Genomic DNA, 144,179 nt, shown 5'->3' on the forward strand with positions numbered 1-144,179 from the left:
TCCTCAGAGGTACACTGCCAATTTCACTCCTCTTCAGATGATCACTGCCACCTTCACTCCTCAGATGAACACTGCCACCTTCACTCCTCAGATGAACACTGCCCCCTTCACTCCTCAGATGAACACTGCCACCTTCACTCCTCAGATGAACACTGCCACCTTCAGTCTGCAGATGAACACTGCCACCTTCAGTCCTCAGATGAACACTGCCACCTTCAGTCCTCAGATGAACACTGCCACCTTCAGTCTTCAGATGAACACTGCCACCTTCAGTCTTCAGATGAACACTGCCACCTTCAGTCCTCAGATGAACACTGCCACCTTCACTCCTCAGATGAACACTGCCACTTTCACTCCTCAGATGAACACTGCCACCCTTCACTCCTCAGATGAACACTGCCACCTTCAGTCCTCAGATGAAAACTGCCACCTTCAGTCTTCAGTTGAACACTGCCCCCTTCAGTCTGCAGATGAACACTGCCACCTTCACTCCTCAGATGAACACTGCCACCTTCAGTCCTCAGATGAACACTGCCACCTTCACTCCTCAGATGAACACTGCCACCATCACTCCTCAGATGAACACTGCCACCTTCAGTCTTCAGATGAACACTGCCACCTTCAGTCCTCAGTTGAACACTGCCACCTTCAGTCCTCAGATGAACACTGCCACCTTCAGTCTGCAGATGAACACTGCCACCTTCACTCCTCAGATGAACACTGCCACCTTCAGTCCTCACTTGAACACTGCCACCTTCAGTTTGCAGATGAACACTGACACCTTTACTCCTCAGATGAACACTGCCACCTGCAGTCCTCAGATGAACACTGCCACCTTCAGTCCTCACTTGAACACTGCCACCTTCACTCCTCAGATGAACACTGCCACCTTCAGTCTTCAGATGAACACTGCCACCTTCAGTCTTCAGATGAACACCGCCTCCTTCACTCCTCAGATGAACACTACCACCTTCAGTCTTCAGATGAACACTGCCACCTTCACTCCTCAGATGAACACTGCCACTTTCACTCCTCAGATGAACACTGCCACCTTCAGTCCTCAGATGAACACTGCCACCTTCAGTCCTCAGATGAACACTGCCACCTTCAGTCCTCAGATGAACACTGCCACCTTCAGTCCTCAGATGAACACTGCCACCTTCAGTCCTCAGATGAACACTGCCACCTTCAGTCCTCAGATGAACACTGCCACCTTCAGTCCTCAGATGAACACTGCCACCTTCATTAAAAAATAGAAGGGCACTTCCTGTTGTAGGGTGACAATCCCTGCCTCCCCAATGTTACTCCTGTAACGTCACCCATAGTCTTCTGATGGAGATTACAAATGGCCATTTACCATTCCTTGGGTCTATTGTTGTCACCATCAGGAATGTCACCACGGGAAATGACATGCAGCCATCACTGGAGTGCATGCAGACAGGAAATGGCTGTAATGAGCCTACAGGTGACCAGCAGCGCTGAGATGTAACAGAAGATGAAAAAACCAGCAGCTGTTTATGACACGCAGTGCTTTATCCAACTAAAGGGGTTAATATCTACCATAAAACACAACCCTGTTCATCTTTTATTGCATCCTCTTCCGTTGGGCTCACGGCTGGTTTGCAATGCAAATCCTGGATTTACTAGAAGTTCTCCTGCCGAAAAGACAAACAATGATCTATGCTGAGAAAGTGACTGGCAGGCCTCCAGTACAAACGCAATGGAGACAGCATGAGACTTCAGGCAAACATCTGAAAACCTTCATTTTTTCGAAAGAGCTCATGAAATCCTTCCTTGCGCTGAGCTGCCACCTTGCAGATGAAAGCGGAAATTAGGCTTGCAGTGGGAGGGCCTGGTCTGTAAGCCGATGGAGGGGAGGAGGGATATAGATGGGCTTTGGTAGGCTTGTGATGTGATGCTCGGGTCTAAGGGCTGGCCAATCATGGGGCAGTGATGAGGGACATGTACAGTACATAGAGCAGACTCTAAAATGGACCGGTACCATCAACCATGGCCCAGATTCAGGTAGATCCACGCAATATTTGCGTGGGCAAAGAGCAAAGATTTTTCTCTGCGCCCACGCAAATATTTCGATTTGCCCGCGATTCACGGAGCAGTAGCTCCGTAAATTGCGCGGGCGCTATGCTAATTAGCCCTGCGTAAGGGCGCCTAATGTAAATGATCCCGCCGGGGGCGGGAATCATTTAAATTAGGCGCGCTCCCGCGCCGAGCGAACAGCGCATGCTCCGTCGGGAAACTTTCCCGACGTGCATTGCGGCAAATGACGTCGCAAGGACGTCATTTGCTTCTAAGTGAACGTGAATGGCGTCCAGCGCCATTCACGAATCACTTACGTAAACGACGTGAAATTTAAATTTCACGAGCGGGAAGCGCAGCTATACTTTAGCATTGGCTGCCCCTGCTATTAGCAGGAGCAACCTTGCGCTAAAGTTGCCGTACGGAAACTCCGTACCTTGCGTGCCCAGGGCCCGCGCAACTTTTGTGAATCGGTGGTAGTATGCAATTTGCATACTATACGCCGATCACAATGGCCGCGCCCCCTAGCGGCCAACGCAAGAATGCAGCCTGAGATATGAAGGCATAAGGAGGCTTATGTCTGTCATATCCTAGGCTGCAGTCCGCGTAGCGATGTTCCTGAATCAGGAGCACTCGTTACACCGGAGCAAGTAAGCACTTGCGCCGCACAACCTATGGTTGCGCGGGCGCAAGTGCTTCTTGAATCTACCCCCCGGTCTTCAAGTTTTGCTGTTGCTGAGGGAGATCAGAACAGACCTGGATCCCCTATCTGTACAGAACACCCTAATATAACCTTTCTCAACCAATTTACTCCAGAGGAACCCTAAAATAATTTTCAAGTATCAGGGAACCCCTAAAACCAACTTATTAGGGGTCAGTGAGAAGAATGTTCGCCAGACAATAAAACACGTTTTCTAAGTTGGGAAGATCGTTTCGCTTCTCAGTTCCCGATCGCCCGCAATTACCCAGATTGGCGCGTGGCGTAATCATAGCTTTGTTCTGCGCGTTTGTCTCTTCGGCGGCCGTTGCGTCACTCAGCGCTGACACTTCTCTCCTCTGATTGGAGACGATAATACCTGGCTACGCCACCCCCCCCCCCCCCGAATGATATTTTAGGCAGGGTGTTATTTTTTTTTCCGAGGTGAAAAAGGAGTCAGCGAAGCGGCGCGGAAACAATGGCGATGTTTTGTGCCAGACTTCCAGATTTTAAATTAGTCACAAAGGAATTTGTTATATACGGCGTCCGCGCCGCGAGGAAGGGAAGGCGAGGAGCGAGAAAAGGAAGAATTATGTGTCAGATCCCCCATGTTACGGATCCTCACCTGAGGGGAATGGAACTAAATGTATCAATTTAATGATAAGAGATAAAAAGAATTAACCCTTCAATGTGCGCTCATGTTTCTTTTTTAGGCTTCCTTGATACTGGCCGCCCTCTGAAAAGTCATCCACAACGGATTGCCTTTCAGGGGGTAGTATAGAAGCAGCAACCACTGACAGGCATTCAGGCAGTTGCGGCAAGTGGGAATTGTTTTTTAGGGGGGGGGGGGCAGCAAACAGTACCACCCCCCCCTCCCCTGGCAGTCGGTCGCCGGGCAGGTCTGGTGCAGTTACCCCATCTATGCAGCGCTTCCCTTGCCCCTCGGCGGCGGCGGCGGCGGCTCTCCCTTGTCCCGCTCTCCACTACACATGTGCGGTTCGTTTCAATCCGAATTAGAATTCGGACTAATTTTCATTATTTGGAAATTCGGATACATCCCAATTAGAAAAGTGACAATTTTTTTTTTTTTAACCACTTAACCCCCGGACCATATTGCTGGTCAAAGACCAGAGCACTTTTTGCGATTCGGCACTGCGTCGCTTTAACTGAATATTTTTTACTTTTTACCATAATAAATATCCCCCAAAAATATATAAAAAAACGTTTTTTTCCCTCAGTTTAGGCCGATACGTATTCTTCTACATATTTTTCATTAAAAAAATAGCAATAAGCGCTTATTGATTGGTTTGCGCAAAAGTTATAGCGTTTACAAAATAGGGGATAGTTTTATGCCATTTTTATTAATATTTTTCTTTTACTACTAATGTCGGCGATCAGCGATTTTTTTTCGGTACTGCGACATTATGGCTGACACTTCGGACACTTTTGACACATTTTTGGGACCATTGTCATTTTTATAGCGATCAGTGCTATAAAAATGCATTGATTACTATAAAAATGTCACTGGCAGTGAAGGGGTTAACACTAGGGGGCGGGGAAGGGATTAAGTATGTTCCTTGGGTGTGTTCTAACTGTAGGGGGGGTGGACTCACTAGGGTAAATGACTGATCTTCTGTTCATACATTGTAAGAACAGACGGTCAGGCATTTCTCCCCCTGACAGGACCGGGAGCTGTCAGGGGAGTCAGGAGTGAACGGGAGCGAGTGTTAACCCCTTCCCTGCCAGTCACATTTACACAGTAATCAGTGCAGTTTTATAGCACTAATCGCTGTATAAATGTGAATGGCCCCAAAAATGTGTCAAAAGTGTCCGTCGCAATGTCACGGTCACAATAAAAATCGCAATAAATATATCCCCTATTTTGTAGACACCATGGCCCGGATTCACAAAGCACTTACGCCGTAGTATCGTGGGCGCATATTTACGCTGGGCGCATTTTCCGCTCCCATAGATTTTCTATGCAAATGAGGGAGATACGCCGATTCACGAACGTAGTTGCGCCCGCCGCATAATATACGCGGTTTGCGTAAGTCGTACGTCCGGCGTAAAGTTATTCCCCATATAGGAGGCGCAACTCATGCAAAGGTATGGACCAGGGAACACAGCCGTCGTATCTTTTCTCGTTTACGTTGTACGTGAATATGACTAGGCGTAGGTTACGTTCACGTCGTAGGCAGTGATTCGACATATCTTAGGGAGTAGTTCCGACGTGATTCTGAGCATGCGCACTTGGATGCGCCCACAGGACGGCGCATGCGCCGTTCATTTTAAGTACTTCTATGGCGCTTGGCCCATCGTTTGCATGGGGTCAAGCCTCAATAGCATGGCTCACGCCCACTTCCACCTACGCCGGAATACGCCGAGGAAACCCAGCGTATCTTTAAGAGCGTGTGGGAGCGAGTGCTTTGTGAATCCAGTGCTTGCCTCTGTGCGCTGCGCCGGCGTAGCGTGAGGCTCCATTCACACCTAGGCGTTTTGTTGCCTGCAATACACTGGAGGGGTGATTTAACATTGTCGGCCATGGAGATGGTTCACATCTCCACGCCGAACGCAGAAACGCCGTACGCCTGAAGCTCAAAACAAGTCCCGGACCCTTTTTTTCAGGCGGCTTTCGGTGTTCGGCATTGCTAATCACCCCTCCGGCGTATGTTAAGGATAAAAAACGCAGTGTTCTGTCGCGGCAAATCGCGGGACAAAACGCTGCAATTTGTCGCGGCAAATCGCGGTAAAATACGCCGCGTTTCTGGTGTGAATACAGCCTAAAAGAGATACGCTACAGCGGTATAAATATGCGCCGATGTATGTGAACCCGGGCCTATAACTTTTGCGCAAACCAATCAATAAACGCTTATTGCGATTTTTTTTTTTTGCCAAAAATGTGTAGAAGAATACGTATCGGCCTAAACTGAGGGAATTTTTTTTTTTATATATATTTTTGGGGGATATTTATTATAGCAAAAAGTAAAAAATATTGAATTTTTTTCAAAATTGACGCTCTATTGGCGCGAAAAAATAAAAACCGCAGAGGTGATCAAATACCGCCAAAAGAAATCTCTATTTGTGGGGGGGGAAAAAAGGACGCCAATTTTGTTTGGGAGCCACGTCGCACGACCGCGCAATTGTCAGTTAAAGCCACGCAGTGCCGAATCGCAAAAAGTGCTCTGGTCAGGAGGGGGCGGGGGGTCATTTCTTCCGGGCCTGAAGTGGTTAAATAGGACTTTTCTTAGCAGGGACATTAGACTGCGAGTTCAGCCGGCGGCGGGGACTGATGTGACCCCGGCAGTGTTCCCGGTGACGCGCCGCTATAAATATTCAAGCTTCATAGATGAATAATATAATGGTGGCACGTCGGGTTTGATGGAAGTCTTCAGGGGGATACAATGTCACGGCAATAAACAGAGCGTGGATTTGTGTAAAAGGTTACATTATCATGACAATAGTGTGTTACATTACCTCTCTCTCACTCAGGTGCTCAGTCTCAGAGCCGGCTGCGATGAAGTCGGAACGCATCAGCGAGCACAAATCCCCCCCCCCCCCCTAATCTTCTAGGAGTTCCTTTAGGCCCCATTCACACCTGAACGCGGCGTATTGTACCGGGATTTGCCGCGACAAATTGCAGCGTTTTGTCCCGCGATTTGCCGCGACAAAACGCGGCGTTTTTTACCGCGGTTTTTGCTGAAGGGGTGATTCAGGCTCCATTCACACCTAGGCGTGTTGTCGCCTGTAGCGCGACGCTATTGCAGCCTGAAATACGCTGGAGGGGTGATTTAACATTGTCGGCTATGGAGATGGTTCACATCTCCACGCCGAATGCCGAAACGCCGTACGCCTGAAGCTCGAAACAAGTCCCTGACCCTTTTTTTCAGGCGGCTTCGGCGTTGGGCCATAGCCGACAATGTGTAAATCACCCCTCCAGCTAAAAAATCGCGGTAAAAAACGCTGCGTTTTGTCGCGGCAAATCAAGGGACAAAACGCCGCAATTTGTCGCGGGAAAATACGCCGCGTTCAGGTGTGAATGCAGCCTTACACATTCTCGGCTATGGCCGAACGCCGAAGCCGCCTGAAGAAAAAAGGTCCGGGACTTGTTTTGAGCTTCAGGCGTACGGCGTTTCGGCGTTTGGCGTGGAGATGTGAACCATCTCCATAGCCGACAATGTTAAATCACCCCTCCAGCGTATTTCAGGCTGTAATAGCGTCGGGCGCCAAAGCACCTAGGTGTGAATGGAGCCTTAAAGGAGGACTCCGCCTAAAGAAAATGAATGTAAATGTTACTTTGTAACGAGACCGCAGTATCATTTCCAAGATGCCAAAGGAACTTTAACCGCTTCCCTAAGGAGTCATTGTAAAATGACGTCGGCGGGAACCTTTCCTCTTTTGGATGTCATACGACGTCCTTGCATTCCGGGCCGCCCGCGCCCCCGCCGCATTGCTCGTAGGGTGACCACATTTCCAAACTACAATTCAGGGACACCCTCCCTTCCCAAAAATCAGCTTGTGCTGTAACGAATCACAGCACAGTGATTGGACACAAGAGGCGGGATTTATGATTTCTCCAATCACAAACAGGGGGCGGGGATTGTGCTCCACCAGGCATTCCCGGGCAGGACAAGTACTGTCAGTGAGTAAAGCGGTAATGTGGTGGCCATTTTTGAGGGCATCAGATTGGCCCGGGGGGGGGGGGGGGCTGTGTCAGTTTCATTCCGGGACACTGTATTGTCCTGGAATGAAGGTGCCCGGGACAGACCTGCAAAATTCGGGACACGTGGTCACCCTACAGCCACTGTGCCATCAAATGCAGCCACTGTACCATAAATTGTCGCCACTGTGCCATTAAACGCAGCCACTGTGCCATCAATTGTCGCCACTGTGCCATCAATTGTCGCCACTGTGCCCATCAATTGTCGCCACTGTGCCCATGAATTGTCGCCACTGTGCCCATCAAACGCAGCCACTGTGCCATCAATTGTCGCCACTGTGCCCATCAATTGTCGCCACTGTGCCCATGAATTGTCGCCACTGTGCCCATCAAACGCAGCCACTGTGCCCATCAATTGTGGCCACTGTGTCATCAAACACAGCCACTGTGCCATCAAACACAGCCACTGTGCCATTAAACGCAGCCACTGTGCCATCAATTGTCGCCACTGTGCCATCAATTGTCGCCGCTGTGGCATCAATTGTCGCCGCTGTGCCATCAAACGCAGCCACTGTGCCATCAATTGTCGCCACTGTGCCATCAATTGTCGCCGCTGTGCCATCAATTGTTGCCACTGTGCCATCAAACGCAGCCACTGTGCCCATCAATTGTCGCCACTGTGCCATCGAACGCAGCTATTGTGCCATCAATTCCAGCCACTGTGCCCATCAATTATCGCCACTGTGCCATCAAACGCAGCCACTGTGCCCATCAATTGCTGCCAGTTTGCCCCCTTAAGTACCACCAGATTGCCCTGTAAAATGCCCCCAGATTCCTGTCCCCCCCCCCCCCCAAGGCTCTTACCTGTCTCGGGTCAGACATCCTCCTCCACGCTCCCTCGATGTCTTCTCCCGCCTTCGATTTCGCTTCAGCCAATCAGGTGACCGGGAACCAGACACGGTGAACCTGATTGGCTGACACGCGGGTCAGTGTTAACCACACCCTGTGCACCCTCCGATTAACCATTTGGAAGCCGATTAGAGCCCACAGGCTGTAATCGGGAAGCCTATCAGAGCAGCTGGCTCCGATAAACACTTCCAAAACACACCCACCTCTGTTATTTAGACGGCCGGCGCTCACCAGGGGGCTGGACACCTGAATAGGGGGCGGCAGCCGCGACAATACATAGATTCATGCAATGCAAGAATCTATGTATTGTTGAGTGGCGGTGCAGGAGAGAGGGGGCGGAGCACCGTCGCTCTCTATGGACGCACCGCCGCTGGTATAAGGGACTTACCGGCAGAAAAATGTTTTACTATCCAAAGCTAAAACAACAACAAGGGCAGAAGATTAAGGCCTAGATTCACGTACGGCCGTTCTACGTTGCGCGGGCGTAGCGTACCGTATTTACGCTACGCCGCCGCAACTTAGAGAGGCAAGTGCAGTATTCACAAAGCACTTGCCTCCTAAGTTACGGCAGCGTAGCGTAAATGGGCCGGCATAAGCGCGCCTAATTCAAAGTAGGCTGTAGGGGGCGTGTTGTATTTAAATGAGGCTTGACCCCATGTAGATGCATGGCCGAACGAACGGCGCGCGCATGCTCAGTATCACGTCGTATTTACGCCCAAAGATATGTCAGCTCAATGCCTGTGACGTGAACGTAATTTACGCACAGCCCTATTCGCGTACGACTTACGCAAACGACGTAAAAAGATAGGCTTGTTCCGACGTCCATACCTTGCATGGGATGCGCCACCTAGAGACCAGCTTTATCTTTACGCCGGCGTATTTCTTACGTAAACGGCATAACTAATTGCGACGGGCGCACGTACGTTCGTGAATCGGCGTATCTAGTCATTTGCATATTCTACGCCGAACTCAACGGAAGCGCCACCTAGCGGGCAGCGTAAATATGCACCCTAAGATACGACGGCGTAGGAGACTTACGCCGCTCGTATCTTAGCCTAATTTAAGCGTATCTGGTTTCCAGAATACGCTTAAATTTACGACGGCGTAGATTCGGACTTACGACGGCGTATCTACTTATACGCCGACGTAAGTCTCTGAGAATCTGGCTATTAATAGATGGAAAGATGAAAAGCGCTCTAATACAGGGGGAGGCAACCTGGGGCCCTCCAGCTGTTGTGGAACTACATTTCCCATGAGGCATTGCAAGGCTGGCAGTTCCAATTACTCCCAGAGGGATGATGGGACTTGTAGTTCTGCAACAGCTGGAGGTTTCCAGGTTGCCCACCCCCTGCTCTCATAGATCCTGGCATTGTGGCTCAGTATGAGATCAGGATCCCTTTTCTGATGCCTAACAAAAGTCGCCTACAAGATGCAGAGCCCCTCCCACAAACACTGCGACAAGCCTGCTTAATTTGGCGGATTCGGTAAAAAGGCGGCTGATTTTTGTTCTTTAATTGTTTTCTGATAGAAAAGAGCAAAGCTGGGAGCCCCGCCACGGAACGCCGCGGAATCTGGCCGCAGCGCAATGCTGTGCGGCTTGGCTTCTGTTACTTAGGAAGTGGAAAATCTGCACGTGACTGTTTCGGTCTCCGGGCCAAACGCAGCAATAAAATGTTTTTTTATCAGAACGCGATTACTATTTTATATACAGCAGATATCGCTGCATCACAGGGCCGTATTTTTAACCACTTCAGCCCCGGAAGAATTTACCCCCCCCTCCCTTCCTGACCGGGCCACTTTTTGAGAATCGGCACGGCGTCGCTTTAACTGACAATTGCGCGGTCGTGCGACGTGGCACCCAAACAAAATTGGCGTCCTTTTTTTTCCCCCCTCAAATAGAGCTTTCTTTTGGTGGTATTTTAACACCTCTGCGGTTTTTATTTTTTGCGCTATAAACAAAAATAGAGCGACAATTTTTTTAAAAAAAGCAATATTTTTTGCTATAATAAATATCCCCCAAAATATATTTAACCCCTTCCATACCGGGGGGCACTTATACACCTTCCCGTCCAGACGAATTTTCAGCTTTCAGCGCTGTTGCACTTTAAATGACAATTGCGCGGTCATGCAACACTGCACCCAAACTACATTTTTATCATTTTGTTCCCACAAATAGAGCTTTCTTTTGGTGGTATTTGATCACCTCTGCGGTTTTTATTTTCTGCAAAAAATAAATAAAAAATGACCGAAAATTTAGAAAAAAATAATTATTTTTTTGTTTCCGTTATAAAACATTTTAAATAAGTACGTTTTCTCCTTCACTAATGGGCACTGATGGTACTGCACTGACTGGCACTGATAAGGTGGCACTGATGGGCACCGATGTGGTGGCATTGATGATGGGCACCAATATGCGGCACTGATGGGCGGCACGGATGGGCACTGATGGGCAGCACGGATAGGTGGCACATATAGGCGGCACGGATGGGCAGGGATAGGCGGCACGGATGGGCAGGGATAGGCGGCACGGATGGGCAGGGATAGGCGACACGTATGGGCACTGATAGGTGGGATGGATGGGCACTGATAGGCGGCATGGATGGGCACTGATAGGCGGCATGGATGGTCACTGATAGGCGGCATGGATGGGCATAGATGGGCACTAACTAATGTGTTGTACTAATGGATGCCAATCAGTGCCAAACAATGCCTGCCAATCAGTGATGCCCATTGTGGTCACTGATTGGCATCCATTGTGGCACTGATTGGCATCCATTATGTGTCATCCCTGGTGGTCTAGGGTGGCAAATCCCTGGTGATCTAGTGGCATCCCTGGTGGTCCAGTGGGCATTCTCAGGGGGGGCTGTGCTGATAATCGATCAGCACAAACCCCCCTGTCAGAGGAGCAGCCGATCGGCTCTCCTCTACTCGTGTCTGACAGACGCGAGTGAGGAAAAGCCGATTACCGTCTTTTGCTGTTTACATCGTGATCAGCCGTGATTGGACACGGCTGATCACGTGGTAAAGAGTCTCCGTGAGAGACTCTTTACCTTGATCGGTGTTGCGGGGTGTCAGACTGACACCCTGCAACAACGATCGCCGCGATGCGCGCCCCCGGGGGCGCGCAGCGGCTCAGAATCCTGAGGATGTCATACGACGTCCACTCAGGATTCTACAACCACTTTGCCGCCGTCAATCTGTCATTGGCGGGCGGCAAGTGGTTTAAAAAAAACGTTTTTTTTTCCCTCAGTTTAGGCCGATACGTATTCTTCTACCTATTTTTGGTAAAAAAAATATCGCAATAAACGTTTATCGATTGGTTTGCGCAAAATGTATAGCGTTTACAAACTAGGGGATAGTTTTATTGCATTTTTATGAAAATTTCTTTTTTTTTACTACTAATGGCGGCGATCAGCGTTTTTTTTCGTGACCGCGACATTATGGCGGACACATCGGACAATTTTGACACATTTTTGGGACCATCGTCATTTTCACAGCAAAAAAATGCTATAAAAATGCACTGATTACTGTGAAAATGACAATTGCAGTTTAGGAGTTAACCACTAGGGGGCGCTGTAGGGGTTAAGTGTGACCTCATCTATGTTTCTAACTGTAGGGGGGCGGGGCTGGACGTGTGACATCATTGATCGTGTTTCCCTATATCAGGGAATACGCGATTGATGTCAGCGCCACAGTGAAGAACAGGGAAGCGGTCCTTAAGTGGTTAATCGGTACAGCTGACGTTCGAAAATGCGATACAACACGTGACATCACTTCCGATCTTTTATTCTGCCGTACGAGAATTTTCGCGACTTTAGTAAACTCATCAGATTCGAGGTGAGATTGGCATACAAAAAAAAACGGGCGATCGTTCGTCCGATAATCGGATCGCGAGTACCGGGCATTACTTGTGCATGACTTCCAAAAAAAACAGGCAAAAGTTTGGGATCCCCCCCCCCCCCCCCAGATCCTATTGGCCCTCTCTGCCTTATGACTGGAGGAGTCAAACCGCGACCAACTGCAGATCTTTATATGTCGTCCTTCCTGCACACCGGACGGTTCAGGTCCGGGCTTCCACCAACGCCCCTCCTCCTCCCTCCGGCACAAACAGGGAACCAACGCTAGATCCGGCTTGTGGGGTCACCGTGACCGGATGACGCTCCGCCTCCAGAGAAACCCAATATCTAATGCCACAAGCAGTGTCTCACCTGTGACACCATGCTGCTGACACTTGTGGCCAGTAGGGTGACCACGTGTCCCGGGTTGCGCGGGACAGTCCCGCATATTGCAGGGCGGTAGGGTGACCACGTATCCCGGATTGCACGGGACAGTCCCGCATATTGCAGGGCGGTAGGGTGACCACGTGTCCCGGATTGCCCGGGACAGTCCCGCATTTTGCAGGGCGGTAGGGTGACCACGTATCCCGGATTGCCCGGGACAGTCCCCCATTTTGCAGGTCTGTCCCGGGCATCTTCATTCCAGGACCATACAGTGTCCCGGAATGAAACTGACACAACCACCCCCCGGGCCAATCTGATGCCCCCAAAAAAGGCCGCCACATCACCGCTATACTCACTGACAGTACTTGTCCTCGCCGGGAATGCCTGGAGGAGCACAATCCCCGCCCCCTGCTTGTGATTGGAGAAATCATAAATCCCCTTGTATTATCCTCAGCCCCCCCCCCCACCTGTGTGCTTGTATTATCCTCAGCCCCCCCCACCTGCGTGCTTGTATTATCCTCAGCCCCCCCCCCACCTGCGTGCTTGTATTATCCTCAGCCCCCCCCCCCCCACATGCGTGCTTGTATTATCCTCAGCCCCCCCACCTGCGTGCTTGTATTATCCTCAGCCCCCCCCCTACCTGCGTGCTTGTATTATCCTCAGCCCCCCCACCTGCGTGCTTGTATTATCCTCAGCCCCCCCCCCACCTGTGTGCTTGTATTATCCTCAGCCCCCCCCCACCTGTGTGCTTGTATTATCCTCAGCCCCCCCCCACCTGCGTGCTTGTATTATCCTCAGCCCCCCCCCCACATGCGTGCTTGTATTATCCTCAGCCCCCCCCCCCCCACCTGCGTGCTTGTATTATCCTCAGCCCCCCCCACCTGCGTGCTTGTATTATTCTCAGCCCCCCCCCCCCCACATGCGTGCTTGTATTATCCTCAGCCCCCCCCACCTATGTGCTTGTATTATCCTCAGCCCCCCCCCCCCACCTGCGTGCTTGTATTATCCTCAGCCCCCCCCCCACCTGCGTGCTTGTATTATCCTCAGCCCCCCCCCCACCTGCGTGCTTGAATTATCCTCAGCCCCCCCCACCTGCGTGCTTGTATTATCCTCAGCCCCCCCCACCTGCGTGCTTGTATTATCCTCAGCCCCCCCCCCCCCCCACCTGCGTGCTTGTATTATCCTCAGCCCCCCCCACCTGCGTGCTTGTATTATCCTCCGCCCCCCCCACCTATGTGCTTGTATTATCCTCAGCCCCCCCCCCCACCTGCGTGCTTGTATTATCCTCAGCCCCCCCCACCTGCGTGCTTGTATTATCCTCAGCCCCCCCACCTGCGTGCTTGTATTATCCTCAGCCCCCCCCCCACCTGCGTGCTTGTATTATCCTCAGCCCCCCCCCCACCTGCGTGCTTGTATTATCCTCAGCCCCCCCCTACCTGCGTGCTTGTATTATCCTCAGCCCCCCCCCCACCTGCGTGCTTGTATTATCCTCAGCCACCCCCCCTACCTGCGTGCTTGTATTATCCTCAGCCCCCCCCCCCACCTGCGTGCTTGTATTATCCTCAGCCCCCCCCCCCACCTGCGTGCTTGTATTATCCTCAGCCCCCCCCCACCTGCGTGCTTGTATTATCCTCAGCCCCCCCCCCACCTGCGTGCTTGTATTATCCTCAGCCCCCCCACCTGCGTGCTTGTATTATCCTCAGCCCCCCCCCCCCCACCTGCGTGCTTGTATTATCCTCAGCCCCCCCCCCACCTGCGTGCTTGTATTATCCTCAGCCCCCCCCACCTGCGTGCTTGTATTATCCTCAGCCCCCCCCCCACCTGCGTGCTTGTATTATCCTCAGCCCCCCCCCCACCTGCGTGCTTGTATTATCCTCAGCCCCCCCCCACCTGCGTGCTTGTATTATCCTCACCCCCCCCCCACCTGCGCGCTTGTATTATCCTCAGCCCCCCCACCTGCGTGCTTGTATTATCCTCAGCCCCCCCCCACCTGCGCGCTTGTATTATCCTCAGCCCCCCCCACCTGCGTGCTTGTATTATCCTCAGCCCCCCCCCACCTGCGTGCTTGTATTATCCTCAGCCCCCCCACCTGCGTGCTTGTATTATCCTCAGCCCCCCCCCACACCTGCGCGCTTGTATTATCCTCAGCCCCCCCCCACACCTGCGCGCTTGTATTATCCTCAGCCCCCCCACCTGCGTGCTTGTATTATCCTCAGCCCCCCCCCCACCTGCGCGCTTGTATTATCCTCAGCCCCCCCCACCTGCGTGCTTGTATTATCCTCAGCCCCCCCACCTGCGTGCTTGTATTATCCTCAGCCCCCCCCCACCTGCGTGCTTGTATTATCCTCAGCCCCCCCCACCTGCGTGCTTGTATTATCCTCAGTCCCCCCCCCCCCCACTACCTGCGTGCTTGTATTATCCTCAGCCCCCCCACCTGCGTGCTTGTATTATCCTCAGCCCCCCTCCCACCTGCGTGCTTGTATTATCCTCAGCCCCCCCCCACCTGTGTGCTTGTATTATCCTCAGCCCCCCCCCCCACCTGCGTGCTTGTATTATCCTCAGCCCCCCCCACCTGCGTGCTTGTATTATCCTCAGCCCCCCCACCTGCGTGCTTGTATTATCCTCAGCCCCCCCCCACCTGCGTGCTTGTATTATCCTCAGCCCCCCCCACCTGCGTGCTTGTATTATCCTCAGCCCCCCCCACCTGCGTGCTTGTATTATCCTCAGCCCCCCCCACCTGCGTGCTTGTATTATCCTCAGCCCCCCCCCACCTGCGTGCTTGTATTATCCTCAGCCCCCCCCCCCCCACTACCTGCGTGCTTCTATTATCCTCAGCCCCCCCACCTGCGTGCTTGTATTATCCTCAGGCCCCCCCCCCCCCCACCTATGTGCTTGTATTATCCTCAGCCCCCCTCCCACCTGCGTGCTTGTATTATCCTCAGCCCCCCCCCACCTGTGTGCTTGTATTATCCTCAGCCCCCCCCCACCTGCGTGCTTGTATTATCCTCAGCCCCCCCCACCTGCGTGCTTGTATTATCCTCAGCCCCCCCAACTGCGTGCTTGTATATCCTCAGCCCCCCCCACCTGCGTGCTTGTATTATCCTCAGCCCCCCCACCTGCGTGCTTGTATTATCCTCAGCCCCCCCCACCTGCGTGCTTGTATTATCCTCAGCCCCCCCCCCCACCTGCGTGCTTGTATTATCCTCAGCCCCCCCCACCTGCGTGCTTGTATTATCCCCAGCCCCCCCCACCTGCGTGCCTGTATTATCCTCACCCCCCCCCCACCTGCGTGCTTGTATTATCCCCAGCCCCCCCCCACTACCTGCGTGCTTGTATTATCCTCAGCCCCCCCCCCACCTGCGTGCTTGTATTATCCTCAGCCCCCCCCCCCCACCTGCGTGCTTGTATTATCCTCAGCCCCCCCACCTGCGTGCTTGTATTATCCTCAGCCCCCCCCTGCATGCTTGTATTATTCTCAGCCCCCCCCCTGCGTGCTTGTATTATCCTCAGCCCCCCCACCTGCGTGCTTGTATTATCCTCAGCCCCCACCGCCTGCGTGCTTGTATTATCCTCAGCCCCCCCCACCTGCGTGCTTGTATTGTCCTCAGCCCCCCCCACCTGCGTGCTTGTATTATCCTCAGCCCCCCCCCCCACCTATGTGCTTGTATTATCCTCAGCCCCCCCACCTGCGTGCTTGTATTATCCTCAGCCCCCCCCCCACCTATGTGCTTGTATTATCCTCAGCCCCCCCACTACCTGCGTGCTTGTATTATCCTCAGCCCCCCCACCTGCGTGCTTGTATTATCCTCAGCCCCCCCACCTGCGTGCTTGTATTATCCTCAGCCCCCCCCCACCTGCGTGCTTGTATTATCCTCAGCCCCCCCCACCTGCGTGCTTGTATTATCCTCAGCCCCCCCCACCTGCGTGCTTGTATTATCCTCAGCCCCCCCCACCTGCGTGCTTGTATTATCCTCAGCCCCCCCCCACCTGTGTGCTTGTATTATCCTCAGCCCCCCCCACCTGCGTGCTTATATTATCCTCAGCCCCCCCCACCTGCGTGCTTGTATTATCCTCAGCCCCCCCCCCACCTGCGTGCTTGTATTATCCTCAGCCCCCCCCCCCACCTGTGTGCTTGTATTATCCTCAGCCCCCCCCACCTGCGTGCTTGTATTATCCTCAGCCCCCCCACCTGTGTGCTTGTATTATCCTCAGCCCCCCCCACCTGCGTGCTTGTATTATCTTCACCCCCCCCCCCACCTGCGTGCTTGTATTATCCTCACCCCCCCCCCACCTATGTGTTTGTATTATCCTCACCCCCCCCTACCTATGTGCTTGTATTATCCTCAGCCCCCCCCACCTGCGTGCTTGTATTATCCTCAGCCCCCCCCCCACCTGTGTGCTTGTATTATCCTCAGCCCCCCCCCACCTGCGTGCTTGTATTATCCTCAGCCCCCCCCCACCTGCGTGCTTGTATTATCCTCAGCCCCCCCCACCTGCGTGCTTGTATTATCCTCAGCCCCCCCCACCTGCGTGCTTATATTATCCTCAGCCCCCCCCACCTGCGTGCTTGTATTATCCTCAGCCCCCCCCCCACCTGCGTGCTTGTATTATCCTCAGCCCCCCCCCCACCTGTGTGCTTGTATTATCCTCAGCCCCCCCCACCTGCGTGCTTGTATTATCCTCAGCCCCCCCCCACCTGTGTGCTTGTATTATCCTCAGCCCCCCCCACCTGCGTGCTTGTATTATCCTCAGCCCCCCCCCCCACCTGCGTGCTTGTATTATCCTCACCCCCCCCCACCTATGTGTTTGTATTATCCTCACCCCCCCCTACCTATGTGCTTGTATTATCCTCAGCCCCCCCCCACCTGTGTGCTTGTATTATCCTCACCCCCCCCCACCCGCGTGCTTGTATTATCCTCAGCCCCCCCACCTATGTGCTTGTATTATCCTCAGCCCCCGGCTACCACTGAAATAATCATCAAATATGTTGTCGTCATAAGGAGGTGATGAAATGGGGAATAACCGCGGGATCAGTCCTGGGGGGGGCAGTTCAGACATGTCTGGGGCGTAATTAGAAGTACAATACCATCAATACACAGGATCGGAGCACAGCGTGGGGGTTGTTGTCCTTTATATACATTTTATATCCTAAATAGGAGTTCCAGTCTATTACCAGTCTGCAGGAATACATTCCCGCCATGTCACAATACACCGCGGCAGGATAAAAACTCCGCCTTTTACTGCATAACCACAAAGCAACGCTTGAGTGACTCCGTCTTTCCCCGGTCTCCTCTCTCCCCAGGGATCAGGCTGAACATCAGTGGCGGCTGGTGATCCAAATTTTTGGGGGAGTGCAAACAAACTGAAAAAAATATCTATTGCATCCTCATTGTGCCCATCAATTGCAGCCTCACTGTGCCCATCAAATGCAACATCACTGTGTCCATCAATTGCAACCTCACTGTGCCCATCAAATGCAACCTCACTGTGCCCATGAATTGCAGCCTCACTGTGCCCATGAATTGCAGCCTCACTGTGCCCATGAATTGCAGCCACTGTGCCCATGAATTGCAGCCACTGTGCCCATGAATTGCATCCAGTGTGCCCATCAAATGCAGCCTCATTGGGCCAATCAATTGCAGCCACTGTGCACATCAATTGCAACCTGACTGTGCCCATCAATTGCAGCCACTGTGCCCATCAATTGCAACCACTGTGTCCATCAATTGCAGCCACTGTGCCCATCAATTGCAACATCACTGTGCCCATCAATTGCATCCACTGTGCCCATCAATTGCATCCACTGTGCCCATCAATTGGATCCACTGTGTCCATCAATTGCAGTCACTGTGTCTATCAATTGCAACCTCGCTATGTCCATCAATTGCAACCTCACGGTGTCCATCAATTGCAACCTCGCTGTGCCCATCAATTGCAACCTCACAGTGCCCATCAATTGCAACCTCGCTGTGTCCATGAATTGCAACCTCGCTGTGTCCATGAATTGCAACCTCGCTATGTCCATCAATTGCAACCTCACTGTGTCCATCAATTGCAACCTCACTGTGCCCATCAATTACAACCTCACGGTGTCCATCAATTGCAACCTCGCTGTGTCCATCAATTGCAACCTCACGGTGTCCATCAATTGCAACCTCACGGTGCCCATCAATTGCAACCTCACTGTGTCCATCAATTGCAACCTCGCTGTGCCCATCAAATGCAGCCTCACTGTGTCCATCAATTGCAACCTCACGGTGTCCATCAAATGCAACCTCACTGTGTCCATCAATTGCAACCTCACTGTGCCCATCAAATGCAACCTCACTGTGCCCATCAATTGCAGCCTCACTGTGCCCATCAATTGCAGCCTCACTGTGCCCATGAATTGCAGCCACTGTGCCCATGAATTGCAGCCACTGTGCCCATGAATTGCATCCAGTGTGCCCATCAAATGCAGCCTCATTGGGCCAATCAATTGCAGCCACTGTGCACATCAATTGCAACCTCACTGTGTCCATCAATTGAAGCCACTGTGCCCATCAATTGCAACCTGACTGTGCCCATCAATTGCAGCCACTGTGCCCATCAATTGCAACCACTGTGTCCATCAATTGCAGCCACTGTGCCCATCAATTGCAACCTCACTGTGCCCATCAATTGCATCCACTGTGCCCATCAATTGGATCCACTGTGTCCATCAATTGCAATCTCACTGTGTCCATCAAATGCAACCTCGCTGTGTCCATCAATTGCAACCTCGCTGTGTCCATGAATTGCAACCTCGCTGTGTCCATCAATTGCAACCTCACTGTGTCCATCAATTGCAACATCACTGTGCCCATCAATTACAACCTCACTGTGTCCATCAATTGCAACCTCACTGTGTCCATCAATTGCAACCTCACGGTGTCCATCAATAGCAACCTCACGGTGCCCATCAATTGCAACCTCACTGTGTCCATCAATTGCAACCTCGCTGTGCCCATCAATTGCAACCTCGCTGTGTCCATGAATTGCAACCTCGCTGTGTCCATCAATTGCAGCCACTGTTTCCATCAATTGCAACCTCACTGTGTCCATCAAATGCAACCTCGCTGTGTCCATCAATTGCAACCTCGCTATGTCCATCAATTGCAACCTCACGGTGTCCATCAATTGCAACCTCGCTGTGCCCATCAATTGCAACCTCACAGTGCCCATCAATTGCAACCTCGCTGTGTCCATGAATTGCAACCTCGCTGTGTCCATGAATTGCAACCTCGCTGTGTCCATCAATTGCAACCTCACTGTGTCCATCAATTGCAACCTCACTGTGCCCATCAATTACAACCTCACGGTGTCCATCAATTGCAACCTCGCTGTGTCCATCAATTGCAACCTCACGGTGTCCATCAATTGCAACCTCACGGTGCCCATCAATTGCAACCTCACTGTGTCCATCAATTGCAACCTCACTGTGTCCATCAATTGCAACCTCACTGTGCCCATCAAATGCAGCCTCACTGTGTCCATCAATTGCAACCTCACGGTGTCCATTAATTACAACCTCACTGTGTCCATCAATTGCAACTTCACTGTGCCCATCAAATGAAGCCTCACTGTGTCCATGAATTGCAGCCACTGTGTCCATCAATTGCAACTTCACTGTGCCCATCAAATGAAGCCTCACTGTGTCCATGAATTGCAGCCACTGTGTCCATGAATTGCATCCTTTGTGCCCATCAATTGCAACCTCACGGTGTCCATCAATTGCTCAGCCATGGACATATAAGACCACTCAAAGAAATGCCTATTCCTATCCTCCAACACTGGGTGGCGCTCAGCCATGGGCATATAAGACCACTCCAAGAAATGCCTATTCCTATCCCCCAACACTGGGTGGCGCTCAGCCATGGGCATATAAGACCACTCCAAGAAATGCCTATTCCTATCCCCCAACACTGGGTGGCACACAGCCATGGACATATAAGACCACTCCAAGAAATGCCTATTCCTATCCCCCAACACTGGGTGGCGCTCCGCCATGGGCATATAAGACCACTCCAAGAAATGCCTATTCCTATCCCCCAACACTGGGTGGCACTCAGCCATGGACATATAAGACCACTCCAAGAAATGCCTATTCCTATCACCCAACACTGGGTGGCGCTCCGCCATGGACATATAAGACCACTCCAAGAAATGCCTATTCCTATCCCCCAACACTGGGTGGCACTCAGCCATGGACATATAAGACCACTCCAAGAAATGCCTATTCCTATCCCCCAACACTGGGTGGCACTCAGCCATGGACATATAAGACCACTCCAAGAAATGCCTATTCCTATCCTCCAACACTGGGTGGCGCTCAGCCATGGACATATAAGACCACTCCAAGAAATGCCTATTCCTATCCTCCAACACTGGGTGGCGCTCCGCCATGGACATATAAGACCACTCCAAGAAATGCCTATTCCTATCCTCCAACACTGGGTGGCACTCAGCCATGGACATATAAGACCACTCCAAGAAATGCCTATTCCTATCCCCCAACACTGGGTGGCGCTCCGCCATGGACATGTAAGGTCTTGCCCCCCCCCATTAAAAAAAAAATTTGAGCAGGGTTCCCCGACCCGCACAAGTGTGACCCCCCCCCCCCCCCTTCATTTCTTCTCATTTCCTTTACTGTGCTTTCATTTCATTTCCCATCCTCTTCTTTACTTCCAACTCTCTGTTCCTTTTTTTTATTACTTCCCCTTCTCTTTCCTCTCATTTCTTCCCTTTGATCCCATTTCCTTTTTGGGAAAGAAGAGAGGAGGAGAGGTGAAAATAAGAGGAAAGAAGAGAGGAGGAGAGGAAAGAAGAGAGGAGGAGAGATGGAAATAAGAGGAAAGAAGAGAGGAGGAGAGTCTGAAAGAAGAGAGAAGAGGAGAGGAGAGGAAAGAAGAGAGAAGAGGAAAAAAGAGAGAAGATGAAAGAAGAGAGGTGGAAAGAAAAGATAAGAGGAAAGAAGAGAGGAGAGGTGGAAAGAAGAGTAAAGAATAGAGGAGGAGAAGTGGAAAGAAGAGGAAAGAAGAGAGGAGGAGAGGTGAAAAGAAGAGGAAATAAGAGAGGAGGAGAGCAATGAAGAGAGCAGAAGAGGAAAAAAGAGAGGAGGAGAGGTGGAAAAGGGAGGAAAGAGGAGAGGTAGAAAGAAGAGGAAAGAAGAGAGGAGGAAAGGTGGAAAAGGGAGGAAAGAAGAGAGGAGGAGAGGTAGAAAGAAGAGGAAAGAAGAGAGAAGGAGAGGTAGAAAGAAGAGGAAAGAAGAGAGGAGGAGAGGTGGAAAGAAGAGGAAAGAAGAGGGGAGCAGAGCAATGAAGAGAGCAGAAGAGTAAAGAAGAGAGGAGGAGAGGTAGAAAGAAGAGGAAAGAAGAGAGGAGGAGAGGTAGAAAGAAGAGGAAAGAAGAGAGGAGGAGAGGTAGAAAGAAGAGGAAAGAAGAGAGGAGGAGAGGTGGAAAGAAGAGGAAAGAAGAGAGGAGGAGAGGTGGAAAGAAGAGAGGAGGAGAGGTGGAAAGAAGAGAGGAGAGGTGGAAAGAAGAGGAAAGAAGAGAGGAGGAGATGTGGAAAGAAGAGGGGAGGAGAGGTAGAAAGAAGAGGAAAGAAGAGAGGAGGAGATGAAGGGAATAGGAAAGGAAGAGGAAAGGATAGGAAAATACGAGGGGGGAAGGGAATGGGAAAGAAAGAGGAGAGAAGAGGAAGAGGAGAGGAGGGGAATAGGAGAGGAGGAGAATAGCAAGAGAAAGGGAATAGGAAGAAGAGAGGAGGAAAGGAAATCAATGGTAGGGAGAAAAAAGGTAGAATAGAAAATGATACTGAAAGAAAGGAGAAAGGAGGAAAGGAAAATGTGAGGGGAGGAAAGGAGAAGGGTGATGAAAAAAGGGAAAAGGTGGGAGGGGGGGGGAGAGCAGAGGAGAGGCAAGAAGAGGAAAGGAAAAAGGAAGGGAAATGAGAGCAGAGGAGAGGAACAGAAAATGGAAGGAAAGGAGAAGGCATGGGAGATGAGAAATGGAAAGGAAGGTGAGCAGAGGAAAAAGTAGAAGAGAAAAGAAAAAAATGAAATCAAAGGAAAAAGGAAGGACGGGAAAGGAGAGCAGAGGAGAATGGAAATGGAAAGAAAGGAGAAAGAGGGGAGATGAGAAAGGGAAACGAAGGTGAGCAGAGGGAGAAGAAGAGAAAAGAAAAAAAATGAAAAGAAAAGGATGGAAGATAAAAGGAAATAAAAAAAAAGGAAATGGGATCAAAGGGAAGAAATGAGAGGAAAGAGAAGGGGAAGTAATTTAAAAAAAAGGAACAGAGAGTTGGAAGTAAAGAAGAGGACGGGAAATGAAATGAAAGCACAGTAAAGGAAATGAGAAGAAATGAAGGGGGGGGGGGGAACCCTGCTCAAATTTTTTTTTAATGGGGGGGGGGGGGGGGGGGGCAAGACCTTAGACCTTTGTGTGGGGGTGGGGCAGCCCATTGAAATGAATAGGATGCCTTACCTGCACTGATGTGGAGGAGAGAAGGGAAAGGAGAGAAGAGGAGGATGGGAAAGGGGAAAAAAATTAGAGAAATAAAATGTATAAAAAATGAAGAGCAGAAAAAAAGAAAAAAAAAGAAGCAAAGCCAAGACGAGGCAGGGAAATGTGCAGCTAGATAAAATAGGGGGGGGGGTCAGGATATGAGGAGGAGGTTGAGGTCGGAGGAGCCTCACACCCCAGGCAGGGTCAGGATATGAGGAGGAGGTTGAGGTCGGAGGAGCCTCACACCCCAGGCAGGGTCAGGATATGAGGAGGAGGTCGGAGGAGCCTCACACCCCAGGCAGGGTCAGGATATGAGGAGGAGGTCGGAGGAGCCTCACACCCCAGGCAGGGTCAGGATATGAGGAGGTTGAGGTCGAAGGAGCCTCACACCCCAGGCAGGGTTAGGATATGAGGAGGAGGTCGAAGGAGCCTCACACCCCAGGCAGGGTTAGGAAGGATCAGGCACAGCGATTGCTCCTCATCTCGCGGGGCGCTGACATAGGCTGTAGCACCTCCTCTGCTGGTGGTGGTGGAATGAGAGCACAGCAGCTCCCTCTGTCTGTACAGCATTGAGCACACTGATCTCCGAGCTGTACGGATCTCCTCCTGCACACAGCCAGCCGCTCCTGACAACCTCCCGGAGATCCAAGCCAGAGGAGAAGATCAGGACCCCCCTGAACCCAGGTGAGACCCCCCCAACCTTCTCCCCCTCCCCCCAACCTTCTCCCCCTCCTGCAACGCAACCCTTTACTACCCGGGGATCTCTACTTCTGGACAACTACAAGACCCAGCATGCCGGGGGAGGATGGGATTTGTAGTTCCGAGGCAGCTGGACATCCTCCACCCCGCAAGAAGTAGTCATAAAGCGGGGCGGTGTGCGCCCATCTCTCCGGTAATGTGATATTCAGTCTCCGGAGGAAGGAAGGAAATGGGAGGTAAAAATAAGAGAAGAACTTTGACTTCAGACTCTGCTGTGCGGAGTGCGGACTGAGCCTCCCCTGGAGGGGGCGCACTCTCTGCGCCCAGTTTACTGCTCAACCAAAAGGGGCGCCCTCTGTGCGCCCAAATAGTGTCACCTCTGTGCCAGGTGTTGCTGCATTTCAGGAGCAGAACAGCACTGTATAGGAAAGTACTACAAAGGGGCACTTTGTCAGGGCAAGGTGGTCATTTACTCATTGATACTGGCTGTACATACATCATTATTATTGTACAGGATTTATATATATATAGCGCCAACAGCATGCACATCGATTTAAAAAATAAAGGTATATATATATATATACATATTTTATTTATTCTTTATCAGATGTCTGAGATGATGATTGTATGGTGTGTGCTGGTCAGGATGATCGGTGTGATGTGAGCGGCACCACCGTGTTCCTGAGCAGGTGGGATTGAGAGGTTATATCTGAACTGCAGATCCAGCATCGGCCCCTAGAGGGAGACATGCTACTAATGGTACCTGGCTGACTAGTGCCCTCTTTAGGGAGCTGTTTGAGGGGTAACAAGAGTGATGAATGGATCTAGGCTAGGGAATGGGGCCAATCATCTACTGCAGCTATCCAATATTTATCTATATCTATCTTTCGATCGCCTAATCTATTTATCTATCATCTATCCAATATTTATCTATCAATTGATGTCTATAGTTATTTATAATTCTATCTATCTATCTATCTATCTATCTATCTATCTATCTATCTATCTATCTATCTATCTATCTATCTATCTCACTATCTATCTATCTATCTATCTATCTATCTATCTATCTCACTATCTATCTATCTATCTATCTATCTATCCATCTATCTATCTATCTATCTATCTATCTATCTATCTATCTATCTATCTATCTATCTATCTATCTATCTATCTATCTCTCTCTCTCTCTATCTATCTATCTATCTATCTATCTATCTATCTATCTATCTCACTATCTATCTATCTCCCCCTATATTTGTTTCTCTCCCTTTCCCTCTCTATCTCCCCCTCTCTCTAACCCCCTCTTTGTATCTACCCTCTCTTTCTCTCTCCTCCTCTCACCCTATTCTCTCTTCCCCCTCTTTCTCTCTTCCCCCTCTTTCTCTCTCTTTTTCTCTCTCTCCCCTCTCTCTTTTTCTCTCGCCACCCCTCTTTCTCTCTCACCCTTCTCTCGTCTCCATCTCTTTCTCTCCCTCTCCCTCCCTATTTCTCTCTCTCTTCCTCCCCCTATCTCTTTCTCTCTCACCCCCTCTCTTTCTCTCTCCACCCTCTTTCTCTCTCTCTCCCCCCTATTTCTCTCTCTTCCCCCCTCTCCCCTCTCTCTTTTTCTCTCTCCACCCCACTTTCTCTCTCACCCTTCTCTAGTCTCCATCTCTTTCTCTCTCTCTCTCCCCTCTCTCTTTTTCTCTCTCCACCCCTCTTTCTCACGTCTTCATCTCTTTCTCTCCCTCCCTATTTCTCTCTCTCTCTCTTCCTCCCCCTATCTCTTTCTCTCTCACCCCTCTCTTTCTCTCTCCCCCCTCTTTCTCTCTCCCCTCTCTCTTTTTCTCTCTCCCCCTCTTTCTCTCTCACCCCTCTCTCTTTCTCTCTCCCCCCTTTTTCTCTCTCCCCTCCCTTTTTCTCTCCCTCTCTCTCTCTCCACCCCTCTTTCTCTCTCACCCTTCTCTCGTCTCCATCTCTTTCTCTCTCTCCCCTCTCTTTCTCCCCTCTCTCTTTTTCTCTCCCTCTTTCTCCCATCTCTCCCCCCTCTTTTTCTCTCTCCCTCCCCCGCTCTCTTTCTCTCTCCCCTCTCTCTTTCCCACTCCCCTCTCTTTCTCTCCCTCTTTCTCTCTCTCTCTCTCTCCCTCCCCCTCTCTCTTTATCTCTCCCCTCTCTCGTCCTCTATCTCTTTCTCTCACCCCCTCTCTTTTTCTCTATCCCCCTCGCTTTCTTTCTCTCTCTCTCTCTCTCTCCAACCCTCTCTCTTCCTCACTCTCTCTCTTTATATCTCTCTCTCTCCCTCTCTATCTATCTATCTATCTATCTATCTATCTATCTATCTATCTATCTATCTATCTATCTATCTATCTATCTATCTATCTATCTATCATCCACTCTATCTTCATTCATCTATCTATCATCTCCTGCATCTCTCCAATGTTGCACTCTATCTACCTATATACTTGATAACTTCCTCCCTGTATCTATTATGATAAATAGAATATCTATTTGTTTATTCCTCCCCTCTTTGTCACATGGATGTTTTTATACAACCAGTGACCTTGCAGATTGTTCCATTTCTTTATTCCTATACATTGTGCTCTGCGTTCCCCCGGAGAGCTTCCAAGAACTCCTCTTCTATGGCATTCGGCTGTGGATTTGCCCATTCATCGGTAGATAATGACGGATAGGCACTACCATGTAATTCTCTCCATAGGATGTCACGGTGTGATTGATCTTGGCATCGTATGATCGGCGGTTGGCATTGTGTGGTCTCATCTGTAGGTTCTTCTGTAGTGTTCCTGTACAGGAGGGGCTGTGACTGGACCTGGAATGGAGGGTTTCCCTGGGGTTGGAGGCGGTCAGTGTTTGTCCTCTGGTCAGCGGTGGTCCCAGCTGGGTCTCTGCATGCTGGCACTTGTAGTTCTATAAGAGATGGGCATTGCCCAGGGCAACGCTAGTGCTGAGAATGCAGTAACCAAGAGAATCTGGTGGGTACGTCTTATGGGGGCCACACATGCTTTCCACTTTGTTGTCCGATCAATGTGTGATCCAATTGAACCGCCATAACTTCTTTTGTAATCGATCTAAATCGAAGTCGATCGGTCGGGGCGGAAAATCATTGATCATTATGTATCGATTGTCAGCACTGAGATACTTTGTTCATGAACACGGTCCTATTTCGACCAATCAGATTATGAGATTACATGGGGGGAAACAGGGATGCAATCGATAATCTACGATTATATATTAACCATCGATCAAAATCTGCTCCCCGGCTTATGCCATGGTAATAAACTGGGTTATTGATTATAGATCTATTTCCTATTGGAAGAGATTGATTGGAAAGGAAATCCAATCATTTACCGAAGCATGTATGACCGCCATTAGACACCACCTCATCGGTTTAGAGAAGGATTCGATCACCATCATTTTCATCCAGGTTGCTTGCTATGGGTCACGACTCTTTGTACATTTCTGTTTAGTGGTATTAAAGGTTTGGCTTTTAAAAACAAAACAAGCAAACAAACATGCCATATTTACCTGCTCTGTGTAATAGTTTTTTCCCTTATCCTCCTCTTCTCAGGTCCCCCGCTAGCAATCCTGGCTCCTCCCCCTTGATCAGTGCCCCCGATTGCAAGCCGCTTGCTATGGGGGCACTGGTGTGTTCTTTCTCCCCTATCCCTGTTCTATGTCGTGGCTCCGCCCCCCCGCTCTCTTCTCATTGGCTTGACAGCCAATGAGGAGAGGGAGTCCCCGGACGGCCAAGGGTCTTGTGCACATCACTGGATCTTGAGTGGGCTCAAGTAACTATTAGACGTGTGCAATTCGTTTAGTTACGAATCAGTTTTTTAACAAATTTTGACAAATTAGTTAATTCCGAAATTTCCGAATTTGACATTTCTGAATTCCGAAATTTTGAATTTTGTAAATTTCCGAAATTCGGAAAATGGGAAAATCGGAAAATTCGAAAGTTTGAAAATTCCGAATTTTGGGATTTCAAATTATCGATTTTAGAATTTCTAAATTTGGGAATTAAAGAATTTGAAAATCGGAAATTCGAAAATACAGAATTCAAAAATTCGGAAATGAAAAAATCAGAAAATTTGGATTTTTTTAAATTTAGAAATAATTCGAATTTACGAATTCCGAATTTTCACATTTCTGAATTTATGAATTCCGAATCTTCAAATTCCACCTCTCTGTTCATCTGGAACGTTAGCAGCCAGGAAAGCAGCTGATCAGATTGATCTGTGTCTGATCGGCTGCATTGGAGGCCAGAGGAGAGATTTGGGGTCTAATAGACCTCAGATCTCTCCATAAAGAGGACCCGTCACAGGGGATGCTGTTCATCCCTTGTAATAACAATAAAGTTATTCCCAAAAAAGTTAGACAATGTAAAAAATAAAAAAACCCTCTCTCTCCTTCTCTCTCCCCCTCTTTTTCTCTCTCTCCCCCTCTCTTTTTCTCTCTCTCCCCACCTCTCTTTATCCCCCCTCTCTCTCCCCCTCTCTTTTTTTCTCTCTCCCCCTCTCTTTTTTTTCTCTCTCCCTCTCTCTTTTTTCTCTCTCTCCCCCTCTCTTTTTTTTCTCCCCCTCTCTCTCTCTCCCCCTTTCTCTTTCTCTCCCCCTTTCTCTTTCTCTCCCCCTCTCTTTCTCTCTCTCTCTCTCCCCCTCTCTTTCTCTCTCTCTCCCCCTCTCTCTTTCTCTCTCCCCACCTCTCTTTATCCCCCCTCTCTTTTTTTTCTCTCTCCCTCTCTCTTTTTTCTCTCTCTCCCCCTCTCTTTTTTTCTCTCTCCCCCTCTCTATTTCTCTCTCTCTCCCCCTTTCTCTTTCTCTCTCTCCCCCTCTCTTTCTCTCCCCCTCTCTCTCTCCCCCTCTCTTTCTCTCTCTCACCCTCTCTTTCTCTCTCTCTCTCCCTCTCGTTCTCTCTCTCTCCCCCTCTCTCTCTCTCTCCCCCTCTCTTTTTTTCTCTCCCCCCCTCTTTTTTTCTCTCTCCCCCTCTTTTTTTCTCTCTTCCCCTCTTTTTTTCTCTCTCCCCCTCTCTTTTTTTCTCTCATGTTTGCAGAGGTATTCGGCCGCTAACAGTGCGCTTTTAACACCCGCTAGCGACGGGAAAAAGGGTTAAAACCTGCCGCAATGCGCCACTGCAGTGGCGCTTTGCCTGCAGTATGGCCGCGCTTTCCCTATTCATTTCAATGGGCAGTAGGGATGAGCCGAACACCCCCGCGTTCGGTTCGCACCAGAACTTTTGAACAGACTGAACATTTAGAACCCCATTGAAGTCTATGGGACTCGAACGTTCGAATTCAAAAGTGCTCATTTTAAAGCCCAATATTCAAGTTATTGTTGGAAAACGTCTTTGAGAACCCGGGTCTTGCCCCAGGGAACATGTATCAATGGAAAAAAAAACTTTTAAAAACTGTATTTTTTTTCTGGAGCAGCGATTTTAATGATGCTTAAAGTGAAAAAAAAAATGAAAAATTCCTTTATATATCGTACCTGCTGGCACGTGTTTAGAACTGTCCCTGCACAAAATGAGATTACTCTCAAAAATATTTTTTAATACTGCTTGCGGCTTTAATGTAATGTTTGGTTCCTGCAATATGGATAAAAATCATTGAAAAAAATAACAGCAACTACGTTTAGGTGCAAATAAAAAGGACAAGTGCAGTAACACCAAGTACTATGTTTAGGTGTAAACTAAACAGCACACAGGCAATACAACACGTTAGAGCACTGCAGCTAGCACAATCTACTGCCTGACAAATAGGAATAGCTGATCTAGCTAAGCTATACAGTGTATAAATATATGTACAACTCCTAGGATGTATATATTTCCTCTACACACTGTAAATTTAACTAAACTGACTAGCCTGCCTGCTCTATCTATCTATCTATCTATCTATCTATCTGGTAGAAAAGACACTCTGGGCTAGATTCACGTACCTGCGCTTGTTCTTACGGCGGCGCAGCATATCGTATTTACGCTACGCCGCCGTAACTTACAGGAGCAAGTGCAGTATTCACAAAGCACTTGCTCCGTAAGTTGCGGCGGAGTAGCGTAAATGGGGCCGGCATAAGCGCGCGTAATTCAAATGTGGAAGGGGGGGCGTGTTTTATGTAAATCTATGATGACCTAAAGTGATTGACGTTCTGTACGGACGGCACATACGTTCGACTCGAATACAAAGCTCATCCCTAATGGGCAGGAGGGGTGAATACACCGCTCCTTTACTGTTCCAAAGATACTGCTTGCAGTACTGTTTTAACGTCCTTCCAGAGCACCGCCCAGTGTGAGAGCCCTCGGGGCAGTGTGAGAGCCCTCAAGGCAGTGTGAGAACCCTTGGGGCAGTGTGAAAGCCCTCGGGGCAGTGTGAGAGCCCTTGGGGCAGTGTGAAAGCCCTTGGGGCAGTGTGAGAGCCCTCAAGGCAGTGTGAGAACCCTTGGGGCAGTGTGAAAGCCCTCGGGGCAGTGTGAGAGCCCTTGGGCAGTGTGAAAGCCCTTGGGGCAGTGTGAGAGCCCTCAAGGCAGTGTGAGAGCCCTTGGGGCAGTGTGAGAGCCCTCAAGGCAGTGTGAGAGCCCTCGGGGCAGTGTGAGAGCCCTAGGGGCAGTGTGAAAGCCCTCGGGGCAGTGTGAGAGCCCTCGGGGCAGTGTGAAAGCCCTCGGGGCAGTGTGAGAGCCCTCGGGGCTTTCACATCGGAGTGTAAGGAGCGCCTCTTTCAGGACGCTTTGCAGGCGATATTTTCAGCGTTATATAGCGCCTGCAAAACGCCCCAGTATGAAAGGGGTCTTATGCCGCGTACACACGATCAGAATTTCCGACAACAAATGTTCGATGGGAGCTTTTGGTCGGATATTCCGACCGTGTGTGTAGGCCTCCATCGGACATTTGCTGTCGGAATTTCCGACAACAAATGTTTGAGAGCCGGGTTCTCAATTTTTTCCGACAACGAAAAGTTCTTGTGGGAAATTCCGATCGTCTGCAGCCATTTCCGGACGGTGTACGTCACCGCGTTCTTGACGTTCGGAATTTACGACAACATTTGTGCGACCGTGTGTAGGGAACTAGTGTTGAGCTGAATACGCCATATTCGATTTCGCGATATATCACGAATATATAGCCGAATATTCGAGAAATATTCGCTAAAATCGAATATTCGTGATATTTTATCCAAATGAAATTTTTGCGAAATTTCGCTATTGCGAAAATAATTGCGAAATTTCGACAAGTGCGGTAGGAGAACTCTGATTGGCTCATGCTGAAATCGAATATTCGTGATATATTATCGAAATTTCGCAAATGCGAATGCGAAATTGATTGCGGAATTTCGACAACTGTGGTAGGAGAACTCTGATTGGCTCCGATGCAAAAGAAGGGCGGAGAAAGTATTCGCTAATATTCTGAAATCGAATATTCGTGACATTTTATCCAAAAAACAATATTGCGAAATTGCGCTAATGCGGATGCGAAAATGATAGCGAAATTTTAACAACTGTGGTAGGAGAACTCTGATGCAAAAGAAGGGCGGAGAAAATAATCGCGCAATATTCCTATTGCCGAATATTCGCATTGCGAATATTCGGCAATATAAAATGATCGCTTCAGCTACTCGGCCCAGTGTCTCTAATCATACCAGCAATGCTTTTAGACGTCGATGGAGATCACTAGGATGTGATCTGTTTTAAAAATAAAATTGAAAAAATGCGAATATTCGGAATAGCGAATATTGGCCGCAAAATTCGATATATTCGCGAATACTCGAATATGCCATATTCGAGCCGAATATTCGCAATACGAATATTCGTGAGCAACACTATAGGGAACACAAGTTTGAGCCAACGCTCCGTCGGGGAAAAAAAATCCACGGTTTTGTTGTCGGAATTTCCGATCGTCTGTACGCGGCATAAGTGTGGAGGTGAGGAGAAGTCGGGATGATGACGGCAGGCAATGAAATGAGTCTTTGCTCCGCAGCACCAAAATCCCAATCCTAGATTTACTGTACCCAATTTTTCGAGTGCCAAGAAATCGCATACGGCTGGGATGCGGCTTCTATAAAGCCGGCGGTATTTCAGGACGACTTCCATCCGACGTTCGCTCTGAACAGACACATATAAAGCTTGTAGATTCCTCTATCTGTGTGTTACTTTTACATGTAACAATGTTATTTCAGCAGCTGTCAGGATTGCTTTGGCTTTAACCGATACGAATGAGGAACAATTGACAGCTTGAATGAGATCGCGTTTCTGGTTCCATAGAGAAATATTCCGACGGATTCTCAGGAGTGCGTCAACTTCGGAAATTGCAGAAAAATGAAAACTATTATAAATATATATATTTTTTTAATACAATGGAATAAATATCATTTTGTGAAGCGCAAATTGGAAAATGAAAGCGGACCTAAGCCCAAAACCCGGAAATGGAACACATCGCAGCTTCCCAGACCTTCCATGTGGTGGCTACATTTGTATTTCTTTTTATTTGTTTTATTTTTTTCAGGATTTTTTTTTCCTCTAACCTCACCCAGTGATCCTGTTAGTAGGACATTTATCCTAGAGATATAGAGAATCGTTACATTGGACCTACAGTGCTTTGAAAAAGTATTCACACACCTTGAAATTTACCACATTTGTCATGTTACAAGCAAAAACGTAATAGTAAAAAATAATATGTATTAATATATGTAATAATATATGAAATTAATATACGTAATAAAATATGTAATTACGGTAATATATGTAATATAATATACGTAATTAATATATGTATTAATATATGTAATATAATATACGTAATTAATATACGTAATAATATATGTAGTGTACCGTATTTATCGGGGTATTGCACGCTCCGGCGTATAGCGCGCACCCCTAAAGTAGACCCGACATTCCTGTAAAAAAAGATTTTAGTACTTACAGTTTTGGTGTCTTGCGCGCCATCCATCGGCGGCCTCGTCGGGTCCGGCGTCCATCGGCGGCTTCGGGTGTCCTCTTCGTCGGGTCCGGCGTCCTTCTGCGGCGTCCTCCCCGCTCGATCCCCGCGCCGAGTTTGAATACTGCGCCGGCATATACTGAGCGCAGTACACTCGTGCATAGTCGGACAGGCTCGGCTACTCTCGCGCTCACGTCCTGTACGTCCAGGACGTGAGCGCGAGAGGAGCCGAGCCTGCCCGACTATACACGAGTGTACTGCGCTCGGTATATGCCGGCGCAGTATTCAAACTCGGCGCGGGAAAGCGGGGATCGGCGTATATCGCGCACCCACGATTTTGCCCTGATTTTCAGGGCAAAAAAGTGCGCGGTATACGCCGATAAATACGGTACGTAATGATATACATAATTAATATATGTAATAATATACGTAATAATATATATAATAATATACATAATTTATATACGTAATAATATATGTAATATACGTAAAAATATACGTAATTAATATATGTAATAATATACGTAATAATATATATAATAATATACGTAATTAATATATGTAATAATATATATAATAATATACGTAATTAATATATGTAATAATATACGTAATTAATATATGTAATAATATACGTAATTATTATATGTAATAATATGTGTAATATACGCAATAATATACGTAATTAATATATGTAATAATATACGTAATAATATACTTAGTTAATTAGGACTGTGGAAATTAACGATTAATTCCTTGATTGATTGTTAATTTCTTTGATCGATCAAAATAATTTTGATCGAGTACGAGATCTGCGGATTGAGCTCTGCGGTCTCGTCCATAGGAAAGGCCGCGGCTTCGGTCTAGCTCCGGAGCCGCGGCCATCTTGGTACACCCGGCGGCGAGCTATTAGCGCCGCGCTGACGTCATCGTCTGCTGCCTGCTGCGAGTGTGCTTTCTATTCTGGGAGATGTGTGGACATTACTGAGGGAGATGTGTGGACATTATAATTAATCGAAATTAGTCGATTAATCTATTAAAAAAAAAATTGAGTAATCGAACACGAAAATTTTAATCAGTAACAGCGTATTAATATACGTATCAATATATGTAATATTACGTAAAAATAAAACGTAATAGTAAAAAATAATACGTATTAATATACGTATCAATATATGTAATAGTACGTAATAGTAAAAAATAATACGTATTAATATACGTAACAGTGCGTAAAATAAAACGTAATAGTAAAAAATAATATGTAATAATACGTATTAATATACGTATCAATATATGTAATATTACGGAAAATAAAACGTAATAGTAAAAAATAATATGTATTAATATGCGTAATTAATATATGTAATAGTACGGAAAATAAAACGTAATAGTAAAAAATAATACGTAATATGTATTAATATACGTATCAATATATGTAATTATACGTAAAATAAAACGTAATAGTAAAAAATAATACATATTAAATTACGTAATTAATATACATAACAGTATGTAAAATAAAACGTAATAGTAAAAAATAATACGTATTCATTATATGTAGTAATACGTAAAATAAAATGTAATAGTAAAAAATAATACATATTAATATACGGAATTAATATACGTAACAGTACGTAAAATAAAACGTAATAGAAAAAAAACAATACGTAATAATACGTATCAATATATGTAATAATACGTAAAATAAAACGTAATAGTAAAAAATAATACGTAATAATACGTATTAATATACGTATCAATATATGTAATATTACGTAAATAAAACATAGCTGTAAAAATGACAATGGTCCCAAAAAATGTGTCAAAAGTGTCCGATGTGTCTGCCATAATGTCGCAGTCACGTAAAAATCGCAGATCGCCGCCATTACTAGTAAAAAAAAAAATTATTAATAAAAATGCCATAAAACTACCCCTATTTTGTAGACGCTATAACTTTTGCGCAAACCAATCAATAAACGCTTATTGCGTTTTTTTTTTTTTTTTTACCAAAAACATGTAGAAGAATACGTATCGGCCTAAACTGAGGAAAAATACTTTTTTTATATATTTTTTGAGGGATATTTATTACAGCAAAAAGTAAAAAATATTATTTTTTTTTCAAAATTGTCGCTCTATTTTTGTTTATAGCGCAAAAAATAAAAACCGCAGAGGTGATCAAATACCACCAAAAGAAAGCTCTATTTGTGGGGAAAAAAAGGACGTCAATTTTGTTTGGGAGCCACGTCGCACGAGCGCGCAATTGTCGGTTAAAGCGACGCAGTGCCGAATCGCAAAAAAAGTGGCCCGGTCCTTTAGCAACAAAATGGTCCGGGGCTTAAGTGGTTAACGCAAAAAAAATATATATATATTTTTTTTAAAAAAAAGGAAGCTGCTAAAAAAAAAAAAAAAGAAAGGAAGCTGCTTATATCACAGAACGCGGACGATTAACACTTGATCTATTTGTGTCTGGTGGGCGGAGCCAGCCCGCATTTTTATATATCTTATATATATAGAAAGAGGAAGCAGATGCACAGTGTAACTCCTCCCCTATGAGGAAGATAAACTCTGCAGTGTTTATTTATTGAGCTATAAACAAAAAAAGGCCAACAATTTAAAAAAAAAATGTTTATTATTCGCTATAAAACATATCCAATACATTTTTTTACAAATCCAGGGCCAGATTCACAGAAGAGATACGCCGTCGTATCTCTGAGTGTATCTATGCGGCTGATTCATAGAATCAGTTCCGCATAGTTAGCCCTAATGCCGCATACACACCATCACTTTATGTGATGAAAAAAAACGATATTTTCTGTGAAGTAAAAAACGACGTTTTTGAAACTTCAATTTTCAAAGACGAAGTTGCCTACACACCATCGTTTTTCTCACAATGTTCTAGCAAAGTTCCACCACGTTTTTCCATTGAAGCTCGCTTCATAAGTAGCTTCTGGGCATGCGCGGATGAAAAAACTTTGTTTTAAACAACGTTTTTGCTACACACGGTCAATTTCTGTGAAGTAAAAGTTGACGTTTTGAAAAACGACACATAAAATTGAAGCATGCTTCAATTTTTTTTGGTCGTTTTTTAGAAGACATAAAACAACGTTTTCCCCCACACACGGTCAATTAAAGTGACGTTTTTAAAAACGTCATTTTTTTTCATCACATAAAACGACCGTGTGTACGCGGCATTAGATCCGACAGGTGTAAGTGACTTACACCGTCGTATCTTAGGATGCAATACTTCGGCCGCCGCTGGGTGGAGTTCACGTCGTTTTCCAGCGTAGGGTATGCAAATGAGGTTTTACGGCGATCCACGAAGGTTTTTGCGTTCGTTACGTTGTCGCTAGTAATTTTTTCCCATCGCAAGGTTAAGCCTTCTTTAACATGGCTTAACTTTAGATGAGCCATGTTAAAGTATGGCCGTCGTTCCCGGGTCGAATTTCAATTTTTTTTTTATTTGCGTAAGACGTCCGGGAATACGAAAGTACGTTACGCACGTCGCCGTTCAAAAAAATTACGTCACTTCGCGCAAAGCACGGCGGGAATTTCAAAACGGAGCATGCGCAGTACGTCCGGCGTGGGAGCGCGCCTAATTTAAATGGTACACGCCCCATTTGAATTAGGCGGGCTTGCGCCGGACGCCTTTACGTTACACCGCCGTAAGTTTACACGCAAGTTTGCCTAGTGGTAGCACCAGGCCTGGTGATGGGGATACTTATAATAATTTGCCCCATGCACATGCGCCTTCCTCGCTATTCATAAACTGATTGAGCTGCATATTGTTTGTTTTTGTTTTCAGCTTCCTGATTGGCTGGTTTTGGCCGTACTTGCGTCATTCCAGAACCGCTCGGCGGCTTTTTACACCTCAGGGGTAGATGAGAAGGATAGGACAGTACATTCTGTGTATAGGTAGGGATCTAGCTTTGATTTAAAAATCTGTCTCTTCTGCAATGTGTCAAATCTGACAGCCGTGTCACCTCCCCGCTGTTGTTCAATTTATTCCGCGTCCCGCTGCAAGGCTAACAGCGTTATCCAGCGATCACCGGCGGCTTCTCCCTTCCTGACGTGCCGACCGCTTTCCTATTACACACTCTATTCATTACACATCTCTAAAGGGCAGCACATCCCACTCCCAACTCACAGCGCACATCTAAAAGGCAAATGTCCCTCGCCAACGCGATTCGCCTTCTGTGTCTCACTCACCGCCGTTCCTCCTTTACACCTCCAAATCGCTGAGCGACTGCGCTACAAATCGCTTTGTAATGAGCCAGTTAGCGATTCCATGGGAAGCAATTATGATTTCCCTCACATGAAATCCTTCTAAATAAAAAAAAGGAGAAATAAATCTGACGAGGCCCTTACTTCCCTACGATCCGTATTTATTATCCGTATCCGGGTTTTATCTGTCTGTGGCCGAGACGTTTCTGCATCTTTTTCACCTTAACTGTCCCTATGTTACCTTTTCTTTTATATTTACCATCCCCCCTCTTTCCCTGCTTTTCTTTCTTCTCTATTCTCTGCATACTCTCTCTCTCCCTCTCTCTCTCTCTCTCTCTCTCTCTCTCTCTCTCTCTCTCTCTCTCTCTCTTTCTCTCTCTCTTTCTCTGTCTCTTTTTCTCTCTCTCTCTTTTTCTCTCTCTCTCTCTCTCTCTTTCTCTCTCTCACTCTTCTCCCCTTTTGCACCCTTATGTTCCCATTATCTTCTCTATTGCTTGTTCTCTCGCCCCTCTCTATCTACCTCTATATTCCACCTCTTTCTGTCCTGCCTCTCTCTTTCTTTCTTTCTCTCTCTTACTTCCCCCTCCCTTTCCCTATGTTTATCATTTCTTTTTTCTCCTGTCCTTGTTCTTTCTACCTCATTTTCCCTTCCTTTTTATGTTTTGTGTCTTTTTTCTCTTCTTCTCTGCTGTTTCATATTTCTTTAGTCTCTTTCTCCTCTCTTCCCTCTCTTTTCTGTGTTCCTCTCTCTTATCTCTCCTCTGTCTCTCATCTTCTTCCCCATATTTTTTTTTTTTCTCTCCATTATCTCTCCTTTCTCTTTCACATTCTTTTGTTTCTCTGATTTCCCCCCCCCTGTTCTTTCACCTTTGGTCTTCTTTTTCTCCCCTTTTCCAGTCTTTTCTTTTTTACTCTCTCCTCTCTTCTTTCTCTCTCATTCTCTCCTTTTTCCTTTCTTCTCTCTCTCCCTTATTCTCTCCTCTCTTCTTTGTTTTTTCGCTCATTCTCTCTTCTCTTCTTTCTTTTCACACTATCTTTCTCCCCTCTCTTCTTTCATTTTTTTCTCTCTCATTCCCTTCCTCTCTTCTTTCTATTCTCTCTCTCTCTCCTCTTTCTTTTCTCTCCTGCTCTTTCTCATTCTCTTCTTTCTTCTCTCTCTCATTCTCTGTTCTGTTCTTTCTTTTGACTCTGTCTGTCTCTCTCTCTCTTCTTGCTTTTCTCTCCTGCTCTTTGTCGTTCCTTCCTCTCTTCTTTCTTCTCTCTCTCATTCCCTCCTCTCTTCTTTCTATTCTCTCTCTCCTCTTTCTTTTCTCTCCTGCTCTTTCTCATTCCCTCCTCTCTTCTTTCTTCTCTCTCTCATTCCCTCCTCTCTTCTTTCTTCTCTCTCTCTCCTCTTTCTTTTCTCTCCTGCTCTTTCTCATTCCCTCCTCTCTTCTTTCTATTCTCTCTCTCTTCTTTCTTCTCTCTCTCTCATTCTCTTTTTTCTTCTTTCATTTGACTCTGTCTGTCTCTCTCTTTCTCTCTTCTTTCTTTTCTCTCCTGCTCTTTGTCGTTCCCTCCTCTCTTCTTTCTATTCTCTTTCTCTCTCTCTCTCCTCTTTCTTTTCTCTCCTGCTCTTTGTCATTCCCTCCGCTCATCTTTCTTCTCTCTCTCTCTCTCTCTCTCTCTCTCTCTCATTCCTTACTCTCTTCTTTCTATTCTCTTTCTCTCTCCTCTTTCTTTTCTCTCCTGCTCTCTCTCTCATTCTCTCCTCTCTTCTTTCTCTAATTCTCTCTTCTCTTCTTTCTTTTCACTCTATCTTTCTCTCCTCTCTTCTTTTATTTTTTTATTTCTCATTCCCTCCTCTCTTCTTTCTATTCTTTCTCTCTTGCTCTCTCTTTCTTTTCTTTCCTGCTCTTTCTCATTCTCTCCTCTCTTCTTTCTTTTCTCTCTTATTTTCGCCTCTTTTCTTTCATTTTTCCCTCCTCTCTCTCTCATTCTTTCTTCTTTTCTCTCTTTCTCTCATTCTCTTGTTTTTTCTTTTCTTTCTCTCTCTCTCTCTCTCTCTCTCATTTTCTTCTCACTTCTTCTCTCTCCCCCTCTCTCTCTCTTTCTCCCCTATTTCCTTTCTTTTTTCTCTGTCATTCTTTTCTCTTTTCTTTCTTCACTCTTATTCTCTCCTTTCTTCTTTCTTTTCTCTTTCTCATTCTCTTCTCTCTTCTTTCTGTTCTCTCTCCCATTTTTCTGTTTGTCTTTCTCTATAATCTTCCCTTTAGCTTTCCTTCCTCTTTCACACCCTTGTTTCTCGTATCCATCTTCTCTGTTCTTTTATCTTGTCTCTCTTTTTCTCCTCTTCTCCATTCTTCTCTTTCTTTTTCTCTCTCTCTCTTCTCTGCTTATCTTTGTCTCTCTCTTTTTCTCTCTGTCCACTTTCCTATTCTTATTTCTTTCTCTCTCTCCTCCTCCTTTGAATATTTTCACCCCTGCTTTCTCATCTCTTCTCTTTTTCCACTATTGTTTCTCTTCTCTCTCTTGTTTTCCTTTTGGTCATTCCTTTGTTCCTTGTCTCTATCTACCCTGCCCTCTCATTTCCCCATTATTTTCTTTCTTCTCTCCTCTCTTTCTCTCCTCTTTCTATGTCTTGTTCTCCCTCTTCTTCTTTCCTTTCCCCATTGTCTTGATTTCCTCTTTCCTCTCTGCTCTCTCACCTTTCCTCTCTTTCTTTGCTCTTCTCCACTCTTCTCTCTCTCTCTCTGTATCTTCCCTGCTCTCTTTCTCTCTCTCTCTCATCCTTCCTCTCCCTATTTCTTTCCTTCCCCCGCTTTCTCACTCATCTCTCCCTCTTCTCCATTCTTTTTCTTCTCTACCTGCTCCTCTCTCTCTTCTCACTCATTCCTTCCTCTCCTCTCCTCTCCTTCTTTTTCTTTCTCTATTTTTTTCTCTTTCCTTCCTCACTTTCTGTCTCCTCCATATCTCTCTGGGTCTCTCTCTTTCTCTCCCTCTCTTCTCTCTCGTTCTCTCCCTCTCTTCTCTCTCTTTCTCTCCCTCTCTTCTCTCCCCACCATAAGAAGCCCTGTTACTACAGTCATGTGGATGAACGAGGCTGGGGGTGTGATCAGTAAGGTTTGAGACCTTTCCTCTGGTATCATTACCACACTCTGGGTTGCTAATTAAGACAACTCCATTGCCATTTAAATAATATTAAGTGAGCAGCTCCCTGTATAGAAAGCAGTAAATAATTACCTGTGCTGCTGAGGAACGCCGCTCCGCCAGACACAGCCAGGAAACCTGCATTTCAAAGCATTATAAATATATATATATATTGTGACAGGAAGTCAGGTAAATCTGTGGGTGTTGTCACAGACGGGAGATACATTTCTGCCTTGTTTAGACAATACACCAATTATTATCGGGTGTCGGCTGCAGAAGTAGCCAGAAAGGTTTAAGGGCGTTGGAAAACTTCAGCTGTTCAGAATGAGGCAATTAAGGCCTCTATAAGTAATCCAGAGGATTACTACTGATTGCTGCATCCTGAGGCTTTCTGAGTGAAGGAGTGCAGTGAGCAGAAATACTTCTGAAGAGGTGAGGTGCTGTTGATTTTTCTGTGTGATAAAAATCAAAAAGACTATTTATTTTTCTGCTGTATAACCAGCAGTGTCTGCTCAGCGGCTGTGCCAGACTCCCTAGATAGGTTCCTGTGTGGAAGGTAGATGCCCCAAGTGGCCAGGGTTTATTTTATGTTTGATTTTGTTTATGCTGTTTGGATGCTTGCACTTGTTTCCAGCAAGATGGAAGAATAAACCCAAATCTTTGTTTTCAACCGTCTTCGACTGCCTGTCTGTATAAATTCAGTGTGTGGTGAACCCATCCAAGGGGTCACACACTCCGCTACCGAGCTAACCCCTTACAATATATATAGATACATACACACTGTATTTCCAAAAGTATTGGGACGTCGGCCTTTACACGCACCTAAACTTTAATGGCATCCCAGTCTCAGTCCGGAGGGTTCAATATTGAGTCGGCCCCGCCCTTTGCAGCTATAACAGCTTCACCTCTTCTGGGAAGGCCGTCCACAAGGTTTAGGGGTGTGTCTATGGGAATGTTTGACCGTTCTTCCAGAAGAGCATTTGTGAGGTCAGGCACTGATGTTGGATGAGAAGGCTTGGCTCGCAGTCTCTGCTCTTATTTATCTCAATGGTGTTCTATCAGGTTGAGATCAGGACTCTGTGCAGGCCAGTCAAGTTCCTTCACCCCAAATTCTCTCATCCATGTCTTTATGGATTTGCTTGGTGCACTGGTGCGCAGTTATGTTGGAACAGGAAGGGGTCGTCCCCAAATTGTTCCCACAAAGTTGGGAGCTGGCGCCTTAAGAATTCCCTTCACTGGAACTAAGGGGCCAACCCCAACCCCTGAAAAACAACCCCCCACACCATAATCCCCCCTCCCCCAAATGGTTTGGACCACAAAGCAAGGTCCATAAAGACGCGGATGAGGGAGTTTGGGGTGGAGAGACTTGCACAGTCCTGACCTCGACTTGATAGAACAGCTTTGGGGTGAATTAGAGCGGACACTGCGAATCAGGCCTTCTCGTCCAAAGGCCCGGACAACGTTCTAATACAAACGAGGGATTCATCATAAAAACCCGCACTGCTAAAAGCTTCGTCTGCCAGTTCTTCTGCTGAGTTCGCTCAGTAATACAATAAGAACATAATGCAATAATCAATCGCTTTTAAAAGGAAAAGTTCATTTTTAGCAAGCCAGTTGTAATACGGCTCATCCAGGCACAGTAAGGAGAAGACCCGTGACGCTGTGTGGCCGCGGGAAGAACCGCACAGTGAAGATTACTGGATTATGGAAGAAATTAAGTCTTTAACCGCTTGCTGGTTAAAGACCCTGTCGCGAGCACCGTGACCGTGCCCGTGGGACCCGCGATCGCGTCACGGAGCTGAAGAACGGGGAGATGTCAGTGTAAACACAACATCTCCCCGTTCTTCCTAGTGACATGTCACTGATCGTCTGTTCCCTGTCATCGGGAACAGCAATCAGTGACGTGTCACTTGTAGCCACGCCCCCTAACAGAATCACTCCCTAGGACACACTTAACCCCTTCATCGCTGATACTAGTAAAAAAAAAAATTATTAAAGCGGATGTCCGCTGAAAAAAAAAATATTAACCACTTGCTTACTGGGCGCATAAACCCCCTTCGTTCCCAGGCGAAATTTCAGCTTCCGCCACTGCGTCGCTTTAACTGACATTTGCGCGGTCGTGCGACGTGGCTCCCAAACAAAATCGACGTCCTTTTTTCCCCACAAATAGATTTCTTTTGGTGGTATTTGATCACCTCTGCGGTTTTTATTTTTTGCGCTATAAACAAAAATAGAGCGACAATTTAAAAAAAAAATATATATATTTTACTTGTTGCTATAATAAATATCCCATTTTTTTAAAAAAAAAAACTATTTTTTTTTCTCAGTTAAGGCCGATACGTAGTTTTCTACGTATTTTTGTAAAAAAAAAAATCGCAATAAGTTGCACAAAAGTTATAGCGCCTACAAAATAGGGGACAGAATTATTATTTTTTTTTATTATTTTTTTTTTACTAGTAATGGCGGCGATCTGCGATTTTTATTGGGACTGCGATATTGCGGCGGGCATATCGGACACTTTTGACACAAATTTGGCACCATTCACATTTATACAGCGATCAGTGCTATAAAAATGCACTAATTACTGTATAAATGTGACTGGCAGGGAAGGGGTTAACACTAGGGGGTGAGGAAGGGGTTAAATGTGTATCCTGGGTGTGTTCTAACTGTGTGGGGGGAGGGGGGTGACTGGGAGAGGTAACCGATGCTGCGTCCCTATGTACAAGGGACACAGATCGGTCTCCTCTCCTCTGACAGCACGTGGAGCTCTGTGTTTACACCCCATCATTACACGCAGCAGAGGATGAGCGATCGCTCGTCACTCTGCTTCCCCCCCTCCCCCCGCCATCCTCGGTGAGGGAACCAGGAAGTGAAGCGCTCCGGCTTCACTGCCCGGTTCCCTGCGGCGCATGCGCGAGTCGTGCTACGCCTGCCGATTGGCTCCCGCTGTGTACTGGGAGCCGAGTGTTCCCAGAACACCACGGGGGGGGGGGGGGGGGGGGGCGGCGGGAGGTGACGTCATGCCCGCAGGCTGCCCGAGACTGTGTGGCCGGAAGTGGGTGCAAATACCTGTCTTTAGACAGGTATCTGCACCCCCCTGAAAGGTGTCAAATGTGACACCGGAGGGGGGGAGGGTTCCGATCAGCGGGAGTTCCACTTTAGGGTGGAGCTCCGCTTTAATAAAAATGACATAAAACGACTCACTATTTTGTAAACGCTGTAACTTTTGCGCAAACCATTCAATAAACGCTTATTGCGATTTTTTTTTAACCAAAAATATGTAGAAGAATACGTATCGGCCTAAACTGAGGAAAAAAAACGTTTTTCTTTTTATTTATTTTTGGGGGATATTTATTACAGCAAAAAGTAAAAAATATTGAGTTTTTTTAAAAATTGTCGCTCTATTTTTGTTTACAGCGCAAAAAAATAAAAACCGCAGAGGTGATCAAATACCACCAAAAGAAAGCTCTATTTGTGGGGAAAAAAAAGGACGTCAGTTTTGTTTGGGAGGCACGTCGCACGATTGCGCAATCGTCAGTTAAAGCGACGCAGCGCCGAATCGCGAAAAGTGGCCTGGTCTTTGGCCAGCCAAATGGTCCGGGGCTGAAGTGGTTAAAGAGGCCATCCCAGAACAAAAGACGGCAGCTGCTGACTATTAGGAAACAAATACCAGCCCAGGAAGTCCACCGCTCCTTTCCCAGCTGCTGAGGTTTCACAGCTCTTTTTGGTCCCATGCCACCATCTTGGATTTCCGTTCGGAAGCCAGCTGTCACTTCATGACTCCCGTTGTGCATGCTTGATGGACAGGGGGGGGCGGGGGTCCTGCGAGATTGTGGACAGGGGGGGGGGGGGCGGGGTCCTGTGAGATTGTGGACGGGGGGGGGTGGGGTCCTGTGAGATTGTGGACGGGGGGGGCGGGGTCCTGTGAGATTGTGGGGGGGGGGCCTGAAGCCTCCTGGGTTGTTGGATGTTTATTCCAGGTGGCCTCAGGTGGAGGTGGGCCAAAGGATGTGTCCTCCTTACCCAGGCCAGGAATGAAGAAATTGGCGCAAGTACTTGCAGAAAAAGATACTTGCAAATGTGTAATAGGAAGGCTTTTAGGGTGAGTTTTTATTTCTGTATTAATTTTGTTCCTTAACCGCTTAAGGACCGCCTCCTGCACATATACGTCGGCAGAATGGCACGGCTGGGCACAAGCACGTACAGGTACGTCCTCTTTAAGTGCCCAGCCGTGCGTCGCGGACGCGCGCCTGCGACCCGCTCCGAAGCTCCGTGACCCGCGGACCCGATCGCCGCTGGAATCCCGCGATCGGTCCCCGGAGCTGAAGAACGGGGAGAGCTGAGTGTAAACACACATTCCCTGTTCTTCACTGTGGCGCCGTCATCGATCGTGTGTTCCCTGATATAGGGAAACACAATCGATGACGTCACACCTACAGCCACACCCCCCCTACAGTTAGAAACACAAATGAGGTCACACTTAACCCCTTCAGCGCCCCCTTGTGGTTAACTCCCAAACTGCAATTGTCATTTTCACAGTAATCAGTGCATTTTAAATGCATTTTTTTTGCTGTGAAAATGACAATGGTCCCAAAAATGTGTCAAAATTATCTGAAGTGTCCGCCATAATGTCGCAGTCACGAAAAAAAAAAATCGCTGATCGCCGCCATTAGTAGTAAAAAAAAAAGAAAAAATAATAAAAATGCAATAAAACTATCCTCTATTTTGTAAACGCTATAAATTTTGCGCAAACCAATCAATAAACACTTATTGCGATTTTTTTTTTATACCAAAAATAGGTAGAAGAATACGTATCGGCCTAAACTGAGGAAAAACATTTTTTTTTATATATATTTTTGGGGGATTTTTATTATAGCAAAAAGTAAAAAATATTGAATTTTTTTCAAAATTGTCGCTCTATTTTTGTTTATAGCGCAAAAAATAAAAACCGCAGAGGTGATCAAATACCACCAAAAGAAAGCTCTATTTGTGGGGGAGCCATGTCACTCGACCGCGCAATTGTCAGTTAAAGCGACGCAGTACTGGGTCCCCAAAGTCACCGGAGAAATGACCGTTTAATATGGGAGTCTAGGGAAGAGGTGCCCGGCTTTGAAAAATCGGTGCTCCCCGGTCGTAGGTCCCCTGGACAACAAACTTTGCATACTTGTGGAGGAAGAGTGGGGCTACGTGCTAAGTTTGGGGTCCAGGGGCTACAGCCGGCCGGTACTGGGTCCCCAAAGTCCAGGAGATCAGGTGCAAAAAGGTGACTCGAGTATAAGCCGAGGGGGGCATTTTCAGCAAAAAAAAAAGTGCTGAGAAACTTGGCTTATACTCGAGTATATACGGTAGTTAAGAGCAGGGCCGCCATCAGGAATTTTGGGGCCCCTTACACAGCTTCAGGCATGGGCCCCAGAGAACCGGGGGGGGGGGGGGTGGGGGTTGCTGCCGCCTGAAATTTAGAAGCGGGGGGGCTGCCGCAAATTGAGAAGCCTTTACAAAAAAAAAGAAGAAATATAGAAAAATATATGTATTAAAATTATTTTATAAAAAAATGGGGGTAGCCATCCAGGGCCCTGGGGACCTCTGGGCCCTTTAATAATAATAAAAAAAGAAACCTCCGGGCCCTTTAATAAAAAATAAATTAAAAAAATACATAAAAAATAAACATTTATAAAAAATACATAAAAAAAAGGGGGGTTGCCATCCGGGCCCTGGGGACCTCTGGGCCTTTTAATAAAAAAAAAAAAAAAAAAAAAACATTTATAAAAAAAAGGGGGGGGGGGGGTTGCCACATGGGGCCCTGGGGACCTCTGAGCCCTTTAATAAAAAAAATATATATAAAAAAATAAACATTTATAAAATATATATTAAAAAAAGGGGGGTTGCCATCCGGGGCCCTGAGGATCTCTGGGCCTTAATAAAAATAAATAAATAAATAAACATTTATAAAAAAAAAAGGGGGGGGGGGTTGCCCTTTAATAAAAAAAATATATATATATATATATATAAAAATTATTTGTCTTATAAAAAAGGGGGGTTGCCATCCGGGGGCCCTGGGGACCTCTGGGCCCTTTAATAATAATAATAATAATAATAATTTTATATATATATATATATATATATATATATATATATATATATATATATATATATATATATATAAATAAAAAAATATATAATTTTTTTTTTTTATAAAAAAATAAATAAAAAACTAGGGGGTTGCCATCCGGGCCCCTGGGGACCTCCGGACCCCTAAATAAATAAAAAAAAAGGGGGTTGCCATCCGGGCCCCTGGGGACCTCCGGGCCCCTTACAGGTGTACTGCCTGTACCCCCCTGATGGCGGCCCTGGTTAAGAGCATCAAATTCAGTATATCCAATGTCTTTCAGGGTGGAAAAGCCTCCTCCTTCTTCAGGGCTTGAGCAGCCGATGTTCAAACAATCACGCCAAAATGCACTAAGAGACCCGACTCGAGGCTTGATGAAGAACTGGCGTCGGCTGACGGCGTCAAAAGCCAGCTGGCTAGGCGAATGCCTTTTGAACGCGCAGCTGAATCTTTGCGGTGAATGTGCTCTATCAACGCGTTTCAAGCATTCACCAGGCGAATAATGAGGCAAATCAGCCTTTCCACCGCTCCTGAATATACCACTTAGACAATCTCCGAGCGTTTCCGATGTTCCGCTGAGCCACCAGCACATAATTCCTCTCTATTGTACACATCAGATAAGTGGAGCCTATTGCTGAGATCAGGCCTATTATGTCCTAATTACACCCAGGCTGACATATTGTGCTGTCAGAATTAGAAGGCAGGGAAAGAAATGTCTTCATGTGCTTTGCCTGATAAGTACTTTGGAGAAAAAAAAGATATTCCAGATATTTGTTGGTAGTAATTCACCACAAAGAGCGCAATCTTTACATATTAACCGCTTAAGGACCGCCTCCTGTATATTGACGTCGGCAGGATGGCACGGACAGGCATACTGTAGGTACGTACAGGTACGTCCCCTTTAAGATGCCGCCGTGTGGTCGCGCACGCACCGCCGGCGCACTCGCGACCCTGCCGCTTTCTCCGTGGGTCCCGCGGACTCGATCGCCGCGGGGACACCCGCGATCGTCTCACGGAGAGATAGAGCGGGAGGCGATAACAATGACACGTACAGGCAGGGCCGTTTGAATAAATTTGGGGGCCCCAAGCAAAATGGGGGCCCCCAAGCACCCCCCCTCCCGCACGCAAAGCCTACGTTAGCGCTACACTAATTTTTTACACCCATGTTCTTACTCCTCCCCCCCTCCCTAGTCCCTATGTTTTTCTATTCTCACCTCCCCTTCTTCCCTGCAGGCTGTCGCTGTAGCGTGGCCGGGCTCCTCTTCCTCCTGTCAGTCTGGTGTTCTATCATTATGGGTCCCCTATCAGATAGTGCCCGGGCCGAGTACCGCGCGGCACAGGAGATTCATTTTTCTGTGTTCCCGGCCGGACTGAAAGGAAGTGAGCACTCAGTGTGCACTTCCTGTCAGTCTGGGAACAGACAGGAGGAAGGAAGAGGAGCTCGGCCACGCTACAGCCTGGGAAGGGGAAGTTGGGGGCCCTAGGCCAGCTCGGGGGCCCCAAGCAATTGTTTGTTTTGCCTGTCCCGTAGTGAGGGGCCTGCGCACAGGTACGCTGCTTTGAATTTGTCCGCCGTGAGCTCAGTGACCGTGCCCGCGGACTCGATGTCCGCCGGGTGTCCCGAGATCGTGTCACGGAGCTGCAGAACGGGGAGATGCCCGTGTAAACAAGTCATTTCCCTATTCTGCCTAGTGACAGGACACCGATCTACTGCTTCCTGTCATCGGGAGCAGCGATCACTGTCGTGTCACTTGTAGACCATCCCCCACAGTTAGAATCACTCCCTAGGAAACACTTAACCCCCTACAGCGCCACCTACTGGTTAACCCCTTCACTGCCAGTGTCATTTTTACAGTAATCAGTGCATTTTTTTATAGCACTGATCGCTGCAAAAATGACAACGGTCCCAAAGTAGTGTCAAAAGTGTCCGAAGTGTCCGCCATAATGTTGCAATCACGATAAAAATCGCTGACCGCCACCATTACTAATAATAAAAAAATGATAATAAAAATGAACAAATAAATAAAACTACCCCCTATTTTGTAGACGCTATAACTTTTGCGCAAACCAATCAATAAACACTTATTGCTATTTTTTTTTTGCCAAAAATATGTAGAAGAATACGTATTGGCCTAAACTATATATATTTTTGGGGGATATTTTTATAGCAAAAAGTAAAAAATATTTAGCCAGATTCATGTACGGCGGCTTAAAGTTGTGCGGGCGTAGCGTATGTCATTTACGTTACACCGCCGCAAGTTAGAGAGGCAAGTGCTGTATTCACAAAGCACTTGCGTCCTAAGTTAAGGCGGCGTAGCGTAAATGTGCCGGTGTAAGCGCGCCTAATTCAAATTGTGAAGAGGTGGGCGTGTTTTATGTAAATAAAGCATGACCCCCACATAATTGACGTTTTGAACGAACGGCGCATGCGCCGTCCGTGGACGTATCCCAGTGCGCATGCTCCAAATCACGTCGCAAATAGTCAATGCTTTTGACGTGAACGTAACCTTCGCCCAGCCCTATTCTAAATCGACTGACGCAAACAGCGTGAAATTCGACGGCGGTTCCGACGTCCATACTTAACATTGGCTGCGCCATCTTTTTGGTGGATCATCTTTACGCCTGAAAACGCCTTACGTAAACGGCGTATCTTTACTGCGACGGGCAAGCGTACGTTCGTGAATAGGCGTATCTCGCTGATTTACGTATTCTAGGCGTAAATCAGCGTACACGCCCCTAGCGGCCAGCGTAAATAGAAAGCTAAGATACGACGGCGCCGGCGGTCATATCTTAGCTACATTTAAGCGTATCTCAATTTGAGAATACACTTAAATATACGACGGCGCAGATTCGGAGTTATGACGGCGTATCTACTGATATGCTGTCGTATCTCTACGTGAATCTGGCCAATTGAATTTTTTTCAAGATTGTCGCTCTATTTTTGTTTATAGCGCAAAAAATAAAAACCGTAGAGGTGATCAAATACCACCAAAAGAAAGCTCTATTTGTGGGGGATAAAAAGGACGTCAATTTTGTTTTCGCACGACCGCGCAATTGTCAGTTAAAGCGACGCAGTGCCGAATCGCAAAAAGGGGCCTGGTCCTTTAGCAACAAAATGGTCCGGGGGCTTAAGTGGTTAAATACACTTCATATAAAAAAATAAAAAAAAAGTCTGTGTGTGTTTGTCGCAGGGTTCAATGCATCTCACGGGCGAGGGGAAGCCCAGGTCTTGGCATAGAACACATGTTTATTCCGGCTTCCTGGCTGCCCCACTTTACCCAGCTGGTCTTTGAATCTTAATTTTTCTACTTTGCATAATTTATAGCGAATACCCAGCGCACTGAACTCGGCCCGCTCAATTATCCGGCTTTGAGCATATATTTTGTAGTTTTAGATTTAGAGTAGGGAATGGTTAAAACTAGGGTTGTCCCGATACTGCTATTTTAGGACCGAGTACAAGTACTGATCCTTTTTTTCAAGTACTCGCCGATACCGATTACCAGAGCTTTTTTTCTCAGAGAATAGGCGCAGGAACTCCTCCTTTCCAAGTCACCCCTCGTCTCCACCCCCTACCCACTTCCGAGCACCATTCCTTGGTTCCACCCCCTACCCACCTCCGAGCAACGTTCCTTGGTTCCACCCCCTACCCACCTCCGAGCACCGTTCCTTGGTTCCACCCCCTACCCACCTCCGAGCAACGTTCCTTGGTTCCACTCCCTACCTACCTCTGAGCACCGTTCCTTGGTTCCACCCCCTACCTACCTCTGAGCACCGTTCCTTGGTTCCACCCCCTACCCACCTCCGAGCACCGTTCCTTGGTTCCACTCCCACTCCCTACCTACCTCTGAGCACCGTTCCTTGGTTCCACCCCCTACCTACCTCTGAGCACCGTTCCTTGGTTCCACCCCCTACCCACCTCCGAGCACCGTTCCTTGGTTCCACTCCCACTCCCTACCTACCTCTGAGCACCGTTCCTTGGTTCCACCCCCTACCTACCTCTGAGCACCGTTCCTTGGTTCCACCCCCTACCCACCTCCGAGCACCGTTCCTTGGTTCCACTCCCACTCCCTACCTACCTCTGAGCACCGTTCCTTGGTTCCACCCCCTACCTACCCCATAGCACCGTTCCTTGGTTCCACCCCCTACCTACCTCCGAGCACCGTTCCTTGTTTCCACCTCCTACCCACCTCCAAGCAACGTTCCTTGGTTCCACCCCCTAGCTCACCTCCCAAACCCACCCCTTTCTAGCGCACTTCTGAACTCTACACTCTGTTCACAGTGTAATCCTGAACTCTGCACCCCCTATGTAACGCACTCCTGAACCCTGCACTCTGTACGTAGCGCACTTCTGAACTCTGCGCTCTGTATGCAACGCACTCCTGAACCCTACACTCTGTACGGAGCGCACCTCTAAACCCTGCATTCTGTACACAGCACACTCCTAAACAAGCCAGGCCAAGAGAGTAGAGATGTGAGAAAGCTTTGGGTTGGGATTGGACGCTGTGCATAGCGCACCCCTAAACCCTGCACTCTGTACACAGTGCACCCCTAAACCCTGCACTCTGTACATAGCACAAATCTGAACTCTACACTCTGTACTTGCACACTTCTGAACTCTGCACTCTATATAGTGTAATTCTGAACTCTGCACCCTGTATGTATTGCACTCCTGTACCCTGCAGTCTGTACACAGCACACCCCTGAACTTTGCACTCTATACGTAGCGTGCTTCTGAACGCTGCACACAAAACAAACTTCTGAACTCTGTACGTAGTGTAATCCTAAACCCTGCACTCTGTACGTAGCGTGCTTCTGAACTCTGTAGGTAGTGTATTACTGAATCCTGCACTCTGTATGTAGCGAGTGTCTGAATCCTGCATTCTGTAGGTAGCGTACTTCTAAACCATGCACTCTGTAAATGGCATACTTCTGAACCCTGCACTCTGTATGTTGCGTACTTATGAACCCTGCACTCTGTATGTAGTGTTCTTCTGAACCCTGCACTCTGTACGTAGTGTAATCCTGAACCCTGCACTCTGTACGTAGTGTAATCCTGAACCCTGCACTCTGTATGTAGCGTTCTTCTGAACCTTGCACTCTGTACAAAGTGTAATCCTGAACCCTGCACTCTGTATGTAGCGTTCTTCTGAACCTTGCACTCTGTACGTAGTGTAATCCTGAACCCTGCACTCTGTATATTAATCCTGAACCCTGCACTCTGTATGTAGCGCACTTCTGAACCCTGCACTCTGTATGTAGCGTTCTTCTGAACCTTACACTCTGTATGTAGTGTAATCCTGAACCCTGCACTCTGTATGTAGCGTTCTTCTGAACCTTGCACTCTGTACAAAGTGTAATCCTGAACCCTGCACTCTGTATGTAGCGTTCTTCTGAACCTTGCACTCTGTACGTAGTGTAATCCTGAACCCTGCACTCTGTATATTAATCCTGAACCCTGCACTCTGTATGTAGCGCACTTCTGAACCCTGCACTCTGTATGTAGCGTTCTTCTGAACCTTGCACTCTGTATGTAGTGTAATCCTGAACCCTGCACTCTGTATGTAGCGCACTTCTGAATCCTGCACTCTGTAAATAGCATACTTCTGAATCCTGCACTCTGTATGTAACGTACTTATGAACTTTGTATGTAACATACTTCTGAACCCTGCACTCTGTAAATAGCGTACTTCTGAGCCCTGCACTCTGTATGTAGCGTACTTCTGAACCCTGCACTCTGCATATTACATCATTTATTCCTGAACTCTGCACTCTGTATTTAACGCACTCCTGAACCCTGCACTCTGTACGTAGCTTACCCAGATACAACTGCTCCTTTGAGGGCAACCATACTGTGCTGATGCGGCCCTTGATACCCCTGCTCTATAGCAATCCGCTGGGGCAGGCAGTTAGGCTGTACAGGGCTTGGCCTTTGTCAAATAAGCTGTAGGGGACCCCACAATTTCTGAAGTGGCCCCCGGCTGCGCGGGTGTCATCAGCCACAACGGGTCCAAACCTTCTTAACTGTGACGGAAACTCATGCCAGGCACCGTGTGCCACCCTGCAGGACCACGGTAGTTAATAGGGCCCGCAAGGTTTGTAAACAGATTATAATTTCACGCTGAGAATAGCTTGCCACATCCTGTAAATAGACCGTTGTTTGTTCTGTGGGTGTGAGCGTGTTTTTCACCGGACTGCTGCGTGCCAAAATTAAGTCCGCAAAAATTCCGATTTCATCTGTGACAGGGGCGTTTCGTACAATGTCTTCTTCTCTCCGCGTTTGGGGGGGGGGGGGGGGGGGGGGGATAGGCTGGTTTATTTTAGTGAACTGGCAAAGAAATCCGTCACCTCAGAATAGGAACGCAGCCAAATTAAGCAAAAATCTGCAGATTTAACCACTTCTAGGCAGGGCCGTTTGAAGAAATTTGGGGGCCCCAAGCAAAATGGACATGGAGGTACCCCCAACCCCCTCCCCGTGCACGCACGCACGCACGCAAAGCCCCCCTCCCCATGTTTTTTTACCCCCCCCCCTCCCTATGTTTTTTTTACTCCCCCTATGTTCTTTTTACTCCCCCCTCCCTATGTTTTTTTTACTCCCCCCCCCTATGTTCTTTTTACTCCCCCTGACCCCCCCCTTCCTCCATATGTTCTTTTTACCCCCCTCCCACCGGGTCTGTACTGCGTGGCAGGAGATTCAGTTTCCTGTTCCCAGCCGGACTGAAAGGAAGTGAGCACTCAGTGTGAACTTCCTGTCAGTCCGGCCGGGAACAGGAAACTGAATCTTCTGTACTGCGCGGTACCCGGCCGGAGTCCGGACTGACAGGAGAAAGGAAGAGGAGCTCGGCCACGCTACAGAGAAGGGGACTCCATAGAGCGCTCAGGCGACTGCAGCATATAGGAACCGTGGCGTCACTACGGTTGGTGTCACCCGGTGTGGAAAAAATTGGTGTCACCCCCCCTCCATCAACTGTAGTCCCCCCCCCCTCAGTACAGACCTCCCTCTCTCAGTATAGACCCCCCACTAAGTACAGAGCCTCATCCATCAGTATAGACTCCCCCTCCATCAGTACAGACACCCCTTAGTGCAGACCCCTTCTATCACTATACACCCCCCTCAGTAGACCCCCCTCCATCAGTATAGACCCCTCCCCCCAGTGCAGACACCTCCCTTCCCCAGTGCAGACCCCCTCTTAGTGCAGACACCCCCTTCCCTAGTGCAAACCCCCTCTTAATGCAGACACCCCCCTTCCCCAGTGCAGACCCCCTCTTAATGCAGACACCCCCCCTTCCCCAGTGCAGACCCCCACTTAGTGCAGACCCCCCCCTTCCCCAGTGCAGACTCCCTCTTAATGCAGACACCCCCCTTCCCCAGTGCAGACCTCCTCTTAGTGCAGACACCCCCCTTCCCCAGTGCAGACCTCCTCTTAGTGCAGACACCCCCCTTCCCTAGTGCAGACCCCCTCCTAGTGTAGACACCCCCCTTACCCGGTGCAGACCCCCTCTTAGTGCAGACCCCCCTTCCCCAGTGCAGACCCCCTCTTAGTGCAGACACCCCCCTTCCCCAGTGCAGACCCCCACTTAGTGCAGACACCCCCCTTCCCTAGTGCAGACCCCCTCTTAGTGCAGACACCCCCCTTCCCTAATTCAGACCCCCGCTTAGTGCAGACACCCCCCTTTCCCCAGTGCAGACCCCCTCCCCTAATTGCAGACACCCCCTTAGTACGTGCTGTTAGACCCTCCTCCCATAGCCCGGCCCCTGCACTGGTCCATCAACATTACAATACAATGCACAGACCTCAGACAGCGCGGGACATTACATACACAGCGGTGTGTCCCTCCTGGGACTCTCTCCTGTGTGTAGATGTAAACAGGGGGAGGCGGCTTCAGTTCAGTCCGCGGTGAGAGCATGTCAGTGTAGGGGTGTGCACCTATGCTGTATAAGTGCTGCGCTGTCCACAGGTGTCAGCCCTCTGGCGGGTGTCACCCTGGTGCGGCCTGCCCCCCCCGCACCCCACTGTATAGGAAGCTTAGAGCGACAAGGGCCCCAGGCCAGCTCAGGGGGCCCCAAGCAATTGCTTGGTTTGCTTGCCTTGTAGCGACGGGCCTGCTTCTAGGCTCACTTAGGCAGAGACGTAGAGATGTAGAGACGGGAAGATGTCGCTCTGAGAATGGTGGGTGGGTGGATGGTGGGATTCGGTTGAAGCAGCAGAACCCACTTGTCTGACAGACAGAATGCAATGAACTCATCGTTAGGGCCAGTTGCGTCATGGTGCACTTCAATGTGTGGTATTTCGCCCACTAGCATGCGTGGCATCAAGGCAGTCCATTCAAAGCAGGTTTGAGCCAGCAGAACTTTTTCGACAATTGTTTGCTGCTGAGGTTCGTTTTACAAGGCCATTAATGAGTGCTTTACTCGCCGGTTACCGCAATTCAGATTCTGTCACTTTGTCTGTTTATTGTATAAAAGGATTAGAGCGTCACAAAGTCTAGATGCAGTCCAGGAAAGGTTTACAGAGAAAGTATTCATACCCAGTGGCGGCTGGTGCTCAAAATTTTTGGGGGGGCGCAAACGAAAAAGAAAAAAATTGCAGCCTCACTGTGCCCATCAAATGCAGCCACTGTGCCATGCCATCAAACGCAGTCACTGTGCCATCAATTGTCGCAACTGTGCCCTTTAATTGTCGCCACTGTGCCCATTGATGTCACTGTACCCTTTAATTGTCGCCACTGTGCCCATTCATGCCGCTGTGCCAATTGTCACCACTGTGCCCATTGATGTCACTGTGCCCTTCGTCGCCGCTGTGCCCTGTAAAATGCCCCTTCCCCCCGCCCCTCCCGGCACTTACCTTTACTGGAGTCAGCCATCCACGTCCCTCGATGTCTTCTCCCGTCCTCGATGACGCTTCTGCCAATCAGGTTACCGATAGCCAGAACCGGTGAACCTGATTGGCTGAGACGCCTGTCAGTCTTATCCAAGGAACGCACCGCTGGTACGTCCTGAGGATAAGCATTCGGAAGCCGACTACAGCCTGAGGGCTGTACTCAGAAAGCCTATCAGAGCCGCTGCTCTAATAGGCACTTCCGTACAGCCAACCAGCTGCCGTTATTCAGGTGGCCGGCGCTCTAGGTCCGGCCATCTGAATAGACCAGCGGCAGCGGCGACAATAACATCGATTCATGTAATGCAATGAATCTATGTTATTAGTCAGTGGCGGTGCGGAGCCAGAGGGGGCGGCGCTCCAGCGCCCTCTATGGACGGACCGCCACTGTTTATACCCCTCGAAATTCTCCACATTTTGTCATGTTACAACCAAAAACGTAACAAAAAGCAAGGGAAGAGGCGCCTCTAAGTGTAGATGTTTTAAAGTAATTTAATATATAAAAGAGTACAGGCAACTCACATTTTTGAAGTTAAAAATAGGCATTTGTACATGATTCTTTAGAAGTGGTCGTCAGCTCTGTCACTTGTGGTCCTTCTTCTGCTGGGCGCTGTGCTGTGGGAAGCCGTCCTTCACCGCTGTAGGGTGTTGAGGTCGGCGGCGGTGGGGAAGAGAGCTTGCAAGCCAGGCAATAGGATGGAGATGTTGCAGCAGGATGGATGACACTGGTGACGTCACTGGAATATGCGACGTGTTTCCTGAGCGTTCGAACTGCGGTGGTGCGGCAGTCGCGCTCCTTTATCAAGCTTATCAAGCCGCAGTTCGAACGCTCAGGAAACGCGTCGCATATACCAGTGATTTCAGTTCGATTCCAGTGACGCAGTTCGATTTTGGTATTTTGGCATCTTTGCCCCGGGCACTGGATGACCTTGTCCCGGCACTGTCTGCACCCAAGGGGGTTCTCCCTATGACTGTCTGGATGGCAGGGAATGCAGCAGGCTGAGTGAGACTTGCTTTTGGGGAACAGGACCTGGAATATGGCAGGGAGATCTCTTGTCTGCAATCCCAAGAAGAATGTGATTCATCCCCCTGAGCCCCCGTCTCTATCTGAATTAGCACTCTCGGGTCGGAATGATCCTTTAAATGCCCCCCCCCCCCTCCATTTTTCTTCTTTTGCGATTTGCAGGATCTGAGCGGAGAATAATTCAATCTGTTGTGACTTCCTCTGCTCTTTGCAATTAGCATGGCTTTCCTTCGCTCGGAATAACAGTATCATCTGCTGGGACACAAACACAAGAAGGAGATTGCTTTGATGGCGGCGCTCAGACACCCACATGCGCCTTTCCATTGGATCAGCCCCGTCCTCCCATCTTCAGAGGCTGTAGAGGGGGGGGGGGGGTCGGAGCAGAGATGGCAGGGGGATGGGGAAAAAAAAATCCCCTTAAAGTGGAGTCCCCCACCCCAACGTCAGAAGCTCCACATACTGTACACATAACTATAGCTGCTGACTTTGAATATTAGGACACTTGCCTGTCCTGTAATCCAGCGATGTCAGGTGCCGCCTCCGCCATTGCTTGTGAAGGAAACCGTCATTTTCTTACTGCGCATGCGTGACGCGCGCTGCGCTTTCCGAATGGCCCGGCGGCGGGGGGAAGGAGGATCATGTAGATTAGGGGGCCGGACGCATGGATTAGAGGGGGTTGCACCCATGTGCCCCTAATGAGCGTACCTTTTACCTAAGCGATATCAAGTTGTCCCAAGAAAAATAAAAAACTCTCTAGCAGTACACACCAAACTGAGCATGTGCAGAGTGCCCCCCAAGGCTCTGTACTATCAGCAGATGGATTGGGGACAGTGGAAGAAGGAGATGATCAGAGAAGACAGGATCAAACCGCAACATGAAGGGGGGGGCTCTGATTTCATAGGTGAACCTTTGATGTGAAGGGGGGCCTTTGATTTCATAGGGGGACCTCTGACAGGAAGGGGGGCTCTGATGTCATAGGTGAACCTCTGATGTGAAGGGGGGCCTTTGATTTCATAGGGGGACCTCTGACAGGAAGGGGGGCTCTGATGTCAAAGGGGGCACTCTAACATGAAGGGGAGACCTCTGATGTCATAGGGGAACCTCTGATGTCATAGGGGGACCTCTGATGTCATAGGGGAACCTCTGATGTAAAGGGGGGGGCCTCTGATTTCATAGTGGGACCCTTGATATGAAGAGGGGCCTATGATGACATAGGGGGCACTCTGACATGAAAAAGAGACCTCTGATGTCATAGAGAAACCTTTGGCATGAAGGAAGGGGGACCTCTGATGTCGTAGGGGAACCTCTGGCATGAAGGGGGACCTCTGATGTCATAGGGGAACCTCTGACGTGAAGGGGAACCTCTGGCATGAAGGGGGACCTCTGATGTCGTAGGGGAACCTCTGATGTGAAGGGGGACCTCTGACATGAAGGGGGACCTCTGATGTCGTAGGGGAACCTCTGGCATGAAGGGGGACCTCTGATGTCATAGGGGAACCTCTGACGTGAAGGGGAACCTCTGGCATGAAGGGGGACCTCTGATGTCGTAGGGGAACCTCTGATGTGAAGGGGGACCTCTGATGTCATAGGGTAACCTCTGACATGAAGGGGGACCTCTGATGTCGTAGGGGAACCTCTGATGTGAAGGGGGACCTCTGACATGAAGGGGGACCTCTGATGTTGTAGAGGAACCTCTGATGTGAAGAGGGACCTCTAATGTCGTAGGGGAACCTCTGATGTGAAGGGTGACCTCTGATGTGGTAGGGGAACCTCTGATGTGAAGGGGGACCTCTGATGTCGTAGGGGAACCTCTGATGTGAAGGGGAACCTCTAATGTCGTAGGGGAACCTCTGATGTGAAGGGGGACCTCCGATGTCGTAGGGGAACCTCTGATGTGAAGGGGAACCTCTAATGTCGTAGGGGAACCTCTGATGTGAAGGGGGACCTCTGATGTGAAGTGGAACCTCTAATGTCGTAGGGGAACCTCTGATGTCGTAGGGGAACCTCTGATGTGAAGGGGGACCTCCGATGTCGTAGGGGAACCTCTGGCACAAAGGGGGACATCTGACATGAAGGGGGACCTCTGAAATGAAGGGGGACCTCTGATGTCGTAGGGGGACCTCTAATGTGAAGGGGAACCTCTGATGTGAAGGGGGACCTCTGACATGAAGGGGAACCTCTGATGTCGTAGGGGAACCTCTGATGTGAAGGGGAACCTCTGATGTGAAGGGGGACCTCTGACATGAAGGGGGACCTCTGATGTCGTAGGGGGACCGCTGATGTCGTAGGGGGACCTCTGATGTCATAGGGAGACTTCTGATGTGAAGTGAATTGGGCTGTGTGCAGTTGCAGCGCACTGGTGCAGCATTTACAGTGTTAAAACTAGCGGCAACATATCGCATCGTCTGTCAAATGCCTCTAAAAAGCGATCCATCCGCAGACCGCTTTTCAGAGGTGGCATGGGCAAACTTAGCCCCAAATATTTATCAAGGGTGGGGCTTCATGCCAGTGTTTCTATTGGTCACAAGGCATTGGCATTGCATTGTCGGATGCCAGGGGGTCTTGGCACAACTTGGTTGTGAGTAAAAAATAAAAAAACTACGACAACTCCGCTGCTAAATGAATCCTGCGATTCGGAGGAGTGCGAATCCGCCGCGGGTTCAATAGTGCACGGCATAGACATATACGCCGTCAGACGGCCAGTCATAGAAAAGTTAGGCGGAATCAAGAATTATTTTTGTCATGGCAACAATAAAATCAGACTCTTCATTCCATTAACAGCAGCGAGAGCGCGTCAGCCAGACAGGCACAGCGGAGGGGCTCTGAGGTCTCATCCTCCTCAGATGTGACGCGGCGCGCTGTCCGCCAGAAGAACGTCACGTGACACCGGACGTAACTCGTCAGGTTTATGGGGCTCATTCTCAACATTCCGCGGTTTCCTATTCAAGGTATGTGAATGGAGAAGATGGACATATTGGGGCAGATCCACAAAGATATTACGCCGGCGTATCTATTGATACGCCGGCGTGATTTAAAAAATTTCCCACGTCGTATCTTTGTTTTGAATCCTCAAAACAAGATACAACGGCATCTGGAAAGATCCGACAGGCGTACGTCTTCGTACGCCTGTCGGATCTAAGCTGCAATTTTTCGGCGGCCGCTAGGTGGCGTTTCCGTCGAATTCCGCGTTGAGTATGCAAATAAGCTATTTACGGCGATCCATGAACGTACGTCCGGCCGGCGCATTTTTTTCCGTCGTTTGCGTTCGCCGTTTTCCGGCGTATAGTTAAAGCTGCTATTCTGTGGCGTACTCAATGTTAAGTATGGCCGTCGTTCCCGCATATAATTTTGAAATTTTCACGTCGTTTGCGTAAGTCGCTCGTGAATAGAAATTTGCATAGAATGACGTCACCGTCGTAAACATTGGCTGGTTCCGGTTAAATTTCGAGCATGCGCATTGGGATACCCCCAGGGACGGCACACGCAGTTAAAAAAAATACGTTGTTTACGTCGGGTCACAATGTATTTACATAAAACATGTTCCGCGCCCTTACGCCGCTAGAGATACACTATGCCGCCATAACTTACGGCGCAAATTCTTTGTGGATTAAAAAAAAAAAGATAATTTACGGCGGCGTATCGTATCTTAGATACGCTGCGCCCGGCGCAATGCTAAGTGGATCTGCCCCACTCCCATCAAAATGCATCCGAAGCTGTATGGGAAATAGTGTTCGGCGGACCATATTTGGTCTTCCCCCGTTCCTCCGCCGTCCCTCATCAACAGGCTAAGGACCCCTTTTTTAAAATAAACCCTTTCAGTTTTCGTTACATACCTTACTTTAGATCCAGTGACATCATCACTGGGTCTCTGTGCTTCTCTATGTACGCAGGTGAGCTGTTTTAGTGTAGTGTTTCCCAATGGTAGGACTCTGATGGGGGGAGGGATTGGGAGACTCTCACGTGATGTAGAAGGAGGAATCGGTCATGGGGTACTTTGTGTAACTCTGTGATGTGTGGGAGGGGGGAGGGGCTCCAATGTATACGGAGGGGTTCTGACATGAAGAGGGGACCTCTGATGCCATGGGGAGACCTCTGATGTGAAGGGAGGACCTCTGGCGTGACAAATGGAATTCTGATGTCATTGGGAGACATCTGATATGATGAGGGACCTCTGATGTCACAGTGGAACCTCTGATGTAAAGAGGAGACTTCTGATGTCATTGGGGAACCTCTGATGTCATAGGAGATAGACAAAGGGAACTTATCAGGTCTAATGGGAACTTCTGTTGTCATAGGGGGGCTCTGATGTCATAGGGGAACCTCTGGCATGAAGGGGGACCTTTGATGTCATGGGTGAACCCAATTATGTCATAGGGGACCTCTGATGTCATAGGGGGACCTCTGATGTCATAGGGGGACCTCTGATGTAATAGGGGGACCTCTGACACGAAGGAAGGACTTCTGACATAAAGGTGACCTCTGATGTAAAGAGGGGGCCTCTGATGTCAAAGAGAAACCCCTGACATGAGGGGGGACCTCTGATGTCATAGGGAAATCTCTGACATGAGGGGGGGGGCCTCTGATGTCATGGGGAACCTCTGATGTGAAGAGGGACCGCTGATGTGAAGGGGGACCTCTGATGTCATGGGGACCTTTGATGTAAAGAGGGACCTCTGTTGTGAAGGGTAGAATCTCTAAAGTGAAGGAAACATCTGATGTGAGGGGGATCTCTAATGGACATAGGGGAACCTTTTATGTGAAGGGGGACCTCTGATGTCATAGAGAGGCTTCTGATGTGAAAGGGGACCTCTGATGAGAAAGGGAACCTCTGATGTGAAAGGGGACCTCTGATGTCATAGGGAAACCTCTGACGTGAGGGGGGGACCTCTGATGTCATAGGGAAACCTCTGACATGATGGGGGAGACCTCTGATGTCATGGGGAACCTCTAACGTGATGGGGGTAGACCTCTGTTGTCATGGGGAGCCTCTGACAGGAAGAGGGACCACTGATGTGAAGGGGGACCTCTGATGTCATAGGGGAACCTCTGATGTGACGAAGGACCTCTGATGTCATAGAAGAACCTCGGACGTCAAGGGGGACCTCTGATGTCACTGAAAAACCTTTGATGTGAAGGAGGACCTTGGATGTAAAAGGGGGACCTCTGATGTCATAGAAGAAGCTTGGATGTAAAAGGGGGACCTCTGATGTCATGGAAGAAGCTTGGATGTAAAAGGGGGACCTCTGATGTCATGGAAGAACCTTGATGTGAAAGAAGACCTCTGATTTCATTGGTGAACCTCTAATGTGAATTGGGGACTTCTGATATTATAGGGGAATCTTTTATGTGAAGGGCGGACCTCTGACTTCATAGGTGAACCTATGATTTAACCTTTTATCATTAGAATAATATAATTGAATAAGGGATGTACCATCGTCCTAAATATTCAAATAAAGAATGAGGGGTCCCAGGGATTCCCCACGGTTCCCGAGGCTCCCACAGAAAGAGATGGGCACCGTGGGGAATCCCTGGGACCCCTCATTCTTTATTTTCATAGGTGAACCTCTGATGTCAAGGGAGGACCTCTGATGTCATAGAGAGACTTCTGATATCAAGGGAGGACCCCTGACTTCATAGGTGAACCTCTGATGTCAAGGGAGGACCTCTGATGTCACAGAGAGACCTCTGATGTCAAGGGAGGACCGCTGATGTCATATAGCAACCTCTAATGTCAAGGGATGACCTCTGATGTCATAGAGGAACCTCTGATGTCAAGGGAGGACCTCTGATGTCATAGAGCAACCTCTGATGTCAAGGGAGGACCTCTGATGTCATAGAGCAACCTCTAATGTCAAGGGAGGACCTCTGATGTCATAGAGCAACCTCTAATGTCAAGGGAGGACCTCTGATGTCATAGAGGAACCTCTGATGTCAAGGGAGGACCTCTGATGTCATAGAGGAACCTCTGATGTCAAGGGAGGACCTCTGATGTCATAGAGCAACCTCTGATGTCAAGGGAGGACCTCTGATGTCATAGAGCAACCTCTAATGTCAAGGGAGGACCTCTGATGTCATAGAGCAACCTCTAATGTCAAGGGAGGACCTCTGATGTCATAGAGGAACCTCTGATGTCAAGGGAGGACCTCTGATGTCATAGAGGAACCTCTGATGTCAAGGGAGGACTTCTGATGTCATAGAGAGACCGCTGATGTCAAGGGAGGACCTCTGATGTCATAGAGGAACCTCTGACTCTGCTGTCAAGGTAATTTCATCAAGTTGGTTGTGTCCCAGACTCAGGTTTTTCCATTGATAGGTAACGTATGTTTTTACGATTTAGACTGGGGGAGCCTTGGGATTTTGTATGCTCCTCCAGCTAAGCTATACTGGTTCTACTGGTGCGTCGCATTGTCCTGGGAATTTCCTGGACTTGTACATCCCGCCCGTCTCCCCTCCAGCACAGAAATACTTTGCAGGGTCAGGTTGCCTCTCTGGGATCTGTGGTCAAGGGGATGCAGTGATAGGCACTTTCACTGACGGCTCATTTCGATCCATGCGTGTGTGGAGGTGCGATGCTGTTGGACACATCTGCCGGTGTTGTCATTGTGCTTAGCTATGCATGATGTAGACGCATGTTTCCAATGTGTTTTTGAATTTAGGATTTAGGGTTAGGGTTAGGGTTAGGGTTAGGGTTAGGGTTTGGGTTTCCCATTGAAGAATATGGCTAGGACTCAGGAATTGGAACAGGGACATCCCCAAAGGTCAGAAGGTGGGTTCCCAGAGGTCACAGGGCGTGTCTGACCCACCCCTACCAAAGTGTACCGCCTACCCGAACTAAGTCGGGGAATGAACGAGTCGGGGAAAGCGAGTGGTCACATGATCACCCATAGACATGTGCAGGGTCATTTCCTTCCGAAATAAAATTCGGACAGATTTACATTTTTCCGAATTCGAATAGTACCAAATTTACACAAATCTGTCCTTTATTTTCTATTCTATTTTATTCTCTTTGTAAATTGGAAAACTATCCATAGTTGAAATTTTTTAGAATTCGAAAACTTTTTGAATTCAAATCGTTTTCCAATTTTCAAAGAGAATATAATAGAAAATAAAGGAATAGAATAGAAATATTTTTTTCTTCTTTCCTATTCCTTTATTTTCTATTTTATTTTACTCTCTTTGGAAGAGTAGAGAATAAAGAATTAGAATAGAAATGATAACTTTTTCCTACTCTATGCCTTTATTTTCTATTATATTTTATTCTCTTAGGAAATTGGAAAACTATTGCAATTCGAAAACTGTTCGAAAACTTTTGAAATTCAAATCGTTTTCCAATTTCCAAAGAGAATAAAATGGAAAAGAGAATAAAGAAATAGAATTTTTTTTTTCCTATTCTATTTCTTTATTTTCAATTTTATTCTCTTTGGAAATTGGAAAACGATTCAAATTAGAAAACTATTCAAATGTGAAAACTTTTCGAATGCAAATAGTTTTCCAATTTCCAAAGACAATAAAACAGAATAGAAAATAAAGGAATAGAATATATATTTTTTCATTATTCTATTCCTTTATTTTCTATGTTATTCTTTTTGGAAATTAGAAAACAATTCAAATTGGAAAACTATTCGAAAACTTTTCAAATTCAAAAAGTTTTCCAATTTTCAAAGAGAATAAAATAGATTAGAAATAAAAAGGAATAGAATAGATTTTTTTTCTATTCTATTCCTTTATTTTCTATTATATTCCTTTATTTTCTTATCTATTTTATTGTCTTTGGAAATTGGAAAACTATTCAAATGTCAAAACTTTTCGAATGCAAATAGTTTTCCAATTTCCAAAGAGAATAAAATCGAAATAGAAAATAAAGGAATAGAATAGAATTTTTTTCATTATTCTATTCCTTTAATAAACTAGAAAACTATTGGAATTCAAAAACTTTTAGAGAATAAAGAAATAGAATAGAAATGGTTATTTTTTCCTATTCTATTCCTCTATTTTCTATTCTATGTTATTCTCCTTGGAAATTGAAAAACGATTCAGATTGGAAAACTATTTGAAAACTTTTCAAATTCAAAAAGTTTTCCAATTTTCAAAATAAAATAAAAAAAATCAGAATAAAATAGATTAGAAATGAAAAGGAATATAATCGTTTTTTTTTCTATTCTATTCCTTTATTTTCTATTCTATTTTATTCTCTTTGGAAATTGGAAAACTATTCAAATACTTTTTGAACTCGATAATTTTTCAAATCAGAAAACGTTTCCAATCGATCCAAATTCGTAAAAATTCTAATCGATTCAAAAACAAATGAAACACAATTTAAACAAATTAATGTAAATAATGAAATAAAAACAATTTTTTTTTTCGTTCTGCACATGTCTAATCTCCGATCCTTTCCGGGCCCCCGAGCGTTTCAGAAGACAGGGATGCTAGGGCAGGTGGGGAGGGGTTAATCCGGCGCTCTCATTGGTCTTCCCCATTTCTGCACATTGTACATGTTCTTTTAGAATACGGCGTTCCTAAGCTGGACACCCGCCGCACCCCCGCCGTGATGAGCGAGAGATCCGCCGCCGCTAATGGATACGTTGATGATACATCGCTGCTCCGCAGAAGCAGTTTTCCTCTGATGGATTCATCCCGATATGAAACCATAATTATTGTGACAAAGCTTCACAAACAAGAGCCCGCCTCGTCCTCGCAAAGTAACGGAGCTCCTGTGTGACAGCAGACGCTTCCCTCCCACAGCGTTTCCAGACGCGGGGCTCGCAAATGCGCTCTTCCTTCTCGCTAAAGGCAAACCTTTCTTCAGAAAAAAAAATAGAAAAACGTAATTAACGATAAAAAAAAACCACGACAAAAAAAAACATCTTTCTAAAAAAGAGATGTAAGTCAGATAGTGCCTCACCTTCCCCGGGATCGCACAGGATCGCCAGCCGACGCTAAATCGCGGGTGACGCCTTTCTTTTTCACTACCCGACTCATCGTATAGGACGCCTGTCTTTTCAGTGCCCAACAGCTCAGGATGGGTCTATTGTTACTGGTTGCTGTGAGATTTTTTGGGTGCTTGCTGTTGCTGGGAGATCTGTTGTTGCTGAGGAGGTCTTTTTTGTTGCTGGCTGCAGGGGACCTACTTTACTGCCTTTCGTTAGCAAACTCCATACAAACGACTTAGCACCAAAAATTATACTTGGTTCTGTATTCTCTAGGTAGGTGGTGGAGCCAAGGGACAGTGCTCAGGGGTAGGTAGAGGGTGGAGACAAGGGATGGTGCCAAGAGGAGGGTAAGGGGCGGAGACAAGAGATGGTGCTCAGAGGTGGGTAGAGGGTGGAGACAAGAGATGGTGCTCAGAGATGGGTAGGGGGTGGAGACAAGGGATGGTGCTCAGAGATGGGTAGGGGGTGGAGACAAGAGATGGTGCTCAGAGGTGGGTAGGGGGTGGAGACAAGGGACAGTGCTCAGAGTTGGGTAGGAGGTGAAGACAAGGGACAGTGCTCAGAGGTGGGTAGGAGGTGGAGACAAGGGATGGTGCTGAGAGGTGGGTAGGAGGTGAAGACAAGGGACGGTGCTCAGAGGTGGAGACAAGGGATGGTGCTCAGAGGTGGGTAGGAGGTGGAGACAAGGGATGGTGCTCAGAGGTGGGTAAGGGGTGGAGACAAGGGATGGTGCTCAGAGGTGGGTATAGGGTGGAGACAAGGGACGGTGCTCAGAGGTGGGTAGGGGGAGGAGACAAGGGATGGTGCTCAGAGGTGGGTAGGGGGTGAAGACAAGGGATGGGGTAGGGGGTGGAGACAAGGGATGGTGCCCAGAGGTGGGTAGGGGGTGAAGACAAGGGATGGTGCTCAGAGGTGGGTAGGGGGTGAAGACAAGGGACAGTGCTCAGAGGTGGGTAGGGGGTGGAGACAAGGGATGGTGCTCAGAGGTGGTTAGGGGGTGAAGACAAGGGACAGTGCTCAGAGGTGGGTAGGGGGTGGAGACAAGGGATGGTGCTCAGAGGTGGTTAGGGGGTGAAGACAAGGGACAGTGCTCAGAGGTGGGTAGGGGGTGGAGACAAGGGACAGTGCTCAGAGGTGGGTAGGGGGTGAAGACAAGGGCCGGTGCTCAGAGGTGGGTAGGGTGTGGAGACAAGGGATGGTGCGCAGAGGTGGGTAGGGGGTAAGACAATTAATGGTGCGCAGAGGTGGGTTGGGGTGGAGACAAGGGATGGTGCTCAGAGGTGGGTAGGGGGTGGATACAAGGGACAGTGCTCAGAGGTGGGTAGGGGGTGGAGACAAGGGACAGTGCTCAGAGGTGGGTAGGGGGTGAAGACAAGGGACAGTGCTCAGAGGTGGGTAGGGGGTGGAGGCAAGGGATGGTGCTCAGAGGTGGGTAGGGGGTGGAGACAAGGGACAGTGCTCAGAGGTGGGTGGGAGGCAGAGAAAATGGGGGGTACCTGCACCTTTTGTCTGTAAAAAAAAAGCCCTGCATAGAAGAAAAAGTGATCTGAAACATTGGGCTCTGCAGGTTTATTATCAGATTTCCAATTACATAGACTTGAGACCCAAGCATTAGACTTTCACCCGTTACACAGTCCAGTTAAGACAGGCCATGCTCAATGCCTTCCCTTTACCTGATGGTCCCTATCACTAGGCTGGTTTCTTGGACGAAACGCGTAAAAGGTCGGTTTTTCGGTGCTGTCTTGAGCAATAAAGCTTGAATTTAAATGCAGTGAGGAGGTGACATATTACCTCCTTACTGCCTGTCAAGTGCCCTCTGAAAAGCGATCCACTGCAGATAGCTTTTTAGAGGGGCGTTAATGGCAACCGCAGGTCTGAATGAGCCCCAATAATGTGCTCAGCATTGTCAGAATTCTCCAGCTACATAGACATATCCCGATCTATTGAAGAGATGTCTGGAGGAGCATGTGGCTTGTGTGGGCTGTCATCTCCCTACCGCTAACAGACTGTTCGTGTAACGGGAAGTAACGGGAAGTTCTCGCTCAAGCGGACATCATACTCTTAACATTTGTCAGCGTGTAAACAACACGTCTCGCCTCAACTTCTGCAGTTCTGATGACCCTGTTAATGAATGATTCCTACATCCCCGACAGCTCCAACCGCCTTGGCTTTATCGTAACCACCTGTCCTGTTCCCAACACTAACTTAAAGGCATAGTCCACTGCAAACGTAGTAAATGCAACAATATTGATAAAGTTAAAACAAAAAAAAGTGCATGTAATAAAATAATGGGCTGCAGAGCTTTGCAGCTGTGTTCAGTGCACCAGGGAGGCAATGCGCAGGATCATGCAGGGTTTACCCCTGGCTACATCAGCGGCCAGGTTGCGGGCTCCTATGGGCGGGTTGCGGGCAGGGATGAACTGGCCATTGGGACTACAGGGAGTTTCCCAGTGGGCCGATGGCTCAGTGGGCCGGCTTCAGTGACAGCGGACCGCCACCCCCCTCCGCCTCTCCCTTCCCGCAGCGCTCACCTGGGGGGAACAGAGAAGCAGGGGGAGGACCAGAGGAGCAGGGAGGACGACAGAGGAGCATTATTAAAGGGCCCAGAGGTCCCCAGGGCACCGGATAGCAACCCCCCCCTTTTTGTTTTTTTATAAAAATGTAATTTTTATTTTTATATATATATATATATATATATACCGTATTTATCGCTGTATAACGCGCTCCTGCGTATACCGCGCACCCCTAAAGTTGCCCCCGAAATTCCTGTAAAAAAAAATGTTATATGATTTCATTACTTACAGTTTTGGTGTCTTCCCAGCGTCCATTGTCCGGTCCGGCGTCCGTCTGCGGCCTCGATGGTGTCCTCCCGGCTTCTCCAGCGCGCGCCTCAAGTCGAGTCCCCGCTTCCCGCTCTCAGTTCGAACGCCTCCGCCGACATATACCGAGTGCAGTACACTCGGGTACATTCGGCAAGGCTCGGCTTCGCTCGCGCTCACTCTCTGTGACGTTTATGCGTGAGCACGAGCGAAGCCGAGCCTTGCCGAATGTACCCGAGTGTACTGCACTCGGTATATGTCGGCGCAGGATTTTAAACTGAGCGCGGGAAGTGGCTATCGGCGTATATCGCGCATCCACGATTATCCCCTTATTTTAAGGGGAAAATAGTGCGCGATATAGCCGATAAATACGGTATATATATATATATTTATTATTATTATTATTAAAGGCCCAGAGGTCCCCAGGGCCCCCGGATGGCTACCCCCCTTTTTTTAATATATATTTTTTTGTAAGGGGCCCATAGGTCCCGAGGACAACCCCCCCCCCCCTTTTTTTCTTTTTTGTCAGCACCCAAAACCCCCCGACTTCAATTCGCAGCAGCACCCCCCCTCCCCCTGCCTACCTGGATTATACATTTAAAATGCAATGAAATTTCCAACTTTTTTATTTTTTTCTCTCCTACCCAACCCCCCCCAGAAACATTCCTAAGGTTTTAACTGACAGTTGGATGTATATTTGTCTGCGGCGAGTGGTTTATTTTAGCCATGCATCTGGCGCAGCGAGAGAACAGATGATCAGCTGTTCTGCCGCGAAGGTTTTTTTTCCTTAAAACGTAAATAATCCCAGATGTAGGCTAATTGGCTGAGACGGATTCTAAATTAGTTATTGCGATGAGCAATGAAATGATACGGTGTCACGAGCGCCAGGCCCCGGCACAACGCGTTTATACTGCCGGCTGTAGATCTGGTGCCTTGACCTATATACATTCTAAAATAATCCGGAGGGTGAGCGGCACCGCCGCCGCCGCCGTACAGGAGAGCTCCGCCGGAACGCCTTTTATAACCGTGGAAAATGAACTAGGACTGAGCATGGCCATGGAATTAATTAGAAAAGGTTTTACCAGCTTGATTAAATTTTATCAGTTGGGAGGTTCAAAGCAGCGTGGATGGAAAACGGCGGCATTAAAAGGAATTTATTAGTGTAAGGGTGTGTGTGTGTATATATATATATATACAGTCGTGCTCATAAGTTTACATACCCTGGCACAGGGTTTGACAAATGTGCTTGGAATCTAGGAGCCAGCTAAAAAAGTTAGGAGCCAGAAAATGCGCCCCGTTCCGACGAACGAATGCATACGTGAGCAGCGCCCGCATATGTAAACGGTATTCAAACCACACACGTGAGGTATCGCCGCGATCGTTAGAGCGAGAGCAATAATTCTAGCCCTAGACCTCCTCTGTAACTCAAAACATGCAACCTGTAGAATTTTTCAAACGTCGCCTATGGAGATTTTAAAGGGTAAAAGTTTGTCGGGATTCCACGAGCGGGCGCAATTTTGAAGCGTGACATGTTGGGTATCAATTTACTCGGCGTAACATTATCTTTCACAATATAAAAAAAAAATTGGGATAACTTTACTGTTGTCTTATTTTTTTAATTAAAAAAAGTGTATTTTTTTCCCCAAAAAAGTGCGCTTGTAAGACCGCTGCGCAAATACGGTGTGACAGAAAGTATTGCAACGATCGCAAATTTTATTCTCTAGGGTGTTAGAATAAAAAATATATATAATGTTTGGGGGTTCTAATTAGAGGGAAGGAGATGGCAGTGAAAACAGTAGGAAAAAAAACACACACATTAGAACTGCTGTTTTGCTTGTAATGCCAACGGCCGCCACCAGATGGCGCCAGGTCACAGAAGGCAGCTTGGGCCTTCACAAGGCTGCAAAGCCGCGGCCTAAATTACCGGCCATCGCGGGCCCGGGAGTGGAGGTGGGGGCGCATGGAGACACAGGATCCTGTGCGGGCCCGCGACAGCCGGTAACTAAGGCCGTGACGTTGCGGCCTTCTAGGCCGCAAAGCCGTGGCCTCAATTACCGGCGGGCGTGGGGGGCCAGGTCACAATTTCTTATCGCAATTGCGACCTGGCGCCCGGATTTTGTCGAGGCCTGCCCTGGCAGAATTTATGATTTCTTGGCCATTTTTCAGAGAATATGAAGAACACAAAAACTTTTCTTTCCCTCATGGTTAGTGATTCGCTGAAGCCATTTATTATCAATCAACCGTGTTTTACTCTTTTTATATCATAATGGCAACAGAAACTACCCAAATGACCCTGATCAAAAGTTTACATACCCCAGTTATTAATACCGTGTATTGCCCCCTTTACCAACAATGACGGCTTAAAGTCTTTTGTGGTATTTGTGGATGAGGCTCTTTATCTTCTCAGATGGTAAAGCTCCCCCATTCCTCTTCCAGTTCCTGTAAATTCTATGGCCGTCTTCCATGAACGCCACGTTTGAGATCTCCCCAGAGGGGCTCAATGATACTGAGGTCAGGAGACTGAGATGGCCACTCCCAGAACCTTCACTTTATTCTGCTGTAGCCAATAACAGGTGGACTTGGCCCAGGGCTGTCTTAATGAGAGGGCACACCTGGGCACTGCCCAGGGTCCCCAGCTGCATGGGGGGCCACTTGCACCTTCCCCAAAGCAGGATGTAGAGGGGTCAGAGAGCTGGGGGGGGGGGTATCTGGGATGTAGAGGGGTCAGAGAGCTGGGGGGGGGGGGTATCTGGGATGTAGAGGGGTCAGAGTGCTGGGGGGACATCTGGGATGTAGAGGGGTCAGAGTGCAGGGGGGATATCTGGGATGTAGAGGATTCAGAGTGCTGGGGGGGGATATCTGGGGTGTAGAGGGGTCAGAGTGCTGGGGGGATATCTGGGGTGTAGAGGGGTCAGAGTGCTGGGGGGATATCTGGGTTGTAGAGGGGTCAGAGTGCTGGGGGGATATCTGGGGTGTAGAGGGGTCAGAGTGCTGGGGGGATATCTGGGGTGTAGAGGGGTCAGAGTGCTGGGGGGATATCTGGGGTGTAGAGGGGTCAGAGTGCTGGGAGGATATCTGGGGTGCAGAGGGGTCAGAGTGCTCGGGGGATATCTGGGGTGTAGAGGGGTCAGAGTGCTCGGGGGATATCTGGTCTGTTTACCTGCGCTGTCTGAATTGTAGGGGCCCCAGAGCATTACTTTGCCCAGGGGCCCATGATGCTATTAAGATGGCCCTGACTTGGCCTTGTGTTTTGGATCATTGTCACGTTGGAATGTCCAAGTTCTTCCCATGCGCAGCTTCCTGGCTGATGAATGAATTGTTCCTCCAGTATTTTTGGATAACATTCTGCATTCATCTTGCCATCAATTGTGATCAAACTTCCTGTGCCTTTGTAGCTCACACATCCCCAAAACATCAGCGATCCACCTCCGTGTTTCACAGTAGGGATGGTGGACCTTTCATCATAGGCCTTGTTGACTCCTCTCCAAATGTAGTGTCTATGGTTGTGGCCAAAAAGAAAAATTTTGGTCTCATCACTCCAATTAGCCATTTTCCCTTCCCCCGGTGTCATGTGATTTTAGTAAGAAATCTGAGCAATGTAAGAATGTATGTGGTTTTTCTCTGTGTGATGAGAGCCCCCGGGGCAGGGGAGGGCATCTCAGTGTAAAAGGACGTATCTGCGGCGGTGGAGCGCTGTCGCGCGTTGCTGCCACTACTGTGAAAGTTCACAAGGTGGGGCGAATGTCTTCTTCGGGCTTCTTGGAAAAACTAATTTGCTCATTTTTCTTCATCTCTGCAGAATGACAGAAGTGATCAATACATGTGAGCCAACCCCGATGGAGGAGTTCAAGCTTAGCCCTGCGACGGGGGCCGAAGGACTCACCGTTCAGGTAGGTCATCTATTCCATTGTCAAGTCTCGTTGAAGAGAACCTGTCAAAAAGCAGTGGCGGGATTCATAGAAAATCAATCAATCCCTAAAGCTGGCCTCATTCACATTAACCGGTTGAGGGGCAGCAAAACCCAAAGGCCACAGACACATTTTTACCCCCCTCCCAACTACTCCCTCTTTGGCCAGGGGTGCAAACATGCAGCAGGAATTATGCCCCCAATCCCCCCCCCCCACCGTTGCTTTAACCACTTAAGACCCGGACCTTTAGGCAGCTAAAAGACCTGGCCAGTTTTTGCGATTCGGCACTGCGACGCTTTAACTGACAATTGCGCGGTCGTGCGACGTGGCTCCCAAACAAAATTGCCGTCCTTTTATTCCCACAAATAGAGCTTTCTTTTGGTGGTATTTGATCACCTCTGCGGTTTTTATTTTTTGCACTATAAACAAAAATAGAGCGGAACAACCGCTGACAGAAACAGGCTTTTTTCAAATCTCACTGTGCCATTACATGCCTCACTGTCCCATTACATTACATGCCTCCACTGTGCCATTACATTACATTACTTCCCCCCACTGTGCCATCACTTGCCCCCACTGTGCCATCACTTGCCCCCACTGTGCCATCACTTGCCTCCACTGTGCCATTACTTGCCATCACTTGCCCCCACTGTGCCATCACTTGCCTCCACTGTGCCATCACTTGCCCCCACTGTGCCATCACTTGCCCCCACTGTGCCATCACTTGCCTCCACTGTGCCATCACTTGCCCCCACTGTGCCGGCCAAGACGATCTCCCTACCTTGTTTTTTTTTGCAGATTCTGGCTTCCAGGCTGCGGGCATCCATGATTCAAAAACCGCGCCTTCTCCTCAGACTGTTCCGTGATAGGCGGAACACAAATTTTTCCAGCAGGGCCTCTGTTCAGTGTTCCGCCTATCACGGATGTCCTCTCGTCCGAAGATGAGAAGGCATCCGTGATAGGCGGAACACTGAACAGAGGCCCTGCTGGGAAAATTTGTGTTCCGCCTATCACGGAACAGTCTCAGGAGGAGGCGCGGCTTTCAAATCATGGATGCCCGCAGCCTGACAGAGTCACGGAGACTGTCATCGGCGTATAAGACGACCCCCGACTTTGGATGCATTTTTTTGCATTCAAAAGGTCGTCTTATACGCCGGAAAATATGCTAATCCATTGGGGGTCATTAGAAAAAGGCCCCTAAGATGGTAGTCAGTGAAAAAAATGCCCCCCTTACAGTGGTGGCTAGAATGCCACCATTACAGACAGCCATAAAGATATTTGGTATTAAGCTGCCTACTGGCTCTGTTACGTAGTGATGGACTTAGAGCTATGATGGCACCACCAGATGGAGGAGGAGGTCAGCCAAAGCTCCTGGAGCAACCTCCTGGAGGACCCTCGGTGTAGAATGGCTGGCAGGGCTGGACTGGGACAAAAATTCGGCCCTGGGCTTCATCCAGACTGGCCCACTTTGACAGGTCTCTCTCATGGCGGCCGGACAACTCCCGCAACCCCCCCGCCACCCGCACCCCCTCTTCACCTTCACTAGCCACTAGCCATTCTGCTTTATTAGAGTAGAGCGGCTGGTACTGGTACTCTTATGCAGTACCAGTGGGGAAGCTAGACATTATTTCACTCAGGGCAAAGTATCAGTTTGGTGCCCCCCCTAATGGGACAAGATTAGGCAGAAGTGAAAAATTCCCAGGCCATAGCCGTTGAGTCAGCTGTCTGTCCCCTCCCCCATGCTCCTCTGGTCCTCCCCCTGCTTCTCTGTTCCCCCCCCAGGTGAGCGCTGCAGGGAGGGAGAGGAGGTGAGCGCTACGGGAAGGGAGAGACAAAGGAGCGGAGGGGGGCGGCGGTCCGCTGTCACTGAAGCCGGCCCACTGAGCCATCAGCCCACCGGGAAACTCCCTGTAGTCCCAATGGCCAGTCCATCCCTGATGGCTGGTGTAGGCATTCCGTGGTTAGGCGGCGTGCAAATGCTCGCCCTTTCACACACAAACCTCATACAGCTCAAGGGGTGTTTATTTCAAGCCTTGGACTTTTGAGATTTGGTGAGAAAATTTTGTTTACTATGTTACAATGTACAACTGGTCCTACTAGTTTATTCTTAGCTCATTCCTGCCCGTATATACAGGTTATTGTGCAACGCACCATACTTTTACCTCCAGGCACATCCTTTTCGAAGATATTCTCTGTAATTTTGGATTTAAGAGTAATCTCACAGAATGTTCATGGCTTAAATTCCCAATGGAATCGAAGGAAGGCCACTCCGGAGCGACGGGAAGAAAATAGCTGGTATAATTAAAAGACACACTTCACGAACCCATACGCTCCGACATACTTTGACGAATCTTAACTCCAGAATATACCTTACTAGACATGTGCACACTAAAATATTTCTATTCGGAATTTAGTTTTAGTCCGAAAAATACATTTTAGTTACCCCCGAAATCCTTTTTTTATTTATTTTGTTTTGTTAAAAAATGCATTCGTCTGGAAATCCGATAGAATTTAGGCCGAATCTGTCATTGAAGGCCCATGGTGTCTGTTGAATGTTCTAAGAAGATTCGACGAAGCAGCTAAACTGTACGACGCCGCGATCGTACATTTCAGGTCGAATTCTCCGCCCACAAGCTATAGTAGAATTCTAAAGTTGTATGACTAGTAATAATAATGATATTTATTAATTGTTATTACTAGTCAACCAACATTAGAATTCTTCTATAGCCTATGGGTGGAGCATTCGACCGGAAATGTCCGCTCGTGGTGATCGTATGTTTTTAGCTGCTTCGTCTAATCTAATGTCTCTATAATGTCGAATCTTTTCTCTCCATGTCGAATCTTTTCTCTCCATGTCGAATCTTTTCTCTCTATGTCGAATCTTTCCTCTCTATGTCAAATCTTTCCACTCTATGTCGAATCTTTCCTCTCTATGTCGAATCTTTCCTCTCTATGTCAAATCTTTTCTCTCCATGTCGAATCTTTTCTCTCCATGTCGAATCTTTTCTCTCTATGTCGAATCTTTCCTCTCTATGTCAAATCTTTCCACTCTATGTCGAATCTTTCCTCTCTATGTCGAATCTTTCCTCTCTATGTCGAATAATCTTTGGCTAATAGAGTTAGGTTAGGCACATTCGACCGCAGATTCGATAGACACAGATCTATTGTCACCGTCATGTTAAATCTTCTATCTATATCGAACTGTTGTCGCAACGAAACGAAAGTAAAGCATTTTTTACGTTGGATCTTTTGGATTTCGTACTCTGCGCATTCGTTATCGTTTGCCGCTGGCTCTGATAGACACTTCCAAAGCCAACCAACTGCTGTTATTCAGATGGTCGGCGCTCACCAGGGGGCCGGCCATCTGAACAGTGGGTGGCAGCGGCGCCGTCGAAAATACATAGATTCATGCAATGCATGAATCTATGTATTTTTTCAGTGGCGGTGCAGGAGAGAGGGGGCGGCGCTCCTGCGCCCACTATCGACGCACCGCCACTGTTTCAATCGCTTTAAACGATTCTCAAATTCATCCATTCACAGTTAGGTAGATTCAGGTACGTTCGCGTAACTTTGCGGCGGCGTAGCTTAAGGAATTTAAGCTACACCGCCGTAAGTTAGCGAGGCAAGTACATGATTCACAATGTACTTGCCTGCTAAGTTACGTCGGCAGAGCCTGAATCGGCGGGGTGTAAGGGCGCCTAATTCAAATGTGTTTGAGGGGGGCGTGTTTTATGTGAATGGTGCTTGACCTCACGTTTTTTACGTTTTTACTTACTGCGCATGCGCCGGGCGACTACATTTCCCAGTGTGCATTGCGGCTAAGTACGCCGCACGGGCCTATTGATTTTGACGTGGACGTAAACAACGTAAATCCCAATTCACGGATGACTTACGCAAACGACGTAAAAAATTAGAATTTTAACGCGGGAACGGCGGCCATACTTGACATTACTATTCCAATAGAGTCTAGCTCTAACTTTACGTGGCCTATCTCTTACGTAAACGGCGTAAAAGTACTGTGTCGGCCGGGCGTACGTTCGTGAATCGGCGTATCTCCTTATTTACATATTCTACGCCGACCGCAATGGAAGCGCCACCTAGCGGCCATCCAAAATATTGCAATCTAAGATAGGACGGCGCAAGCCGTCGTATCTTAGATATGTTTAAGCTTATCTCTGTTTGAGCATACGCTTAAACATAAGTCGGCGTAGATTCTGAGTTAGGTCGGCTTATCTACTGATAAGTCGGCCTAACTCTTACTGAATCTACCTAATAGTCTAGTCACAAAGTGGTTCAAACCAATCTCTCTTCTCACAAGAAACGATTTCTCGGGAAGTTAAATGATGCTCTGTTTACCCGACCATCGTTTGTACGCTCCCTTCAAAACAAACATGAAATGTCGTTTCCTATCAATGATATGGAAAATACCTCCAAAGAAAATCCTTGGCACACGCAAGTTATCTTTGTGGGCGTGTGCCAAAGATTTTCCTTGGAGGTATTTTCCATATCATTAATAACACCAGAGAGAACATTTATAATGCAGTCACTACAAAAAAATACTACAACAGCACCATGACAGAAGCAACTATCCAGATTAACTACCACTTACACTATATTGTCAAAAGTATTGGGACACCCACATGCGGCAAGCTGGTTTCTGGGATCAAACCTCTTCTTTGAGGTGACACTGCCCCCACCTCCGCACCAGGATCCCAAGAATTGTAGTCAGTCCTACCTGAGTTCTCTCCTGGTGGGATACAGAAGCCCCTTAAGCCCTGGACCATTAGGCTTGCCAAAAACCAGGCCACTTTTAGCGATTCGGCACTGCGTCGCTTTAACTGACAATTGCGCGGTCGTGCGACGTGGCTCCCAAACAAAATTGGCGTCCTTTTTTTCCCACAAATAGAACTTTCTTTTGGTGGTATTTGATCACCTCTGCGGTTTTTATTTTTTGCGCTATAAACAAAAATAGAGCGTCAATTTTGAAAAAAAATCTATATTTTTTCCTTTTGGTATAATAAATATCCCCAAAAAATATCTAAAAAACATTTTATTTTTTCCTCAGTTTAGGCCGATACGTATTCTTCTACATATTTTTGGTAAAAAAAAATTGCAATAAGTGATTATTGATTGGTACGCACAAAAGTTATAGGCCCAGATTCTCAAAGGACTTACGACGGCGTATCGCCATGTACGCTGTCGTAAGTCCGAATGAGAGCCGTCGTATCTATGTGGCTGATTCTTATGCCGCATACACACCATCACTTTATGTGATGAAAAAAAACGACATTTTCTGTGAAGTAAAAAACGACGTTTTTGAAACTTCAATTTTCAAAGACGAACTTGCCTACACACCATCGTTTTCTCACAATGTTCTAGCAAAGTGAGGTTACGTTCTCACCACGTTTTTCCATTGAAGCTCACTTCATAAGTAGCTTCTGGGCATGCGCGGATGAAAAAACGTTGTTTTAAACAACGTTTTTGCTACACACGGTCAATTTCTGTAAAGTAAAAGTTGACGTTTTGAAAAACGACACATAAAATTGAAGCATGCTTCAATTTTTTTTGGTCGTTTTTTTACAAGACATAAAACAACGTTTTCCCCCACACACGGTCAATTAAAGTGACGTTTTTAAAAACGTCATTTTTTTTCATCACATAAAGTGATGGTGTGTACGCGGCATTAGAATCAGTTACGCATAAATTCGGCTAAGATTCGAGTCTCTTACGCCGTCGTATCTTAGTTGCATATTTACGCTGGCCGCTAGGTGGCGCTTCCGTAGATTTCCGCGTTGAATATGCTAATGAGCTAGATACGCCGATTCACGAACGTACGTGCGCCCGGCGTAGCAAGATACGTCGTTTACGTAAGACATACGCCGGCGTAAAGTTACCCCTCATAAAGCAGGGGTAAGTCATGTTAGGTATGGACGTCGGAAACGTCGGAACAGCGTCGTGTTTTACGTTGTTTGCGTAAGTCGTCCGTGAATGGGGCTGGACGTAAGTTACGTTCACGTCGACTAGGCATTGAGCGGGCGTAATTTAATTTGAAAATTCGACGTGATACTGGGCATGCGCGCGCATGCGCCGTTCGTTAAAAACGTCAATCACGTCGGGTCACGATACATTAGCATAAAACATGCCCACACTAGCCTACTTTGAATTACGCGGGCTTACGCCGGCACAGTTACACTACGCCGCCGTAACTTTGGCCGCAAGTTCTTTGAGAATATGGGACCTGCCTCACTAAGTTACGGCGGCATAGTGTATCTGAGATACGCTACGCCCGCCTATAGATAGGCGTTTTTTTGAGAATCTGGCCCATAGCGTCTACAAAGAGGGGATAGATTTATTTATTTTTGTATTATTATTCTTTTTTTTACTAGTAATGGCGGTGATCTGCGATCTTTATCATGACTGCAACATTATGGCGGACACATCGGACACTTTTGACACCATTTTGGAACCATTGTCATTTTTACAGCGATCAGTGCTATAAAAATGCGCTGATTACTGTAAAGATGACACTGGCAGTGAATGGGTTAACCTGTAGGGGGGCGCTGAAGGGGTTAAGTGTGACCTAGGGAGTGATTCTAACTGTTAGGAGGCGTGGCTACGAGTGACACGTCACTGATCGCTGTTCCCGATGAGAGGGAACAGACGATCAGTGACGTGTCACTAGGAAGAACGGGGAGATGTTGTTTTTACACTGACAAGTCCCCGTTCTTCAGCTCCGTGACCCGATCGCGGGACACAAGCGGATATCGAGTTCGCAGGCACAGTCACGGAGCTTGCGACAGGGTCGCAAGCGCACGACCTCGCGGCCAGCAAATTAAAGGGGACGTATATACTGTATACGCCCATTTGCCCAGCCGTGCCAAATCTGCGTGCGGCGGTCCTTGAGCGGTTAAGTTATGGAGATAAAGAGAGGATGAGGTGTTACATAGGCCAGCAGAGGAGAACTGGGGAAGGCCAACAACACTGCTGGGATTTCAGTACAACTTAGACAGGGTTGGCCGCTCAAACAGGAACTTATGTCTGTTTCTGATATTTTTTTATCAATAATTTCTCCTGCCCCATTAAGTCGATTTTCTCTCTACAGATCTTTCCAGACTCACATGATAAACACCCCAAGCTGACCAAGAGGTTACCGTCCATTGTGGTGGAGCCCACGGAGTCGGGAGACGTGGAGAGCGGAGAGTTACGTTGGCCACCAGAGGACATCTCACCAACAGACGACAAAAGAGAGGCAAAGCTCTGCCAAGGATGTTCATATGCTGAAGGTAGGACCTCAGGTTGTTGTTTGGGGTCTGGGGGGTCTGCGGCCCCCTGGATTTCGGCACTCCAAGCCGGTCATTCCTAACCAGGGTTCAGTGGAAGCCTTGGGTTCCTCCAGAGATTGCGAAGGGTTCCTTGACCTTCCCTTTTTTTGGGTTCCTAATAGATCTCAGGCCAATGCCACTTGAAAGAGTCAGCGGAATTTCACCAATAATCTTTTTTTAGCTGTCTGTAAGCCCCTTTCACACTTATACGACTTGTCCCACCATTTGTGATGACAAAGTAACACAACAAGTCGTTCCCTATGATTTCCAAGGACGACCATTCATATTGGTACAAGTCGTTTTGAGGTCAAAGTAGTCCCTGCAATACTTTGGTTCGATTTTGATGCCACTTAGGGCTCTTTCACACGGGCGGCCCGACCATTGGGTCACTCGGGGCACTGCCCGAGGGCCCCATGCCACTAGGGGGCCCCATCAGGGTTGCCAGGCTCAGTAAAACCAGGGACAGTATGTAAAAATCTGTGTTTTTTTTTAGATCTGTCCCTGATATGTCCGAAACTGACATGCTTTTGATGTGAAAACCCCTTCACATATCACCCCCCACACAATATTGCCCCTTCACATTTCACCCCACACAGTATTGCCCCCTTTACATATCTCTCCACACAGTATTGCCCCCTTCACATATCATCCCTCACAGAGTATTACCCCCATTTACATATCGCCCCACACATAATATTGCCCCTTCACATATCACCCCACACAGTATTGCCCCTTTAAATATAACCCCACACAGTATTGCCCCCTTCACATATCGCCCCACACAGTATTGCCCCCTTCACATATCACCCAACACAGTATTGCCCCTTTAAATATAACCCCACACAGTATTGCCCCCTTCACATATCCCCCCCACACAGTATTGCCCCCTTCACATATCACCCAACACAGTATTGCCCCTTTACATATAACCCCACACAGTATTGCCGCTTTCACATATCACCCCCCACACAATATTGCCCCCTTCACATATCCCCCCCCACACAGTATTGCCCCCTTCACATATCACCCAACACAGTATTGCCCCTTTACATATAACCCCACACAGTATTGCCCCTTTCACATATCGCCCCACACACAGTATTGCCCCCTTCACATATCACCCCACACACAGTATTGCCCCCTTCACATATCACCCCACACACAGTATTGCCCCCTTCACATATCACCCCACACAGTATTTCCCCCTTCACGTATTCCCTCACACAGTAATTTCCCTTCACATATACCCCACACAGTATTACCCCCTTCACATATCACCCCACACAGTATTGCCCCCTTCACATATCACCCCACACAGTATTGCCCCCTTCACATATCACCCCACACAGTATTGCCCCCATTCACATATCCCCCCCACACAGTATTGCCCCCTTCACATATCGCCCAACACAGTATTGCCCCCTTCACATATCACCCCCACACAGTATTGCCCCCTTCACATATCACCCCACACACAATATTGCCCCCTTCACATATCACCCCCCACACAGTATTGCCCCTTTACATATCACCCCACACAGTATTGCCCTTTTACATATAACCCCAAACAGTATTGCCCCCTTCACATATCATCCCCCACACAATATTGCCCCTTTACATATCACCCCCCACACAGTATTGCCCCCCTTCACATTTCGCCCCACACAGTATTGCCCCCTTCACATATCACCCCACACACAGTATTTGGGCCTTTACATGACCCCGCCCACACAGTATTGGATAATGATACTCTTATGCCTGCTAACAACCCGCCCCCTCTCACACTCCACCCAGGGCTCCCGACCCTCCCGCCCACCCCTTGTATCGGCTCTGTTACAGGCACCCGAATTTATAAAGTCATAGCATTGATTTTCACTGGTGGTGAATCTTCGGGAAGACTTACCTGTAGCAAATATTTAGTGAATGTCAAATTCCCTGCTTTATAAAGACAGAGGCTTGTCATCCCGGGTGATAAGTGACCCTTACGTAGCGGTGGCTTATTTTCCAAAATAAATTCCGCGTCCTTCATATTATATCTTCAAATCCTCCTTTGACCTTGTTTTTTTTTTGGCCAAGAACCGAACTGTGTTTTTCCTGCACTTCCACATTTCAGACATAGCTAAATCCTATAATCAGTTGTGTGTGTTTTGAATAGCTCTTTCGCCTGTAATCTGCTGGTAGTTTTTAATCTTTGCGAAGTCTCCAGCTGTCCCGCGACCGGCTAACCATCCGCGTCTTACGCCGGCCTTGAAAGTGAACCAGCAACGTGCTAATCACTGAAATCTCATGTGATCTTTAACATGTTAATGTCATTTCCAAAGTTATTTGTTGTTTTCAGAGCTTTTTTCCTCAGAGAATAGGTGCAGGAACTCCTCCTTTCCAAGTCACCCCTCGTCTCCACCCCTACCTACCTCTGAGCACCATTCCTTGGTTCCACCCCCTACCCACCTCCGAGCACCGTTCCTTGGTTTCACCCCCTACCTACCTCTGAGCGCCGTTCCTTGTCTCCACCCCCTACCCACCTCTGAGCACCATTCCTTGGTTCCATCCCCTACCCACCTCCGAGCACCGTTCCTTGGTTCCACCCCCTACCCACCTCCGAGCACCGTTCCTTGGTTCCACCCCCTACCCACCTCCGAACACCGTTCCTTGGTTCCCCCCCTACCTACCTCCGAGCACCGTTCCTTGGTTCCACCCCCTACCCACCTCCGAGCACCGTTCCTTGGTTTCACCCCCTACCCACCTCCGAGCACCGTTCCTTGGTTCCACCCCCTACCTACCTCTGAGCACCGTTCCTTGGTTCCACCCCCTACCCACCTCCGAGCACCATTCCTTGGTTCCACCCCCTACCTACCTCTGAGCACCGTTCCTTGGTTCCACCCCCTACCTACCTCTGAGCACCGTTCCTTGGTTCTACCTCTGAGCACCGTTCCTTGGTTCTACCTCTGAGCACGTTCCTTGGTTCCACCCCCTACCTACCTCTGAGCACGTTCCTTGGTTCCACCTCCTACCCACCTCCGAGCACCGTTCCTTGGTTCCACCCCCTACCCACCTCTGAGCACCGTTCCTTGGTTCTACCTCTGAGCACCGTTCCTTGGTTCTACCTCTGAGCACGTTCCTTGGTTCCACCCCCTACCTACCTCTGAGCACGTTCCTTGGTTCCACCTCCTACCCACCTCCGAGCACCGTTCCTTGGTTCCACCCCCTACCCACCTCCGAGCACCGTTCCTTGGTTCCACCCCCTACCCACCTCCGAGCACCGTTCCTTGGTTCCACCCCCTAGCCCACCTCCCAAACCCACCCCTTTCAGAGGATGCAGTAACATTTGTGGTACTAACTAATTAATAATAACAAGAAAAAGACGTAAAATAGATTCCCTGCAGACAGCAACAATAGACTACCCATTGTTATTGTCAGCTTTTTTTCTCAGAGAATAGGTGCAGGAACTCCTCCTTTCCAAGTCACCCCTCGCCTCCACCCCCTACCCACCTCCGAGCACCATTCCTTGGTTCCACCCCCTACCTACCTCCGAGCACCGTTTCTTGGTTCCACCCCCTACCTACCTCCGAACACCGTTCCTTGGTTCCACCCCCTACCCACCTCTGAGCACTGTCTCTTGGCTCCACCCTCTACCCACCACCGAGCACCGTTCCTTGGTTCCACCCCCTACCCACCTCCAAGCACCGTTCCTTAGTTCCACCCCCTACCCACCTCCAAGCACTGTTCCTTGGTTCCACCCCCTACCCACCTACGAGAACCGTTCCTTGGTTCCACCCCCTACCCACCTCCCAAACCCACCCCTTTCAGAGGATGCAGTAACATTTGTGGTACTAACTAATTAATAATAACAAGAAAAAGACGTAAAATAGATTCCCTGCAGACAGCAACAATAGACTACCCATTGGTATTGTCAGCTTTTTTTCTCAGAGAATAGGTGCAGGAACTCCTCCTTTCCAAGTCACCCCTCGTCTCCACCCCCTACCCACCTCCGAGCAATATTCCATGGTTCCACCCCCTACCTACCTCTGAGCACCGTTCCTTGGTTCCAACCCCTACACACCTACGAGCACCGTTCCTTGGCTCCACCACCTACCCACCTCCGAGCACCATTCCTTGGTTCCACCCCCTACCTACCTCTGAGCACCGTTCCTTGGTTCCACCCCCTAGCCCACATCCGAGCACCGTTCCTTGGTTCCACCCCCTACCCACCTCCGAGCACCATTCTTTGGTTCCACCTCCTACCCACCTCCGAGCACCGTTTACAGGAATGAGCCGACCTGCCACACAGTACAATGACGGCGATTTACGGGAATGAGCCGACCTGCCACACAGTACAATGATGGTGATTCGCGGGAACGAGCTGACCTGCCACACAGTACAATGATAACAAAACAAATAATAATAATACAGTGGAACCTCGGATTACGAGTATAATCCGTTCCAGGAGAATGCTTGTAATCCAAAGCACTCGCATATCAAAGCGAGTTTCCCCATAGAAGTCAATGGAAACGAAGATATGACTTCTATGGCATGCTATACCACATGTGGCCAGAGGTGGGGGGTGCCGGAGAGCCTCGGAAATACTCAAGGACAGCTCGGAAACCCTCGGAAACACTCAGGGACGGAGTATTCCCAAGTAATTCCGAGTATTTCCCTACGGCTCCAAACTGGTCCGAGTGTCACCGGTGCCCCCGCACCTCAGGCCAAATGCGCAACTGCACACCCCCATTAGCTTGAATTTTGCTTGTTTTGTAAGACAACACTCACAAACCGAGTCACCCAGCCATCATTTTTCTATAGGCCTGACGGGATTGGGATAAAGATATGGATAAGAGAACGCGAACGCATAGGTAAGTCCCGCCCACATATGAAAACTTTGTTCAAACCACACAAGTGAGGTGTCGCCGCGAACGTTAGAGCGAGAACAATAATTCTAGCCCTAGACCTCCTCTGTAACTAGAAAATAGTAACCTGTAAAAAAAAATGTAAGTGTCGCCTATGGAGATTTTTAAGTACCGAAGTTTGGCGCCATTCCATGAGCGTGTGCAATTTTGAAGCGTGACATGTTAGGTATCTATGTACTCGGCATAAGATCATCTTTCACATTATATAAAATAATTGGGCTAACTTTGCTGTTTTGTTGTTTTTTAATTCACAAAACACTTTTTGTTTTCCCCAAAAAAAAATAACTGAAAAATGATTGCGCAAATACCGTGCGAGATAAAAAGTTGCAATGACCGCCATTTTATTCCCTAGGGTGTCTGATAAAAAAATGCATAAAATACTCTCTGGAATATTAAAAAGCTTTTAGATAGTTTGCTTTTCTGCGCCTCCCTCCCTGGAACGTTTCTCCAGGAAAAGATCGGCGATCGCGGCTGATCTTTATTTACATAGATGTGTGTCACGCCGCGCCTTTGTGGGGAGGAAAAAGAAACATTATTTGCATGATCACTATTTGCAAAGATAAAGCCCGGAGTACATGGTGCGGGGGAGGGTGCGTGTTTTGTTTAAGTAGAGCTGAATCATCTTTAGTCCAAAAATATGTCTGGAAACACATGTTTCTGCTCGGGTTCCAAAACACGGCGGGGGCTGGGAAGGGGGAGGGGACAGTGGACAGTGCAGTCTCCAGCCAGTCTGTTAGTATTGAGAAGGGAGGGGGGGAGGAGCAGGGGAGTGCCTTGCTATCCTTGGCTATAGGGCTGTGTGTTTCTATCGCTGGACATCCTCCCAGAACCCCATGGGGTGCGCATCGGAGGAACTCTGTGACTGGACACAGCTGATGACAGATTGCAGTAAAGGGCCAATCACCGCCCACCAGTACAGCCTCATCAGTGCAGCTTCATCAGCACACATCAGTGCAGCTTCATCAGCACACACCAGTACAGCCTCATCAGTGCACATCAGTGCAGCCTCACCAGTGCAGCCTCATCACCGCCCACCAGTACAGCCTCATCAGCACACATCAGTGCAGCTTCATTAGTGCACTTGAACACTGCACACTGTACGTTGAGCACACTTAAACCCTGCACTCTGTAGGTAGCACACACTTGAACCCTGCACTCTGTACTTTGCACACACTTGAACCCTGCACTCTGTACGTAGCATACACTTGAACCCTGCACTCTGTACGTTGAGCACACTTGAACCCTGCACTCTGTACTTAGCACACACTTGAACCCTGCACTCCGTAGGTAGCACACACTTGAACCCTGCACTCTGTACTTTGCACACACTTGAACCCTGCACTCCGTAGGTAGCACACACTTGAACCCTGCACTCTGTAGGTAGCACACACTTGAACCCTGCACTCTGTACGTTGAGCACACTTGAACCCTGTACTCTGTACGTAGCACACACTTGAACCCTGCACTCTGTACGTAGCACACACTTGAACCCTGCACTCTGTACGTTGAGCACACTTGAACTCTGCACTCTGTATGTAGCACACACTTGAACCCTGCACTCTGTACTTAGCACACACTTGAACCCTGCACTCCGTAGGTAGCACACACTTGAACCCTGCACTCCGTAGGTAGCACACACTTGAACCCTGCACTCTGTAGGTAGCACAGACTTGAACCCTGCACTCCGTAGGTAGCACACACTTGAACCCTGCACTCTGTAGGTAGCACACACTTGAACCCTGCACTCTGTACGTAGCACACACTTGAACCCTGCACTCTGTAGGTAGCACACACTTGAACCCTGCACTCTGTACGTTGAGCACACTTGAACCCTGCACTCTGTACGTAGCACACACTTGAAGCCTGCACTCTGTAGGTAGCACACACTTGAACCCTGCACTCTGTACGTAGCACACACTTGAACCCTGCACTCTGTAGGTAGCACACACCTGAACCCTGCACTCTGTACGTTGAGCACACTTGAACCCTGCACTCTGTACGTTGAGCACACTTGAACCCTGCACTCTGTACGTAGCACACACTTGAACCCTGCACTCTGTACGTAGCACACACCTGAACCCTGCACTCTGTAGGTAGCACACACTTGAACCCTGCACTCTGTACTTTGCACACACTTGAACCCTGCACTCTGTACGTAGCACACACTTGAACCCTGCACTCTGTACGTTGAGCACACTTGAACCCTGTACTCTGTACGTAGCACACACTTGAACCCTGCACTCTGTACGTAGCACACACTTGAACCCTGCACTCTGTACGTTGAGCACACTTGAACCCTGTACTCTGTACGTAGCACACACTTGAACCCTGCACTCTGTACGTTGAGCACACTTAAACCCTGCACTCTGTACGCAGCACACACTTGAACCCCGCACTCTGTAGATAGCACATGCTTGAACCCTGCACTCTGTACGTAGCACACACTTGAACCCTGTACTCTGTACGTAGCACACACTTGAACCCTGCACTCTGTACTTAGCACACACTTGAACCCTGCACTCTGTAGGTAGCACACACTTGAACCCTGCACTCTGTACGTTGAGCACACTTGAACCCTGCACTCTGTACGTAGCACACACTTGAACCCTGCACTCTGTACGTAGCACACACTTGAACCCTGCACTCTGTACGTAGCACACACTTGAACTCTGTACGTAGCACACACTTGAACCCTGCACTCTGTACTTAGCACACACTTGAACCCTGCACTCTGTACTTAGCACACACTTAAACCCTGCACTCTGTACGTAGCGCACCCTTGAACCCTGTATTCTGTATGTAGCACACACTTGAACCCTACACTCTGTATGTAGCACACACCTGAACCCTGCACTTAAAGCACTCCTGGTATTTAATGCTCCTTTTAGACCATCCCAGTGTTATTGAAGGAGGTTCTACTGCTGCCTCCTGAATGTGTTTTTTACACATGCATTGAAATACCGCGTCACGCCTGCAAGCCAAGCATTTGGCTTGTGGCTGCTGCGCAGCCTCATTGAGCTCAACAGGCAAGTTTGACAGGCGATGCCTTCCCCGTGAAACTTGACATGTCGAGTAAAAATTTCCGCACTACGTAGCTAAGCATGGAGGTCATGGCAATGTGTGCTCAGCCCAGCAGCTGCCGTGTTCATTTAGAGGTAGGTTGTCCAGGCAGCGGTTCTGTTTAATCATCCTCTTTTAGGCCACTCCCACTATTGGACGCAATCTGGCCACGCCCATTGCTCACTTTGGCACGCATAGCAGAACTTGTTTTGCAACTTGTATCCCAGCAGGACGGCTGATCCTTTGTCATGCTGTGTTGACTTTTTTTACATGTAAATCAGGCCAATTACCGGTTCTGGGTATTGCCAGAGTTTACAGATTGTGTTTATACTGTTTAACCCAGGGGTGTCCAACCAGTAGCTCGGGGGCGAGAGAGAGGAGGGGTGGGAGAGAGAAGGGAGCTGAGAGGGAGGGGTGGTAAGAGAGGGGGTGGCCTAACAGAGAGAGGGGGTTGGCTTACAGAGAGAAAGGGTAGCTGATGGGGGGAGTGTCTGACAGAGAGGGGGGGTGACTTAGAGAGAGGAAGGGTAGCTGACAGAGGGGGTGGTGGCTGACAGAGAGGGGGTAGCTGACAGTGGAGTGGGGGGTAGCTGACAGTGGAGGGGGGTAGCTGACAGTGGAGAAGGGAGTAGCTGACAGAGGGGGGAGAAGCTGACAGAGAGGGGGTAGCTGACAGAGAGGGGGTAGCTGACAGAGAGGGGGTAGCTGACAGTGGAGAAGGGAGTAGCTGACAGAGGGGGGAGAAGCTGACAGAGAGGGGGTAGCTGACAGAGAGGGGGTAGCTGACAGAAACCGGGTAGCTGACAGAAGGGGGAGTACCTGACAGGAGGGGGGGTAGCTGACAGAGGGGAGGAGTAGCTGACTGAGAGGGGTAGCTGACAGAGGGGGGAGTAGCTGACTGAGAGGGGGTAGCTGACAGATGGGGGGGTAGCTGACTGAGAGGGGGTAGCTGACAGATGGGGGGGTAGCTGACTGAGAGGTGTAGCTGACAGAGAGGGGGTAGCTGACAGAGAGGGGGTAGCTGACAGAAGGGGGAGTAGCTGACAGGAGGGGGGTAGCTGACAGAGGGGAGGAGTAGCTGACTGAGAGGGGGTAGCTGACAGATGGGGGGTAGCTGACTAAGAGGGGGAAGCTGATGGGGGGGTGGCTAACAGAGGGGGAGTGTCTGATAGAAAGGGGGTGAGAGAGCTGATGAGAAAGATACCTCAGTGAGGAGACATAGCAGAGCACACGCCAGGCAAGGAGGCGGGACTACGTGCGGCCGCGATCACCCACAGTCCAGCCCCGCCTCCAATCACAGAGGCTTACCTGTAGGTGCAAGAAATATCTTCTAAGCCTCCACGGTTAAGGAGATATTTACAGAAATGACAGGCACCGATGTCTATGGCGCTTGCGCCGTAGACAACGGCGCAGGCACACTGAGCGTGCCGTTTCTAATGGCGATCGTGCCGTGAGACCTTGCGCTCCTCCACCTTCCGTTTGAGGACGTCCCACAGATGATCAATAGGGTTTAGGTCTGGAGACCTGCTTGGCCAGTCCATCACCTTTACCCTCAGCCTCTTTAGCAAGGCAGTGGTCATCCTGGAGGTGTGTTTGGGGTGGTTATCATGTTGGAATACTACCCTGCGGCCCAGTCTCTGAAGGGAGGGGATCACGCTCTGCTTCAGTATGTCACAGTACATGTTGGCATTCATGGTCCCCTCAATGATCTGTAGCTCCCCAGTGCCGGCGGCACTCATGCAGCCCCAGACCATGACCCTCCCCCCACCATGCTTGACTGTAGACAAGACACACTTGTCTTTGTCCTCCTCACCTGGTTGCCGCCGCACACGCCTGACACCATCTGACACCAAATACCTTTATCTTGTCTCATCAGACCACAGGACATGGTTCCAGTAATCCATGTCCTTAGTCTGCTTGTCTTCAGCAAACTGTTTGCGGCTCTTTCTTGCGGAGCATCTTTAGAAGAGGTTTCCTTCGGTAGACCAATTTGATGCAGTGTGCGGCGTATGGTCTGAGCACTGACAGGCTGACCCCTCCCCCACCCCTTCACCCTCTGCAGCAATGCTGGCAGCACTCATACGTCTATTTCCCAAAGACGACCTCTGGATATGACGCTGAGCACGTGACCTCAACTTCTCTGGTGGACCATGGCGAGGCGGGGGAGGGGAACCTGTCCTGTTATACCGCTGGGTGGTCTATATATATATATATATTTTATTATTTGCTATTTTTTTCCCCACAAAAGTGGAGTTACCGTTAAGTAAATAATTGTCTTTAACCACATAAGGACCGCCTCCTGCACATATATGTCAGCAGAATGGCACGGCTGGGCACGAGCACGTTCCTGTACGTCCTCTTTAAGTGCCCAGCCGTGGGTAGCGGGCGCGCGCCCGCGACCCCGGTCCGAAACTCCGTGACCACGGGACCTGCGGACCCGATCGCCGCTGGAGTCCCGCGATCGGTCCCCGGAGCTGAAGAACGGGGAGAGGTGAGTGTAAACACAGCTTCCCCGTTCTTCACTGTGGCGATGTCATCGATCGTGTGTTCCCTGATATAGGGAAACACAATCGATGACGTCACACCTACAGCCACACCCCCCTACAGTTAGAAACACAGATGAGGTCACACTTAACCCCTTCAGCGCCCCCTTGTGGTTAACTCCCAAACTGCAATTGTCATTTTCACAGTAATCAGTGCATTTTAAATGCATTTTTTGCTGTGAAAATGACAATGGTCCCAAAAATGTGTCAAAATTGTCCGAAGTGTCCGCCATAATGTCGCAGTCACGAAAAAAATCGCTGATCGCCGCCATTAGTAGTAAAAAAAAATTATTAATAAAAATGCAATAAAACTATCCCCTATTTTGTAAACGCTATACATTTTTTGCGCAAACCAACCGATAAACGCTTATTGCGATTTTTTTTTTACCAAAAATAGGTAGAAGAATACGTATCGGCCTAAACTGAGGAAAACATTATTTCTTTTTTATATTTTTGGGGGATATTTATTGTAGCAAAAAGTAAAAAATATTCATTTTTTTTTTCAAAATTGTGGCTCTATTTTTGTTTATAGCACAAAAAATAAAAACCGCAGAGGTGATCAAATACCACCAAAAGAAAGCTCTATTTGTGGGGAAAAAAGGACGCCAATTTTGTTTGGGAGCCACGTCGCACGACCGCGCAATTGTCAGTTAAAGCGACGCAGCGCCGAATCGCAAAAACTGTCCGGGTCCTTTAGCTGCCTAACGGTCCGGGTCTTAAGTGGTTAAATAGATACCTTCATACTTGGCGTCTGTTTTCTGCTGCGGAGCTCATACACAACAATCCATCTCTGACTTTGCTTCCAGCATTTTGCCAACCCGGAGCTTTGGCTCCCTGGGGGGCGCACTGTTGATATATATAGGCTCGGGAAAGTGACAGACAGCGAGATCTCGGGGAGCAATCACTGAAAACCGAAATGTGGTGAGACATTGAGAATCATACACAGAGCTCATTAAATGGCGCCATCGCGTAGTGCAGGACGGGCGATCTTCAACATCTTTGGGGATTTAAAGATCCCAGAACCCACTGCCAGACATGAATGGTGCTATGAGAACAATGATGTCGCTTTGTAAAAACAATATAAAAAACACATATATAACATATAACATATATACGGGATATAAAGTGGAGGACCGCCTAAAAAAAATATATATATTAAAAGCCAGCAGCTACAAATACGGCAGCTGCTGACTTTTAATAAATGGACACTTACCTGTCCAGGGTGCCCGCCGATGTCGGCAGCTGAAGCCGATCAATCGCTCGGCTCTCAGCTGCATCCGCCGCCATCCTGTAAAGGGAATCAGGAAGTGAAGCATTGCGGCTTCACTGCCCGGTTCCCTACTGCGCATGCGCGAGTCGCAAAATTGGCGTCCTTTTTTTCCCACAAAACAAATAGAGCTTTCTTTTGGTGGTATTTGATCGCCTCTACGGTTTTTATTTTTTGCGCTTTAAACAAAAATAGAGCGACAATTTTGAAAAAAATGCAATATTTTTTACTATTTGCTATAATAAATATCCCCCAAAAATATATAAAACATATTTTTCCTCAGTTTAGGCCGATACGTATTCTATATATTTTTGGCAAAAAAATCGCAATAAGCGTTTATCGGTTGGTTTGCGCAACATTTATAGCGTTTACAAAATAGGGGATAGATTTATGACATTTTTATTAATAATTTTTTTCTTTTTTACTACTAATGGCGGTACCGGAGGCGGGGGGGCTGTTTGTTTGTGACACAGGCTTTTTTTTTGGCTAGCACGTGACCTACCTAACCTACATACACTCACCTACCTGACATACACTGACCTACATACACTGACCTACCTGACATACACTGACCTACCTGACATACACTGACCTACATACACTGACCTACCTGACATGCACTGACCTACCTGACATGCACTGACCTACCTGACATACACTGACCTACCTGACATACACTGACCTACATACACTGACCTACCTGACATACACTGACCTACCTGACATACACTGACCTACCTGACATACACTGACCTACATACACTGACCTACCTGACATACACTGACCTACCTGACATACACTGACCTACCTGACATACACTGACCTACATACACTGACCTACCTGACATGCACTGACCTACCTACACTGACCTACCTGACATACACTGACATTTACATACACATTATTACACTGTCTGACGGTTCTGACCTACCTCAGCTCAGCGGTGTCACAGCAGCAGGCAGTCATTCCATCAGAGAGCCAAGGAGCCTTGAGGAGAGGAGAGCCGCCTGCGGCCTGCCCGAGCGCCAAGCAGGGATGTGGCGCCAGCGTGGCGGCCGTATTGTAATTCGCGCCTTCTGGAGCCAGTGCAGCCTCGCATGTCCCGCGGTCACGGCATTGGACCAGTGGGACGTACATCATAGGCGTTGCGCAGGCTCCAGAAGGCGGGACCAGCTATGGGACTCGGCCACACTTGGCCCCACTCGGCCACACTCAGGGCTGGTCTGGAACAAGAATTTGGCCCTGGACTTCATCCAGACCAGCCCTCTTTAATTTGTCAAACGTGCACAAAAAGAGTATATAAACTATACGCAATTGCGCAAAAAAATAAGTTAAAACATTCTACTGCAAATATAAACTACTTTTTTTTCAGGGTCCCCAGAGAGCCCCCCTTACATCAGAGTCCCCAGAGAGCCTCAGCCTTGCATCTGGGTCCCCAGAGAGCCTCAGCCTTGCATCTGGGTCCCCAGAGAGCCTCAGCCTTGCATCTGGGTCCCCAGAGAGCCCCCCACTTACATCAGGGTCCCCAGAGAGCCCCCCACTTACATCAGGGTCCCCAGAGAGCCTCAGCCTTGCATCTGGGTCCCCAGAGAGCCTCAGCCTTGCATCTGGGTCCCCAGAGAGCCTCAGCCTTGCATCTGGGTCCCCAGAGAGCCCCCCACTTACATCAGGGTCCCCAGAGAGCCTCAGCCTTGCATCTGGGTCCCCAGAGAGCCCCCCACTTACATCAGGGTCCCCAGAGAGCCCCTCCTTACATCAGAGTCCCCAGAGAGCCTCAGCCTTGCATCTGGGTCCCCAGAGAGCCCCCCACTTACATCAGGGTCCCCAGAGAGCCCCTCCTTACATCAGAGTCCCCAGAGAGAGGGCGGGCAATGAGATATGATGCAGAGAGGCCATGGCCCGGTAGTGGGTAGTGGCCCTGTGGTTGGGAACCCCTGGGACTCGGGGATATGAGCCCCAGATTTGGGGCTATAGCCCCTAAAGCCTACCCCTAGTGACGCCACTAGCTGTCACTGAAACCAGCCCACTGAGCCATCGGCCCACCGGGAAACTCCTGGTAGTCCCAATGGTCAGTACATGCCTGGCCACACTCGGCTACATTCCGCGGCGATCCCGGCTCTCGCCCCTCGCTCGGCGTCTCGGTGCTAATAATGCAGTCCTGCCACCGTCAGACTCAGGGCTTTACGGGGGGTCACATTCGGGGGCTTCAGCCACGGCTAGCCACCCCCTCCCGACACCCCTGGCGGCATGAGTAGTTTTGTTTTCGGGTGAGTTGTGAACCGATCGCTAGTGTGACACGCTAAAAAAAAAAAAAGTCATGTGCAATTGCCTCCCTGAAATAACAACGGGATATATATAGATCCGCTAATAATATTCCTTTCCTTTATTGCAGGTGCAACGCATTCTCCCCGTGAAGAAGATTACAGCGGATGTAGAGCGGGAGGAAATTCGGCTAATTAAAGGCTTTAAATAATGTCAACTTTTTTTTTTAAGTTCTCCTTAATGTGAGGAAAAATAATCAGCTTGTTCCAGGCAGAAGTAGACAAGAGAACCCGTCATTTAATATCAGTGGAGTAGTATAGTAAGCGGCCGTTGGGACTCTACGGAAAAGCGCATTCCTCCGGGTTTTCCAAGAATCCGTCCAAGGTCTTTTATGTCATCCCAGTTCCGGGGTTGTGGAGTTTAGAGCTAGCCGACTCACGAGCCATAGAGTCCGATTCTTGTGATCTCTGCCAAGTCTTGCCGAAAAAAGACGCCATCTGATCGTTGGAACCCTTCAAGGCTTGGCGCAGTGTTTTCACTCCCATTAAAAAGTTGCCATGCCTTATCTTTTTTCTTTTCTCCGTAAATTCAACCTATAAATTGTCTCCTTGTTTGTCACATTGTAATCTAGTAGTTTTCAACGTTTTGGAATTCTACATTGTTTGTATATAGCTTTTCATTTACCAATCTATTGATTTCACTGTAAAATAAAGGTTCTTGTAAGACGTGACCCTCGACGTTATTGCTGACGGCAGTGATGGGCTTTTAAAGCTGGACTCCGGCCCTGGAGGCTCAGCGCCACATGGGGGGGGGGGGGGGGGTCTGCATGCACATTAATGCAGTATAAGTGAACTATAAAGCACATTAATCTGATGGTGTGTATATATATATACTGTATTTATTCACACACAGGCGTATTACACACACTTTCATTTTAAGGCCCCATACACACGATAGAATCCATCCGCTGAAAAATCCCAGCAAATGGGTTTCAGCGGATAGATCCTATGGTGTGTACACTCCAGCAGATCTTTTTCCGCGGATATTTATCCCCTGGGATGGATTCCAGCAGATCGAATATTTGCTGACATACCAAACAAATCTATCTGCTGGAATCCATCCCAACGGATGGATCCGCTGGTCTGTATAGACTCACCGGATCCATCCGTCCGAAGGGATCCCCCGCATGCGTCGTAATGATTCGACGCATGCGTGGAATTCCTTATATGACAGCGTCGCGCACGTCGCCGTGTCATAATCGCGGCGACGGCGCGACACGTCATCACCAGAGGATTTCGGCGCGGATTTCAATGCGATAGTGAGTACACTCCATCGCATGAAAATCCGCAGAAATCCTCGAGAGTATTTATCCGCGGAAACGGTCCGCTGGACCGTATCCGCGGATAAATCCTCCCGTGTGTATGGGGCCTTAGAGGGAAGTTTCAGGAAATAAAACTTAAATTTTAAATAAAGAACTTTGAAGCAAAATAAGGGTCAGTGCCCATCAATGCAGCCTGATCAATGCCCATCTGCGTCCTCACCATTGCCCATCAATGCAGCTTGATCAATGCCCATCTGCGTCCTCACCATTGCCTATCAATGCAGCTTGATCAATGCCCATCTGCGTCCTCACCATTGCCCATCAATGCAGCTTGATCAATGCTCATCTGCAGCCTCACAATTGCCCATCAATGCAACCTGATCAATGCCCATCTGCGTCCTCACCATTGCCTATCAATGCAGCCTGATCAATGCCCATCTGTTGCCTCACAATTGCCCATCAATGCAGCTTGATCAATGACCATCTGCGTCGTCACAATTGCCCATCAATGCAGTTTGATCAATGCCCATCTGCGTCCTCACCATTGCCTATCAATGCAGTTTGATCAATGCCCATCTGCAGCCTCACAATTGCCCATCAATGCAGCTTGATCAATGCCTATCTGCGTCCTCACCATTGCCCATCAATGCAGCTTGATCAATGCCCATCTGCGTCCTCACCATTGCCTATCAATGCAGCCTGATCAATGCCCATCTGTTGCCTCACAATTGCCCATCAATGCAGCCTGATCAATGCCTATCTGCAGCCTCACAATTGCCCATCAATGCAGTTTGATCAATGCCCATCTGCGTCCTCACCATTGCCCATCAATGCAGTTTGATCAATGCCCATCTGTTGCCTCACAATTGCCCATCAATGCAGCTTGATCAATGCCTATCTGCAGCCTCACAATTGCCCATCAATGCAGTTTGATCAATGCCCATCTGCGTCCTCACAATTGCCCATAAATGCAGCTTGATCAATGCCCATCTGCAGCCTCACAATTGCCCATCAATGCAGCTTGATCAATGCCCATCTGCGTCCTCACAATTGCCCATCAATGCAGCTTGATCAATGCCCATCTGCAGCCTCACAATTGCCCATCAATGCAGCTCGATCAAGATCCTGTGATGCCTTGACGTCTCCTCGCTCACCTGCTATACAATACACATTATCATAAGTGTAAACACAGGACATCTTCACACAATAGCAGGGTCAATTAGCACAGAGAACAGACAGATGGCTGGAGTTGGTGACATTCGCATCTAACAGTATGTGTCCCAACAGTATGAATGAGTCACTCTTACAATTAACCCGTTGAGTTCAGAATCAACAAACAGTAAATAGTTCTTTACAGATATCCTGGAATATATTGTGGATAATAATTACATAATAATCCCATCTCAGGTAGTCCGTGATATCATTCCTCAGTCATCCTATGCCCCTAGTGGACATAGGATGATTTTAGACATAAGAGCAGGGCTTTTTTTCAGCAGGAACGCGGGGGAACGCAGTTCCGGCACCTCCAGCTCTGAATGTATGTAATGGCAAGGGGTGCTGGGGTTTACTGAAGGGTCTATTAATGCTGGCTGCTGGGGGATCTATTGTTGCTGGAGGCGATCCATTTATACAGGAGGAGGGTGTATTGTTACTGGGGAGGTCAGTTGTCGCTAATAGGGGATCTATTGTTGCTGGGGGGGGGAACTTATGCTACTAGGAGACAATGGTTGCTGGGAGACATCAACTGTTGGGGGAGCGGTCTATTGTTGCTAGCTGTTCAGAGTCTATTGTTGCTGGGGGAGCTCCATTGTTGCTGGCTACAGGGGATCTATTTTACTTCCTATCCATAACAAATTACTTAGCACCACAAATTGATACTTTGTTCTGTCTCCATTACTGAGAGGTGGGTAGGGGGTGGAACCAAGTAATGGTGTTTGGAGGTGGAACCAATGAATGGTGCTTGTAGGTGGGTAGGGAGTGGAACCAAGGAATGGTGCTCAGAGGTGGGTAGGGAGTGGAACCAAAAAATGGTGCTTGTAGGTGGGTAGGGAGTGGAACCAAGGAATGGTGCTCAGAGGTAGGTGGGGGTGGAACCAAGGAATGGTGCTCAGAGGTGGGTAGGGGGTGGAACCAAGGAATGGTGCTCAGAGGTAAGTAGATGGTTGGAACCAAGGAATGGTGCTCGGAGGTGGGTAGGGGGTGGAACCAAGGAATGGTGCTCAGCGGTGGGTAGGGGGTGGAACCAAGGAATGGTGCTCAGAGGTGGGTAGGTGGTGGAACCAAGGAATGGTGCTCAGAGGTGGGTAGGGGGTGGAACCAAGGAATGGTGCTCAGAGGTGGGTAGGGGGTGGAACCAAGGAATGGTGCTCAGCGGTGGGTAGGGGGTGGAACCAAGGAATGGTGCTCGGGGGTGGAACCAAGGAATGGTGCTCAGAGGTGGGTAGGGGGTGGAACCAAGGAATGGTGCTCAGAGGTGGGTAGGGAGTGGAACCAAGGAATGGTGCTCAGAGGTGGGTAGGGGGTGGAACCAAGGAATGGTGCTCGGGGGTGGAACCAAGGAATGGTGCTCAGAGGTGGGTAGGGGGTGGAACCAAGGAATGGTGCTCAGAGGTGGGTAGGGGGTGGAACCAAGGAATGGTGCTCAGAGGTGGGTAGGGGGTGGAACCAAGGAATGGTGCTCGGAGGTGGGTAGGGGGTGGAACCAAGGAATGGTGCTCCGAGGTGGGTAGGGGGTGGACACAACAGGTGACTCGGAAGTAGGGAGTTCCTGCACCTATTCTCTGAGAAAAAAAGCCCTGCATAAGAGGGTCCGGGGATGTCCCGGGTGAGTCTGTCACACTCGTTAGCCGCTTTACTCGCAATCCGAAAAATGTATAGTTTATACTATATATTTAAAAAATAATTGCTGTGTGCCGCTAAAGTGTTGGGGTTTGACTTGAAGAACGGGTGGCGGCCCTAAGGGCGGCCCTAAGGGCGACATTTTCCAGCTCTGATTCAGATCCTCGTTCTGAAACAATTCTCCAGCTTTGCTGCAGCTGAAATGAGCGCCCTGGAAACATTTTCTTGATTTGGAAGTCAGAAAGGGCTTCTGCAATCAGAGGCTTTCAAAGAAAAAAAACTGAAACATACAGAAGCGGGCAATTTACTTTACAAACCCGAAAATAAAATAGTTTGTGCATTTATGCTGAAAATGCAGCATTTTGGAAGCAACTGCCCTTTAAACGGTTGAGAGATTCAACGGAACAAAGGAATATAAATGCAATTATAGTGAATGTCCAATTTTAGTTACAGCGGCTGAAAAATGCAAATGGCAGTAGACAACGGGCACTAATCTCCAGCAGTGGCGGTTCGTCTATAGAGGGCGCTAGAGCGCCGCCCCCTCTGGCTCTCACCGCCACTGAGTCTAATAACATACATTCATGCATTGCACGAATCTATGTTATTGTCGTCGCTGCCGCTGTTCTATTCAGATGGCCGGACATGAGCGCCAACCATCTGAATAACGACAGCTGGTTGGCTGTACAGAAGTGCCAACAGGGGGGGCGCAAGAAGCCGAGCAGAGACAAAAATAGGCCTGCAGTACCTCATTTGGCCTGAGGTATGGAGGCGCAGGAGCCAAGAAAAGCCAAACTATGGCCTGCAGTACCTCATTTGGCCTGAGGTACGGGGGGCGCAGAAGCCGAGCAAAGACGAAAATAGGCCTGCAGTACCTCATTTGGCCTAAGTTACGCGGGCGCAGGAGCTGAGAAAAGCCGAAAATAGGCCTGCAGTACCTCATTTGGCCTGAGGTACGCGGGCAAAGGAGCTGAGAAAAGCCGAAAATAGGCCTGCAGTACCTCATTTGGCCTGAGTTACACGGGCAAAGGAGCTTACAAAAGCCAAAAATAGGCCCGCAGTGCCTCATTTGGCCTGAGGTACGGAGGCGCAGGAGCCGAGAAAAGCCGAAAATAGGCCCGCAGTACCTCATTTGGCCTGAGGTACAGGGGCGCAGGACAGGTCCATCTTAATAGCATCATGGGCCCCTGGGCAAAGTAATGCTCTGGGGCCCCTACAATGGAGACAGGTAAACAGAAATCAAGTAGGTAGGAGGTAGGGGATATCTAGGGTGTAGAGGGGTCAGAGTGCTGGGGGATATCTGGGGTGTAGAGGGGTCAGAGTGATGGGGGGATATCTGGGGTGTAGAGGGGTCAGAGTGCTGGGGGGGATATCTGGGGTGTAGAGGGGTCAGAGTGCTGGGGGATATCTGGGGTGTAGAGGGGTCAGAGTGCTGGGGGGATATCTGGGGTGTAGAGAGGTCAGAGTGCTGGGGGGATATCGGGGGTGTAGAGGGGTCAGAGTGCTGGGGGGGATATCTGGGGTGTAGAGGGGTCAGAGTGCTGGGGGGGATATCTGGGGTGTAGAGGGGTCAGAGTGTTGGGGGGATATCTGGGGTGTAGAGGGGTCAGAGTGCTGGGGGGATATCTGGGGTGTAGAGGGGTCAGCGTGCTGGGGGGACATCAGGGGTGTAGAGGGGTCAGCGTGCTGGGGGGATATCTGGGGTGTAGAGGGGTCAGAGTGCTAGGGGGGATATCTGGGGTGTAGAGGGGTCAGAGTGATGGGGGATATCTGGGGTGTAGAGGGGTCAGAGTGCTGGGGGGATATCTGGGGTGTAGAGGGATCAGAGTGCTGGGGGGGATATCTGGGGTGTAGAGGGGTCAGAGTGCTGGGGGGATATCTGGGGTGTAGAGGGGTCATAGTGCTGGGGGGATATCTGGGATGTAAAGGGGCAGCCCAGGCTTCCCAAATTTCAAGGCAGCCCGGGCTCAAGGACAGCTGCTTTGGGGAAAGGGCAGGGGCCCCCAATGCAGCTGGGGCCCCTGGGCTGTGCCCAGGTGTGCCCTCTCATTAAGACCGCCCTGGAGCAGGAAACAAGCTGAAGTGTCCTTGGGCCTTTTCGGACGTTTTCGGGCGCTCTCTGGCGCCCCCCTACCTCTGGCCGCATTTGGTATTGCATCCCATTGAAGTCAATGCAGAACAAATTATTTTCGTTTCCATTGACTTCAATGGGAAAACTCGCTTTGATATGCGAGTACTTTGGATTACAAACGGATTATGCTCGTAATCCGAGGTTTAACTGTACTTATCTTACCCGCTGTATGCACGATCAGCTTTGAAAGAAATACAGTAGCTATAAAAAAAAAAGGGAGGGCAGAGGAATTTCTAAGATACACCATACGAAAAAAAAAAGAAATGGATAGAATCTTTCAAACGAGTGACGTTTGGAATTTTGGGAAAACAGGGTTAACTCCGGAATTTTCCTTTAACAAACAATATCAAGTGCACGGGGCAAACCTTAAAAGGGCCGACAGATTTCTCACCAGCTGCACAGAGTTTTGCTCATGAATATTTGAAAACGAAGGCTTTTCCAGTGTGTGGGCGGAGATGAAACGGCTTAAATTAGGTTTTCTTTGCATGAAAAAGCCTTTGCCCCGCTTAAGAGACTCGCTCGCGATACGCCGCGTCTTGTACAGCAATTAATCTGTAATAAAGGGAAGCATTTTTTTTTTTTTGCATCGCCGAGTGTAAAATAAAGATCGAAAAGTATAATAATATAATAGGACAATAACAGAGGATGCTTGGTAAAAAGGCTGACATAAATAAAGCGCATCTGTGACTCGTGATCTGCGTCTTGGTTTAACCACTTCAGCCCCGGACCATTTGGCCCGGCCCACTTTTTGCGATTCGGCGCTGCGTCGCTTTAACTGACAATTTTGCGGTCGCGCAACGTGGCTGCCAAACAAAATTGACGTCCTTTTTTTCCCCCACAAATAGATCTTTCTTTTGGTGGTATTTGATCACCTCTGCGGTTTTTATTTTTTGCGCTACAAAACAAAAATAGAGCGACAATTTTTTTTAAAAAAAAGCAATATTTTTTACTTTTAGCTATAATAAATATCCCCCAAAAATATATAAAAAAACATTGGGCCAGATCCACATATATTTAGTTCCGCGCAGCGTATCAGAGATACGCTACGCCGCCGTACCTTACCTGGCGCATTTTCGAATCCTCAGCGATTTCGACCCGTAAGTTACGGCGGCGTAGTGTATTTCTGGCGGCGCATTTCAAATTGGGCGGGTTGGGGGCGGGTTTCATTTAAATGAAGCGCTTCCCCGCGCCGAATGAAATGCGCATGCGTCGTCCCTAAATTTCCCGCCGTGCATTGCGCTAAATGACGTCGCAAGGACGTCATTGGTTTTGACCTGGACGTAAATTACGTCCATCCCGATTCACGAACGACTTACGCAAAAAAAAATTCAAATTTCGACGCGGGAACGACGGCCATACTTAACATGGCAAGTCTAACTATACGCCGCAAAATAGCAGCTTTAACCACTTAACCCCCGGACCATATTGCTGCCCAAAGACCAGAGTACTTTTTGCAATTCGGGACTGCGTCGCTTTAACAGACAATTGCGCGGTCGTGCGACGTGGCTCCCAAACAAAATTGGCGTCCTTTTTTTCCCACAAATAGAGCTTTCTTTTGGTGGTATTTGATCACCTCGGCGGTTTTTATTTTTTGCGCTATAAACAAAAATAGAGAGACAATTTTGAAAAAAATGAATATTTTTTACATTTTGCTATAATAAATATCCCCCAAAAATATATAAAAAAAAATTATTTTTCCTCAGTTTAGGCCGATACGTATTCTTCTACCTATTTTTCGTAAAAAAAAATCGCAATAAGCGTTTATCGATTGGTTTGCGCAAAAGTTATAGCGTTTACAAAATAGGGGGTATTTTTATGTCATTTTTATTAATATATATTTTTTACTAGAAATGGCAGCGATCAGCGATTTTTTTTCGGTACTGCGACATTATGGCGGACACTTCGGACAATTTTGACACATTTTTGGGACCATTGCTATTTTTATAGCGATCAGTGCTATAAAAATGCATTGGATTACTATAAAAATGCCACTGGCAGTGAAGGGGTTAACACTAGGGGGCGGGGAAGGGGTTAAGTATGTCCCTTGTGTGTTCTTACTGTGGGGGGGGGGGGGTGGCCTCACTAGGGGAAACACTGATCCTCTGTTCATACATTGTATGAACAGAAAATCAGCATTTCCCCCCCTGACAGGACCGGGAGTTGTGTGTTTACACACACAGCTCCCGGTCCCCGCTCTGTAACGAGCACGGGAGTTGGGGGCGTGCGCCCCTAGAGGCGGCTGAGAGAGAGGACGTTATACTACGTGCTCTCGCCCAGCAGAGCCAACTTGCCGACGTAGAACGGCGGTGCGCGGTCGGCAAGTGGTTAACTATACGTCGGGGGGGGGGGCACCAAACTGATTTATCGCCCCGGGTGAAATCATTTCTAGCTTCCCCACTGGTACTGCCTATAAGGAGTACCAGTGCCAGCCGTTCTACTCTAATAAAGTAGAATGGCTAGTGAAGGGGGGAGCTTGGGTGGCCATTTGGGGTTGGTTTTGTCTGGCCGGCATGGGAGAGACCTGTGAAATTGGGCCGGTCTGGGTGAGGTCCAGGGCTGAATTTTTGTCCCAGTAAAGCCCTGGCCCCTGTGCACTCATCCAACTCCATATAAACATGGTTTCACGACCCTCAATCTGTACCAGTTTCAAAGAAGCCAACTGAAAAATCCTCTCCCAATGGTTCAAAACTCTGACAGTTATCCTCATTTTTTTCCTAGAAGTCATACATGGTGGTGATGCACCTCTTATAAGGGATTGGCCCTTCATACGTTTTGGTCCTGCTGAAAAAGTCAGACCTTTCTGGTCCCAAAAAACCTAATGATTTCACCATCCCAGATAACCCAACCTTCTTCCTACTGCACCAATCTGCCATCCCCACTACAACCTAAAAGAAATCCATCCTTTGTCCTATGTCACCTCTGACCTTACTTGGTCCAAACTTGGGGTTGGTCTGAACTTGGGTCTAGTCAGGGCCGGCCCTATGATGGGACCGGGTGGTACCATGGGTACCAGGCAGCACTTTTAGGGGGGCAGCATATTTTTTGTGCTATAAATATATATTTTTTTAACTTTTTGCTATAATAAATATCCCCAAAAATGTTGAAAAATAAACTATTTTCAGTTTAGGCCAATATGTAGTCTTCTACATATTTTTGGTACCAAAAAAAAACAAAAAACACAATTAGCGTACATTGATTAGTTTGCGCAAAAGACATTGTGGCCGCCGGCAATTCACAGGTCCCTTTATACTCCTGCATACATGTATAGAGCCATGGCAGGTCCTTTTATACGCCTATATGCATCTATAGAGCCATGACAGGTCCTCTTTATACATCTATAGAGCCATGACAGGCCCTCTATATACATGTATAGAGCCATGACAGGCCCTCGTTATACTCCTTTATACATGTATAGAGCCATGACAGGTCCTCTTTATACTCCATTATACATGTAGCCATGACAGGTCCTCTTTATACTCCATTATACATGTAGCCATGACAGGTCCTCTTTATATTCCTTTACATGTAAAGAGTCTCGACAGGTCCTCTATATACATGTATAGAGCCATGACAGGCCCTATATACAGTGTACATGTATAGAGCCATGACAGGCCCTCGTTATACTCCTTTATACATGTATAGAGCCATGTCAAGTACTCTTTATAGTCCTATATACATTTATAGAGTCATGACAGGTCCTCTTGATATTCCTTTACATGTAAAGAGTAATGACAGGCCCTCGTTATACTCCTTTATACATGTATAGAGCCATGACAGGTCCTCTTTATACTCCTTTATACATGTATAGAGCCATGACAGGTCCTCTTTATACTCCTTTATACATGTATAGAGCCATGACAGGTCCTCTTTATACTCCTTTATACATGTATAGAGCCATGACAGGTCCTCTTTATACTCCTTTATACATGTATAGAGCCATGACAGGTCCTCTTTATACTCCTTTATACATGTATAGAGCCATGACAGGTCCTCTTTAGTTATCATGATATAAAATAATGAATGTGGGGGCCTTTTGGTTGGTGTGATTTTTTTTCTGGGGGGGGGGGGGGGGCAGCATTTCATTCTTGGTCCCAGGCAGCACAATGTCTTGGGTCGGCACTGGGTCTAGTCCTAACTTGAATTCTGGCTGAACAAAGGCAGCTGAGCCTGTCATTCCTGGGCCAGTGAGTGGCAGGCAGGGAAATATCTACCCCCACAATTGCACATACACAAAAGGGCAGGGATGCTTATGACATCATTGACCTAATAAAAAATGCCACACATAGGCGTGTGCACAGGGTGTGCCAGGTGTGCCAGGGCACACCCTAATTACCCCATGCCCATTAGCATCATCGCTCTGTGTGCCAGCAGGAAGATTGGAAAGATCTCCCTCTTACTGGCTCTGCCATTAGAAAACATTTTTTTTTCCCTCAGTTTAGGCCGATACGTATTCTTCTACATATTTTTGGTAAAAAAAAAAAAAATATCGCAATAAGCGTTTATTGATTGGTTTGCGCAAAAGTTATAGCGTTTACAAAATAGGGGATAGTTTTATGGCATTTTTATTAATAATTTTTTTGGTGATTTTTTTTTCGTGACTGCGACATTATGGCGGACACTTCGGACACTTTTGACACATTTTTGGGGCCGAAAGTTCTATAAAAATGCACTGATTACTGTGAAAATGGACTGGCAGTGAAGGGGTTGAGTGTTTCTTACTGTGGGGGGGTGTGGCTGTAGGTGTGACGTCACTGATCGTCGTTCCCTATATCAGGGAACAGACGATCACGGACACTGCCACAGAGAAGAACAGGGAACCTCTCCCCATTCTTCAGCTCCGGTGACCGATCGCGGGACACCGGCAGCGATCAGGTCACAGAGCTTTGGACCGGGTCGTGAGCGTGCCGGTGGCTCTTAAAGGCGACGTACAGGTACGTGCTAGTGCCCAGCTGTGCCATTCTGTCAACGTTTATCGACGTTAGGCGCCTCCTGCAGAAATACATCGGCAGAATGGCACGGCTGGGCACAAGCACGTACCTGTACGTCCTCTTTAAGTGCCCAGCCGTGGGTTGCAGGCGATCGGTCCCCGGAGCTGAAGAACGGGGAGAGGTGAGTGTAAACACAGCTTCCCCGTTCTTCTCTGTGGCGCTGTCATTGATCGTCTTATCCCTGATATAGGAAAACACGATCAATGATGTCACACGTCCAGCCCCACCCCCCTACAGTTAGAAAAACATATGAGGTCACACATAACCCCTACAGCGCCCCCTAGTGGTTAACTCATAAACTGCAATTGTCATTTTCACAGTAATCAGTGCATTTTTATAGCACTTTTTGCTGTGAAAATGACAATGGTTCCAAAAATGTGTAAAAATTGTCCGATGTGTCCGCCATAATGTCGCAGTCACGAAAAAAATCGCTGATCGCCGCCATTAATAGTAAAAAAAAAATCATTAAAATGCAATAAAACTATCTCTATAAATTTTGCGCAAACCTATCGATAAACGCTTATTGTGATTTTTTTTTTACCAAAAATAGGTAGAAGAATACGTATCGGCCTAAACTGAGGAAAAAATATATTTTTTTATATATTTTTGGGGGATATTTATTATAGCAAAAAGTAAAAAATATTGGGCCATATTCTTATACATCTAAGGCGGCAGAACGTATGTACTTTACGTTACTCCGCCGCAAGTTTAAGTGGCAAGTGCCTGATTCACAAACCACTTACCTGTAAACTTGCGGCGGCGTAGCGTAAAGTCCACCCGCGTAAGCCATCCTAATTCAAATGATCCTGGCAGGGGGCGTGGATCATTTAAATTAGGCGCGCTCCCGCGCCGATCGTAATGCGCATGCTCCGTCGGGTAAATTACCCGACGTGCATTGCGCTAAATGATGTCTCACGGACGTCATTTGTTTTGACTGTAACGTAAATGGTGTCCAGCGCCATTCACGGACGACTTACGCAAACAACGTTAAATTTTGAAATTTCGACGCGGGATCGACGGCCATACTTAACATTGAGTACGCCACCTAGGGGGCATCTTTATCTTTACGCCGCGTATCGCTTACGGAAACGACGTTAAAACACTACGGCGGGCAAGCGTACGTTAGAGAATCAGCGTGACTAGTCATTTGCATATTCTACGCTGACCGCCACCTAGCGGTCAGCGTAAATATTGCAGCCTAAGATACGACGGCGCAAGCCGTCGTATCTTAGGCATGTTTAAGTGTATCTCTGTTTGAGAATACACTTAAACATAGGAAACGGACTTACGTAGGCGTATCTGCTGATACGCCTACGTAACTTGTTTAAGAATATGGCCCATTGTGTTTTTAATAAAAACCGCAGAGGTGATCAAATACCACCAAAAGAAAGCTCTATTTGTGGGGAAAAAAGGACGCCAATTTTGTTTGGGAGCCACGTCGCACGACCGCGCAATTGTCAGTTAAAGCGACGCAGTGCCGAATCGCAAAAACTGGCCGGGTCCTTTAGCTGCCTAAAGGTCCGGGTCTTAAGTGGTTAATTAAAAACTCTTTTTAGCAGCATTACCTCAGACAGATGACAAACGCGTTTGGATCACTGAACAATATCACCATCCAGCAAATATCCGCCGCGAAGAATGAATCAGTAAACAGCGAAGGATTTCTTGCCGTTCTCACTGGCAGCTCTTTTGTGTAAATCTGAAAGTTACATTTCATAATATGTTGTTAAAAAAGAGGAAAAATGCATTATAAAAATAAACTATGCGGGAACGTGCTGTGCAATCTCGCTGGCGGAATGAAAGAAAATGGAGGCGCTTCCAGACGGAGAACAATTGAGATTAAATAATAATATAATAAAAAGAAAGAAAAATTGTTAAACTTTGATTTCTAAGAAGGAAAATTCACTTTAGAAAAGGGGAATTCTACGTGTTTTGTTGCGGAAAATGTCAAAGGTTTTCTTTTTTTCTTTTTCTTCTTACATTGTTTCAATTTATAATTTTTTATTTTTTTTCAAAGTACATAACAAAGTAAAGGGCTCAGTAAGTAGGGAGGAAATATAGAAAAAACACAGATGAACTTGTTAAAATACGGTGGAAGAAAAGTGGTTTTGGCCTTCCTGTACCGCTTGCCATAATGGGCCAGATTCACGTACTTGCGCTGCGGCGTAAAACGTATCCCCTTTACGTTACAGCGCCGCAAGTTTTCATCGTAAGTGCTTGATTCACAAAGCACTTGCGTGTAAACTTGCGGCGGCGTAGCGTAAAGCCGTCCGGCGCAAGCCCGCCTAATTCAAATGGGGCGTGTACCATTTAAAGTAGGCGCGTTCCCACGCCGGAACGTACTGCGCATGCTCCGTCTTGAAATTTCCCACCGTGCTTTGCGCGAAATGACGTCACCCCGACGTAATTTTTTGAACAGCGACGTGCGTTACTTCCTTTCGTATTCCCGGACGACTTACGCAAAAAAAAAAATTTGAAATTCGACGCGGGAACGACGGCCATACTTTAACATGGGCTGTCTATTGTTACACCACCTAAATAGCAGCCGTAACTTTGCGACGCGAAAAACGCAGACTAGCGACGACGTAAGAGAATGCGACAAAAGCGCGTACCTTCGTGGATCGCCTTAAACAGCTAATAAGCATACCCGACGCGGAAAACGACGCGATCTCCACCCAGCGGCCGCCGAAGTATTGCATCCTAAGATCCGAAGGCGTACGCCTGTCGGATCTTAGCCAAATACCGTCGTATCTTTGTTTGTGAATTACAAATAAAGATACGACGCGGCAAATTTGAAAGTACGCCGGAGTATCAGCAGATACTCTGGCGTACTTCTTCTGTGAATCTGGCCCAATGTGTCTCTGGGGCAGATTCAGGTACCTGCGCGCCTAGTTACAGTGGCGCAGCGTATTGTAATTACGATACGCCGACGCAACTTACAGGAGCAAGTGCAGTATTCACAAAGCACTTGCTCCGTAAGTTGCGGTGGCGTAGCGTAAATGGGGCCGGCGTAAGCCCGCGTAATTCAAATGTGGAAGGGGGGCGTGTTTTATGCTAATGTGTGATGACCTGACGTGATTGACGTGTTTTACGAACGGCGCATGCGCCGTCCGTGTACATATCCCAGTGTGCATTGCTCTCAAGTACGCCGCCACGACGTATTGGTTTCGACGTGAACGTAAATTACGTCCAGCCCTATTCGCGAACGGCTTACGCAAACGACGTAAAAAATTCAAAAATTTCGAAGCTGGAACGACGTCCATACTTAACATTGGCTGCGCCTCCTAATAGCAGGAGCAACGTTACGCCGAAACAGCCTTACGCAAACGACGTAAAAAACTACCGCCGGGCGCACGTACGTTCGTGAATCGACGTAACTAGGTAATTTGCATATTCTACGCCGAAAACAACGGAAGCGCCCCTAGCGGTCAACGTAATATTGCACACAATTATACGCCGCCGCATTCAAGTTACGTCGGCGGAGGAAGCCTATTTTTTAAGCGTATCTGCCTTTGAGAATCGGCGTAACGATACGCCGGCGCAGATTTCAAATTACGGCGACGTATCTGGAGAAAGGGGTCTAACAGATTCAACTCTTCTGGGAAGGCCGTCCACAAGGTTTAGGAGGGTGTCTATGGGGATGTTTGACCATTCTTCCAGAAGCACATTGGTGAGGTCAGGCACTGATGTTGGGTAAGAAGGCCTGGCTCGCAGTCTCCGTTCTAATTCATCTCAAAGGGTTGAGGTCAGGACTCTGTGCAGGCCAGTCAAGTTCCTCCACTCCAAACTCGCTCATCCATGTCTTATGGACCTTGCTTTGTGCACTGGTGCGCACTCATGTTGGAACAGGAAGAGTCTGTCCCCAAACTGTTCCCACAAAGTTAGGAGCATCAAATTGTCCAAAATGTCTTGGTGCGCTGACGCCTTAACCACGTGCCGACCAGCCGTTGCAGTTATACTGCAGGTCGGCTCTATTGTGTAAATCGCCATAGTTGTACGTCGCTTCGTGCAATAGATACAGTCGGTGCACGCATGGCTCCGGAGCCGATGCTTGTGGCTGGCAGCCACAATGCCAGCCGGCCATCCGCGATCGCTCTACAGAGAGTCAGAATGGGCATGGGCATCCGCAGGTAGGGGCAAATGAGCTACAGTTTAAAGCAAAATAGTTTTTTTGATGGAACCTCCACTTTAAGTCAGGGGTCGACAAATCCCGGGCGCCAGGTCGCAATGGCGACTAGAAATAGGGTCCTGGCGACTTGGCTTGGAAGGAGGGCAAAAAAAAAAAAAAAAAAAATTTTTTTTTTGGGAGCTGGCTCCACCTGGTGGTGAGCAGTTGGTATTACAAGTTATTACAACCAGATGTGTAAGCTGGCGCCATCTGGTGGTGGCCGTTGGTATTACACGTTAAGCATTACAAGTTAAACAGCAATTCTAATGTAATTTTTCACTATTTTCACTGCCATCTTCTTCCCTCTAATTAGAACCCCCAAACATTATATATTTTTTATCCTAACACCCTAGAGAATAAAATGGCGATCGTTGCAATACTTTCTGTCACGCCGTATTTGCGCAGCGGTCTTACAAGCGCACTTTTTTGGGAAAAAATGATACTGTTTTTTTAATTAAAAAATAAAACCGTAAAGTTACCCCCATTTTTTTTTTTAATATTATGAAAGATAATGTTACGCCAAGTAAATTCATACCCAACATGTCACGCTTTAAAATTACGTCCGCTCGTGGAATGCCGACAAACTTTTACCCTTTAAAATCTTCATAGGCGACGTTTAAAAAAAATCTACAGGTTGCATGTTTTGAGTTACAGAGGAGGTCTAGGGCTAGAATTATTGCTCTCGCTCTACCGATCGCGGCGATACCTCACATGTGTGGTTTAAACACCGTTTACATATGCGGGTGCTGCTCACGTATGCGTTCGCTCCTGCGCGCAAGCTCGTCGGGACGGGGCGCGTTTTCTGGCTCCTAACTTTTTTATCTGGCTCCTAGATTCCAAGCTAATTTGTCAACCCCTGCTTTAAGTTATCCAAACATACTACCATAGGTCAATGGCGGGCATCTGCTGCAGAACTTTGCAGGACTAGTAACGAATGTTGAATGTACCTGAGCTGCTTCTTCTTTTTCTAGGTCTGGTATCGTAAATCAAACACGGACCCCCTCCTGAGAGCTGGCATCAAAGGGACAGTCATTAATATGATTGACACCTCACTCTGCGGCAAACCTACCTCTCCATCATCAATTAAACCTTTCGCTCATCAACAATGCCGCTCCAGTTTACGTTGCCAATGTTTGCTTTTCCCTGATGATGACATACAGAGGAACATAATGAAGGAAGGTCGGGAATGGAGGCAACGGCACGCACATGAAAAGACTCAATTTAAAACCAATTCTGAGTTGTGCAGGAAGGAGAGCTATAGGTGGTCCGGCACTGCTGAGATGAAGGAGGAAAATTTACATGACGCATTGGCGGTGCTCTGCCATTTAATATGACAGCGAAAGAATCGCTCGGGGGTTATTCCGTCTAACCTACAGAGTTTTTGCCTTTCTAATAGCAACTGGTACAATTATGGCTGATATCATTTATGTTTCCCCAAAAAAAGAGCTATACGATGTGATTCTATGATGATTGTTCGGTGTATGTGAAAGGAATAAACACACTTTGTAACCAGAGGGAAGCAGTTGCCGCTTAAAACCGAACTCCAGCCTTAAAAAAAGTGTGTCAGAATGAAACCATGAAACTGACGACGGAGACAGAAAATGCAGAGAAAATTACACCTTTTAATAAAATAGTAAAAATGGTACAACTGGTAAACGTAGGTAAAACATAGCAAGGGTTCGGTATCCAAATCAGGTAGTCGGAACAAGCCAGGAAATCAGGAAACCAGATATCAGTGTAGTCAGAAGCAGCAGACAGGGTCAGGAACCAGAAGGGACATCAGCCAGGCAAGTCTCCAACAGGAACACAGCAGAGAGTCTCATGGGGAACCCCTTAGGGCATCTCCAGGAATGAGGGAGGTCCTTACGGGATTTCCAGGCATGAGGGTGGTCCTCAACGGATCTCCAGAGAGGAGGGTGGTCCTCAGTGGAACTCCAGAGATGAAGGAGGTCCTCAGGGGATCTCCAGGAATAAGGGTGGTCCTCAGGGGATCTCCGGGGATGAGGGTGGTCCTCAGTGGACCTACAGAGATGAGGGAGGTGCTCAGGGGATCTCCAGGGATGAGGCAAGTCCTCAGGGGATCCCCGGGACAAAGGAAGTCCTCAGGGGATCTCCAGGGACGAAGGAGGTCCTCAGGGGATCTCCAGGGATGAGGGTGGTCCTCAGTGGACCTCCAGAGATGAGGGAGGTCCTCAGGGGATCTCCAGGGATGAGGGAGGTCCTCAGGGGATCTCCAGGGATGAGGGAGGTCCCAGGAGATCTCCAGGGAATAAGGTGGTGCCCAGTGAAAGGGGGGTCCTCTGAGTTGGGGAGGTTTGGTGAAGGAGGGTTCCCCAGGGGATCTCTGGTGATTGCATAAGTCTATAACTCAAATTAAAATGAAACCATGAAACTGACGGAGACAGAAAATGCTGTAAAAATCATACTTTTTAATAAAATAGTAAAAATGGTACAACTGGTAAACAAAGTCATAACATAGCAAGGGTTCGGTAGCCAAATCAGGTAGTCAGAACAAGCCAGGAAATCAGGAAGCCAGAGATCAGTGTAGTCAGAAGCAGCAGACAGGATAAGGAACCAGAAGGGACATCAGCCAGGCAAGTCTTTAACAGGAACACAGCAGAGAGTCTCAGAGGGAACCCCTTAGGGGACCCGCTTTTGTGAGTCATCCAGCCTGGCCTGCAGTAAACCCTGACCCAGATTCAAACTCATTCTGCCATGAGTCATACAAATATATTTACCTGCACTTAAAGCGGAGGTTCACCCTAAAACTTAACTTTCTAGCTATGCTATCTGCAGCCTTAATAAAGGCTTGTAGCGTTGTAATTTTTTTTAAAATCTGTACACTTACCTGTCTTCAGCCTCACTTCCGGGTCTTCTTCCTTGCGGGGAGTGGGCGTGTCACTCCTTTTCCCCGACGGGTAGCTCTGCGCAATGTCTCCTGGGAGTGAGTGTTGATCCTCCCAGGATGATTGACGTGCGGGTAAAGCGCGTCACGCCTTCTGAAAATATCCGAGGGGGACTCGGCTCTTTACGGCGCCTGCCATGTAGAGCTGACTGCGCAGGCGCCGTATAGTGCTGACTCGCAGCTCGGCTATTTCCGGACATCTGGCGTTGTGCGACAGGGGAACTGTCGGGGAGCCGTCAATCATCTAATCCAAGCATAGGAACGCCCAGTCCAGAACCCGGAAGCCCTGGACAGAATGACAATAAAACGGTATGTACGGGGAGGAAAAAAATAAAAACCTACATACAGTAAATGTCCTTAGTATGCTGAGTCTACTGCATTTAATTTTCGATTTTTTTTTTGGGGTGAACCCCCGCTTTAAACCGATAGCACACTAGAGGGTGGTATTTTTATGTCCCGTGTGCATGTGGCCTAGGGGCATTTAACCACATCCATACTGCGCTTATTCTGGCACTTCTCTCCTTCATGTAAAAATCATAATTTTTTTGCTAGAAAATTACTCAGAACCCCCCAACATTATATATATGTATATTTTTAGCAGACACCCTAGGGAATAAAGTGGCGGTCATTACAACTTTTTATCTCGCACGGTATTTGCGCAATAATTTTTCGAACGCCTTTTTTTGGGAAAAAAAATAAACGGTTTCATGAATTAAAAAATAACAAAACAATAAAGTTAGCCCAATTTTTTAGTATTTTTTATGTGAAAGATGATGTTACACCAAGTAAATAGATATCTAACTTGTCACGCTTTAAAATTGCACACGCTCGTGGAATGGCGCCAAACTTCGGTACTTAAAAATCTCCATAGGCGACGCTATAATTTTTTTTTACAGGTTACCAGTTTAGAGTTAGGCCCCTTTCACATTGAGGCGTTTTTCATGCGGTACAGCGCTAAAAATAGCGCTGCTATACCGCATGAAAAAACCTGCCCTGTAGTGTTCAATGTGAAAGCCCGAAGGCTTTCACATTGAAGCGGTGCGCTAGCAGGAGCGCTCCAAAAGTCCTGCTAGCCGCATCTTTACCGCGGTATAGGAGCGGTGTGTTCACCGCTCCTATACCGCGCCTTCCCATTGAAATCAATGGGAAAGCGCGGTAATACCGCGGTATTAACCCTTTTTCGGCCGCTAGCGGGGGTTAAAACCTTACTGCTAGCGTCCGAATATCGCGGTAAATACGACGGTATAGCCGCGCTACAAATAGCGTGGCTATACCATCACCGCGGCTCCACGCCTCAATGTGAAAGAGGTCTTACAGAGGAGGTCTAGTGCTAGAATTATTGCTCTCGCTCTAGCGCACACGGAGATACCTCACATATGTGGTTTGAACGGCGTGGACTTACGTGTGCGTTCGCTTCTGGGCGCGAGCTACTGAGGACAGGGGCGTTTTAAATTTTATTTAAAATTGTACTTAATTTTTTTTATTTTTACACTTTTTTTTTTACACTTTTATTCCTACTAATGTAAACATCCCCTGTAATAGGAATGGTGTGTGACAGGTCCTCTTTATGGAGAGATGCGGATGGTCAATAAGACCTCACATCTCTCTTCCAGGCTGGAAAGCATGAAATCGGTGAAAAAAAAATTCACCCATCTCATACTTTCAGGCGTGATTGCAGCTTTGTTTACTTCCGGGTAACCGGGCGTGACGTCATAACGTCGCGCCCGTCATATGACGTCCTATGGTAGGGAAGCGGTTAAAAAAAAATGTTCTTTTTTCTTTTTTTTTACAAAAGTATCCATTGTTTACAAAAAGATAATGTAAAATAAGCACTGTAACTCCTTTTCCAGATTCACAATTTTACTAATAAACAAATAGGTAGATTCAGGTACATTGGTGCAAACTTGCGGCGGCGTAGCTTAGCGTGTTTAGGCTACGCCGCCGTAAGTTAGCTAGGCAAGTACATGATTCTCAATGTACTTGCCTGCTAATATACGGCGGCGTAGCCTAAAGCGGGCTGGCGTAAGGGCGCCGAATTCAAATGTCTGTAAGGGGGCGTGTTTAATGTTAATCGGGCTTGACCTTACGTTTTTTTGGTACTGCGCATGCGCCGGGCGCCTACATATCCCAGTGTGCACTGCGGCTAAGTACGCCGTATGGGCCTATTGATTTCGACGTGGACGTAAACGACGTAAATCGCTATTCGCGGACGACTTACGCAAACGACGTAAAAATTTCGAATCTCGCGGCGGGAACGGCGGCCATACTTTAACATTGCTATTCCACCTAATAGATGGAATAACTTTTGGCCTGATAATGCCTTACGGAAACGGCGTAAATCGACTGCGGCGGCCGGGCGTACGTTCGTGAATCGGCGTATCTTCTCATTTACATATTCTACGCCGACCGCAATGGAAGCGCCACCTAGCGGCCATCCGAAATATTGCAATCTAAGATAGGACGGCGCAAGCCGTCGTATCTTAGATATGTTTAAGCGTATCTCTGTTTGAGCATACACTTAAACATAGGTCGGCGTAGATTCAGAGTTAGGTCGGCTTATCTACTGATATCTACTGATAAGTCGGCCTAACTCTTTCTGAATCTACCTAAAAATGCGTAATGATAAAACAAAAAAAAATAAAAAAATAAAATAAAAAGTGCAGCGTATTGTCTGGACTTGCAGGGATTTTGAAAAGCTTGGCTCTGCGGGCTTAAAAGCCATAACGATGGCGCGGAACATTTTCCACTGAAGTCAGCGGGACGATGCTGGCATCGATCTCGCAGCCTCGTACCTACTGAGCAAGCTGTCTTCCTCCAGCTAATTGCCCGGGTCAGCAGGCACTTTTTCGTTAGGTGCCCACGGGTTTGTGCAGCCAAAACAAAATACGCCTTTTGTAGTTTCTTGGAAAAGGAGAATGAATCGGCCATAATAAATCAAGGCGCTTAGAAATTCACAAAATAGTCCCGTTTTCAAAACAATACGGAAAAAAGTAAAAATCCTAACCCCACTCACGCCCATGATGGAAAAAATAATTCAAGGACAAGAGCCTCTTCCCCACAACCCTGGCCGGTGGTTGTGGGGGGGTCTGCGGGCAGGGGGCTTATCGGAATCTGGAAGCCCCCTTTAACAAGGTGGCCCCCAGATCTTTAATAACTAAGGGGCGTGGGGGGCCACCCGGTGATGTCGCCTGGTGAACCCGCCCCCTTCTGACGTCATTGACTGAGGGCATGCTGGGTCATTGACGCCACAAGGGGTGGTGTCACCGATATTGACTGGTTGTTAAGGACGCTGGCGGCTACGCTCCTGAGTCAGGGCTCCTAACGCTGCCTGAGCACAGCAGCGTTAGGCTCTGTTCACACCTAGGCGTATATACGCCTGTAGTGCGACGCCGCAGCCGCCCCTGAGACGCTGGAGGGATGATTTCACATTGCCCTCTATGGAGACGGTTCACATCTCCACGCCGAACGCCGTACGCCTGCCGCCTGAAAACAAGTCCCGGATCTTTTTTTCAGGCGGCTTTCGGCATTCGGCATAGGAGATGTGAACCGTCTCCATAGAGGGGGTACAGCTGCATTCACAATCGCGGCTTTTTGTCGCCGCAAATCGCGGTACAAAACGCCGCAATTTGTCGCCGCAATTTGCATGACATAACGCCGCGATTTGGTACGCCAAGGTGTGAATGCAGCCTTAAGGTCCCCTGTCTCTCAAAACTGGGGAAATGCATTGGGTAAGTTAGGCTGGCTGCGAGGCCCCTGCGAGTGCGAGGCCTTAGGCAACCGCCTAATTAAAGAGCCGCCTCTGCTCGCAATCCAAGGTTTTACTGTGATATATATATATATATATTTAATAAAGTAATTCGGTTTTATGACTAATGCTTGTGGAGAGAGTGGAGCCCTCCTTTAAACGCCCCGGTATAAGCGCTCTCAGTCACGAACAGTGTGATCTCAAAGCCTTTTGTAAGAAAATGAAAGATTTTTCTTCCCATCATGTGTAATAAACTTCAAGTTGTTCTGTGATAAACCCCCCCTCCCCCCCCCCTCAGCCTTGCACTTTCCGATCTCCGGGGGAGGCACCGGAGACAAAGGGGGGAAAAAAACGCACGTTCTATAACTCAATTCTATAGCATGTCCTCCAGCATCCAATGTGACTCCAGCAATGGCGTATTCAGCGCAGCCGTGTGAAGAGGGTGAGGGGGAGTGCGCACGTTACAGAACCATGAAATGGAGATTCTGTGCGCTAATAGCTTGGCTTTCGCAACGCCACGCAAAGAACAATTAATATTCTATCAGCACAAGTAAGAAACACACAAAAGGCGTTGTGTAGAGGATCAGCGAAGCGAGTGCGGCTTTGTCGTTTTGTACCTTTTTGTGGGTTGCTTTTCATGAGCGCTATAATACAAGCGAGTACGCAGAAAGCACCCTTAACCACTTCGATACCGGGCACCTACACCCCCTTCCTGCCCAAAAAATGTTCAGCTTTCAGCGCCGTTGCTGTTTAACTGATTGCCGACCAGCCGCCGTCGTTTTATGGCGTCAGGTCGGCTCCCCTGCACGAGAGCACATAGCTATACGTCGGCTCTCGCGCAGGCCATTAGGGTGCTTGCGCATGCCGCCGGAGGCCCGCGCGCGTGCCCCCCGCTCTCCCTCGACTCCCGTGCGTGTGCCCGGCAGGCGCGATCGCCGCCGGGCACCCGCGATCACTCGTTACAGAGCGGGGAGCTGTGGGTGTAAACACACAGCTCCCGGTCCTGTCAGGGGGAGAAATGCTGATCTTCTGTTCATACAATGTATGAACAGCGATCTGTCATTTACCCTAGTGAGGCCACCCCCCCCCCCTACAGTTAGAAAACACCCAGGGAGCATAATTAACCCCTTCCTCGCCCCCTAGTGTTAACCCCTTCCCTACCAGTGGCATTTTTATAGTAATCAATGCATTTGTATAGCACTGATCGCTATAAAAATGCCAATGGTCCCAATGGGATAAACATTTCAATCTCTGTATTTGCAGACAATTCTAAGCTAGCCACCCCCCCCTACAGTTAGAACACACCCAGGGAACATACTTAACCCCTTTCCTGCCCTCTAGTGTTAACCCCTTCCCCGCCCCCTAGTGTTAACCCCTTCCCTGCCCCCTAGTGTTAACCCCTTCCCCGCCCCCTAGTGTTAACCCCTTCCCTGCCCCCTAGTGTTAACCCCTTCCCCGCCCCCTAGTGTTAACCCCTTCCCCGCCCCCTAGTGTTAACCCCTTCCCTGCCAGTGGCATTTTTATAGCACTGATCGCTAAAAAAATGCCAATGGTCCCAAAAATGTGTCAAAAGTGTCCGAAGTGTCCGCCATAATGTCGCAGTATAAAAAAAAAAGATAATCGCCGCCATTACTAGTAAAAAAAAAAATATGAATAAAAACGCCATAAAACTATTCCTATTTTGTAAACGCTTTAACTTTTGCGCAAACCAATCAATAAACGCTTATTGCAATTTTTTTTTTTACGAAAAATAGGTAGAAGAATACGTATCGGCCTAAACTGAGGGAATTTTTTTTTTTTTTAATATATTTTTGGGGGATATTTATTACAGCAAAAAGTAAAAAATATTATTTTTTTTCAAAATTGTCGCTCTATTTTTGTTTTTAGCGCAAAAACTAAAAACCGCAGAGGTGATCAAATACCACCAAAAGAAAGCTCTATTTGTGGGGAAAAAAGGACGCCACCCCCCCCTAACAGTTAGAACACACCCAGGGACATACTTAACCCCTTCCCCGCCCCTAGTGTTAACCCCTTCCCTGCCAGTGGCATTTTTATAGTAACCCAATGCATTTTTATAGCACTGATCGCTATAAAAATGCCAATGGTCCCAAAAATGTGTCAAAAGTGTCCGCCATAATGTCGCAGTACCAAAAAAAAAAAAAACGCTGATCGCCGCCATTACTAGTAAAAAAAAAAAAATATTAATAAAAATGCCATAAAAATATCCCCTATTTTGTAAACGCTTTAACTTTTGTGCAAACCAATCAATAAACGCTTATTGCGATTTTTTTTTTACGAAAAATATGTAGAAGAATACGTATCGGCCTAAACTGAGGGAAAAAAAAATGTTTTTATATATTTTTTGGAGATATATATTAAAGCAAAAATTAAAAAATATAATTTTTTTTAAAAAATGTCGCTTTATTTTTGTTTATAGCGCAAAAAAATTAAAACCGCAGAGGTGATCAAATACCACCGCAAGAAAGCTCTATTTGTGAGGGAAAAAGGACGCCAATTTTATTTGGGAGCCACGTCGCACGACCGCGCAATCGTCAGTTAAAGCAGCACCGTGCCGCAAAAAGTGGCCCCGGTCCTTTAGCTGCAAAATGGTCCGGGGGCTTAAGTGATTAAAACGGATTTGTCTGAAAAAAAAAAAAAACCCCGACATTCATGTGAAAATTATTCACGACGGAAAATAAGCGAGCAGATGGTCATATTCGTCCCGCCATTACTAAGCATCCATTCCTACATCGCCACAAATAGAAAACCCCCAGAAATAGCGCAGATGTGAGGGCGAGCGGGGGATCTCGGTGTTGTTCGGAGGAAATCTCTACAGGAAGTTCCATTTGTAGAAAAAGCGTCAGGAATGTGACACTAATCATTCTTAGACAATAGCTTTATTCTCCTTTCACACTCGTGGCTGTAGATGGTGGCAAAAACAGGCAGCTGATCCATACGTTTATCGCCCCCCCCCCTCCCCCACACGCACGCCACCCACCCAAGTGAACGGGAGAAAGTCGCAACTGCGAGCCAAACGCTCGGCTTGGTCCCACAATGCATAAAAATAAAAGACAAAAAAAACAAAAACAAACAGGCTTCACGCTTCGCTTCCTGAACACGCGCGCACGCCTCTTTTCACCATCCTCCCAGCAACATAAGACCCCCCTCAACAAAAGACCCCACCAGCAACAACAGACCCCCCCCCAGCAACAATTAACAATTACACCCTAATAACAACAGATCTACCACAGGAACAATAGGTCCCCACCAGCAACAACAGAACCCCCCCAGCAACAATTAACCCCCTGCAATAAAATACACCCTAACACAGGGTTTGACAAATTTGCTTGGAATCTAGGAGCCAGCTAAAAAAGTTAAGAGCCAGAAAATGCACCCCGTCCCGACGAGCTTGCGCGCAGAAGCGAACACATACGTGAGCAGCGCCCGCATATGTAAACGGTGTTCAAACCACACATGTGAGGTATCGCAGCGTTTGGTAGAGCGAGAGCAATAATTCTAGCCCTCCTCTATAACTCAAAACATGCAACCTGTAGATTTTTTTAAACGTCGCCTATGAAGATTTTAAAGGGTAAAAGTTTGTCGCCATTCCACGAGCGGACGCAATTTTGAAGCGTGACATGTTGGGTATGAATTTACTCGGCGTAACATTATCTTTCATAATATTACAAAAAATGGGGATAACTTTACTGTTGTCTTATTTTTTTATTAAAAAAGTGTAATTTTTTCCCAAAAAAGTACGCTTTTAAGCCCGCTGCGCAAATACGGCGTCACAGAAAGTATTGCAACGATCGCCATTTTATTCTCTAGGGTGTTAGGATAAAAAATATATATAACGTTTGGGGGTTCTAATTAGAGGGAAGAAGATGGCAGTGAAAATAGTGAAAAATGACATTAGAATTGCTGTTTAACTTGTAATGCTTAACTTGTAATACCAACGGCCAGCACCAGATGGCGCCAGCTCACACATCTGGTGGTAATAACTTGTAATACCAATGGCTCACCACCAGATGGCGCCACCTTCCAAGCCAAGTCGCCAGGACACCATTTCTAGTCGGCATGGCGACCTGGCGCCTGGGATTTGTCGAGCCCTGCCCTAACAACAACAGATCTAACCCGGGAACAATTAGGTCCCCACCAGCAACAATAGGTCTAGCAACAGCCAGCATGAATAGACACTCCTCCAGCCAGCAACACTAGACTCCACCCTCAATAGTAGATTCCTCCCAGCAACATAAGACCCCCCTCAACAAAAGACCCCACCAGCAACAACAGACCCCCCCCCCCACCAACAATTAACAATTACACCCTAATAACAACAGATCTAACCCGGGAACAATAGGTCCCCACCATGCTTGCAGGCCCGGATTTCCCACAAGGCCACTGAGGCCAGGCAGCAGGGGCAGCAGGGCGCCAAAAGGCGTCAGTGGCATGGATTCCCTTGACGCCCGTAACATACAGTTAGGGCGGTAAGTTATGGGGGAATCCGCTCGCTCGTTGACAAGTGATTGCGGTGATGTCGCCGTTTTCGGCGCCCTCTGGCGCCCCCCCCCCCCCACCTCTGGCCGCATTTGGTATTGCATGCCATTGAAGTCAATGCAGAACAAATTATTTTCGTTTCCATTGACTTCTATGGGGAAACTCGCTTTGATATGCGAGTGCTTTGGATTACGAGCATTCTCCTGGAACGGATTATACTCGTAATCCGAGGTTCTGCTGTATCTGCCAATAGTTCAGCTTCACGTGTACGCAGAAAGATTTTAATTTTGGCATAAAAAGCAAAAACTCGGACTCAAAATATGATCATTTTACTACAGTTTTAATCCTTTAATCCGTCTTTAATCCTTCTTTTAAGCAGTGCTTGCAGATTCATTCATTTCATTTCTATCCTTCTTTCCATCATTCAGTTCCCCTAGCTGCTTTTCTTTCTGGTCTTTGCCCACATTTCAGGAATCAAATGATTTGTAAACGGAATAAAAACCCAGTCTGTATTTTTAATCTGATAAACCTCTGAAGGCAATATAAAAAAATAAAAATAATGAAAAAAGGCAGGACTGAAAGTGCAGCGTGCTGTATTCATCAGACAAGATACAAAATGCAAAATCACCAAAACAAAGTGATTAATAATACAGAACTTTCCAGCCTAAAATACAGAACTAAAAGCTGTACCAAAAACACATTCATTACATATTAACCACTTAAGCCCCGGACCAATATGCAGGTAAAGGACTGGGCCCCTTTTTACGATTCGGCACTGCGTCGCTTTAACCACTTAAGGACCCCTTCACGCCGATATACGTCGGCAGAATGGCATGACTGGGCACATCCACGTACATGTACGCGCCCCTTTAAGCCCAGCCGTGACCCGTGCACGCGACCCGGTCCGAAGCTCCGTGACCGCAGGACCCGCGGACCCGATCGCAGCTGGAGTCCCGCGATCGGTCCCCGGAGCTGAAGAACGGGGAGAGCCGTATGTAAACACAGCTTCCCCGTTCTTCACTGTGGCGCCGTCATCGATCGTGTGTTCCCTGATATACGGAAGCACGATCAATGACGTCACACCTACAGCCACACCCCCCTACAGTTAGAAACACAGATGAGGTCACACATAACCCCTACAGCGCCCCCTTGTGGTTAACTCCCAAACTGCAATTGTCATTTTCACAGTAATCAGTGGCCCAGATTCAAGTAGAATCGCGCAATATTTGCGTGGGCAAAGAGCAAATTTTTTTCTCTGCGCCCACGCAAATATTGCGCTTTGCCCGCAATTCACGGAGCAGTTGCTCCGTAAATTGCGCGGGCAATATGCTAAGCAGCCGGGCGCAAGGCTGCCTAATTTAAATGATCCCGCCGGGGGCGGGAATCATTTAAATTAGGCGCGCTCCCGCGCCGAGCGAACAGCGCATGCTCCGTCGGGAAACTTTCCCGACGTGCATTGCGGCAAATGACGTCGCAAGGACGTCATTTGCTTGTAAGTGAACGTGAATGGCGTCCGCGCAACTATGGTTGCGCGGGCGCAAGTGCTTCTTGAATCTGGACCAGTGCATTTTTAATGCATTTTTTGCTGTTAAAATGACAATGGTCCCAAAAATGTGTCAAAATTGTCCGAAGTGTCCGCCATAATGTCGCAGTCACGCAAAAAAATCACTGATTCACTACCATTAGTAGTAAAAAAAAAAAATTATAAAAATGCAATAAACCTATCTCATATTTTGTAAACGCTATAAATTTTGTGCAAACTAATCGATAAATGCTTATTGCGTTTTTTTTTTTACTGAAAATAGGTAGAAGAATACGTATCGGCCTAAACTGAGGGAAATTTTTTTTTTTTTATATATATTTTTGGGGGATATTTATTATGGTAAAAAAGTAAAAAATATTGCATTTTTTTCAAAATTGTCGCTCTATTTTTGTTTATAGCGCAAAAACTAAAAACCGTAGAGGTGATCAAATACCACCAAAAGAAAGCTCTATTTGTGGGGAAAAAAGGACGCCAATTTTGTTTGGGAGCCACGTCGCACGACCGCGCAATTGTCAGTCAAAGCGACGCAGTGCCGAATCGCAAAAAGTGCTCTGGTCCTTGACCAGCAATATGGTCCGGGCCTAAGTGGTTAACTGACAATTGCGCGGCCATGCGACGTGGCTCCCAATCTAGGATGGAAAAGGACCTGGGGGTCCTTGTAGATGATAGGCTCAGCAATGCCAAGCTGCTGGTAACAAAGCAAACAGAATATTAGCATTAAAAAGAGGATCAACTCCAGAGATAAAACGATAATTCTCCCCCTCTACAAGACTCTGGTCCGGCCGCACCTGGAGTATGCCAACCAGTTCTGGGCACCAGGCCTCAGGAAGGATGTACTGGAACTGGAGAGAGTGCAGAGAAGGGCAACAAAGCTAATAAAGGGTCTGGAGGATATTAGTTATGAGGAAAGGTTGCGAGCAATGAACATATTTCAGCTCAAGAGAGCAAGCTCTCAATTTTCCCGCCGGGATTCCCAGCAGTTTTCCTGTCTGGAAAATCGTGAGGAAGCATACACGCGGCCGGGATTCCGGGCCAAAAGCTCTCCCCGCAGTTTTCCTGACAGGAAAACCGGTCCTGTGTACGGGGCTTAGGACATGACTCTCTATATGTGACAAGCAGAGGCCTAAGGCCTCCCACTCACAGGGGCCTCGTGGCTACCTAACTTACCCAATGCATTACCCCAGTTTTGAGGGAAAGGGGACCTTAACGTTGCTGTGCTCAGGCAGCGTTAAGAGCCCTGACTCAGGAGGCGCCAGCATCCCTAACAACCAGTGAATATCGGTGACCCCACCCCTTGTGAAGGTCAATGGCCCAGCATGCCCTCAGTCAATGACATCACAAGGGGGCAGGTTCAACAGGTAACATCACCGGGTGGCCCCCACCCCTTAGTTATTAAAGAGCAGGATCTGGAGGCCACCTTGTTAAAGGGAGCTTTTAGATTCCGATAAGCCCCCCTGCCCGCAGACCCCCACAACCACCGGCCAGGGTTGTGGGGAAGAGGCTCTTGTCCTTGAATTATTTTTCCATCATGGATGTGAGTGGGGCCCATGTCAAGTTTTGCCTAAGGCCTCACAAAGCCTAGAGCCGCCTCTGGTGACAAGCATACCATTCAAACTCCCCCCCCCCTAGAGATGCAAAGACATTTCACAACCAAATGCTCTATTTTCACTTCCCCCACCTATATGTATTACTTTTATAAATAGGTCGTGCTCGTTAGACGCCATACATAGCAGGGATATCTGTCACCTCATATGCAAGTGTGCGTCTTCCACACGATAGAGATCAGGTGAAAATAGGACACTGAAACCTCATATATACAGAACACGGCATGACACAGGAATCGGGAGGAATGAGCAGCGCTACATGTAAGGCTGGGTTCACACTACGGTTTTCCCGTCCGTCAGCCGCATACGATTTATATGAAAAAACGTATGCGGCTGAAACGGACGGGAACGTATGGAACCTCACATATGTACGTTTTCCATTGACATTAATGTTAAAGGAAAACGTATGCGTTTGCCATACTGTTTTTAAAACGACCGCAAAACCGTGGTTGAACACGGTTTTGCGTACGTTTAAAAAACGTTTTGCCAGCAAATCGTACGCACCCGGATGCATCTGAGTGCATACGAGTTGCAATGCATTCTCTATCTATACGTTTTCCCGTCCGGGCCCGTACGTTTTCAATACTGAAATCGTATGCGGCTGACGGACGGGAAAACCGTAGTGTGAACCCAGCCTTAACCGCTACATTCCTTTTATAGCGGATCCTTTTATAGCGGATCTCTCACATAGGTGTGTGCGCCCCAAAGGCCGAACACGTGTGTGTATGTGTGTATTTGTGTGTTCAGTGGAACCTCGGATTGCGAGTAATGCAGTTAAAGCGGAGCTCCACCCTAAAGTGGAACTCCCGCTGATCGGAACCCCCCCCCCTCCTGGGTCACATTTGACACATTTCAGGGGGGATGGGGGTGCAAATACCTGCCCGCAGTCTGCGGGCAGACTGCGGGCAGGACGTCACCTCCCGTCCCCACCCCCCCCTGTTGTGTTCTGGGAACACTCGGCTCCCAGAACACATGCGCCGTAGGGAACTGGGCAGTGAAGCCGGAGCGCTTCACTTCCCAACAGGTCAATAGAGTGACCCATTCAATGTGTAACATAGACTGTTGAGATGCTAATTAGGTCCACCTGGCTGTAGTGATGGGGCTTGCTGTGATTGCATTCTGTTGTCCATTGTGCTAATTAAGTCTGCTCCTAAGATATCTCATTGTGTATGCTAATGACACTGTTTTGTGTGAAAATACTATTGATAATAGATGTGGAATGTGACTTGTCAGCTGTAGTAATTAACTCCTGTAGATTCGGTGCCAGAGAGTCTGTCTGGGATGTGGATTGAGCGGGACACGTTAAGCACCCATTGTGTGATGTTTTGGGTGGAGTGTTTCATTGTCCCTGTGATTACTGCAGCATGCTTTCTAACTGTATAAAAATCTGAGAGTTTACTATTAAAGCATTCATTCGTTTGAACCAGAGAGAACAGAGCAGAGTCTCGTCTTTCTGGGAGAATTCTTATGGATCGTGTCTGCTGGATGGTTGGAGTGTCGAATTAGCTGTCTTGGGTTGGTGGAATGGAAAATCGTAAACGGTGTTAACCCCTGACCGTTACACCGACCTTTTGGCTTGCTTACTGACCATGCTGCTGATTAACCCTTATCTGCTTATCCACTACTGGACCCCGGCTTGCTCGCAAACCTGAGGACTGCGACCTGGTACTAGCATGCAGCTAAATCCATCTCCACCATCAGGAGCTCTGGTTAACACCGGCTAGTACTTAGACTCCGCACCTTAGCTGAGCCTGTGTCATCTGCCAGAAGTGACTGCCTGTATACCAGTCCTGCAACTGCTATAGCTACTGGTCTTCAAGCCCGGCGCCTGATCGTGACAGAATAACCTGGTCTAAAACATGGAGGCCGCTATAGCGGATCTCACCACCTTCTCCACCTGCTGCGTAGACTCATCCCTTCATCCCAGAAGAAGAGATAGCAGTAGTAGATGGAACAATCATCAATTCCCGACTGTACTACGCAAACCCGCTCTATATTGGACTACCTAAATACCAGATTTCACGCCTACAAGTCGCCCAGAACATGGCAGCCAGACTGGTAACGGGGGGGGGGGGGAAACTGGGAATCCATCGCCCCATCCCTGAGGACCCTTCATTGGCTAACCGTAAAGGATTGGGTCACTTTCAAGACCCTCTGCCTCACCCACAATTGCACACAAGGAAAGGCTCCTCAATATTTATGCGAGAAAATGAAACACTACACCCCCAATCGCATTCTCCGATCAACTAACCAAAACCTCCTCCACATCCCCAAGATAATTTATGAGGGTGTGTCTAGGGGCGGAATTAGGGGCGGGGTAGGGGTTGGGTGGGGTAACTAGTGGCAAGTAACCCCTGGGGCCTGGCTAGTAGCTCAAGACTTGAAATTTTAAGCCCTGCCATACAGGACCGGATTTGCTTTCCCTGCAGCCCCAGGTTCCGCAATACACCCCCTCCCTGCCAACCGAACCTCCCCCCCCCCCAAATCAATGGAGAATGGGCGGCACGGTTAGTTCAATTTTTTTTTTTTTACTTTTTTATGACTTTTTTGTAGCTTGTCGCTTACTTTTTTAAAATTTTTGTATAATTTTCTTATTATTTTCCTTATTATTTTTCTTATTCTTTACATTTTTATTTTATTAATTTAATTATTTCTTATTATTTATTTTTTATCAATTTTTTTCACTTAACTTTTTTGCTATCACACAGAAGAAAACAATTCCCTGTGTGATAGCAATTGGAGGTGACATGTTCTCTTTATTGACCCTGTCACCTCCAAAACAGGAGTCCTAGCACTGTGCTAGAACTCCTGTCACAGCTGAGATGGGAAGAGCACAGCTCTCCCCTCTCACTGTGTACATCGGCAGCAGGGACAGGAGACAGACTCAGTGGCCGGGGGGAGGACAGAGTCCCGAAGACAGAGCCAGCAAAGAGAAGTATGTGGGGGTGGGGGGGGAGAGGGGAGGACGGACGGGAGCACATATTTTACAAGTGATTTCGGCGACATCTCCGCAATCCGAGCGAGCGGATTCCCCCATAACTTACCGCCCTTAACTGTATGCTCCAGGCGTCGGGGGACTCCCTGCCACTGCCGCCCCTTGGCGCCCTGCCGCCCCAAGGCCTGGCCTCAGTGGCCTTGTGGGAAATCCGGGCCTGCTGCCATATCTGACCTGGAAATGTCAGCTCCCACGATCCAGCAGGAGCTCAGTCTATTCAATGTAAGCTGTGCTGTCATTCGGCGTCATGTAATGAAGGGGGGCGGGCATAGACCCATCATATGCCCGGTTGTCAGGTCTTGAATTACCTATTCAGGTCAATCCATACCGCAAGGGAAGGAATGAAAGAGTTAACTGACTATGTTTAGGGATTTCTACAGCTCCTTCCTCTACATCAATATCTTGGGTTTCCATTATACGGAAGCTCTTCTTTAATATGCAAATTCTTGGAACACCTGCTAATCAAAGTAATTACCTGGTAGGGAAACATTTGACAAGTGCCATCACACGCAGGCGGAAAACACGAAAACGCAACCTGAATTCCAGCCAGATGTTGTTGCTAAGCCCGTATCACGCCGCGTATTAATTCTGCACAGTATGTGCGACGCATGCCGCATGCAATCACATCCCGAGCCGTCTGTGGGTGACCCCCGCGGTCGGAGAACGGCGTCAAGCAATCACTCCGGCATTACAAGGAATAGCGAGCTGTATTTGCACAGCTGGAAGAGGGGAGGCTCTCAAGACTTAAAGAAACAAATTGCTTCGAGATTCAACATGAGAGAATGTATGCGGGAATAAAAAGTGCGTTCAAATGTTCCAGGGCATCGGGAGCCTTTTAAAGGGGAAGTGTCCTTCTTCCAATATCTATAGTGGAGTGCAATACTCGAGTACGGCTAAGTGTACACCAATAGCGCTCCCTGGGGGTCAGGAAAGTCACAGCTCAGAAAGGGTGAAATCAGCATTTCTGAGAAAAAAAGAGGCTAAAACCAGGGTTCAATTAACAAGAAATAAAAAGTTGTACCCACACAAAATTTCAGTTATTGGTGGATTTGAAGATAATGAATGACACCGGGATACTTATGTAGATATGTCTGGGATTGTGGCAGAGAGATCCTCACCCACAGTGCCAATGTCATCATTACAAACCTAAATGTGGGCCGTCACTTCTTCCTTTAACGTTCCCGCTCTCTCCTCTTCCATTCCTCTTCCTTCCTCTCCTAAACCTTCTCATTCCGTACATTCTCTCTTCTTCATCTCTTCCACTCTCTTCCTCCCCCCCTCACTCACTCACTCTATTCGTCTACTCTTCCACTTCTCTCCCTTTCCTCTCTCCCACTATTTTCCCCTCCTCCTCTTACCCACCCTCCTCTACCCCTCTCTTTCTTCTTTCTCTCCTCTATCCCACTCTCTTATCCTTCTCTTCCTCTCCCCCTCTCTCTTCTCTCCCCCACTCTTTTCCCTCCTTCTCTCCCACTCTCTTCATCTCTATTCTCCCCCCCTCTCTCTCTCTCGCCATCTCCTCTCTCCTACTCTTTCTTTCCTCTTCCCTCTCTCCTTTACCTCTCCCACACACTTCCTCTTTTCTTCCTCACTTCCTTTTTCCCACTCTCTCCCTTACCCTTCCCCCTTCACTTGTTTCCTCTACTCTCCTTCGCTTTCTCTTCTCCCCCTGTCTCCTCTTCTGCTCTCTCCTTTTTTTTTTTTCTATCCTTTCTCTCTCACTCTCTTCGTCTCCTCTCCTCCTCTCTCCCACTCCTCTTCTCACTCCTCTTCTTTTTTCTTCCCCCTCTACCCTTCTCTTTCTATTCTCTCTCCTCTTATCACCCTCTCTTATTCTTCTCTTCCTCTCTACCTCTCCCCCTTTCACCTTTCCCTCTCCTACACACTTTTCTTTTCTCCCTCACTCTTCCTTTCTCCCACTCTCTCCTTTACCTCCCTCTCTCTTCCTCTACTCGCTTATTCTCTTCCTCTCTCACATTCTCTTCCTCTCCCACTCTTTCTTCCTCTCCTTTCTTCTCCTCTCCTCTCTCATCCTCTGTCTCTCTCCCACTCTCTTCCTCTCCTCCTCTTCCTCTCCTCTCTCATCCTCTTCCTCTCCTCTCTCATCCTCTTCCTCTCCTCTCTCATCCATTTCCTCTGCTCAACACTTTTCCTCTTCCTCTCCTCTACTCTCTCATCCTCCTCCTCTTCCCCTCTCTCATCCTCTTCCTCGCTCTCCCTATCTTCTTTTATACCCATCATGCTCTCTGACACTCTCTTCCTCTCTTCTGCTTTCTTTTTCTCCTCTCCCCATCCACCTTCCACTCTCTTCCTTTCTCCATTTTCATCTCCTCTTTCTCTCTCTTCCACATTTTGTTTTTCCCCTTGCTTTTTTCTCTCTATTACCCCTTCCTCTATCTCTTATCTCCTGGTTCGCTCTTCCTCTTTCTGTCCTAATTTTTTCTTCTTTTCCCTGTCCTCCTTGCTCTCCTCCTCTCTTTCCCTTGTTCTCTTCCTTCCCCCTCTCCTTTTTTCTCTTTCCACATTTTCCTCCCCCTATATCTCTATTTACATGTGATTGTTAATATTCCCCCCATACATATCTCCTCATTTTCATTTCAGTCCGCTGTTTACTGCTCATACATTCCCTGGGAGGGTCTTTTACATTCATGATGCGCTCGGGTCAGTAAATGGTGTCAGGTGAACGGTCTCATGTTTTCATACATAAGGCTGAGCATCGTCAAGGCCTGCGGATATAATCCCTCGCACATTAGGCGTCAGGTATGAAAGTGATGAAGAACGCCACAAAGAGAAATTGGTAAAAAAAAAAAAAAAAAAATGAAAGCATAACGCCAGACGCCAGAGTCATCTTACAAAAATGGAAAGTCTCTCTTCTCTCATTCTCTTCCTCTCTTCTCTCATCCTCTTCCTCTCTTCTCTCATCCTCTTCCTCTCTTCTCTCATCCTCTTCCTCTCTTCTCTCATCCTCTTCCTCTCCTCTCTCATCCTCTTCCTCTCCTCTCTCATCCTCTTCCTCCTCTTCCTCTCTCATCCTCTCCTCTCTCATCCTCTTTCTCTCCTCTCCTCTCTCATCCTCTTTCTCTCCTCTCTCATCCACTTCCTCTCCTCTCCCTCACCTCTCCTACTCTCATACACTTCCTTGCCTCTCCTCTCTCATACACTTCCTCTCCTCTTCCTCACCTCTCCTTTCCTCTCCTCTTCCTCACCTCTCCTCTCTCATCCTCTTCCTCCCCTCTCCTCTCTCATCCTCTTCCTCACCTCTCCTCTCTCAACCTCTTCCTCTCTCCCACTCTTTCCCTCTTCCTCTCTCCCACTCTTTTCCTATCTCATCCTCTTTCTCTCCTTTCCTCTTCCTCTCCTCTCACATCCTCTTCCTCTCCTCTCACATCCTCTTCCTCTCCTCTCACATCCTCTTCCTTTCACATCCTCTTCCTCTCCTCTCTCATCCTCTTCCTCTCCTCTCTCATCCTCTTCCTCTCCTCTCTCATCCTCTTCCTCTCCTCTCTCATCCTCTTCCTCTCTCATCCTCTCCTCTCTCATCCTCTTTCTCTCCTCTCCTCTCTCATCCTCTTTCTCTCCTCTCTCATCCACTTCCTCTCCTCTCCTCTTCCTCACCTCTCCTACTCTCATACACTTCCTTGCCTCTCCTCTCTTACACTTCCTCTCCTCTTCCTCACCTCTCCTTTCCTCTCCTCTTCCTCACCTCTCCTCTCTCATCCTCTCCCTCCCCTCTCCTCTCTCATCCTCTTCCTCACCTCTCCTCTCTCATCCTCTTCCTCTCTCCCACTCTTTCCCTCTTCCTCTCTCCCACTCTTTTCCTATCTCATCCTCTTTCTCTCCTTTCCTCTTCCTCTCCTCTCACATCCTCTTCCTCTCCTCTCACATCCTCTTCCTCTCCTCTCACATCCTCTTCCTCTCCTCTCACATCCTCTTCCTCTCCTCTCTCATCCTCTTCCTCTCCTCTCTCATCCTCTTCCTCTCTCATCCTCTTCCTCTCTCATCCTCTTCCTCTCCTCTCTCATACACTTCCTCTCCTCTTCCTCACCTCTCCTTTCCTCTCCTCTTCCTCACCTCTCCTCTCTCATCCTCTTCCTCACCTCTCCTCTCTCATCCTCTTCCTCTCTCTCTCTCATCCTCTTCCTCTCTCTCACTCTTTCTCTCTTCCTCTCTCCCACTCTTTTCCTCTCTCTCATCCTCTTCCTATCTCATCCTCTTTCTCTCCTTTCCTCTTCCTCTCCTCTCTCATCCTCATCCTCTCCTCTCTCATCCTGGTCCTCTCCTCTCTCATCCTCGTCCTCTCTCTCTCATCCTCTTCCCCCTCTCTCATCCTCTTCCCCCTCTCTCATCCTCTTCCCCCTCTCTCATCCTCTTTTACATTCATGATGCGCTCGGGTCAGTAAATGGTGTCAGGTGAACGGTCTCATGTTTTCATACATAAGGCTGAGCATCGTCAAGGCCTGCGGATATAATCCCTCGCACATTAGGCGTCAGGTATGAAAGTGATGAAGAACGCCGCAAAAAGATATTTGTAAAAATAAAAAATGAAAGCCAGACGCCGGAGTCATCTTACAAAAATGGAAAGTCTCTCTAATGCAAGTCTCTATCATAGGCAGATTTTATTAATCAAGTTGCCAGTTATTCATTATTTTCCTCTAAGAATTCCCATTGGAAGATCTGCCTTAAACATTTCTTAACCACTTCCTGACGGCCGTACGACTTTATACGGCCGCAGTGTGGATCTTAATTGCTGGATGGTCGTCTATATACGCCCTCCGGGCCTCCAGCCACTGGGGGGCGCGCACGTGCCCGCCGCATCACTGAGATGCCGATACGCGTGCCTGGCGGCCGCAATGTCTACCAGGCACCCGCGATCGGTGGTTACAGAGACAAGGACGTGGATCTGTGCACGTGCCCGCCGCATCACTGAGATGCCGATACGCGTGCCTGGCGACCGCGATGTCCGCCAGGCACCCGCGATCGGTGGTTACAGAGACAAGGACGTGGATCTGTGCACGTGCCCGCCGCATCACTGAGATGCCGATACGCGTGCCTGGTGGCCGCGATGTCCGCCAGGCACCCGCGATCGGTGGTTACATAGACAAGGATGTGGATCTGCCGAGTTTGGCCAAGGTCTTTTTGCCACCTAGCAACGCCCCTGCTGAAGGGAAGGCTGGAGGTCAGCTTCAAGGGCCTAGAGCCATTGGAATACATGGAAAACACTGTGCATGAATTTTTAGTGCAGAAAAAATGCGCACGGAACTGAACGGAACTGCGTCTGGTGTGAACTGGCCCTTTAAGAGACTGTCATTTTTGGATACAAATGTTCAATTGATAAGCTAGGTGACCAGTAACCCTTTAAATGCCGCGCCAAGCCCCGACAAGTTTTCACCTTTTTCCTCAATGGGCACCTTGACCATAGAGCTTCTGAATCGCTTATGAACTGATCTGAGTCATTCTGATTTTAATTACCCCCCCCCTCAGTAATTTTTTAATGACTAATTATTTAAAAGTTCTATTTATTTGAGGTTCTTGCCCCTTTAAACGTTCCCTGTAACTGAACTCTCTTTTTAAGATGTGGGAGAGGAGAGAAAAGCGAGAGGAGTAGCGCGCATTCATCTCCACACAATACAGAATGTAGATTTCACTTCTTTTTCCGCACAATCATCCGGCACAGAACATGTCAGAATCCTTTTACAGCTAATGTAGGAAATTGATGTTAATATATCAAGCGTAAGAGGGAACACAAGCGCTAAAGAGCAGAGGGTCAAGGTAAAGCAGAGGAGTTAGAGAGCTGGGGGGGGGGGGGGGAGAGTTTTTCAATAGAAGTTTCAAATAATTAGTCATTAAAAAATTACTGGGGGGGGGGGGGGGGGATTAAAATCAGAATGACTTCATAAGCGATTCAGAAGCTCTATGGTCAAGGTGCCCATTGAGGAAAAAGGCGAAAACTTGTCGGGGCTTGGCGCAGCATTTAAAGGGTTACTGGTCACCTAGCTTATCGATTGAACATTTGTATCCAAAAATGACAGTCTCTTAAAGGGCCAGTTCACACCAGACGCAGTTCCGTTCAGTTCCGTGCGCATTTTTTCTGCACTAGTTTTCCATGTATTCCAATGGCTCTAGGCCCTTGAAGCTGACCTCCAGTCTTCCCTTCAGCAGGGGCGTTGCTAGGTGGCAAAAAGACCTCGGCCAAACTCGGGCCCAGCCGCACTCGGCCGAATTTGACCGGACTCGGCTAAACTCGGCCCCAGCCGCACTCGGCCGAACTCGGCCACAGCCGCACTCGGCCAAACTCAGCCCCAGCCGCATTTGGCCAAACTCGGCCCCAGCCGCACTCGGCCAAATTCGGCCCCAGCCGCACTCAGCCAAACTCGCCGCACTCGGCCGCACTCGGCCGAACTCGGCCACAGCCGCACTCGCCCATCAGATCTGTCCCGGCCCCTGGCGCTCGGGGCTAACAATACAAACCATAGGTAAATAGATTAGGGGCTTTTCGAGGGCCCATTCGGGGCTTTTCGAGGGCCCATTTTGGGCTTTTCGAGGGCCCATTCGGGTCTCCAGCCCCCCAAGCCCGGGTCTAACGACGCCCCTGCCCTTCAGTCTTGCACAGTTGTCCTGGCTCCTCTCCTGGACTAAAATCGTAGCTCCCAACTGTCCCTGATTTCGAGGGACTGTCCCTGATTTGGAGAAATGTCCCTCTGTCCCTCTTTCCTCCTCATTTGTCCCTCTTTTTGGTCTGATCTATATGCCGCGTACACACGATCATTTTTCGGGATGAAAAACAACAACGTTTTTCGGCATGTAGAAAAAACTAAGTTTTTCCAACTTCATCATTAAAACGACGTTGCCCACACACCATCGTTTTTAAAAAATGCTCTAGCAAAGCGCGGTGACGTACAACACGTACGACGGCACTATAAAGGGGAAGTTCCATGCGGATGGCGCTACCCTTGGGGCTGCTTATGGGTATATGGGGTATCTCAGCCAATGGGCAGGGGTTTTCTTGATAGCTGGGAGAGCCTATATATTTGGGTGGAGTCAGGTGATTTAAGTTCTGTGCCACCTGGACGGCTGTCTGGGTGGATGTGTGTTGTATGCCCCAGGGCTGCTAGGCCGGAGATTGGGCCTATCCCGGGGGCATCTGGCTGCCATGCTGTCTGAGGGCCTATCCAGAAGCAAGAGAGCAGCGCAGGGTTGGGTTTGAGGCTTGCAGTCCAGCCAGAAGTGCCGGTTCTGCCGGTTGGGGGACCCTATCAAGTTCCTCAGCCCCAAACTCAGTCATCCATGTCTTTATAGACCTTGCTTTGTGTGCTGGTCCAAACCATTTGGGGGAGGGGGGATTATGGTGTGGGGTTGTTTTTCAGGGGTTGGGCTTGGCCCCTTAGTTCCAGTGAAGGGAACTCTTAAGGCGTCAGCATACCAAGACATTTTGGACAATTTCATGCTCCCAACTTTGTGGGAACAGTTTGGGGACGGCTCCTTCCTCTTCCAACATGACTGCCCACCAGTGCACAAAGCAAGGTCCATAAGACATAGATGAGCGAGTTTGGGGTGGAGGAACTTGACTGTCCAGACCTTAACCCGATAGAACACCTTTGTGATGAATAAGAACCGAGACTGCAAGCCAGGCCTTCTTGACAACATCAGTGCCTGACCTCACAAATGCCCTTCTGGAAGAATGGTCAAACATTCCCATAGACCCCCTCCTAAACCTTGTGGACGGCCTTCCCAGAAGAGGTGAAGCTGTTATCGCTGCAAAGGGCGGGGCCAACTCAATATTGAACCCTACGGACTAATGCCGTGTACACATGCTCGGAATTTCTGACAACAAATGTTCGATGGGAGCTTGCTTTCGTAAATTCCGACCGTGCGTGGACAATTCCGATGGACTAAATTCCGCGCATGCTCCGAATCAAGTACGAGACGGGAGCGCTCGGTCTGGTAAAACTAGCGTTCGTAATGGAGATAGCACATTTGTCGCGCTGTAACGGACTGAAAAGCACGAGGCTGAAAAGCGCGAATCGTCTCTCACCAAACTTCTACTAACACCACTGGTATTGAACTTCTCTTTTCTAGTGCCGTTGTACGTGTTATACGTCACCGCGTTCTTGGCGTTTCGGAATTTCCGATGACATTTGCGTGACCGTGTGTATGCAAGACAAGTTTGAGCCAACATCCCGTCGGAAATGTATCCATGGTTTTGTTGTCGGAATGTCCGATCGTCTTTACACGGCATAAGACTGGGATGCCATTAAATTTCATGCCTGTGTAACGGCAGGTGTCCCAATACTTTTGACAATTAAGGCCCGGATTCACAGACACTGGCGCATATTTATGCCACCGTAGCGTATCTCCTTTACGCTACGCCGACGCAGCGCAGAGAGGCAAGCAATGAATTCACAAAGCACTTCCTCCCAAATCTGCGCTGGGTTTCCAAGGCGTAAGTCGGCGTAAGTGGAAGTGGGCGTGAGCCATGCTAATGAGGCGTGACCCCATGCAAATGATGGGCCGAGCGCCAGACAGATACGAATCGCCAACTGCGCATGCGCCGTCCCGTGGGCGCATTTCTCAGTGCGCATGCTCACAATCACGTTGGAACAACTGCCTAGGATACGTCGGATCACTGCCTATGACATGGATGTAACCTACGCCTAGTCATATTCACGTCCTACGTAAAATACGTCGGCTTGTGTTCCCTGGTGCAGCCCTTTGCATGGATGCTGCCAAATTACACCTCCTTTATGGGGCATAACTTTACGCCAGACGTAGGACTTCACTCGCTCTACGTCGGACGGACGTACGTTCGTGAATCAGCGTATCTCCCTTATTTGCATATGTGAATAGAAAATCAATAGGAGCGCCAAATACGCCCAGCATAAATATGCGCCCACTCTATGCCGGCGTTGGCAAGTTACGTGGGTCCGATGAAGCCTATTTTCAGGCGTCTCTTAGTTTCTGAGTCCGGCGCATAGATACGACGGCGCATTTTTGCACTTACGCGGCGTATCTCGAGATACGTCGGCGCAAGTGCTTTGTGAATCCGGGCCATCGTGTATGTTAGCATTCACCTCGGTATTCTGTGACCTTTATAAGCACAAGTCCGCCTGCAGCTTTGTATATTTTTATGGTCACTGCACGCCATGGTGAACAATTTACAGCAGGGAAGACATTATTCCATCTCATTATTTCCGCTTTTATTATTAGTATTAATGGTGACCCCGATGATCATATAGAGTCTTAGGGAAGTATTGGATGGGATGTGCCATTACAATCCTCCCATGGAATAAAAAGAAATATACGAATGTCTCCCTGTGATCGCCGGTCCTTGTGATTTCACATAATTACCTTCTACTAACTGCTGGATTTGTATTCTGGGACGCAAAAAAAAAGGAATGACAATGGCTCATCTCCTGTGTGACACGAAGATAATATGTATTGTGGAGGTTTTCAGTGGTAATGCGACTTTATGAATCATGCAGAAGAAAGGTGGATGCTGATCTGGTGCTATTTCTGATCAGTCGTCTGTCTGCATCATTATTACATGGCACAAATCATTCAACGGGAAGTCTTGCATTGATTCCTTCCTCTCTATATAACACCATTATACTATAACAGCATTTAATGCACGCCATAGCTGTGTGATTAGGTCCGACGTGCACAGGATGGACTGCCTGTGAAGAACACAGGCGACTCCTATGGCTTAAAGAGGAAGTCCATTTAAGGCTCGATTCACACCTATGCATGTTGCTTTTGAGCGTTTTTGCAATGCTTTTTGCGGTGTGTGCTGCGTTTTTTGACGTGCGTTTTTACCGCGATTTGCGTTTTTTTTTTGCCAGTAATTGAATTTTTTTTACATTTCCTTTAACAACCAGCTATAAACAGGTTAAAAAAAATGCAAAACGCAAATCGCGGCAATATCGCGGTACTTGCGTTTTGGATGCGGGTCCATTGAATTCTATTGCATGCAAAACGCTGCTTTTTGCAGGAAAAAAAGTCCCGGACCCTTTCCAAAAACGCAGAGGCACAAAAAAGCATTAATGTGAACGTGTTCCATAGGAAACCATGTTAAAAAATGCAAAATGCAAAATGCATAAAAAAAAGCATTAGTGTGAATGGAGCCTATAAAAGAACAGGCATTGTGTAAGGTGAGGTCTACAGGATTGGAAATATCAGTTTGTAAATGGATAGAAAACTGGCTGAAAGACGGAATTCAGAGAGTCGTGGTTAATGATTCTTACTCTGAATGGTCCAAGGTTATCAGTGGTGTACTCCAAGGTTCAGTGTTATCAGTGGTGCACCCCAAGGTTCAGTGTTATCAGTGGTGTACCCCAAGGTTCAGTGTTATCAGTGGTGTACCCCAAGGTTCAGTGTTATCAGTGGCGTACCCCAAGATTCAGTTTTATCAGTGGTGTACCCCAAGGTTCAGTGTTATCAGTGGCGTACCCCAAGATTCAGTGTTCTCAGTGGTGCATTCTGCAGATCTGTCCCGGGCACCTTCACTCTGGGACAATACAATACAATTCAGGTGTCCGGCCCCCTGTTGAGCGCCAGCCATCTGAATTACAGCGGCGGGTGTGTTTTGGAAGTGTCTGATTAGAGCGAGAGGCCTCCATGGTGTGCATTCCCATTGTTAATTGAGTCACCTATTGTTTCAAGCTGATAACTACCATGCACAGCTGCAGCAGATTTAGCACCTCCCAGTTTTAGTAAATCAACTCCTACATCCAGGGCCCCTAATAAGGCCGTACAGCCAGCCCTCCTGTACGGCACCTGGTCCCATCAGTTTAAAAGAGGGGACCGGACACCAGTTAAGCTGGAGGGCCAGCTGTTTTATCGCAGACACTGATCCTTTTCTGTCTCGCACTGCAGCACTGCAAGCTTTTCCTCTTCTTTCTCTCTCCGGCTGCACAGTAGGGGATTGGTTCTAGCACATGTGCGCCTTCCATCAGCTCTCTGGGCCCCTCCATGTGCCCATTTCCCCCCCCACAGCACTGCTGGCTTCCCTCCTCTCCTCTCCCGACGGCAGCTCCTACAGGCACACAGGGGGATGTTTCAGGGTGGAGAGCAGGGGAATATGTCATTTACTGGCCCATTCTTTTTCTGAATGAACACAGTGAACAATCAGTACCATTTACTATTTGATCACCTCTGCGGTTTTATTTTATTGTGCTATAAACAAAAGAATAGCGACAATTAAAAAAAAAAACACAATATTTTTTACTTTATATTTTGTTATAATAAATATACCAATAATAAAAAAATAAAAAAAGTCCTCAGTTTAGGCCGATACGTAATCTTCTACATATTTTTGGTAATAATAATCACAATAAGCGTTTATCGATTGGTTTGAGCAAAAGTTATAGCGTCTACAAAATAGGGGATTGTTTTATGGCATTTTTATTATTATTTTGATTTTTTTACTAGTGACGGCGGCGATCTGCGATATTTTTATTGGGGCTGCGACATTGTGGCGGACAAACTGGACGCTTTTGACACATTTTTGGGACCATTCGCATTTATACAGCGATTAGTGCTATAAAAATGCACTGATTACTGTGTAAATGTCACTGGCAGGGAAGGGGATTTCACTAGGGGGCGATCAAGGGGTTAACTGTGCTCCTTCAGTGTGTTCTAACTGTAGGGGGGATGGGACTTACTAGGGGAAGAGAGAGATAGGTGTTCATACTTTGGCAAGACAGTAGGTAAGAAAAAATCATGGGCCTGGATTCACAAAGCACTTACGCCGACGTATCTCGAGATACGCCACGTAAGTGTAAGTATGCGCCGTCGTATCTATGCGCCGTGCCCATAAACTGAGATACGCCTGAAAATAGGCTTCATCCGACCGACGTTACTTTCCTACGCCGGCGTATATTCACGCTGGCGCTCCCATTGATTTTCGATTCAAATATGCAAATTAGTGAAATACGGCAATTCACGAACGTAGTTGCGACCGGCGCATCATATACGCGGTTTGCATAAGACTTAGGTCCGACGTAAAGTTATTCCCCATATAGGAGGCGCAACTCATGCAAAGGTATGGACCAGGGAACACAGCCGTCGTATTTTACGTTGTTTACGTAGTACGTAAATAGGGCTGGGCGTAGGTTACGCTCACGCCGTAGGCAGTGATTTGACGTATCTTAGGCAGTTTTTTCGACGTGATTCTGAGCATGCGCACTGGGATGCGTCCATGGGACGGCGCATGCGCCGTACGTTATTCGTATCTTTATGACGCTCAATCCATCATTTACATGGGGTCACACCTCATTTGCACTTCCACTTACGACGAGTTACGACTAAGAAACCCAGCGCAGATTTGGAGGCAAGTGCTTTGTGAATCCAGTGCTTGCCTCTGTGCTCTGCGTCGGCGTAGCGTATATTAGGTACGCTACGCCCGCATAAATATGCGCCGATGTATGTGAATCCGGGCCATGGTGTCTGATAAAAATGTATACAAATTGTATCCCTTCCCTATTCTATACAAAAAAAAATGTAAATTAAATTGTCTGGAGTTAGGCCATACAGCAATGTGATCACCTCTGTACATAAGAATGTCTCTTCCATGCGCTCTCCTTTGCAAACTACCCTTTGCTACAAAGTGACAGGTGCACTTTAATATAAAAATAAATGAATAGCATTCTCAGACACTCAGGTCTTGCCTAGCTATTCTGCGTTCACGTCATTGGGGAACAGAAAGTCATTTATGGAATCTCAGAAGAGCTAGAATAGGAATTAAAACTGTAATTAACATGCAATTAACCAAGGTAAAAAAAAAACATGATGTAAAAAAAAAAGATAAGAAACCGCAAAATATATATATATATATATATAAACATACATACAACGTGTGAGTGTGTATGTGTATGTATATATATATATATATATATATATATATATATATAATAATATAAATATAAAAGATGAAATTACAAAAAAAAATTACGTTTATGGGCCGGATTCACAAAGAGTTACGCCGGCGTATCAGTAGATACGCCGACGTAACTCAGAATCTAAGCTCGTCGTAAGTTTAAGTGTATGCTCAAACTGAGATACACTTAAACCTAGCTAAGATACGACGGCCTGCGCCGTCGTATCTTAGGGTGCAATTTTACCGCTGGCCGCTAGGTGGCGCTTCCGTTGATTTTTGCGTAGAATATGTAAATTACTAGATACGCCGATTCACGAACGTACGCTTGCCCATCGCCGTTTCCGTAAGAGATACGCCGCGTAAAGTTAAACCTGCCCCCTAGGTGGCGTAGCCAATGTTAAGTATGGCCGTCGTTCCCGCATCAAAATTTAAAAATTTTACGTAGTTTGCTTAACTCGTCCGTGAATGGGGCTGGACGGAATTTACGTTCACGTCGAAACCAATGACGTCCTTGCGGCGTACTTTGGAGCAATGCACACTGGGAAATTCGTCAATCACGTCGGGTCACCAATAATTAACATAAAACACGCCCCCTCATCCTCATTTGAATATATATATAAGTGTGTATATATAGAATAATATCTCTCTCTCTCTCTCTCTCTCTCTCTCTCTCTCTCTCTCTCTCTCTCTCTCTCTCTCTATATATATATATATATAATTCTTCTATCTATCTATCTATCTATATATACATTATTAATTTTTTTTATCAACCATGTGTTATGTTTGATATCCACATCAGGAGCAAGTATGTTTTTATACTTGCATATCTGATGTACCTGCAGAATTTTACGAGAATTTGTCAGAAATTGGCATTTTTAGGAAACGAAATTTCCACTAGAAAGCTCTATTTGTGGGGGAAAAAAGGACGCCAATTCTGTTTGGGAGCCACGTCGCACAACCACGCAATTGTCAGTTAAAGCGACGCAGTGCCGAATCGCAAAAAGGGGCCCGGTCCTTTAGATGCAAAATGGTCCGGGGCTTAAGTTGTTAAGGCAGCCAATTTAAAAATAATTCAAGTTATTATTTTTAATTAGCAATTAATTTACATTAAGGGCTTGTTTACGTTTGATTAAAATTTGGCATTGGACACGCTTTTTTTTTTAATCGCTCTGAATGCCAATTTAAAGCTCCTGCCACTAAATAAAATGGTTACCTTACAGTCCTGCTTGTGGGGGACAGACTGGCCAGGGGGGGATGTACTGGTGGACAGACTGACCAGGGGGGGATTATACTGGAGGACAGACTGACCTGGAGGGGATGTACTGGGGGACAGACTGACCAGGGGGGGGGGGGGGAATATACTGGAGGACAGACTGACCTGGAGCTGGAGGGGATGTATGGGGCACAGACTGACCAGGGGGGGGATTATACTGGAGGACGGACTGACCTGGAGGGGATGTACTGGGGGACAGACTGACCAGGGGGGGATTATACTGGAGGGCGGACTGACCTGGAGGGGATGTACTGGGGACAGACTGACCAGGGGGGGATAATACTGGAGGACAGACTGACCTGGAGGGGATGTACTGGGGGACAGACTGACCAGGGGGGGGGAATATACTGGAGGACAGACTGACCTGGAGCTGGAGGGGATGTATGGGGCACAGACTGACCAGGGGGGGATTATACTGGAGGACGGACTGACCTGGAGGGGATGTACTGGGGGAAAGACTGACCAGGGGGGGATTATACTGGAGGGCGGACTGACCTGGAGGGGATGTACTGGGGACAGACTGACCAGGGGGGGATTATACTGGAGGATGTGCTGACCTGGAGGGGATGTAATGGGGGACAGACTGACCAGGGGGGGATTATACTGGAGGACAGACTGACCTGGAGGGGATGTATAGGGGACAGACTGACCGGGGGGGGATTATACTGGAGGACAGACTGACCTGGAGGGGATGTATGGGGGACAGACTGACCAGGGGGGGATTATACTGGAGGACAGACTGACCTGGAGGGGATGTATGGGGGACAGACTGACCGGGAGGGGATTATACTGGAGGACAGACTGACCTGGAGGGGATGTATGGGGGACAGACTGACCGGGGGGGGATTATACTGGAGGACAGACTGACCTGGACGGGATGTATGGGGGACAGACTGACCAGGGGGGAGATTGCTCTGGGGGACAGACTGACCATGTTTGTGTAGCCATGGCCCCCATAGGGTCTGCTAAATATTGTGGTTCACCCGTCACCCTGCCCAGCCCGGCATCCATCTCTCAGGCACACAGAGAGCAATAACAGTTCATATGCTTTGTTTTTTTGTTTTTTATTGGGAGGATTGAACTTGGATGGGAAAGCACGCGTGCTCGAGTTACAAAATACTACCCAAAGGTGTCCCAGGTCTTTTACAATCCTCTAGTGTATACTGCAAGAAAAAAAATTGTTGTGCACCACTGAAGTGTTCGGGTTTTGATTTGGAGTCTTAGGACTCCGAGCCAATGGGTCTCAGGACCCTATTCCTGATAGGAGGAGAAGCAGGAAGACATTAGCGAGTATGAGGCCCCGTACACACGATAGAATCCATCCGCAGATAAATCCCAGCAAATGGGTTTCTGCGGATAGATTCTATGGTGTGTACACGCCAGCGGATCTCTTTCCGCGGAGAAATCTCCTCTGGGATGGATTCCAGCAGATCGAATATTTGTTGTGCTGCACAACAAATCCATCTGCTGGAATCCATTCCAACGGATGGATCCGCTCGTCTGTACAGACTTACCGGATCCATCCGTCCAAAGGGATTCCCCGCACGCGTCGTAATGATTTGACGCATGCGTGGAATTCCTTATATGACAGCGTCGCGCCCGTCGCCGCGTCATAATCGCGGCGACGGCGCGACACGTCATCGCCAGAGGATTTCCGCGCGGATTTCAATGGGATGGTGTGTACACTCCATCCCATCGAAATCAGCGGATATCTTTGAGAGGATTTATCCGTGGAAACGGTCCGCTGGACCGTATTCGCGGATAAATTCTCCCGTGTGTATGGGGCCTTAGACATGTGCCCTGCCGAAAAAATTTGATTGTTTACGTTTTTTTCATTTTTCGGGTCATTTATTATGATCGTAATTCGTAAATTAGAAAATTAGAAAAAAAAAGGGATGATTTAGTCACAGTTAAAAATGAGGTGGGGGTTATTTTTTTTTTTCTCTTTCTTTTTTCCCCTATTTATCTCTGTCCCTCCCCCTTTTCCACTTCCTTGCACCTCCCCTACCTCTACCTGCCCTATTAGTACCTGTATCAGGGACCTAGTCGGACCGAATAGTACATATCCCAGAGAGGTCGCCCTCCTGTCTCTAAGTGAGGTGGGGAGGGGGAGATGAAGGGGGGTATATTTTTCTCCTCTCTTTTCTTTTCTAAGGAAGAGGGAGGAAGGAGAAGAAGAAAGAAGGAAAAAGAAAAAAAAAGGGGCCACCATATGTTAACCAAAATAAGGGGTTCTAAGGAGACCATGTATGTGTTGTTATATGTATGTCAGTATATAAATGTAAGAATGTCATGTTGATGTTAAGTTTTTGTTAAAAAAATATTTAATAAAAAGTTAAATGAAAAAAAAAAGTAATTGTTGTACTGATGTGTACTGAAGCCCCATTGTGTAATATTGGGGGTGGAGAGTTTTATTGTCCCTGTAACTACTGTAGCGTGCTTTGTAACTGTATATAAGAAAGCTAAGTTACCATTAAGGGATTCATTCAATCATTTTGGAACCAGTAACAGAGCTGTGTGCTGTCTCGTTATTCTGGGAAATGGAATGGGTCGTGCCTGTCTGCTGGATTGTCGGATAAGCTGTCGTGGGGCGATGGAATGGAAATCGTAAATGGTGGTGACCATTACAATAACCAACTAACTAATAATAACTAACTAATAAATTCAAGGTATTGGAATTTCCTTTTGAATTTGGCTTGAATTTGAACTTGAGGTGATTGTAGCCGTATTAGTGCAATTGTGACAAAGAAGTCAAGTTGAGTACTATCCGTCATACTTATTTTTATTTGCACTAACATATAATTTTTCACATTTGAAAAAAAATATCATGGACAGTACTCAATTTTAGTTTGTTAATGAACGTAACGAATACGAATTTATCCGAAGTTACGGATGATCCGAAATAATGAATGCTGCATCTAAACGAATGAAGTAATAATAATAACAACAAGTTTTTATTATTGTTATTGCTATTGATTATTAATTTGTTACGTTCCATTCGTTTATAAATGGCATTCGTTATTTCGGATATTTCGTAACTTTGGATAAATTCGTATTCGTTATGTTCACTAACAGCCAAAGTTTAAAGGAAATTCCAATACCTATAATTTAATAGTTAGTAATAGTTAAATTATTAGCTAGTTAATTAATTAATTAATTAGTTAGTTCAGATTTTCAAATTTCACATTTTTGAAAAAATTTGTTAAACAGGTTTTTGCTAATTCAGATTTCCGAATGAACGAATTTGTCGAAATTGCTTAAAAAATGGAAATTGGAATGAAACGAACCGCACATGTCTAGCGAATATTAGGTCGCTAATGTCACACGACTGTGTGGGCTCGGGGCGCAGTGCTCTACGCCCCGAGCCCACCCTTTTTAAAGCCAATTAGAACTTCAGGCTCTAATCATGTGCTTAAAAAAAAACAAAAAAACATTGAAATCCATGCGTCCAGCGCCCTGCATGGAATTTTTTATTGGCCGGGCACATGTATTAGAGGGGCGGCGCCCCTGCGTCCCTAATGAGCGGGCCGCCACTTCACTAACCTGCAGTGGTTGGGTGAGTGCCTGCAGCTCTCCATTCTGGCTGCAGTCACCTAACCTTCAGAGGTCTAGTGGTGTCCATGCCTCGAAGAGTCAAAGCAGCAAAAAGGGGGACCTACACAATATGAGGTGGGTGGTCATAAAGTGTATAAACATATATGAAAGTATTGGGAAGAATTGGCAAGCAGTGGGTTAAGTCCTACCAGGCACCAGCTACTTTCTTGGCCTGCACATGCTAATAATAGAGAAGATAAATGAACGGGGCTCGGGCGAGTTCGGAAGACGAGGCGGCACATTACAGCTGATATAAAATAGGGCAGAGAAGGCTATCTAGTTTAAAGGGACACTAATAAATGATATACTGTGTCTTATTTATAGAGAACTACAGCTGCTTCTCTATCTCTGCATGTTTTTGCTCAAAACTCCAGAATATATCTAAAGCTACAATGTATTTATCCATTTATACAAAGTATGGAAGGGGTTAAACCCCCGTCAGGTTTTTTTTTGCCATCAGCATTATTTTGCTCTCATCATCCACCCGCGGTAATCCACTTCCTCTCTTCTTTTCCCCTGCTTGAAGGACACAGGCAGCATGCTGGGCACAGATAGGCAGCATGCTGGGCACAAATAGGCAGCATGCTGGGCATGGGCAGGCTGCATTGGTGGACAGGTGCAGGCTGCATTGGTGGACAGGCTGCATTGGTGGACAGGGACTGGCTGCATTGGTGGACAGGGACC

General features: G+C 47.7%; 1 protein-coding gene across 1 annotated transcript; it reads left to right on the forward strand.

Annotated features, from left to right (window-relative positions):
• The first annotated feature begins 23,514 nt into the window (after nt 1–23,514).
• LBHD2 (LBH domain containing 2) lies at nt 23,515–93,758 on the forward strand. The gene is made up of 4 exons (XM_040332139.1): nt 23,515–23,727; nt 71,560–71,650; nt 78,771–78,951; nt 93,159–93,758. Exons 2-4 carry the CDS (start codon nt 71,561–71,563, stop codon nt 93,224–93,226), a joined length of 339 nt encoding a protein of 112 aa, XP_040188073.1. The 5' UTR covers nt 23,515–23,727; nt 71,560; the 3' UTR covers nt 93,227–93,758.
• The last annotated feature ends 50,421 nt before the right edge of the window (nt 93,759–144,179 follow it).

This window comes from Rana temporaria, chromosome 13 (genome assembly GCF_905171775.1).
Source record: "Rana temporaria chromosome 13, aRanTem1.1, whole genome shotgun sequence".
In the NCBI taxonomy this organism is placed as follows: Eukaryota; Metazoa; Chordata; class Amphibia; order Anura; family Ranidae; genus Rana; species Rana temporaria.

What these genes read in the sequence shown, in the direction of transcription:
- LBHD2 (XM_040332139.1), top strand. Translation starts at nt 71,561, where the DNA reads ATGACAGAAGTGATCAATACATGTGAGCCAACCCCGATGGAGGAGTTC. An exon ending in CCGAAGGACTCACCGTTCAG is followed by an intron (nt 71,651 to 78,770) that starts GTAGGTCATCTA and finishes TTCTCTCTACAG; the next exon opens with ATCTTTCCAGACTCACATGA. An exon ending in AGGATGTTCATATGCTGAAG is followed by an intron (nt 78,952 to 93,158) that starts GTAGGACCTCAG and finishes CCTTTATTGCAG; the next exon opens with GTGCAACGCATTCTCCCCGT.